Source organism: Passer domesticus, chromosome 2 (genome assembly GCF_036417665.1).
Source record: "Passer domesticus isolate bPasDom1 chromosome 2, bPasDom1.hap1, whole genome shotgun sequence".
Lineage (NCBI taxonomy): Eukaryota > Metazoa > Chordata > Aves > Passeriformes > Passeridae > Passer > Passer domesticus.
In genome coordinates this window covers 10,407,018-10,518,802 of record NC_087475.1, presented here as the reverse complement: position 1 = coordinate 10,518,802, position 111,785 = coordinate 10,407,018, and the positions used below count along the sequence as shown (strand labels likewise).

Here is a 111,785-nt window from a genome sequence, read left to right as displayed (position 1 = left end):
AAGTCATGCAACTTAACAGAAGGTAATGTGGGTGAGATAAAGTCCTCACTCAAATCCTAAGCCACACCAAATCATTTTTCTATGCAGTCATCAAGTTAAAACAGCAGCTTACTCCAGATCTGCATAATTTTGTACTGTAAGTTAAGAACAAATGAGGTCTTAAGCACTTTTCTGAAGGCTGCATATGAACTGAAGAAATTAGAGGGCTTTGTGTTGCTAATCATGACTACAGTTACTAAGTTCTGAAACAGTAATAAAATCTAAATCTTCATTAAATTTATGAAAGAGTATTTATGGCATGCAGATTTCCTCTTACTACATAAAACCACTCACACTCAGTTTTGGGTTGCATTTACTTTTTTTTTTTTTAAGTGCTCTTTCAACATAGCAAGCATGCAAATGCATTTGAGACTGGATGGTGCTATTTAGCTGTACAACCAGCAAAGACATTCTGAGAAATGGAAACCACATGTTTTCCAGAGAAATTAAATCACTAAGATAAGTTTTATTAAGCTCTCCAACATCCACTTCCAAGGCATGGTCTCCATGCGTTCAACAAACAAGACATCAAGTACAATACATTAGAGATCCACACTTAGCAGACTAGCATGCTTATTAGTGGTTTGGAAAGTGACAGCAGCTTGTAACATCCACAGTCACAGCTGTTTTACACTGCCTCTTTGCTAATACTAACTCAACAGCTCTCTGGAGCAATCTTAGCTCAAGACCTGCATGGGTTCTGGTTTAACACTGGAATTTTAAGAATTGCCAGTGCCCCTGCACAGGGCAAAAGGAGTATGCTCAGCCTCAGTCTTGCACCAGAAAGAAGCAGGGTAGTCCATCAGGTCTGGGGAAAGCCCAGTTTGGATGGCAAGCATTAAACTGAAGACTCAGACAGACTCGAATACCAGTGTGAGCAGAAGAGACCATACGATAAATGACTGGACTGACATTTTACAACATTTACATGCTGAATCCAGTAACCTGATTTTAAATAAAGCTTACCTCACAAAAAAGTACTAGATGCTGAACCAAACACCTCTAGATATGGAGGATCTGTCCCCAAAGGTTAACCATCTTCTCTGTGCAAGATATCACACGTTTTAAATAAATTTACCAGCTTTGACTTCTTCCTTATTGCTCCCTCCTCTAGTAAGCATTCAGCACCCAGGATTTTCTGGCCATGAATATACTCATAGTAATAACGTTACTTCTGCAACATCTCATAAAAGGCTTAAAACAAATTATTGGCTAAGCTCCATGGACATTCACCTCAGATTTCAGGTTTTGTGGTTATTTTCCAACACATTTCTCATAGTAGAATCAGCCATGCCATATACAAGAGTCAAAAATAAACTTTCCTACACCCATTTCCCCATGTCATCGCATGACAAGGACACGCTGAACAGAGCCCCTGCAGTGGCCACTAAATTCTTCCCTCCTTCTGGCAGCACAGCTTACATCCCTCTCTCCAAGGCTCTGCATATGTGTGAATCATCTTCAAAGCTCAGACAACTCAAGCCATTCTGTATCAGTAAGAAATGATGAATTAGCATCAGTGCTTGAAATTATCCCCACGGAGACACAACAAGGAAAACACAATTTTGTTACAATTGCCTCATGGTACCTTCTGCAGTACAACTGTTTTGTGTGTTTTAAACAATTAAGTAGGTGTTTTACTGCTACTGCTATTTTTGTGTGTGTGTGTCATAACACACTGCAAGAAATCACTTGATCAGTAAAATTGATACATAAAGAATCTTTGACAGAGCCTGCTTTCCTGTAAATGTTGCTAACAAACTTTAAAGTTTTGTCCTTACATAAAGTGAATGCTCATTACTTTTTTCAATCATTTAACTTAGAACTGACAGCAGGATGCCCAAATTAATGCTATCTGCATCAGCCATTCATTTTAACCAAATACTGGAGCTATGAGCTTTTGAATATGATTCTGAATCCGCAGTATAGAATATTTTGATATGGCAAATCCAGCAATATATTCTACTCTGTCTTTTCTCTGGTTCCATGGGAAGACAAGATCTGCACCTGACAAAGGTCAAACTTTCTATCCAGGAGCTGTCAGAAAGCAGCATATCCCTGAAGCATGAAATTAATATCAACACAGTGACAAACAAGTGGGTTATAATCTCTTTTAAAGCCCATCCAGTACCTGGTGTCCTAAATCTCCATGAGATTGCTACAACAGCTTAATGTTCAGTTACCAAGACCCTTACTGGGTCCCAAAATCTTATCTGCAGAGCTAAAAGGTACCATCTGAGAACAATTCTACAGACTTAAGGTGTGTTAATGAGTATGCTTGAGAACCCTCCTAAGTCATCCAACCCAAACTTGTTCAAGAACGCATGTCCAAACAAATACAGAATCAAAAATCCAGAAATGCCTTACCTAGGTCATAAGTTACAGAAAAACCCAACCCAAAATGAACCCATCATGAGGCTTGTAAACAAGATCCCACCAAGTTCTCCTCAAGTTTGCTTGTTCCAACAGCTGTGTTAATTTGTTGTTCATTGCTGCTTCCCAAATCCATAGTCAGATTTTAAGCAATGCATTTCAAAGTTAGATAATAACAGCAGAAGATAAGCAGAGTAAGAGATCACTGTGAGGCATACTACAAAACAAAAAGTATACCTGTGATGAATATTACCATGGAAATTGAATTTCCTTATCTCTGCAGGCTTATAAACATCTGGGGCAATTCTATGATTCTTAAACTGATTCTGTTTCTTATTCATCATAGATAATACACCAGGGAATTGTGCCCAATTAAGAAGCACAAATGTTTGTTCCATGCCTACTGTTAGTATCTAAATCCTAATACTACTTTATAGCAGGAAACTTGAAAAAACATTTTACAGCCATTTGAGATCTTACACTTCTTATGATGTAACTAACATATTGCCATTGAAGCTGATCTGGAAACAGACTTTCCGAGTGAAACAAAGTATAAGGGATAATTAGGAAATGCATAGGTAACATTTCCTGTCTAGCTTTTCAGAGAGCGCCTGTTCTCAATTATGAATTTTTAACGTGGGAAATCGAACTGAACATTAAAAGTAATTACTAGCTATAGGAAAAAATGTAGGAAGAAAACAGTTCAGACTTGTAAGTATCTAACAGTGAAGTTACTGCCTTCAGCTTCACTTTCTGGAAGTTACATGGACCTGAAGTGTTTGGGTTTTTTTTATTCTTCAAGTTCTCTCACCTCCAATCAGCAACCTCCAACTGCCCAAATACTTTGTTATACACTAACAGGACAAGCCTTTAAATGAAGGGGGCTTTTCTCTGTGCTGCACTCAGTATGCAATTCATATCCCCTAAACGGTAAGTGAGCTAAGTAAGGAACAGGGAACATGTGCTGCTATAAGAGGTAACACAACCAGCCTAACCAGGAATTACTACGGAGACAGATCACCCATTTCACATTCTTATGATGCAGATATGACACAGAAGCCAAAGAAGCTCTTTGGAGGAGGGGGAGGGGGAAATTAGACAGCCACTAAATTCTTCACCACTTCCCACACCCCATGAGCAACACCCATCCTTTTAAACGCCAAACTGAAGGAAAAGTAATTATAAGGAGAATAAACAGTAGGGAAATAGTATTATTTAAAAAAACCCTCAGATGATCTTCATGAACTGCATCAGAAAGACTTTTGTGGGAAAGAACCAAATTCTGCTGCAAGAGTGTGTTTACACTATCAGAGTAAAAACAACATCCACACAACTTATCACAGAAACTTTAAGTTCTACTTACTACCACCCAAACACTTCAAGACTGAAATTTCCATAGCAGCCCTAATTATTCTGTAATGCATGACAAATGTTTTGTTGCTGTTTTTTACAGGTACAAAAACAATCCTTTTTAAAAAGTCATTTTAATAATTTAACTGTCTAAGGACATCACTATATTAAGGCGTGTTCAATGGGCAAGCACACATAGCCTGGAGAAGAGTTAACCTGCAGCTCCACATGCACTTGCACTGCAAATGAGTAAACGCTGAATGGTCTATAAATACCTTTACTACCACGGATTTGGTTTCTTTCCAGGACCAAAAAAAAAAAAAAAGGACCCAGGCACATGAAACTTTATCCTCTGGGGGAGCGTTACAGCTGTTCCCATTTACAGCTTTAACAACCTGCCCCCCAACACAAGCGGCACAAGCTCAGCCCAAGGTAGGGGACACCGGGGGGGACCCGCACGGCGACACTCATTCGTTGGGACACGGACGCGAGCGTCGCGCCCGTCACGCCGAGATGCGCGATTCGCCCAGCGAGCCGGCGGGGGAACCCCTTCTGCGCCGCACAGCGAAAGGAAAAGTTCAGCCAACACAAAAAGTAATTTCACAAAGCACCGACAGACAGACAGAACTCCCGAGCGCTGGATCGCGCAGGGACCCCGGCCCGCCCGGGCGGAGGGAGCGCGGCGCGGTGCCTACCCGAGCGGCTGCGGATGACATCGCGGAACTCATCGGCGGCCCCTTCGCCGCCGGCAGCGGGGCCGAGGCGTCCCGGCTCGGCCATGCCCGAGGAGCTGCCGGGGGAGGCGGGGGAGCGAGGCTGGAGGGGCCGGGCCGGGCCAGGTGTGGAGCGGCGCCGCCCGCCCTGAAATAGCGCCGGGGCGGCGGCTGCGGCCCCCCGCCCCCGCGGTCGATGGAGCGGCGCAGTTAGCGGGAGCCGTGCCCACCCGGGACAGGAGCGGCCCCGAGCACCGCCCGCGGCAGCGAGGGGCGGACGGCGCCGAGCCGCCCTGTCCCTGGCAGCGGCGGGGTTCCAACTTTTCCGGGCGAGTATCCGCCCAGCCGCACGTCGCTGCGGGGTCAGGGCTGCCGGAGCTGCCCGTGCCCCGCAGCCCTGCAGAGCCCGGCAGTGCCCGTGCCTGCCCCGCGGGGCGGGAGCCCTGCCCTGGGATCAGACGACAAACGCGCAGGAGTTTGTCTTCTGCCCCCTCCTTTGTAGTTCATCCTCAGAGGGATGAAGGTCCTGAATACCCGGTCCAGTGGCACTGCTCCAAAGCCACCCGACTGGCAGCCTATTGGCACCTGCTGGTCAAATCCCTTATCCGTTTTCAGGAAAGCGGGACACAGGAAAATATTTTGTCTTGTGCTTAATACAGGAAAGGCTCATCTTTGTCCCCTCTCACTGCAGTCAAGGGACAAAACGCTTCCCGCTGGCACTGCTTCCTTGCAACCTTCCATTAAGTGTCAATTTGGATGGCTGCCTCCAGCCCACCATTATTCCTTTCCCCTCAATTTTCTCTCCACACCAAATCTCAGGACTTGCCTTTTATGCTGTTTCCCTCATCTCTCCAGGCCCCCAAGCAGATTGCATCACCTCATGGGGAAAGTAACCAGGCACAGGAAATGTTCTTGTATGTATTTAAACACCCTTTCTCCTTACAAGAGAAATCCAAGCTCTTAAATATTTCACCTTAAAACACAGACAAGCAGAGGATCACCTGTTCTTGCTAGTTTATAGAACAACAATGTAGTGTGTTTAATACAAGTGTAGCCTAGCTGCTTCTCAGCTTTAATATGAATTCATAGATAATTCATAAACATATATAGAGGGAGATGATTAATAAACATATATAGAGGGACAGGAAATTAAGGATAAGCTGTAGAAAGAATATATGCCTTCACTTGTATTTGCGTAGATAAAGGACTTTCATCTCTTCATGTATTCCATAGTATATCAGAAGAAATGTACTCTTTTGAAGATAACAAAGTTAAACAGAATAGAACTAGGTAAGAAAACCAGGTCAGAGACAACGAACAGTTAGAGGAAAACTATTTACAGGCAGCAAGGCATGTGGTGGTAGATTCTGTAGAAAGGGGCTTGTCCCCATGTGGAGCAGCAGGACACACCCTTCACACAGGGAGTGTCTCTGGCTGAGTTCTGCCCTCCTGTTGTTCAAAGTTTGAAGAGATTAAGTAGATGAGGAGTTTTTTCATAATCTGATAATTCCAAAAGTATTTTTAAGGTTTGCTTCTATTGATCAGTGTTTATTACTTCAACAAAGTGAGTGGGAAAAGCATGAAGTATTGCCAGCCTTAAATACCAAAAAACATTACTCAGAAAATGCATGAAATTGTCCTTGGATTATTCAGGGGAGAGATATCATATTTCTTTGTCTATATTCCCATTTTCAGTTCCCTCTGCTTGCCCATGGTGTGTGCCAACTCTCACAAACTTCCAATGATGCAATTTTGGCTCCCACCACAGGGGTTCTTGCTAGAAAACCTGTCTGAGATCAAATTGCAGGCTGGGTTACACCAGGCAGCAAGGAGAGCCTGTAGTTTCTCCTCCAATATTACCATTCTGTTTAGTACCCTGTTATCACCCACTGCCAAGTTTTTCCCAAGCTATCAGCTGGATTCTCCCAGTCCCACAGCAATCCAGACACTCAGTAATTCCTTTCTGTCTCTCCATGTCTTGGTTTCCTGGCCTCTGCATCTCCTTTTTAAGTGGATTTGTTTTTTGCATTCTGGTGCTTTGGGGAAGGTGGCAGTTCTGGCATGCCTTCCCCTCCCCCATAACATGCACAGCATTACAAAATTTGAAATGAGATTCATGACTTCTCAACAGCTGATCCAGAGCCTCCCATACATTTTGTTCTGTCTTTAAAACCCATGTGGGGAGATGGTATAGCTGCTTCCCTCTTTTTATTCCAGGTCATCTTCTGTGTGTTCCTCAGGCCAAAATGGAGGGAAGATACTTTAAACTCATTTTGGCCAAGTTGTGATCACTGTTCTTCCATAACATCAATGTAGAAGGAAGGCAATCAGGATAGAGACAAAAATTTCGTGACTGGCACTTTTCAGTCCAGACTGCCTGTATCAGTAGCCAAAATTTCATTACTGTGATTTGACAACAGGAAGAACACTATCTTATATGAATATATGCTTATATTCAGCATTTAAGAACACATTCTTAAATGCTGAAATCTGTTCTACTTGTTTTAGAGACCCAGCAAGACTGTATGCAGAACTTCAATGCTAGAAGTCTTAACAGATTTGATTGACTTTATAGTATATAGCAGGCATAGTCCCTTAGTGTTCAGTACCTCACATTTTGGTAAAAAAGTAAAAGTTAAAAAGTAAAGCTTCTCCATTCCAGTTCTGCAAACACTACCTACACATATGTATGTTTGTAGCACCACTGTTGGTTTAGTTGAGAGAGTCTCCAGCATGAATTCCCTGCTTTTCCTGCATTACAATTATTATCATTCTCCTTAAGGGTCTTGCTTCCCCACCAAGAGGAATCTTGTTTGAGACAGATCTGGCCTCCAGGAAGCTAATCTAATCACAAAACTTCCTGAAGTATTTAAACTCCTGAAGTCCAAATCAAGGTAAGATGCTAGAGCAACCTATATTACATTCTTTCGATAAAGTTATTCCATCATATTAATCAGGGGGAAAAAAGGTTCTTTATACCTCTTTCCCAGAACAAATATTCTCTTCATGAAGAGGGTTTTCTATCAAAGCCCCTAAAAATCACAGTAAATGTCTTCATCACGCAACAACCAAAGAGTGATGAGATTGGTTTGTGACACTGTCTAATCACGTAGAATCCCTGCATCTAAAATTCTCCCTGATTTCAGCAACAGTACATGTGTCTTTTAAACTCAGATGCAGAGGAGAACTCTTAGTTCACACTGGTGCCTGTAGCACTGCAAAACCTGTATTCAACACACTCTGCGAATTTTGAAATATATCACTTCTTCAAACCTCAGTGGAAACTACCATTCCCAAAATTTAGTAACATATTGTATGCTTAAAAGAGGGGAAAAAATTACAGAACAAGCAACAAGAGTAATTGGCTGGTTTTGCATATTTGACATGTAACTTTTAAAGTCATTCTCTGGGATGCATACGTGTGTGTGTACATGTGTTCATGCAGAATGTACACTGTTTGCTGCTTAAGGATGAAGACAGTATGGTCAGGATCAAGGATGCTAAACAAGAATTGGCAACTCTTGCTAGTCAGTTTTTGTCCCAGAAGACAAGTTTCACTCAGTTTGTAGTCACCATGGAAAATCTTACAGTGTGTTTTTAATTTATGCTATTGGAATTATCTGGTTAGATTTTTATTGAAAGTTGAGGCTGGTTAATTAAAATACTAGGGAGGCCTTCAGTTAGAAATTACATTTTAGGATGAACAATATATTTTAAGGGGTAAGTGGCAGTTCTTAAAAGACCATTTCAGCAATTTATTGGCTTAATAATAGACTCTCAAACATGATCAGAGTCTGAGGTTAGATGTTCTGAGTGATAGATTATCTATCCTTAAAGGCATCTGTATATATACTTAAATATACTGATCTTTTTTTAGATGCATGTTTAAAGGCAGACTTGTTGCTAGTTATGTTGAGGCAGCTGCTTATTGTCAACTACAAGCTGAAACAAGCATTTGCTTGTACAAAATCAGATTTTATCCACAATATTCATTAATATAAACAATCTAATAAATATTAAAATAGACCAAAAACATTATATAGGAAGGTGTCACAACTTTCAGGTCAGTAGTCATATTCCTTGGCAAGAAAGGTCTAAAACTTTTGGGGAAAATTTAACATTCTGGAATAAAATTTTTTTATATCATACAAAACCATGCATGCCTTTTCCAGGAGGTCATGTTACATTCTGGCTCTGCCAGGCCATTTGTGATGCATCAGAAATATTTCTACAGCTTGTTTAATCTAGGTAAGGGAGCTGTTTGTAAAAGTCTACCAGAACACCATCTTCCCTGAAAAAAGAAGTTATTTATCTTAACTACAGTGAGTGACCTATCCTATATTAAAACCAGTTTTCTTGGCTATGTAGGATTTTGATTCTCATATTATCTTTTAATTATTCTATAAATCAAAATGAATAAACAGTCAGAAAAGTACATAAAAGCTTTCCTTGTGATAATTTATGCTTTAAAATGATGGCTTTGAAGCAAAAAGGAAGTATGGCTGTGCTATAGACTTCATCTGCCCTAACTAATTTATGGCAACTCCCTCAGCTAACAAGAATCACATGGTGTAAATGGAAAATGAGCCTCTACTGGTATTGAAAATAAAGAGGTAATTTATTTCCATCTTTCAGAAGTGCTATTCAAAACTGCATATAGGCTTTTGTCACAGCTGATTAAAAAGCTTGAGTTTCATCTTAGAATTAGTTTTATAATCTGTTCAAGCAAAACTGAAAGTCAGCACTCTAAAGACACTGAAAAACCTGAAAGCTTATTTGCTGATAAGTACTTACTAAATTGGTGACCTGCTTACCTCCTGGGAACACAAATACTGGTGAAAGGCACAAAATCTTGTCATGGGCTTCCTCATGTGTTTGTGATGGATCATGTTATGCCTTTTTTCCTGCCGTTTATTTGCTGCTATGATGCTTGTAAAACTGAAGATTTATTAGAAAGATTTGCATATAAACCAGTGCTGTGAAATGTTTACTTGAGATTTGATTTTTGGTGTACTTAATTCTGGAGAAAAATTTATGTTGAATCTTTAATAAAAAGGCCTTTAAGTAACTGAAACTAAATAAAAATAAATGCCAAAAGGGATTATTTATTGCATGATGATGTATCCTGTATTAAAGCCCTTCTATTAAAAAGTTACAAAATAACCTCTCAGTTGCAGCACTCAGAGCCATATTTACAAAGGCAATCAGCAGTGCCTCATGCATAGACTTAAGTACTCTGTGAAGTAATGCCTAATTACATTTTCATAGCTATCATTAGGCATCTTTTGGCTTACACTGTCATGTGCAGTAAATGCTTAAATGTTTTGGTCCCTATCCTCAAAGATATTTCGACATCTAGTTCTCATTTCTAATTTATAAAAATTAGGGACCATTAGGGACCTTTTCCCAAAGCCAGAGTATTTGAAATTTTGTCTCTTGGAAGAGTATTTGAAATTTTGTCTGTGTTGGAAACTTGTGAACAAAACTAGATTGTCACTATAATCTGGATCCAACACTGCTGTGCCTACAACTTCAATAAAAAAGTTGTTTTTTTTTTTTAATGTTCTTCACCAAATCTTTATGCTATTTCTATTAGTATCATAGTCCATTACAAATAATCTAGTATAAATATATCTACACTTGGACAAAACTGCCCATCACCTCCAAGGAACTTTCAGTCCATGAATGGAGTGGTTTACTTCCTGAGACTCCTCATCATTACCCAAAATAAAATGTCTCGAAATTCAAGGAAAGTTTTCTTCTCCCATATTCAATTCTTCTCAACGTCACTGTAGTAGTTATTTAAAACAGAAAACTGTGCGCTTTAAAAAAAATTTTATTTTCTCCTTTTGTTTGTGTGGGTTGTATAGAAGTTTTGCACTTCCTGTGATAAATATTCCTGATTCCCCTAAATGTTTCTGAATAAAGTCTTATATGTTAGTGTGAGCTTTATTTGATCTAACTTTAAACATCTCCTTCATGGTTGTTTGGGCACCTCTGCTGGGGCTACCATTCACAGAGGAAGAGTTAAAGAATAGATCACTATATGTGTGGCATATGCATGATTATATGCACAGGTTGTGGTTTGTTCTTTATAGCTAGAAGAATGCTTTTTCTTCAGTCAAAAAAAAAAAAAACAAACGAAAACCCAAGAGCAGTTTCACTCTCCATTTTCCTAGTTTGTATAGGTCTAAATTCACTTGTTTAATTTTAGAAATGTGAGTAGAGGTAGAAAAAGTATGCAGATAATAGTCCTGGAATTGACCTAATAATAAAGTTAGACAACAAATATTTGAACACAAATAAAATTGCAAAGTCTTGCCCTGAATATCGTACACCTGAAGCAGAAAATTCAAAGGCATTCATCAAAATGACCCAGCATTGAGTTAAGTAGAGAACCAGTGACTAAACAAATGGATAAAAGTGCAAAAAAGCAAGCCAGTGATCATGTACTTCTGCTTCACCTTGCTGGTAAAATAGCAATTAGTTTACTTTTATAAGCACTACTGTCTAGGAAAGAAAATGTCATTCTAAAGAGCAAATGTGAAGGAACCTGAGCTTTTGGGACTTAGGAAACTGTTGTTAAAGAAGCAAAAAGCTTGGAGTGGTGTAAAGATTTGGGTAATTTGGATGTGCTGCAGCTTGAGACTGGGGCAAAACACAAGTGTGGTATTTTCTGCAATGGTTAAGCCTCTGAAAAGCAGAAAGAGTAGAGAAGCTGTACTATTCTAATTGTTAAAACTGTAATTGCCAGCTCAGGTTTGCATGAATCTACAGAAGCCTTTGTAACATTTAGCAAGGCTTTTCAAAGTCTTTTCACATCCCTGTACAAGTCTAGCACAGCCCAGCAGCAGCTGACATTTTTTACCAGTACACTGTTGTTCACCTGTCTGTGTGACATCAGTCCAGTCACTATTCAGTTCCAGCCAGTTGTGCTTGCCCTTACCAAACCATGCTGTAATTGGAGATGTGCACTCTCACATTGTCTCTCCCAATAAATCCAAGCACCACCAGGCACCTCTGGAGGCTAAATTCCTGCCTCTTTTAAGTCTAGTCTTGGAGCAAGGCTGCACTGGGGGTTTTTGCCATCAGGTTCCTTTCTGTGGACTAAATCAGATTTTATATTCCTGGACTGGCTGTCAGGGATTACCAGCAAGTGTTAAATTCACATTCAAAATATTTGCAACAAGCTCCTATTTTTGAATGACATTTTGTCAAGGGCTTTTTAATTGTTGTCATCTTCAAGTGTATCTACAGATTGACCTGTCAGCTGTGAGGCAACAGCTCTGATAAATTGTTGTGATTGTAGAGGAATTTCCACCAAAATGTCTTAAATAATTGCACTTAGATTGAAGGGTTAATGGCTAAAAATGATTGGAGAAGTTAGAAAGAAGCATTTAAATCTTTCCTCTCAACAGAAACAAAGAAAAAACACAGTAAGAGATCGTTCTTCTTTTGTGAAATTTCTCAGTTACCTGCAGAGTTAAAATGAAGCTTTTAGTCAGATCTGTTCATGATTAAAATATATTAGCAAGTCTGAATAACTTATTTATTAATTAAACAATGGTTTTTTTCTGCTCTGAATGGTGTTTTCCTCTTTCAAATATTTGTAAACAAGACATGTACCCAGCACATGGAATCCACATTCTTATAGTTGAAATATTGAAGGAAACCCAGTTAGACATGTATCTCTGCAGAGCACTGAGGTACCTGCCAGCAAACCTAATGTGCAGAATCAGAAATGACTGTATGTAAGAATTACCCAGCATGGCCATGGCCCTTTAACACTTCAGGACTAATTTCATACCTTTGTTTGACTATTCTTACAAGTCTGAGGGTGCAGGGAGAGCAGGGCAGCTCCCCTGGGGCCAGGAAGCTGGGGACTCCCCACGGGAGTGGCAGTGATGCCTTGTGATGCCTGTATCAGCAGGGCAGGGCTGGGCAGCCCAGGACCAACCCACTGTCCCAGCTGAGAGTGGTGGGGGGCTCCAGGGAGGCCAGTCCTGGGCACTGGGCACCTGCCTGGCTTGGTGGGTGTTGGGGAATGGGCTGTGAGCCCCCGGGTGTGCCCAGCTCTGCGGCACCCTTGGCTGAGAGGGGCAGGGCTGTGGGGATGGCTGGTCCTTCTGGTAGGGTGATGGATCAGGGGCTGGTGATATTTTATGAAAAATCCTTTGCTAGGATTTTTCTCCTATCCTATTTGAGAAGCCTCAGAAAGGAAATGTAAACAATAACTATCTGATGGCTGTAGAATGTGGTCTGGACACTGTTTACCAACAGGTGCATCTTTGGTCCAGGTGGATTCTTTCTACTTAATAACCAATCAAAGATCCAGCTGTGTCGGACTCTCTGAGAGCCACGAGCTCTTGTTGTCAATCCATTCCTTTGTTTTCCAACCTCCTGAAGGATCCTTTCTCTCTGTTCTTTTTAGTAAAGTTTTGGTATAGCATTTTAATATCAGATAATATCATAATATAATAAATCCACCTTCTGAAATATGGAGTCAAGATTCTCATCTCTTCCCTTGTCCTGGGACCTCAAACACAACCATAGGCTGGTGGCCCCGAGGGGTGACAGAGGTTTCCCAGTTATCAGCAGGTGGAGGGGCCCCAGAGGGGAACTGGGCGGGGGCAGACAGGGCTGGGGTTGTCACATAACAGGGCTGGGTGACAGCACCTGAGTGTCAGACCGTGTCAAAAGTTTTGTATTAAGATGACACACGTGGTATTGTACAGTTACAGACGAAGTTGCAGAGACCAAAGGACAGGAATCAGCATCACACATCCAGGATTGGCCTGTACCCAGCCTTTCCGTGCCCTCTCCACGCTGCTGCAGTTGCAAAGTGCCTGTGGCTTGTCCAGGGAGCAGCTTGTCCAGCATGATCTTGGAGCTGGCACCACAAACAAGGATTCCTGTTCACCAGAAGGCTTCAAGCTAAAGTCTCGTAAGGCTGAGCTGCTGCCAGATGCATAATGCACACACAAGTGCAAGCAGATATTCAAACAAAGAGCAATGAACAACTTGGGGAATACATAACCAATCTTCCCTCAAACATACATCAGTTTCCTTTTCAAACAGAAAGTAAAAGAAAATAGCTTATTTCCATCTATTAATTGTCCCACTGCAAAGAGATAAACATAGAGCATGTGTGTGTTCAGGAGGAGTAAGATGACCTCACAATATATATCCTCATATTCTTCATTCTTGCTAATAAGTTTTGTTAGAAATTCAGAAGTGTTCATGGAGCTGGAAATTAAAATTAGTCTGAATGTCTTGCTGTTTTATACAGAAAAGACTGATACTAAACCACGACTGTGCCAAGTTAGATCCTTGCAAGGTCTGTGAAGAGCTAGGAAACAACAGTCCAAACAACAGTTCTGGGCAAGTATTATGTAATGCAGAATTGTTCCTTAAAATACAGATGTTTTTCTGTTTACTCATTAATAAAATGAGTAAAAACAGAGGCATGGATGCTGCATGTATAACTAAGAGGAGGTGGCAGGCAAACATCACTTGGGCAGCATCCAGCAGTTTTACTTCCCTCCCAGGATGGTAATGTGGGTAAGTTGGACATATTTATCTTTGATGTGTTCTTTAGTTCAGCCTGTCAGCTACAACTCAAGTTTTTCATCATTATGGCTCCAAAAACAATACTCACCATAGGAATGGCTGATGAAAATAAAGTTATTAATACAAAGACATCACTCTTCCAGTGTTAATTTACACCATTTAAGTAAAGCTGGGCCAAGGAGAACAAAAATCCAGCAGTCAATGTAACTTTTAGAACAACTGCAAGAGTTCTCATCTCCACTTAAAGGTACTATTCATTCAGTTTTGCAGTGTTTTGTTCTCATCTGATACCCCTTTTGCTTTTGCCTTTATATTACAAGAGTTTTATGTATTTCTGGTGAGGAAAAAAGCAGTTATGTTCTCACTCTACAAATTTTTTTGGATGGAGTTGGCATTAACAAACACAGACTCCAACTGTATTTCTGGGACTAATTAAAAGAGTAGAGTGCTAATGAGAAGAGTGGCTGAAAAAGAATGTGAGCCACACTGAGCAGGGCTCACAGTAACTCCATATTTATGAGGTGACTATCTGCCTACTACATCTCTGCTCTCTGCCACCCAGGCTCTGATTGGCCCTGAAATCAGCACTGATATCAGATAATTGTGTAATTGGATTTGCTTTAGCTTTTTGAGAACAGTTTTCTCAAATGGTTCCATGCTGAAAACCCCACGGTTCATACTTATTACCAATACCCATCCTACACATGCACTTAATCTGTGTTTATTAGTTGCTTTAAATTAATGGAAGTTCCTAAAAAAGTATATGAAAAAAACCCCAATCTTTTAGGATACATCCCAGTGCAATGACAAAACGAAAGAGAAAATGAAACATAGAAACAAAAAAATCCCTACCATAAATCTGCTCATATATTACTTTATTGTTTTAGTGACACTACAGTTTAAAATACTTATTAGATTTCATTTGATTCTAAAATTTTACCCTGAACTGTGCTAAAAAGTGCAATTCTCTTATTTAATGGAATGAAGGATTGAAAATGTGTTGGCATGAAAGCACTGTAGTGGCATTACCATGGTGTTTTTCTTAGGCACTATTCAGATATATTTCATAGTGACAAAACATTGCAACAAAGTATACAAAAATGAACTCTTTAGCAATATCATAATGAAATATTTTGACATTATTGGGATAAAAAGAGAAACTTTCAAATGCAAAAGTAAAACTAAATTGTTCCAAAACTCATAAGATACTAAAATCTCCTCTGATAAAGCATTTTCATTCACAAAACCCAGTGATTTTTATCACAAAGTTGTTCTCTTCCCTTTTTTCCTTGCTTTTTTATATCTCTTTTCAATAAGCCTTAGGGATTACTCACTTTAAAAAAAAAAAAATGTAAAGAAAATCCTACATGTAGGTGCAGAAGTAATACAGCTTTGTAGTTAATGCCTCTTTCCAAGGAATATAAATAAAAGCATACAAATCCCTCTCTGTGTCTTTGTGCTCCGTGCTTTCACAGGTTCACCCTTTGCTCAATTTCTGACCCACATTCTCTCTACCCCAAGTTTATTCATAACCAAACAAATGGCAGTGACAGATGTCATCCCACAGACCACTTGATTTGCTAGGTCAGGGTGGGCACCAAGAACCTTCCCCTCTGTGGCTCTCTCAAATTGTTAAATGTGTGTCCAGGTGCATGAAATGAAAAGAATTATAATGAAAAGCAGATATTTCATAGGTCAAATTGTAGGGGGATAGAATGTAAGAGAATAGAGATAGTGCAGAAAGCAATCTCACCCCTCAGGAGTTGCAGCTGTACTAATTACCAAAGATTAAGAACAAACCTACCCTTAATAAACCACAGCTATTTCCAATAAAGATAAGTGTTATAAAAGAGTAAGTTAACTAGTCCAAGAGAGAGGTAGAGTTTGTTAGCTGTACTGTGAAGAAGAATGAGTTAATACTCTGAAGGGCTACCCATAAAAACATCACCAAAAAATATAGTATTTTTACAATAAAATATCAACATCAAATTAGTTCAGTGTAGTCGTGCAAAGTTGCAGCAATAGGGGATCTGCCCAATCAGAAGAAAACTAAACAGGTTCTAAAATCTTTCTCCTGATGATATGCCCTTCCCTTTTTCCCTATGAAAGGGAGGATGAAAGCCATCTTCATACTGGAAACAAAAACTGCCATAACTAATGTGTTATTTTAATCAGAACTGTGCTGCACACTGCTGTTCCTCTGGACTGTCTTTACTCATAAAATTTGCAGCACTGGGTTGAAGGCAGCTCCTGTTAGCATGGGGATGAGTGGTGTTGATGGCTTTGTAGAGGCTGTGATGCAAAGCTGGAGCAGGATGGAACCCTCAGCTCTCGAATCATCTCTCAGTGCCCACATTGGCCTGGGCATTGGAGAGGCTGATCTGGGGAGAAGTGCTTTGCACTGAGTCTGTGTCTGACTGATGTCCATGCTTTGCCACCGAAGCCTAGGAAAATGGTTCTAATGTGCTTTAATGTTTTATTTCAGCTTTGTAACACAAAATAATTTTAATTGAATTATGATGGAAGAGCAAAAAGACAATAATATTAATTTTTGAGAAATTAAGTGCATTGGCAATGTTTTTAACTTATCAACACACATTTTTCTTTATTCTAAAGCATTTTGCTCAATAGTTGAAATAATTAAGAAAAGACTTATTGTTTCCTGTCCTCCATGGCAGAATGGGAATTGTTGCTGCAAGGTATCTTTTTTCATTATCAAAATAAGAGCAATGCAAACAACATTTGTATAAATGACAGTACTTCAATAACAAGTTTGCCAATTTAAACATAAATTCATCCAGAAGGCAGATATTCTATAAGAAGAAAGTCAATATTTCTCCATATGTAGATCTGCCTTAAAACTATCCATACTTTTCACGGTCTGGAACAGTGCCTGCATTTTGTAACCAGATCCTTTAGAGCTGGTGCAGTCCCATAGCACATTGCCCCTTCCCAACTCTCACAGTGAATTGACTGGAAAGCTCACCAGGCAGAAAAGTTCAGGTTCTTCTCTGACTTATTTTGTGTCTGTCACAGCCATGTAACATTTTCAGCTCTAGCAGGGGTATCAGAGTATGTGTATAAAATGCAGACACATAATTTTTATGATAAAACTCTTAATTCATACACCCTGATTTTTGCTTTGGTCCTGTGGTGAATGTTGAGCAGGTGGAGGCAGCTGGCCAGGTGTAATCAATAGGGATGGAAAGGAAGACAGAGCTGCACCAAAATGCAGCTTTTTAGGTCTTTTGCTATTTTTGTTTGACCTCATTAGAATTTCTGCCTTATTCATTAAGGCTATTCTTCAGCAAAGCATGTAAGGCTATAGTTACAACAAACTCATCTGAAAGAATAAATTATATTATAGTTAAATACATGCTTTACTGTTTTCCTGAATGGGTGCTTTAGCACTTTATTTTTATAATTAAAAGAAAAAATGTCACAGAGGAAAATGCAGTTATGTAATATCCCATTATTTTGCAAAACTCAGACAATAAACTTAATCTTATCTAGTATGCTAAATAACTTGGAGTTCTTAGTCATCTAGTCAACACACCTTGAAATTTGAGGGTAATGCTTATTACAGATGCATAAAGCTCATTACTAATGAATAAAATTTCATTTTACATCACTTACTTTAAATGCATGTAATTCTTTATCCATTGTGCCTATTCATGTAAGGAATTTAAAGTTTAGCTGACTTAGAATTATCCATTAGAAACAGAAAGGAGGAAAGAGAAAGGGGAGTACACATTTTTTGTACTGAGTTGGTTCACATACAATTTGAAGGACTTAATTTCCAGTTTAGAACAATAGCATTTGCACTGGAATAAACTATGGCATGTTTAGTACTGCGGTGGGTTTTAGAAACAAACTTATAAGGGAGCAATTAAGGCCTTTTCTGGTGAGATTTATTCCTTAGAATTAATGAAGAGCATAATAACTGGGGACAAACAGGAAAATTTTTGCACTTCCTTTGTGGCTCAGAACTCACCCACTTCAGGCACCTACAGTGTGATATTGCTAACCTTAAAAAAAAAAAAGGCAGAGAGCTTGGCTTCAGCTTCTCACAAGTGAAAAATTAATAGTGATGCTAAGAATGTAGGGATGCACTTAGTAGCTCAGAGCTCAATCTGACTTTGCAGAATCCTCCAGCAGCATGTCTCCAGCAATCACCAATAATCAATTTCTAGATGTGATTCTAGAAGAGAGCAAACACAGCAATCTTACTCCTTACACCAGTCTAACAATCCCTGCCTTGTGAACATGCAAAGCTAGAGTTTAGATACTGGTTTTAATATTTTTAGTCTTTATCTTACAGCAGTCTAGTCTCACTTTGAAGCTGTCAGTGGGGGTCTTCACAGCTTGCTGTGATTATGAACTTCTCTGTATATCCTCATTAGTTTGTTTGGTCTGCAACTTCACGTCAGAGTTCCCATAGTTCTTGAATTATGAGGAACAATCATCAGTTCCCTCTCTACCTTCTCAGTTTCACTCATGATTTTATAGGTCTGTCAAAAGCTCCCTACAGTGTCTCTTCTCTGAGCTGAGGAGTTCTTGTCTGTCTAATCCTTCCTCTGGGGGTTGCTCTGTAAATTTTTTCATCATTATTGCTGTTCTCTGTACTTCTGTTATGTCCTTGCAGTGGCAGGGAGACAGATTTCCCAGCAATACCCAGGATTCATGGGCATGAAGTGCCATTGCATTTTTTCAGTTTTGTTCCTTATTTCTTTACAATAACTCATAAACATCCCATTTTTTTTTCTGTTGACTGTTGTTGACTCCTGAACTAACATTTTCACAAGTCCTGTTACAAGGCCTCTGAAATCTCTTTCGTCAGATACAATCGATAATTTAGAGCACTTCAATCCAAAGGTAAAATTATGTTTTGCATGGCTATAATATTTTTTTTTACTTCTTCCACATTTATTTATTTATACTACTAAGTTTTAAAACACCTGGTAGCTTAGCTCAGTATTGAGAGTTTATTGGCATTTGTGTTAACAAGTTTTTCAGCTCTGAAAGCCTTCTGCACCATCAACAAACTTTGCTGTTTCACTTTTCAGTCTTTCTTCAGATAATTTTTGAATACATGTAGCAATACTGGGCCCAGTGTGAAACTATGAGAGGTTTTCCTGTATTAACAAAACTGACTATTTATTCCTATCCTTTCTTTCCAATTTTTGAGTATTTATTTGCTCATGAGAGAATCTTGGAAAGAAACAATAATTTGATATCTTTGATGGGGTGTTGAAAGGTTTTTGAAGCACAAGTGTACAATAGCAAATGATTATTGATTCTTTAAAGGATGAGCAAGACCAAATTTCTTTCTATAAAATCTGCATTGATTTTTCTCAGGGATACCACATTTATCTCTGTACTTTCAGACTGTCTTCTACATATATACTCTACTCATTTGTCTGAGCACTAATCCCCAAATCTCCATGGGAACCTTTTCCAAATTTTAATGTAGTGGAGTTTTGATTTTTCTTTTGCTACTCAGGCCATTTAAAGAGGAAGGTGAGAAACCACTTTTAGTTGAATGCTATTTTTAAAATGTTCAAGGCCCTTTAGAACTCTGACAACTCAGTACTATGATGTTAGCTTTTCCTGCTTTTATCCTATGAGATGGATCCTCCAAATGGTTTCCCATAAAGATTTCATCATGTTCTCTTCAGGTATCAAATGTGCAAAGAACCGATCTTACTTCACCCAGCTTCTGTCATCAGGAACACTCAAGATACTGCTCAAGAAATGAGTATAATCCCTATTATAGCAAGGAAAAGCAAACTGAGAGGTGAAGGGCTGCTTTAATAAAGGACTGACATCAGGACCATGTGCATAAATATCTTGTCACCCCTTCAGTGATTTAGCATTAGCAAATTTGATATGAATGTCCCATAACAGTTTAGCATGTCTTGAGCCTGGATTGATCACACCCCCTCAATGGAGATGGAAACTGTTTCCTGATTCTATTTTGTTAAAAAACAAAATTAGTATTTACTTGGGATTGTCCCAGATTAAAAAGAATATACATGAAAAAGTCCAAGATAGGAGCAATCCTGTTGTTTCAGAAATAGTTACAATCCAAAATCAGTCTATCTATAAATGAGATTTAAATCACAGATTCACAGAATATCCTCAGTTGGAAGGGATCCACAAGAATCACCCAAGTCCAGCTACTGACCCTGCACAGGGCAGCCCAAGAATCACATCATCTGCCATAGAGAATTATCCAAATGCTCCTTGAGCTGTTAGGCAGGTGCTGTGACCACTGCCCTGGGGAGTCTGTTCAGTGCCCAGCCACCCTCTGGATAATGAATTTTTTCCTAATACCCAACCTAAACCTCTCCTGACACAACTTCAAACCATTCCCTTGGGCCCTGTCACTGTCACCACAGAGCAGAGATCAGTGCCTTCCCTTCCTGTTCCCCTCAGGAAGTTGTACCTGCAGTGAGGTCTCCCCTCAGTCTCCTCCAGGCTGAGCAGACCAAGGGACCTCAGCCCCTCCTCACAGGACTTCCCTTCCAGACCCTTCTCCATCCTTGCTTCCCTCCTTTGGACACTTTCTATGAGAGAAATGTCTTTCTCATATTGTGGCACCCAAAACAGCACACAGCATTGAAGGTAAGCCTGCACACTTCATAACTCAAATTGTAAATGAACACAGAGATAAGGGCAGTTTCAGAAAATCTTTTGTTATAAATTCCTGGTGTCTGTGCCTTGTGCCTCAGCACTGTTCATGTTTGCATACTAACTAATGAACACACCCCTCATTTAAATTAATGCTCCCTTGTCTGGTATAAACAGGCTGCAGCAATTCTGTAGCTGGCAAGCAAGGAAAAGAGGAGAGGCTAAACAGGGTTAGCAGAGTATCAAAGCATCCTCTTTAATTACCTGCTACAATACATTCGTTTATTTTCATCTCCAAGTAACTTTTTTTGCCATTCATACCTGATTGATCACATAAGAACAGGGCTGGGAGCTAGGAGAGTCTATTCATTATCTTAAAGGCTGTTATAGTGGGTGCTCTTATTAATCAGATTTTTTAAGAGGAAAGGTGTGAGGTTGTCCACCACCACTCAGAAAACTAATGCTCAAGGGAAGGACCTAGGCAAGTACCACTCACACCAGCAGGCCAGCTAATCTAATTGATAATAGTCCTATTAATTTGGAATTAAATATTAACAGCTTGCAGCACTGGATCTTCTTCATACCATTCTCATTATATCAAGTCCTCATTCATTTGGAAGTATAACAAGTGCATAGTATTAACAACAAAATTAAATGGAGGAATGTAAATTAGAAAGAGATGTTTAAGTGTTTGCAGGAAAGAAATAAGCATTTTCCTTCCACTATCATTTAACTAAGGCTGCATAGGAGCACGTGAAGGAGTTACATGAATGAAAGACGATAATTTAGGAGTTGAAATTAAGGATTAATATTTACTTCAAAAGTAGAGAAGTTGAAATATGACTTGTGATACTTTTGTCAGCTGCAAAGGACTCCCTATGAGTGTTGCTAAACCTCCACAGTTGCATAGTGCTTTTCTGAATAGTGTCTGGGTCATTGTGAACATCCTGCTTAGACTGTGGCATGGACAGCAGGATGCAAGCCATTTTCAGGGATGCCAAGTTATTAGTCTCTACAGGCTTAGGCAAGGGAGAGTTTCTAGGAAATTTTGCACAACTAACCTCTCTAGAAGTGCTCAGAGCAGAACTTCAGGTGCTTAATAAATTTTACAGCTGAAAATTGAAGAGCTCTTGACCCTCTGCTACCCAAGCATTTCTTGCAGATTGCTGTCTGGACCTTGGTGTATAAATTCTTCCTGTGTTGCAGTTCAAGCATGGAACTGTAAGATTTTTTTTTTTAAGTCATAGGTGATTCTCTACTATAGTTTATGTTTTATATAACACGTTAAAAAATGTTAAACAGGCCAGTTGTATCCAAAATATAATGAGAGAAAGTAAACATGTACCAATGTTCTTCTGTGCTGTTTCATAGAAGTGATATCAGTTATGGGTGTGTTCCCCAATATTTTTTCTTTCAGTGTAAGAAAACTTTTCTCCAAGGCAGCTCAGGTTTATTTATTTACTTGTTATTTGGCTTCATGATTCTGGTATGTTGTGTCCAGAGTACTTTTTGTCCTACATTTTCAAACAGATGGGTATGATTTGGCACAGCTGGGTTTATCCTACCAGTTACACAGATTGGAATAATCTTGTCTGGGTTAGGGTAAAATGAGTCATAGCTTCCCAAAATCATTTGTCATTGCTGTAAAATTAAAGACAATTGGTCCTGATTGGTAGTTTCTGCTCAAAAAAAAAAAAAAACAAAAAAGAAGTTTGATTTGAAGGAGCAAGATTGCTGCAGATAAAAACATGAGGGCCCATCTCAGAACTGCTTTATTTGAAAAACTTAGGTCTACATTTTGGTATATGGTAATTTTTTCTCTACTCACACAAAACAAAAAAGCTCTCTACAGTGATGCTGTAGGATATACTGTGTAACTGGCTCAGTGCTAGAGAATAAATATTGAAAAACAAATAATATAATCTGGACAAAATGCTCTCTTTGTCGTCATGAGCAAAAGAGTACAGTATTTATTTTCTGCAACAAAAATTTGTTGCAGAAAATAAAGAAAACAAAAACCCTTTGAACTTCTAGACTTATACATATGAGTTTATACACGAGTTCTTGTGCAAGACTTTCTTGATTCTTCCCTGGTGCTGGGCTCTGGTGTCAGATTGGTAACTTTGGAGGGATGGGTTACCAAGTTCTGCAGAGACCAAGTCTAGGTGAACTAGCCAGAGGGAGCCACCCTGAGCTTAGGGCTCATCAGAGCAGAGAGATAACCACAAACTAAATTCCACTCTCTGTTGTTTCTGCAGAGGGGGAAGCAGGTTCCCAGATGACATCAAGTAGAAAGGAAAAGGCTCCTACATGGTTTGGTGATAAACTCCTGCTCTAGAGGAGGCACCACTTGTAATCAAATTCCTGCTTCTCAGTCCAGAATTAATTTTACTGCATTTCCTTCAATGGAATTTGTTCAATCTTCCTCCAAAACACAGACAGAATTCTGTCCTTCCTTTATTAATTAAGACAATAATCTTATAAAAAAAGAAAAAAAAAGTTTTGGTAATGATACTATGATTCTATAATTTGTCATCAACTTTGCTACAAAATTATAAGTAACACCTTCTAGGGTTGCTGTCATCTACTCCAAAGAGTCTACCCATGTCTTTTCCATGTTTCACCCTAAGAAAGCACAATGTGACTTTCACACATATAATTCTGAATTTTTTTTATACTAATTCAATAGTGATTTCAAGAAAGTTTCTACTTTGCCCTGCACTGCAGAAATCTGAGGAAGAGTAGCACTGCTGTGCATTGCTCTGTTTTTATACACCAGTAAATTCTTCCTCAGATCATCTTGTTTAGTTGCTTTAAAATAGAAACAAACAATGCCACTTAGCATAAGTTGAGTTAGGTAATAAACGAGCTGAGTGCTGAAATGAAGGTTCCTTATTTGATTAAGGAACCTAAAGAAACCGGAATTCCATATTCATGAATCCATAATTTTTTTTCCATCTATATCGAGTCAGCAGCTGCACATCAAAAGCTGAATCATGTTTACCAAAGGGAAGGAAAGAATCCACTGATATGTTGATACAACAAATCCACATCTTTCTTTTGCTGTCTTGATTAAAAGGGGACCAGAATTTAAGCCTTTATCTTAAGATTTCTGGTAAAGAGTACTGGTTTAGATCATTCCACTGTGTAAAATGTGATCAAAAATGTACGAAATCAAAAGACAAATTCTGTGATTTTTTGAAAGAGAGAAATTGGAGGGTTTTTGCCCCCCTCATTAAACTAGTGTTTCCCATCCTGGACTCCAGGATCAGCAGTCATACATGACCTCATGCCTATGTGAGGCTTGAGGCACTCTTAAATGAATCTTGGCAGTGGGACAGGGACCTCCCCCAGAAAGCCCCCTGGGCATCACAGGCCTAGCATTCATTCCCTAATCAGTTCTATTCTGGAGCTGTATTTTTAATGCCATTTAAACCTCTAGTTATTTATATTGTGGGACCTATTAAAAACATAATCCAGGCCTTCCTTAACCACATGACTTTTTTCCAGAAAATATTGTAATCATTTACAGTGGAGAAGAAAGAAATTTGGTACTCTCAAATCCTCATCGAATCACAGACCCTTGCTTTCACACAAATCTCCATTTTTATGCCATACCAGATGTGTAAAAGAAAACTCTCACAAGTTTCCTTATATATACATCTCTTGGGGCTGATATGGGCTGTTATTATGATTTATTTGCTATTTGTTGTGCACTGGCAGATGTTTGAGTATTTGCAAACAAGATGGATGATGTTACCATTGTGTGACCTTGCAGCCTACTTACTAATGAGGTAACACAGGCAAGCAGGGACCCCAGAATAATGATGTGCTTGCAGACTTGGGCTGCTACTGAGTTATTTGTATTATTGCTTGAAGAGGCATAGGTGTTAATTATCCAATTAGTACCAATTAGTAACTCAGCTGAAGTGGAGGTGGTGCTGTAAAATTGTCAAAATTTCTCTCAAAATTACTTCCTGGGGCAAGCTTCCACCTGAGAAGAAATTAGATTTTTCAATGCTTTTCTAGCAGGAAGTCAAGAAACAACTGCTAAGCTAAGTGACATGTTAACACAATTATAGTGTATTTTAACCTATCTTCATTTTTATCTTTGTCTTTGGTTTAGTGGATTTACTTTTTCTGTAGGTTGCAAATAAAGCTCATCAGAACATAGCTCAGCATGCTTGCTGCTAGAAAGAAAGTAATCACTTCTCCTGAACAGATCAGTAATGCTTGAGTAAACCAGATTTGAAATTAGAGGGTTATGAAAGAAGTTAGAGTTGTGCTGGATGATAGGACAAGATAAAGATTATATTTTTTTTATATGCTTTGTTATTGATTGATCCACATCTTATATTACAGTGGTCTCATGACTGTTTGTAAGGTCTCAGGTATGAGCCTAATGCAAAATATCAAGGAGCTACCCAGCAAATCTAACATGTATAAAAAGAATATTTAACAGTTTAAAATAACTCTTTGAAGTATAATTAGTTACTGAAACCACAGTCACTCTGTTTCAAACCCGTTACTTCTCTTTCAGTATGTTAAAAAAAAATAGGTAAATTCAGTTCTTTCTACAGCAATATTTACCTGCCATTACTCACAGAGCAATGCAAGGTACAGTTCAACCTTTATTTGCAGTAACATAGCCCACAGGAATTAATGATAGTGCCAGTGAGCAACTGAAGTCAAATTGTGATCATTAGATAACAGAACTCCCCACCTTATTGCACTATAAGCATGTTTCTGAAGAAGTTTTTTTTTTTTTCTTCTTAAAGTTGACCATGTTTTCTTACATTGTGTATGAGCTGCAGGGATGGAAACAAAAGCAACTTTGATTTGGTATATATTTGAGATTTTTTTCCTAGTCTTGATATAACTGTATATATAGTCTTCATAACACATTCCTTAATTGTTTCTTTCTCCAAGGAACTCATCCTTCAGGTTACCATTTTGATGAAAGAACAGTTCATCAGGAGCCAGAGCAGCAAGTTCTACAGATGAAGGGCCAAGACTTTCACTCTGGAAGCTCGAGAATCCATTGCTTGTTTATGCAATAGTTGCCTCAATATAAAATTCATCTCTCAGCATACTATGCCGTCGATATCAAATAGATATTTATGGATTCAGGGCTTTTTAGTAGTTTAATCAAATTAAAAAGTAAAAGGTGCTGTTAAATGAAGGCAGTGGCATGCATAGTGAAGCACCTTAATACGTATAAACTTGTGCATTTCTACCTAATCAATTACATGGTGCTTTTGCCTTTTATCTCTGACTGTTAATGACTGCCATATTAAATAAAGTCTTAAATAGCTTGCTAGGATGCTCCCTGGTCTCTAGAAGGCAGACTGAGTGTCTGCCAGCTCCTTTGCTATAACATCTTAAGGTCTTTAACTGTCTGAACAGCTGGATGATTGCATATAGCACTGGCAGGCAGCCACTCTCCCCTCCAAACCCCAATTAAAGCCTCTGTCGCAGAGCTAAGAAAGCACAAGCTGCAGTTTTATTTTATGCAACAATCAATGGCAGTCTTTTTTTAAAATGATATAGCACTCTAGTTTTGCATATGGCTCAACAAACACCCTTCTGTTTGCAACTGGTTAATGATCTGCCAACGAGCCGCCCCAGTGCTTTTGCCATTTGATATTATTCGCCAGGCAGTTCACATGAAAACTCTTCAGGCTGTAGGCTCTATGAAGAAATTTCTTCCAGCAACCCATGTTTGAAACTTCAGCTACATTGATTGGTTAGAATTGAAAACAGAGGCCATGTGGTAATTTTTTGTTTCTTGGTAGAAAAAGTACAGCTCTTGGGGGGAGAGACATCTTTGGGGGATGATTCAACCAACCCTGTATTAGTGTGGTATGAATCACCCTCTGCCTATTGACTACAGAAGGAGCCTGAATGATTGACTAATCTAGGCACTTAAATTTCAAACTAAAGTAAGGTGATTTCCACTCTTAATCTAGACATATATAATTTTGACAGACAGTGATATACAACTGTTATGGTAGAGCTGTTAATGGACACACTGTTATATAGCATACCACTGTAGTAAGTCTAAATATCACTGAGCTAATCCAAAATTTGACTAAAAACCCCAATGGTTTTAAGTTCTGTCTTAATCAATAATAATATTCAAACCACATCTAAATATGATGAACTGTTAATATTTATATATTCCTTTGCTTTACCTTTATTATTATAAGCTCTACTTTCTTATCTGTTCTTGACACTGCATGACTCATATTCTAACCCAAGTTAACAAAGTTTTATTTAGCAGAAAAATTGCTATAGCCTGCAGTGCTATTCTCTTTATGTATATATATATATATATGACTGTGAATGTCTGTATGCCCAAATCACTTCCTTCAGTGCCTTGTGTTGGCAAATTTTAATATCAAAGGACCTTCATATTGATAAATCTGAAGTGTCTTTCTTTTGCCTAGGTAATTAAAATGACATCCTTCTAAAGAATACTATTCAACTAAATCAGAGATTAGTTGTTAGAGAATGCATTCTCTTCTTTGAACAGGTAGAAATGACTACTTATTCATGCAATTTAAAATGCTTCCCACTGCCTTTTGCTGGAAGCAGGTACATTCCTGTATGGCACACTGCTTATCAGGTCTTGAAAATCTTCAACTTCACTGCTTTCTAGTAGGGCAGGGAAAACTGCTGCAGTATATATAACTTCTGCATTGTGCTGATGTAATGGGCTGCTCTAACTCAACATAGCCAGGATCAAGTAAGAAGTAGTGGAAGTTCTGCTCTCTAAAATCACCGGTGTGCCATCTCAGCTGATTATGAGATGGCTGTCCTGGCCTGAGGCAAGAGACAGGAGTAGCCATTTTGTGGGAATTCCAGTATCCCAGGATACTGGGATATCTTGTCTTTAGATATTTTTTATCTCCATAAAGTTTTTTAAGGGCACAAGACATTTAAATATATATATCTTATGAAAGAAAAAAATACATTTTTTTTTAATTATGACTCCTTGTATAACAGTTGGGTTTTTTTTCTTACAAAACATTGTGGTAAGCAATAAAACATCTCTGTAAATCAACCCATCTGTGCCTTATACTTTATGGGCTAAGAATGTGGACATTGTTTCTGCTTTGCAATAATTAGTAAGTCTGATTCATTGAATTCTGCTTTTTGAAACCCCGGAGAGACCTCACTTTGATGGTTTGGTGTACTTGTTCAGGAAAAGTTCCTCTAATGGTTTATAGTGCTAAACTGACCTATATATTGTGTTTATTTTCCTGTCTGTCTGGTATGGTACTAACTCACATCATTTATACCCTTTATAGCTCTCTCTGTCTTTGGAGAAAGATACAGTTGCTTGCTTTTGACTTTTTTTCCCCCATTCTTCTATTGAAAAACATTCTCTATGAATAAAGTAATGATTCAGTCTTTCGAGATTAGTTGTAAATCCCTCCTATAACAACACATCTTCCTATAATTAAGTCTGTGGCTAAACCTCCCCCTAAAAATATTTCAAAGGAATTTTCCATGCTTTATGTGTGATGAGTGACTAACCATTTGGAAGTGAAAAGTTTAACCAAGTTTATGTCATCTGTTTTTGAATATATTATAAGATACTTAAATAATGACAGTGATGAGCAGAAAAGGAACATGGAAACTAAATTTTTTCGTGTAAAGAGACTTCAGTGAAATATATTTTGCATTCAAAAAACGATTTGAGTTACCAGTAAGGAAGAGGAAAACGCGCATTTTTCATTCCATGAGGGAGTTTTATCCTTCAAAAAGTCCCTAAATGCTAAAGTATAATAAAAAAAAAAAATACAATGTTAGAAGATTCCTATGGTAACAACCATAAATAAATATGTTTTTAACATTAAAAAAATTAATTAAACCCATATATTTATTAATTATACATTCCTATTTTATTCCACATTATTAGTATGAATAGAAGTATATGATGGCATATAACAAATAAAGGGTCCAATTTATTCCATTAGATGATGACACTAGCAGATTCAGAGAGAGATCAATTTCCATGCCAAAACACATTTACTTGGTGTCTGTTCAGCATTCATTCTGCTTCTGTTCAGAACAGCATTTCCCAAACTATTATCTTATTGGATAAAAATGTGCAAGGAAATTCCACAAGAGCAACATTTAGGATGGATTTCTGTTGCTCTTATTTTCACTCACTATCATGAGAAACAGAAGAGGTAATCACCAGGTAAAAAAGAGGAGTTGAGATAAGGAAAGACAATATGAAAATATTATAGATGTTCTTCCAAACCTCGGGAGAGGGACACATTTTGGACAAATGTTTCAAGAGTGGGTGTGGGATGCTGGGCTGGAATGCTTTCTGTTAACCATCTCTAATTTCATTTCCTACCTCGCATTGTGATCCAGGAAGTCTGTTCTCCAGCATGAGTCATTTTGTCACATTCCAGATCTGAAATGAATAAAGCTATTAACATTTATAGTATGCTGTAGTTTTGCCATATTTTGCAAATGTCTATTCTTTATTCATCTGGTGTCATTGTCAGGAATAACAGCTGACAGTGTAAGTATATATGCACATTACCAGTGCAGAGAAAAATAAAAGTGACCTTTAGTCATTTCATAATAAGAGCTCATTCCAGTTTAATATTTGTTAAAATGTGATTAAATCACAGCAGAGGCTCAGAATGAGTGCTTTATTATGACTGCTGTGGTGAAGATGAGTTGCCTAAGTTAACAGAGCCATTCCATAAAGGTTTATGAGTGATATTGGCTTTATGGGGTTTTGGCTGGGTCTGAGCATCAGAATCTTAAGTTTTAGTTTGAGCCAGCTCATGGGAAAGCCTGCTCCAGGAAAGCGTTGTGGCTGGTGCAAGAAAAATAAGAACTAAGCTGGCCTAAGTTTTCAGAACAAGTTATCTTAGAAAAATTCATTGTTAGAAGTGGGAAGCTGCATAAAAAGCCAAACCCAAAGTCAGTCATTTATGATTAACATTCCCAACTATATAAATAAATATATGTATATTCAATTAGGTAAGTAACAGTAGTAATTAACTTTTAACAATATTATCATGATACTATGAATAATATTAGAAAGCTTGGTGCTTTGGAGATATCAGCTGAAGCACACTCCTATATCTGCACGATAGCTCCTGCCATATGCCTCCCACTGCTGCACTAATAAAACCTCAAAACCAACCAACCAACCAAAAAACTCCACAAAAAATAAAAATAAAAGTTGTTAATTGAACAAAGTACCAATACTTGTTTGTATCAACAGTTTTTGTTTATAAAATCCTCATCTTTTAACATTGGGGGCATGCATATGGCTGCTGGCAAAAATTATTTAGGTTGGCATGTTCACACCTGTCAACTGTTTCTAATTCATTTTTGAATCTACGTAAAGGTAGGCAATTACATCATTAGAGCAGTGAATATTCCTTAACTGGATTCAAATGTCTTTATGCCTTCCAGACAAAAGGGATCACAGACAGTACTTCTGTTTCCATAACAAAAGATAAACTTGCACAAATGCATTTCCTAGCCGGTCAGAATACTCCTTTATGGCAAGCATTCATTTCAAATTAGGGCTGACTCAATGTGTACCTCTTGTTTTAAAAGTCACATCACAAAAAGGGGAATTGTTTTATGTGGTCAAATTCTAGTTAGGCCTCTGGTTTTATTAATGTGTAAGAAAATTGCCTAAACTATGTGGAACCTGCTTTACAGTCTCATTTCCATACCTTTGGCAATAAGAATACCATTTTATCCAGGGAAGTGTCTGTGCCAAGAGAGACTAATGTACTTCCAGATGACAAGGGTAAAATGTACCTGCTCTACACAAACATTGCACCTGTATCATAGAGATACAAATGGTCCCAGCACGTGTAAGGCAGCAGAGCATCTGGAGTGTCCCATTAGAAATGGATGTTTCTTAGGACCTAAAAAGTTAGAACAAGAAAAAGGGAATGTTTATTTTTAATGAGTGATTTTGTTTACAGGGTGAAAATATCCTTTATTTATGTCAGTATTTTGATATTCTGCTAATATCAGTAAAAAACACTCCTATACCTGCCATATTTTAGGCAGGTCTTAGGCTGGCATCAATAAATGAATTTTAATGAAATATTTATAGCAGGATGCTCTGCCTGAAATGGAGTAACATAACTCAAACAAAGCTGAATTGCAAAACTACCAGTGGTGGGTGGAGAAGGGGGCATCATGCTGCTTTTGGTGTTGAATAATGCTGAAACCAGCCTGACTCATCAATCCCAAAATTAAACATCTTCATAGTGAGGTGGAGGTGGAATTGACTTGGTAATGTATCCAACAAAGAAGCAAACAAGTGACACTACCAATAATTTATCTAAAGCTGCTGAGCTGACACAGCTGGTCTGGAGACATCTCAGAATCAAACACTTCATATTAGGAAAGCTCAGCCACACTTTTTAATGGCAGGGTCTTCTAACATACTATTTTGTGGAGTGATGTGGAAATTCCTGCTTTGAGCGAGGATGCCCCTCAAGGTTACTCCTCAAGACTGAGTGAAAGAGACCCAGTGTCGTTGGTATCTGTAAGTAACAACAATCTCTACTTATTTTTTTTTCTAGCTTTGATATAATTGTTTTAATATAATTGCTTCAACATTGGCTTATAATGCACTGCCAGTAGCTATACCTTATATACTGTATAGTAAAGTGATCTGATTAAGGTCTGTTAGTCTAATTATTATAATAATAAATAATTTATATTTGTATAAATATAGTTAGTTTGTCATCCATAATGGAGGGACAGAGTTGTATAGAGGCTCAATTACACATTTTGAATCCTTTGGACTCTAACTGTTTACAAAGTCTGGAGCTGAGCCTGGATCCAGCTTCACCTAGACTCTCCTCTGAGGAGTTTAGAAAGCAAGGACATCTTTTCTGCCCTTCATAACACAGTGAGAGGACTTCCTAAAAAACTTTGAAGCTCCCATTGTGCCTTTGAAAATACGTTAACTAAATTCCTTGCTACAGCTGTGAGTGGATATTAACTGCACACCCTCCCTCACTGAACTTTGTGGAGCCACTTACAGTCAGAGAGTTTAGCTGACAGAGGTAATTGGTGCTGGTATTCTGCCACTCCATATTATGCCTTTAGTCAATCACAGTGTCCTGAATGCTGCAAATAAAGCCACAAGTCACAGCAGCTGCTCTGACAATGAGGGGATGTGCCTGCTCTCCCTCCTATGGACGTCATGCTGAATAACCTCATCATCCAGCCTAACAGGGTGGGGTCTTTCCATCACTGCCAGCTTCTCTTAGCAGGTCTGTCTGTTCCCAGAAGTGTATCATAACCAGGGAGTTATTAAGATAGATTAATCTCTCACCATCTTTATATTACTGCTATCAAACTGTAAGCAGTCCTAACTACTTTATTTCTTAGGCAGCCCTCTGAGGTCTAGACAGAAAACTTCACAAAAGACAAAGCTAATAAAATGGATTGGATCCCTCCTGGGGATTTTTTTGATCTGTCAAAATTCAGTAAATGCAGATGATGGATGATAAATACAAACCTAAAAAAGGTTTGCAGAAGGAAAAAGTGGTATATTTATTTAGCAAAGATATAAATGTTAATGAATTTTGCTGCATGGAAGCATTATCTACCATGGGTGGTTAGGGCTCAGGCTTGCACAACTAAAAGTGATAAATGAGACCCAGCTACAAAATAATTGTTGGGTTATGAGTGTCCCTAGAATCCTTGTATAGGTTTGACAATTTTAAATCTATCTCAATTTCTTATTAAATAATATATATACATGAGAAGGTAGAGAGTAAACCCACACAACAGTCTTTAAATAAAAGCTATTCTTACTTGTCATCTGTGACAATGAACTCACTGCTTTCATAGAAGAGGTAAGTTAAACTCTACCATGACTGTTTCATTTAGATACAACTTTCCTTTATCAGTCTAAACCTCAGATTTTCTGTACATGTAGGGTACAGTTTAGGTACCTTAATAATCTTTCAGTGGAAGTATCAAAGAACTGTTTTCTTTGTAAGACCACAAGTGGATTTTTATTGCTATCACTCCCATATCTACTGTTACCAAACACTGAGTGGGCTTAACCAAATACTATAAAATACCAGCTGGGGTTAACTACATAAAATAGGGGAATTGTAGAGATGTGGCAAGGCTGTGTTAGTTGCTTTATGCCAATTAGTACTGTAGTCATTGAGTATTCATTGGATAGGTCTGCACAATATTTCTCGATTTTTGAAATCTGATTTTTCTTTAAATTATCCATATTTTGGAAGAATCCTACCTTTTATTTTAAAAAACCCCTGAAACAATTATCGCCTTTCCTGACACTTATGAGGCAGAAGTATTTTAACTTTCATGTGATATTCAAAAAGAAAGTTAAACTGCATCTTTCATCTCATGAGAGAATCTGGTTATTGATGATGAAATTATTTGCCTACTTCAAATATAAAGTTGTGGGTTTTTTTCCAGTGCAGCCTGGTCTAGTTTTAAAATAGTGTTCCTTTTGATGTGCTCTCTTAAAAGGGCTTTTTAGTACTGCTAGAGCTGGAGAACACCTCATCCCTGGGGTATTGATCTGGCAGGAAGCATAATGCCAGCTAATACCACCTGTGAGACTATGGTTTATAATTTTATATCTGTTTGACTTAACATGCTAGAGCAGGAGAAGGATCCAAGTCAAGCTAAAAGACTGCATTACTGGTAAATATAAGCTGGAGAGCCAAGACAGCCTGGATCTCTTTACAAACATTATGCTGTTTCCTGGCTTTGAGATCCGGTGGTAAATTCAGAGACATGGCATGAGTAGAAAGCTTTCTAAGATTTAAATGTATGTATCTTATCCTGCAGAGAGTGAACTCATTTGTAGTAAATGAAAGCCCATTGGCAGAGAAATGACATTACAGTCTGTTTGCTATGGAGTGCCACCTTGGCAAATAAAACCCCTGCACAGGACAGTCTCTTCCTAAGCCAACCCCATCACAGAATTCAGGCACTTACTCACTTATCTCTCCCAATTACAAATTTTTAAGATTAAGACTTGCATTTTTAGTGACAGCAGTTATGCCTTATATGAAGCTTTTTTGTACTGACATCTCTAGCCTCAATCCATAATGTGAATAGAGTCAAATTTATTAATTCTTTGTTATTTAACAGCTGTGCTATGGTTCTCAAGCTCCTTCAAGTGAAGCCACATTCATTTGTCAAAACTGGGACTGAGTAAATTAAAATAGAAAATGCAAATAGTTAACAGCTGAGACCAGAAAAATCCTCAGTCTTTCCTGTGCCCTTCTCACAATGTGTACCATAGTCATGTTTTGTTAAACTGAAAAACTGCTTCAGCTTCACCTTTCTGTCTCCATGACCTAGAGACAATGAGAGTCAGCATCGTGACATTTCCATATTTAAAACTCTTAGCACATACTAGAAAGAAACATTTTTCCTCCCTAGTTAATGAACAATGGGACAGAAAATCAGAGAGACTGTAAGCATTATCACTAACAGAAATAAGAGAAATATATTTTTAAAAACGCTAGGAAAACAGAATTAATTTTCTGTACATTTTGCGGTTGAATTTTGATCCAGTTTATCCAATCCTCTAAATAAATACATTGCTTTGGATCATTATCCACTTGGGAGAATGCCATAAAAATGTACCACTAGTTGACTTAGAGAAAGGAAAATATTACAAATTATAAATTGAGCACAGCTGGGCAATATCCTAGTGGGAGCAATTATTTTGGCATTATAAAATGCAGGAGATTACAAACCCTGAAATGAAGAAAAACAATGACCTTTCTTCACCAGAAAAGTATTGTTCAGTAAGTCTTGCTGTGAGATGGGTGGTAACACAAATTGATATATCGTGTTGCAAACACCATAATTAATGTGAGTGACACCTTAGACTTCAGGTAGTGTTAAAGATGTTCTGTCCTGTAGAGGATGGTAACTGAGAGTGGGGCTTTGAATGAATATTTTGCTCCAGGCATCACCTTTATAAGTACAATTTCCTCATCACACAGCCTCTCATACACCTCTTTTATGCTTTCAATCACCGTCATCAGAGACTAGCAATGGTGCCAAGGGGGATATATCATGTTAGCTCAGAAGCTTATCATCTGATATATCCCAATATGCGGGATATATTAAACAGTTTTCTATCTTTAGAAAAAAAAAAAAAATTTGTGAATATTTTTTCTTCTTTATTTTGTAAATTATTAAGGAAGATGAAAAATAGTGTAATAAGTACTGTTTATGGTGATTTAATGTTACTAGTCTACTTAAACTAGTGTTACTAAAAACCTGTCATATCAAAAGCCAAGCATGACTGCATACAGCACTGTCATTTCCTTTCTGTAGTGTATGCTTCCATTTATTCATAAAGTATCTCAGATTGCCTCCATAGATATATTCCAGCAAAATGCAGTGGAGATGTGAGTACTTAGGCTATTTGTGTTGCTTCTCATTTTTTTAATAATCTCTACTGTGACATAGCTTGGATAAGAACTAATTCACTTCTAAGCTGTATTACGTAAAAACGAACAAAGTTTTATGGAAACTCTCACAAAAATTTTAGTTTAACACTGGAGAGGAAAACCTTAAGAGGAAATATTACTCTATGGTTCGTAGACATGGAAAAATCTCAAATATGTTGAATCTTAAGCAATTTTTGGTACACAACATTCAATCCTCCTAAGACCTGACAGATAATGAATTTGGGCCCTGGCTAATAGTCAATCCACCTGCTTTTTGTCATTGCCTGGAAGGCTAAATGCCAAAATACAGTATGTCTGAATGCGCTTTTGATAGCAATCCTTATCAAGTATCACATGTTTGGATACAGGAAATTATTCCAGGCTAGAAATGCACTAGAAACCAGACATAGATAAAATATTTCTACACACAGGTTCTCGAAGAGTTAGTCATGATGGGGATGACACTGCTTAGGTTGGGAGTGTGTGAATGTGTGTGTAATACTGTAGTGAAATTAGCAAGCAACTAATTGAAAGAGTTGTTTTATACCCCCTTTTCAAACCAAGTTGTTTTGAAGCAAATGTTCCCATGGCTCAGGAAGAGGTACCAAACATCACCTCTTAGATAGAACTACCTGGCAATGTTCCTCAAACCCCACAGTTTGCAGAGTCCAGTAATGAGTCCTGAGATGAAACATGGAGTATGCAGTAAGTATATAGAGTATGGGGCTGGAACTGCTGTAAGATTTTAATATTTTAAAATATAAATTCAGTGATACTGTATGCCACCTTTCAGAGTTTTTTGAATGCTGCTGCCACTAAAGTAAATGTTTTAGTAGACATTTTTGTCAATTCTATGCCTTTAATTCCCACTCTCATTTCCAACCTTTCCTTCCAGCTCCCAGGCAGTAGATTGAAGCTGCCAGTAGAAACTGCAAGCAGAGGAACTAGGGATGAGAGGGATTTCCTGCATTTCATTCTCAAATAAATAGTATACATTCATATAAGAAATAAAGGAAGAAGAAATCACTGAATTCTACAACACAGGGCAGGGTATTTTATGCTGAAGTTTGGGAAATCCATTATATAACTTGTCTAGACACTCTGAGCCAGTGAGTTTCTCTGTGCAGGATAGACTGCATTCCATATCCAGAGACAGAACCTTTCACATTTTGGGTCTTATTTCTTTGTGTCCCATTAAATCTGTCATAAAAGTGTGTCATGGTTTAACATCACAATGAACTTCTCTTGCTGAGAGCCTGGCTAGCAACAAGGGGTTTTTGCTATAGTACTTCCTAAAACATTGAACTCAAATTTACATACAACAGTTTAAAGGTATTTCCATTTCCTTCACCCCTGGTAGCTTTGGATCAGGCTGTCACAATTAATTGCTAAACAGCAAGAACAGTTATAAATTTGACCTAATGCATTCAAATCAAATCTGCTGTTATCTCAAACCCCTCAGGCCCCATGTTGGGCACCAAAAAGGTTTAAGCCAGCTCATAACTAAGCCTCACACAGCCACTTGCTCACTCTCCTCTGGCTGGAAGGGGGAGAGAATAAGAAGTGTAAAAGTGTAAAAGTGAGGAAGCTCATGGGAGACCCACAGGAAAAAGCCACACATGCAAGCAAAGAAAAGAAGGAAATTCATTTCCACTTTCCATGGGCAGGCAGGGCTCAGCCATCCCCAGGCTTGCCTGGCTCCATTAGATGTGGTGTTGACTTGGGAATACAAAATCTATCACTCCCAATTCTTCCCCCCTTCTCCTTCTTCCCCCAGCTCAATAAAGGCCTGGTCTCTGTGCTAAGACTGCTCAACAGTAACTAAAACATCCCTGTAATGGCAACACTATTTTCAGCACAATCCAAAGCAACCCCATAGAAGCTTCTGTGAAGCAAATTAAGTCTCTCACTACCAAAACCACCTCAAAGACACAGCCTGAATATTCCCATGGAAATGTGTCCTCCTGTCTCTTCCTTCAGTGACCTTCAGTCAATTCATGAGGGTGTTTATAGACCAAACGCAGTGTAGGGCAGAAGGTACTTCTAGAACAGGAAACTGTTCTTAAAACCCTCTAAAAGGACTGCCCCATACCCTTTGGTTGCTTTTCCTTGGAAGAGAAATAAGTGGGCTTGTGTTTCCCAGTGTTAGCACACAGGCTGGCAAGGTTAGCATGTACTTCTGAGCCTTTCCTCTTGCCTCAGGGAATTCAACTTGTTCTATTTCTCCTGCCAAATACGGCACTTACAAGGCTGGAGTTGGGGAAGGAAGACTGCTGGAGGAATGGGAACAGGGAGAGAAAGGGACCCAGTAGTTCGGACTCATCTTTCTACATGTCTCCTGTTCAGAAGGGGTGTGGTAAAATAACATATTTGGAGGGGAATAAAAACAACCAAAAAAGGAAGCTGATTCCTCTGCGCTATTTTTTTTTTTTTATTTATTCATTCTCACTTTTTCTCCTTCCATCCCCACAGAAGGGATGAAAGGAAAAAACAGCTGGACTATGCAATTACTTATGTCCTCTCTTTTGGCATGGCAGAACCACTCACTTGCTCTCAAAGTAGGTTTTTGATTTTATGAGAGCCTTTGGCAATCACCAGCTCTGTCCCTGAGGCTCAGAGCAAAATCTGCAAATGACTTTCAACTTTGGCTCCTGCAAGATTGGGAAGGTGCCTTCAGTTGTTTGCCCTACACTTTTTCACAGGAATGGGGTAATATTGTGGAAGGATGAAGGAAGCAAATTATTGAATGGAAAAGGGTGAAAAAACCATCCAAAACAAGTCCAACTCAGTTCAGGGACAAGACAAAGATTTCTAATTTAAGTGTACTGAATCACTTTGAGCTACTCAGAGAATTTGTTTGGCTCTACGGACAGCCTTTAGAAAGATTGGGTTATACCCCATGTTTCCTGACAGTATGATGCCTAGCATATATATTATTTCTTAATTACTTAAGCACACTCAATAAAGCTAATTTTAATAATAGCTTTTATGAATGCCACTGTTCTTGTTCAGGTTTACATCAATGAACTGAAAGAAATTGGACAACAGTGACTACAGATAAACTGGCTTGTGTGCTTCAGATGACTGGAGGTTCTGGAAGTGTCTTCAATTTCTCTCTTAATATTCTTAAAGTTTCTTAAAAGAAACTTTTGTTATCTGCCAAAATATATTACATTGGTTGGTTGGATGATTGACCAAATGTATTGCAATCTTGATTCTTTTTACTATCTCCTTCCTTCCTTCCTTCCTTCCTTCCTTCCTTCCTTCCTTCCTTCCTTCCTTCCTTCCTTCCTTCCTTCCTTCCTTCCTTCCTTCCTTCCTTCCTTCCTTCCTTCCTTCCTTCCTTCCTTCCTTCCTTCCTTCCTTCCTTCCTTCCTTCCTTCCTTCCTTCCTTCCTTCCTTCCTTCCTTCCTTCCTTCCTTCCTTCCTTCCTTCCTTCCTTCCTTCCTTCCTTCCTTCCTTCCTTCCTTCCTTCCTTCCTTCCTTCCTTCCTTCCTTCCTTCCTTTTCTAAAAACAAAAATTATGAATATTATTTTGCTTATTTTTATAATTTCTTTTTTTACTGCATAGAAGATAGTGCATACATAGACATACTTTTCTGGGTAACTGCTTCTCTTAGCAAACTCTTCATTGCTGATTAGTCTGTTCTATTTTCAGTTCTGTGAACTGAAGGTGAATATGTGCAAGGGATAGAATATGCTTTTTCTTCTTCTGGGTGTGGAGATCAGCTGCAGTGCTGCTTCTTAATAACACACAGAGAGTCCTCTAAACCACCTACAGTAACCCAGAAAGGATCAAAAGCAGTCAATTTCCCACTCCTATAACATTATGCTGTTTCCAGAAATTCTTTATACTGGAAAGCTGAGATCATAGGGGATCTAATGATCTCTGGCTACTGTAGAGCAGGGAAGAACTGAAATCCCAGCTCTGTGCTGAAACTTGTTACCCATAACCTGTTCATGCCAGGCAGGGCTGACACAAGGCAGTGCAAGAGGAAGATGTGAGCTGAGGGAAGGGAACCCCTGGAATTGTATGTGCATCCCAATGAGCAGTTATGTGACTTGAGGTTTGATGGGCAGGTAAGTATCAAAGGCAATATTATCTCAATGCAATCTTCATTGTTTTCTGAGAGGCTTTTGCTGACTTTCAACACAGTGATATGTCTGCTTGGAACTGAACCACAGTGAGGGGACATGGAGTTCCTTGAGCCATCATGGGGAGGGTATTATGGATGCAGTGGTAGTGTGTGCACACTTCAGTGGGTTAAGTTCCAATTTACAATAACGTTAGCTGGGCTCTTTTTCCATTTTTCAACCCAGGCTACTGCATGGAGACCAGGAACCAATCAGAAGGAGCAGTTTAGGGAAGGGGAAAAAAAAAGAAAAAAAAGAGGGAGGGGGAGATAGACATTTGGTTGATAATGATTGTGGAAATGAACCTGAATAGTAGGATCCTCAAGTAGCGCATTTTCAATGCTGTCAATGGCAGTGAAAATAAGAGCAGAAATACCAGCAAGGAAAATGAGCAAATGCAAGAAAGAGCTAAGAAGGGAGACAGGCTGAAAGAGCATTTACAAAAAGAGTTTTATTGGTTAGTAAATTCATTATCTACTGGGCATGGGTGAGTATTACTAATGATATTGATGAGTTGTTTTTTTTTAAATACTGAGTTGAATTGCAATCACCAAGACATTATTACTTTACCTAATGTGAATAAGCCATATTCCTTTCCCATTAATTCTACAAAAATCAGCAGGCATCTAAATCAAATAATAATGAATTGGGATCAAGGATTTTCACTTAGAGTGCTGTTCACATGTTAGGGCCATTTTGATTGGGGTTTTTTTGTAGGTTACACTAGGAAAGAGAACCTATTCTAGACGTCACAGGTTTTCTTGTGCTCATACTAATTGGACTACAATTCAAACTGGAGATACTTGATTAAAAAACTCACTGAATATATCCCCTTTTCTGTATGTATGACTTACATAAGCTCTGCCTTAGAAAAATCAAGCAGTTGTGCAGAAGACATGAAAGATTTATGCAGAAACATTCTACATATTGGAATTTTTTTAAAATAAAAACTGCTGAGGGTATGTAGCAAGGGACGATGAACTAAAAACTAGAAAAAATAAATAAAAAGATTGCCAGCAAAAGCCAAGCCAATAACAGGAGAAAAGAAAGAAGGCATATGCATTTTCCTGCACTGTTGAATTAGTTGTGTTAAAGTTACTGTCACATGAAATCCCTCTAATGGAACCTGCTTATACATCCTCCTGCTTTACCTCATTTCTGACTCTATCTATAAACTCTCTGGGACTTGTTTTGTGTTTGCATTTTGTGTTTGTACAGAGCTCACAAATTGGAAAAATTCTTAGTGGGGACTCCTAGAAGATAGTGCAAAACGGAATGAAAATTATTGGTGATAATAATGAATAAAATAATGAATAATAATAATAAGTTTAAACATTAGAACACTTGGTGAAATAACTTGGTTACATTTAAAAAGTACAGCAGACTCGTTTCTTTTACACATGATTTTCCAGAACACCATCATCCCTAAAGAACAGTCGAGAAGATCAGGTAAGACTATATTATATGAGCAACTCTCCCCATTTGTCATCCTAGAAACTTCCAAGTGAAAAAAAATCCTCCAACCATAACAGAACTTAACAACACAGATGAAACATCCCTCACATAAGCACGGTACATGTAAACATATGCAAATTATTTCTACAGCCATGTCTATACCATTTTATGCAATCAGTTTTGTGACCAGCTTTCAAGATGTCCTGAGGGTGATTTACTAAACAGAAACTAGTGAACATGTGGACAGGGGTCCCTTAATTAGCAAAACCTGAAACAGCTAAACTTATTTACAACAGTGCAATGTGATGTCAAAGACCTCTCTTCTAAACTGTGTGGAAAGATTACAATCCAGTAACTGCAGAACAGGTAATTTTATAAGTAAAAAGCCCTGTGAAATCCAATATTTGAGACTCTTAAAATGTTATCTACTGAGCGACAATGAAGCTATAATCAGGAGACACTATCTAAGGAATTAGGGTCTCCAGATCTTTATAGAGTAAATACAGACAGAATCAGCCCTAGGTTGTTTCAGGGACTAAGAAAAAAAATCAATTTTTCAAGTAAAAGCTATTGTTTATTTTCTGTGTGTCAGGTTTCTGATCTCTGTTAGTAGATAAATCCTTTGGTCAGCAGCACTGGCCTGTGCATCACAGGAACACATTAACAGTAAATAGGACCTTCCAGCTCTTCAATCTGGGCAGCAGGGAAGACTGAGATATATAGTACATAAAGACAGGCAAAAAATTAAAGAAAGAGAGATGGCTGATCCTACTTATGACGAATGTTTATAGCTCCTATTTCATTTTTCTACTTGACCTGTGATCTCTCTTTTAAAGTTTCTATCTCTAGGCCAAATAAAACCATAATTCAGAAATTGTATGAATGATGGTATCTTAACTTTAGTTACATAAAAGCTCACTTATATGTCTAAAATCAGTTAAAATGGATTTTCAAAGTCTATTTAATTTACTGAAGTCCTAGAGCATTTTTCAATCCATTTAACTGTCTCATCAGATTCATATGCACTGTGTATTTATAGTATGCAAATGATCCAGTGAAATCCTCTTATAAAGGCTCACTTTTCTTGCTTTTTAACTAATTTTTGTTACTGGAACTTTCATTTTATTCACCATGATGCATGCATGAATATCTTAATTGCTCTTAAGTTTGAAAAATGATAATGCAGTTTCCCTTTTTTTTTTTTTTTTTTTTTTTGGTGAGGTTGTTGTCTGTTTTCCTGTTCTTTCTTTACTTTCTTTTGAGGACCAGAAAACTAGTCAGACTTCAAAACATGTTGTGAAAATTGGCAGGAAAACAAGAAATTCCAGATCAAAGACTAGCACATTCAAGACTAAATATAGTTCCAAGCAGAGCAGAAGGCAGTAAGTTCCAGCATCTCTGCTGATATGGTCACTGCAGTGGAACTGCACTTCTCAATCATTTAATTTCAAAAGACTCATGTTTGATTTTCAAATAAATTTCAGGGTTTTAATTACTGCAGATATTCATGGCATCTTCTAACATCATCATTAGGGCATGAATACTTTTATTTCATGCTGTAATCTAGCATAACTCTGTATTAGACTGAGCCATGAGCTACACATTTCACTTACTTTCCAGTCTTTGTTGTAATCATGCAGGCTTGAGCAGGGGCAGACTATCAAAATATTAACTATTTCTACCCTCCTCTTATTTTTGAATGCAGAATTTCTTCTGATTTGTCCTATTTGCAATCCCCTTTTTTTGTCTTTAGCATTTCCTTCAGTGAAAAAGGCAGTTCCATGAGCATCACATTTTTGTGTGACTGATTTCCCAAGGATTCTGTGTTTAAAACCTTTTAAAACCTGCTTAGTAGCCCATACTGTTGTTTTTTTAATTTGTCACTATTGACACTAAATGTGCTCTCTCCTCTACCTGGACACATATTCTTACAAAGCTTCTAAATCTTAATATAACAGAGACTTACACCTGGTAGGAACTGGCTGATGCATCCAGCTCCAAAGCTAACACAGAGATAGTTTATTTCCTGGGAAAATACATTAGAAAATACAAATGTATGTTGTCCTCAAGTCCAGATTGTTCTCATTTTTCATTACAAATGTAAAAATAGCCAGAATGTACACATACACAAAAAAATTACGCGTATTGCCTTGCCTTACTTGTGCAGACCAGTCCTGTTTCATTTTTTACCCCATCACATGGATCCTCCAGACCTTACCATCAGTCAAAGGACCTCCATGAGGAAGCAGCAGTGATATACAGCTCAGATACTATGCCCACCTCATGTTAACAGCCAGCCAGCCAGCCTGGTTGCTGAGAAATTAATTACTCTTTGGAAAGACAGTGGATAATCTTAGATTTGAGCCATTATGTTATTCTTAGAGTAATTTCCTAAAAGAAACAGAGACCACAGATGCCTTTCCATTCCCTGGCAGTGGCCTGCAAAGTCCATCTCCAGAGCAGTGGTGTAGGAATCCAGCTCCCTCAGTGGATTGTGTTAGTCAACTGCTATGAACATAAAGCTGCATTTCACTCCCATGCTTATAAGGTTTCCCCCTGCTGTGCTCTGATTGCTTCAGCTTTTTGGCATAACTCAGCACGACCTGCCAGATGGCTCACTCACAAAGGGAATTCTCTTTCAGATCGCTTCTGGAATTTTCCCAATGACAACGTCTTTTTGCTCTGGATATTTCTGGGCTCTTCATCTAGTTTAAATGCAAAAATCCCCACTGCTAATGCACATCTCTTCATTTATGCTCTTTCCACCAAAAATTCAAAAATGCAACATTTTACAGCATTCAGGTTATACAAGTAAATAGCACGATTGTGTCTCATAGTCAGTTACTAGGAGTTTCTTTTGAAAGGATTACCCATAATCTCAAAACGTTAAAAAAAAATTCAGGTAATTTGCAGTGAATTCCATGTAGAGTTATGTACATAAATGTGGAGTTATCTATGTGAACAATTGGAGGCTGAGAAAATGTTCTTTACCCGTAAATCTGTTTCTTCAGAGACAATAAATCCATTTTTTTCTAGCAAACTTTACTAAATACTTTGACTTCTACATAATGTGGGTCTGCTTTTCCTTAGAACTCATCTTCTTCTCAAGACTCTTTGACATTTTCTTCTCTTTGAAAAATCCCAGTGCTCTTTGTGTTTTGTAGATGTTCTTTCATTATTGAAAAGAGACATCTCAGTTTCTTGTGAATAGTTTTTTGGGCCACAGGGAATATTAAATTTGTACACTGCCATCTATTTGGAAAGTACTTCTCTTACAGTTGTGCAATTTAGGTTTCAGTCTCAAAATAAGGATTTTGTAAGTTTCTTATATTTTTTTCTTCTTTCTCATGTAATTGTTTAGGGCGGTTTTTGTGTGCAGATATAAATCACAGCTTTGCTGTTTACTTGGAAAATCCTTTTGTCTGAGCGTTATTTCTCTAGTATTCCCAAAATTCTCTTGGGTTTCCATTCAAAGTTACACTCCTTTTTTATATTATAGAAACTAAATCAGGCTGATCATAAATTTTGGAAGAAACCCAAAACAGTTTCTTCTGCTGGCTGTTTTGGCCCACCAGATGAAGTAAAAGTTTCTTTTTCTGCTGGAAGACAAAGAATACTGGATTTAGTTTGTGGTTGTGAGGATAAGTAATCTGAATGTAGTAGTCTGATGTTGTGACCACACTGAGCAATATCACAACTAGTAAAGATATTAAGAAGGAATAGTACCTCAAAAATGTCTAAAAGACAGACTTGGAGTCCACTTCTTCTTTGATAAGTCTGTAAATGTGATGGACCCAAATAAATTTTTGTAAAATTTCTTATTTTTCAAAGGATATCTTCCATTTTCTCTTTCAAATTGCTCCTTTGCAATACATCTCATTGATCTTTCATAAAATTCACATTTGATTTTTTTAGGTACTTATTCTTTCTAGGAGAGATACATCATTAAATGATTGGGAGATGAGAAAGATCAAAAAGTAAATTAACACTTAGATTAAAGTTCTGCAGATCAATAGCACTGTCTGAATTGTCTCAGTTTTAACAAATAATAATATTAATAATTTCTCTCTAACCACATATCTAGCAACAAAGAATTGAAGTGGAAATTACTCTTTCAAGAAAAGCAGTAATAATAATGTCTGCCAGTCATAAATGAGGTTTAAGCTCACAGAAATCTGAGTGAGTTCTTAATCTTTAACTGTTACAGGGCTACTATGAGATTTCCTATAACATTTTTAATATATATTAACTATTTTCTTTTTTGTACTATCAAATCATCACTCCACCTAAAGGAACTTACTTTTCCAGAACAAACACTTATTTCTTATTCTCCTTACTAAAGGAAAATGAACACCAACCCCCAAACTAAAATAAGACTTCAGGAATTGCAAATGAATGCCTTTGGAAATTCCATTTGAAAATAGTTGCCTTTTTTCACCATTTTCCTTGGCAGGCAGGTATCGCGGCAGTTTCCAGCTGGGCTATGCCCGGTGGGCTGCCGTGGCCAGGATAACTCAGGGAGGCTCAGCACAGCGACCAAGCTCCCAAGCAGTTCCCAGCTGCAGGCAACCTAAGCAAGCTACAGTGATTTCAGCTCTCAGTCATTATCAGCTCTTTGTGATTTCAGCTCTTTATCTTGCTGGTGCCGCAGGAGCAGACGCAGGGAGAGAGAGGAGAAAAGCTGTATAAGGTTCCGCAAGAATTCTTTATTGGTGTCCCCCACAAAGGTTCTCCGTGACAGCTCTTCTCCTGAACCAGGCAGAAGTAGGGGTTTTTATACCTTACAGGGGTTTTGGAAATTGTCCAATAGTAAGGGTCAGGGGAAAGTGACCTATGGGCTTACAGAGAGATAAGCAGGGTCTGAAAGGCGGAAGAGAGGGGCTTCTAAGGCCCAGCCATCATGATTTGGCCTTTCCTAGCTCAGGCTTCTGACCTCCAAGGAGGCCTTGCAAGCCCTGGGCCTGCTACAGACAAGGGCACCAGCAGATGCCATAGCAAAGACTTTTAAATGTAGACTGCTTTTACCTGCATGCTGTGCAGTCTGCTGCTCTCCTGTTCCAACTGTTGGGAACTTCAACTTCCATCCATTGGGTCTTTGTTTCAAAACCATGGTTGGGGCACTCTCTGGAATACTCCACAAGTCCTGTGAGGCTTTCTTTTCTTCAGGGAGTTCGCTGGGAACACAAACCTTTTGCTCAAGGAGCCAGGAATGGTGTCAGTGGAGTAAAAGATAATATTTTCTCTTTATTGTCTTATAGATGCAGAACTACTTGAAAAGGTCTGACTCATCCCTGGAATAGCATAGAATCACAAAATCAGAGAATGGTTTGGGTTGGCAGGAGCTTGAAATATCCTCTAGTGTCAATCCTTCTGCCGTGGTCAGGGACAACTTTCACTAGATCAGGTTGCCCAAAACCCTGGTCAAGCTCAAAACCCCATCCTGAAACCCAGTGATGGGGCACCAACCACTTCTCTGGGCAACGAGTTCCAGTGTTTCACCACCCTCACAGTCAAGAATTTCTTCCTAAAATTCAACTTAAACTATTTTCTTCTGGTTTAAAGTTATTCCCTCTTGTTCTATTGCCACCTTCCCGTGTAAAATGTCCTTCTCTCTCTCTTGTAGCCCTTTTTGGATGCTGGAATGGATGCTAAACCCTACCCAGACCCTTCTGTTCTCCAGGCTGAACAACTCCAGCCCTCTAGGCTGTCCCCAGAGGAGAGATATTCCAGCCCTATGATAGTTTTTGCACTCCCCCCCAGGACCCACTCCAATAAGTCATCCAGGTTTTATTGCAATTTTCAGGCTGTATACCAGACTTAACCAGGAAAACCAACAAATTTTTGATTTAAGCATCTAAGCAACCATAAGACAGCAAACCACCCCCCCCAAAAAAACCCAAAAAAACCCCAAAACCTGTCCACTCAATTCAGAATGTGTTTTTCTTTCTTTAGACTCTTCGATTCAGATTTTTTTTTTAATTTTCCAGAATAAGTTAGAAGAGCTGAGAGCAGTAAATATACACAGAAAAAAATACTACAATTAGGAAAATATTGGGGAGACAGAGTAGCAGAATAATTTATTGTTCTTTGTACCTAAAATTTACATTGTGAAGACGTGTTCACTTGCCCATACATACAACTATTCTTACGGAGGTACAGGCCATTTGAGCAAATACCCAGACAGATATGTTCACAAAACTGATTTAAATTAGCATGATTGATAAAAGGACTTTATCCTTATGTCGAGTTTTAAAAATTATATTTTTCATCTGTACAGCCTTGTGCCTTTAAATATAGGAAGAAGTTTAGATAAGATTTGGGGTAGGGGAGGGTATGAATTGAAAGGGGCACACAAAAATAATTCTGTCTGTATAAGCCTGGAAATCACATTCACTCCTGCTCTAAAGAGACACCAGAGATTAAAATGTGATCCATCACAGAAGCACAGAAATAAATTATACATATGGCTGCTCTCAGTGTGAATATCCATATTTACATGCACAAAAGAACAGTCATCTGCTAATAAGAGTACTTGTCACTTGTCATTAATCTATCCCAAAAGCTTGTACACTCCTATCATGAGGAGTGAAGCGTATATTGTAAGTTTGGGGACTAATAGTACACGACCAGGCTCAGCTCAGATTCAGACATGAAGCTGTTCTGCCTAAGTTCCAAGCCAAGCAGAAGGTGGGTGAGCCACTTTCCTGCAGCCCCAACTTTGAAGCAAGATGTTCTGCTTCTCAAACTTCACAAGCTACAAAAGTTAACCTTGGCTCCAGGTTGGTTTGAAGGATATGCAAGGTGACCTCCTGTCCTCAAGAAAGAGGCTAAGGAAGTGCTGTCAGGTTTCCCAGTCTAGACATGATGCCAACACCTCCTCTTTGGATCTGTCTCCCTGAATCTGATTTGACACAGGAGACCTTTTTTGAGTTTAGTATGCCAAAGAAAGTACATTAAATGATAGCATAAGCTTTGCCATATGTCTTTGATAAGTACTTAGATTATGTTTGTTCTTCTAAATGGCAGCATGACAGCTCTCAATGGGCATGCTAGGCTAAATAATCAATTGTATCCTCAAGTTAAGTCATCACCAACTAGCAAATTAAAAAAGAAAGTGTCCAACCTTGATTTTATGCTATTATTCTAGTGTGCCAGATATTCAAGATAATTTCATTTCATTTTCTAGCCCTCCGCTACACTGACTGTACTATAAGAAATTGTTTTCTTATTTTGCATCACTAGAATGCTTTTTTCATAACCAGTAATTTTTTGCCTTTATCAATCAAAAGATTGACTATGATCACACCAATAACTGCAGCTTAAAGAATTTCATTAGTGATCAGGTTCCAAATGAAATAGTTCTTTTTAGTATAACCTTCAGTGCACTGAAGGTGTCATTGATTTTGTATCAAATACATTTATCTCCACAAATTATTGATAACTTTCCCTTGTAACTAATAAGAAGTGTTTTCTCCATTATTTGGATATTTCCAAGTGGATATTTCTCCATTATAGGTGTTGCTGTGTCTGGATAAAACTGTCCCAAGTTTAGAAAATGTATTTACATGCCCAGTAATAGGAGAGGGTGGTGATATTGGTGTTAGTGTTTGGATTAAACATAAACAACACCAGGAAAAATTCAAAGTAATTCCACTCCATCTGAGAATGTAAGGAGTAGAATTCATACCAAAGAGCAGTCTAAAAATGACACTATTCCAATTCAGTTTTTTACAATATCTCATACATTTTTTACCTGTACAGTCACTAATTATACAAAATGAAGAAAACATTTTTGAAAAAAATTAATAAATCAGTATTTTTCTATATACTTTATCCAGATAGGACATAGCATAGCCTGACTCCTTGCAAAAATTAACAAATTGTTATTGTTGTTCTTATAATATATGCAATACTGTCACTGAAAAAATGAGAGGCTTAGTTATAGCAGGAGCAAGGGCCAATAAAATTTCACCTTGTAGATCTGCTATTGTACTTTGCCTATCTATTTGAGGCTCTCTGACAGTTTTTTCTTGTGCTTTAGTGAAAATCTGGAGTTCAGTCTTTAAGGAAAAAGTAATATATTAATCTATTCTGCTAGCAAGCCTTTCTAAAATCTAAATATGTGTCTCTGTTGAATACTTGATCTATGAACATAATATTTTACCAGCTCAGGAGAGAAAAATATTGACTGATCCCCCTGGCCATTGAACTATGTAGCATATAAATACAAATATTTTGTTCTGGAAAAATCCATCTTAGACCAGCTCCTGGATTTCCTTTTTTCAATAAATGTAAGCTCCTTTCTCTTCCTATTTAATCTTTTCTTCAACTCACTTTTCTATAAATTGGTCATCTTTCACAGTACTTCAGCATTAATTATTATACCTCTTTCTTCCCACTATATATCCAGAAAAGAAAACACTGTAGAAGACTCACTATAGCTCTCTAATTAAGACTGAATCAAGGATTTAGCTTCATTGTTATGTATGAAAAGACAGCATGTGTGTTGCTGAGCACAGAACAAATTTTCTGATCATTTGTATGTAAATCCCTTAATTAGTTTATGAGGACAAATAATTAAAAATAGTGCCTTTAAGAAATTTAACACCTGCTGTACCTTCCTGCCCCACAGCTTTCCTCAGCACCAGGCCCCTGTCCATGGAACCACTGTGCCAAAGCTGGTCCCAAACAGGAGCTGCTGAGCCTCAGGACACCCCACCCCAGCCCCATTTCCTCCTGCCTCTTCAAAAGATGGTGCAGGTTTTGTTAGTACATGCTTGGTTTTGATCACCATGTTCTTCAGCCTCTGTGGATGGGTGGGAGCTGCACAAACCCAGCTAATCAATAGTTATCTGGGTGAGGAAAAACAAATAAGTGAGGAAAGTTTTGAAAAAGTGTCTCAAGGTATTTATTGCTACACAATATTGACAAAGACCCGCTGGGAAGCTAAATCTGCCAATCAAACTAATTGGATTTAGCAGGAAATGATGGATTGAAGATGTATGAAAATAACCACCAGTGTGACTGAAAAATGAAATGCCAAATAAATTTACAATAGCAGCCGTATCTAGTATATCAGCCTCCTGTCTCCCTAACCTGTGGCAGAGAGAATAAATCATAAATTTTGGGCTCTCCTGCCAAGATAGAAACATTAATCACATACAGTATGCAGGCCCTGCTTGAATAAATGTAACTTCTGACATAATTTTTGGCAAAACCTGCAAAATTGTGTATGCCAGAATTAGGTTTGTAACCAATATTCATTCTTGTCATAGAAAGCATATCACATAAAATTATGTTAAAGTGCTCTGTCAATCAAATAACCCACTTTTGTAATATCTCAGAATTTTTTTTCTGCTGCTTCTTTACCATGCTGTTGCATATTTTAATGTGTTCAGAGCAAGGGAATATCTTAGTATAATTATGAAGCTAATTTTATTATAAAATTTTAATTATAAATTTTAATGTGGCAACCATCACATATTTTTATGTTGAGTTCCTTGCAGAGATTCATTAGAGCAACCCTAATTATTACACATTCTTTTCATTTTCATTAGAAATCTGAAAAGAGAGACATAATTGTTTCTTTCTGAGAAAATCTGTTGTTCAACAAGGTTTGAAGATTTAGTCTAAAAACAGTGCTTTTTGTTCATTCTTTTTGTATCCAGGCCAGTAGGCGCTGATTCCTTAGCAGTAGTTTGGGATCAGTATTGGTATCACAAATAATTTTTTCTGAGTTTAGAACACAGAACGCTTTCAGTCTGAAGACTTTTGGTTCCTGGTTTTTGTTTTGTTTTGTTATTTTTTTGTTTTTTCCCATCAGCATTCTTTGATTTCCATACAGTACAAGAAAACTTTTAGTGTTTGACTTCATTAACCCAGAGCAAGTAAATAGTTCAAGCAAGCATTACAGATGCATATTTGCTAGCTTTCCACTGAGTTAATATTTCTTTTACTTTTCAAGACCTTCTGTATTCCACTGCAAAAGAAACTTCCCAAATGTCTGGCAGAACACTAAGCTGTTCACTGAACTGTCATACCACAAAATGTTTCTGGATAAAAGTGTACCCTCTTACCACAGCAACCTTAAAACTGACTTTCATAGATCTGCTGAGAACTCATGATGATTTTCAGAAAAAAACCTAATTTTTAAACTGTAACGTACTCGTTGGCAACTCAAGGCTGCAGAACATTTCTATTAAGTTTTTGAAAAAAATATTATCCTTGATAATATAATCAGGTATATATTTTACATATATTGCATGTAAATCATGTTGTCTCACAGAAAAACAATTAAGAATCTTGTGTACTATCATGTAGTCAAGGTTAGTAATACAGGGATGGGACACAGCAGATGTGTCTAGCAATTGTATAGGTGCATACTGCATATATTGTGCTATGTGCAGCATGCATCTATAATACAATATCCATGAAGTCTGTATTTATACATACAGCATATGCTGTGTATGGAGTGAATAACCATTGCATATATAGTATCTATACATTAGTGAATTATTTCAGACATTGGAATAGCTTCCTAGAGGAGTGGTGGAATGCCCTTCCCTGGAAATGTGGATGTGACTTTGGGGATATGGTTTAGTGGTGAACATGTTGGTGCTGGGTTAATGGTCAGACTTGATGATCTTAGAGTTCTTTTAAAACTTTAATGATTCTATGCTTTCATATCTAATAATGATATTTAGTAATGCCCAATGCATATGCTGTAAGCATTTATACACATTCTACTTAAATAAATCTTTCTGTTTCCTTCTTTTCCTGAAAGTAGGAACAGATGGAAATAACCAAATCAAATCAAAGCAAACCAACAACAAACACACCAGCATTACACCCATACCCACTGTCAGGAGCAATAAAGTAACTCCAGTGTGGACTTTTGTGATTACATTCAGACTTAAAAAGCAGCAACTCTAAATGATGGCACTGTGAATGTTACCATATCTTTAGTGAAACACACAGGTTATAATGTGTACACAGTATTTGAATGTTGTGATTTGTATAGTTGTTATTGATCATATCACCAAAGTTATAATAAATTAAATGTCAGAGAAGGGGAAAACATTCATAACATTGCTCTTGAATTTAGTTCCTTACTGTATCAATCCTCTGGCACTCTGGTGGTATCAGAATGGTCAGCTGTGATTGCCTGTGTAAGACCTACAGTTCTCTTAATGGATATAAAAGCAACAATAACAGTAATGAATGCTTCAAGAAAATAATTCTAGTCCATAGGCTAGGTTGTCACCCAAATTACTGTCAGTTCAGCTGCTGCTCTGTAAGGTGGCAGGATAGTCAAACATCAGTGACAGCCAAAAAGGATCAGCTATTCTTGCACTTGTCTCTGCTCTTCTCCACATGCTTGAAAGAACTTAAGAACATGTTCTACTCCTCTTGAAATGAGTGCATCTAAATTTTCCCTGTCATGCATCAGATTTTTTTTCCCCTCTACTTGAATGGTCAGATTCTGTAACTGCAATAAGATCAGAGAGACAGTAAACCACAAGCAAATGTGCTTTATATTTAGTGGGACAGATGGTCTCAATTACCATATCTTGTTTCTTGTGCCCTATATTTTCCACTTACCCTGTTAGACCTTTCATATATTTCTAATGAGAAAATTGGGTAGATTTAAAATTTTATTTTAAGGATTTTTTTAAAGCATTGGTTTAATAGTGCATAGTGCATCTGAATTTAAATTATTTTTCTAGGAAGAAAGCCAATATGAGACAAAGCCATTTTTCCAGAAGAGAAATGGAAAATACTGCTGTGTAACAACTTAGTATGTTACTGCGTTGTGGTTTAACCTCAGCTGGCAACTAAGTCATGTAGCCACTCACTCATCCTCCCACAGTGGGATGGGAGGGAGAATTTAAAGAGTAACAGGAGATGCATGGGTTGAAGCAAAGACAGGCTAGTAGGAAAAACAAAAAAAAAAAAAAAGGAATACATGCTCCACTTCCCATGGGCAGGCAGGTGTTCAGCCACCTCCAGGACAACAGGGCTCCATTATGCACACTGGTGACATGGGAAGACAAATGCCATAACTCTGGATATTCCTTCCTTTATTTTTCTCCCCTCAGCTCTACAAGCTAGTCATGGTCACGTGCTTGGAGATATCCCTGTGGCCAGGTGGGAACAGGTCTCCCAGCTGGGAGCTCTCCCAGCTTCCCAAGCCTGCTCACTGCTGAGGTGGGGGGAGAAGCAGATAAAGGCTTTGACTCTCTGCAAGTTAATACTTAAAATAGCAATAACAAAAATATTATTTTTGTTTATCATCACCTATCATCAACACCATTCTCAGCCCAAAACAAAAGCACAGCTGCATAAAACCTGTTGTGAAGAAAATTAACTCTCTCCCAACCAAAACCTGTATATGCTGTTATTGAAGGAAGTTTAGTCTTGGGTTAAACCAGATTTTCACTCTACAGTCAAATATCTTAAGATTTGGAATGGAGCATAGTCAGTTCCAGGTAAGAAAATGAATTTTCTCTCTAGATGCTTTAAAGTTCCATAGCAATTGAGAAGCTCTAATTGATTATAGAACAATAGCTTCACTAATGGCTTCAGAAAGGGTATTTCCAAGCTTTATACGTGTGTGTGTTTGTATTCTGTACAGCACTGTTTTTCCAAAAGCATTTTCACTGAGTCTAGTCCACAAAAAATTACATTAGCATTGCATTTATTAGCATTAGATGGCATGCCATTATTATAAGTGGTCAGAATAATAACACCAGAGCCTGGAAATGATGCTGGTCTACCCAGGTGGAAATTGAAGCCAGTTGAGATTTGCAATGGACTCTGTGGTATCACAGTTCTTCCTGTTCTAAATCATTTAACATTGGCTCACTTAAGAAAAAAAAAAAATCTTGTATCCTCATTAAAATATTGTGATAAATATGGAATTATAATTTTCAAATAACAAGGAATGTAAAAGGTGATGTAATTATGAGAGTCTACTATTGGAAAAGTTTATGCAAAAGTCATTAAATAACTGTTTAAAACAAAATCATAGATCAACTTGAAAAACAAATATATTCCTGACTTTGAATCCTGTTTTAGCCTCATTTAGTTTATTTGCTGAAAACTAATGTAATTTCTAGGCTACTACAATTCTGTATTTTAAATACAGTATATGTAAAATAACACAAAATCTGTTCAGTTTTTTTTTTTTAATTGCAGAAAATTTTGCGGCTTACCACCACTTTTTATGTTTGGTTTTCAATCATGAACAATGATGCATCTAGCTTCATCAAAGGGAGCAAATAGTTCTACTTGTTAATTTATCAACAGGAAAAACATACTAGTGGCATGAAAGGGATTGCTTAATGAATAAGGAAGTGTTTCAGAAATCTTTAATTGCAGGAACTCATACCAAATACTCATAAAAATATTTACAAGCTTCTGTTGTTAATAATCACATCTCTTTGGTGGATGGTTGGTTTTTTGGGTTTTTCAAGTCTCTTCAGAAATTCCCTATATTTTTTCTTATTTATATCATTAGGGTTGAATGCTGCTGTATTTCCCAGTGTGCCAGATGGTTGGAGAAATGAAGATACAATCACCTCTCTTGAAATTTACATAAAAATGAATGTACTGACATCAAATTAAAATCAAAGGGAAAAAAAACTCACAATGACCTTGATGAATGTGAAAAAGGGAGAGAGATGAGGAAAAAATCCCAGCAACTGATGTAAGAGGAACTGTAAAAAATCTCCTACTGTTTTAAGTATGTTAATTCATGACTTTTTTATTTTTATTTTCAGCTTTTTATTGCTTGAGGAGTTATGCATTCATTCTGTAGATATAACCCTTCAGTTAAAATATTAAGGAAACAGGTATTCTCTTTCTTTTCCTTCAATTTGTTATTATGCTGCGGTTATGACCTTCCCCAAATTTATTGTAATACAGGTTTCACAGAACTTGTCTTCATTTTGAATTAATTGAGTTAGAATGTTTTTGAAGGATGCATAGAACCTATCCAGAGATGTGCTCTATTATAGTTTAGTACCATTCAATATTTAATAGCTTCTGCATTTCAGAAGTTTTCTTCAGAGGATAAAGATTAGAGTTCAGGGAATGAAAGAGAATATAGAAACTCTCAGTTTCAAGCCACACAGTCAGAAAAATCTGCTAACTATAATTACCAGTAGTCATTATTGCAGAGAATTTAAGGACTCTTCATGAAATGATCCAAATAGTAACTAAAGGCCAATTCTGAAGGAATACTTATTATTACTGCTGTTATTACATAATTAAACATAAAAAGTATGGCCCATTGTGTACAACTCAAAGACAATTTTTGAGTCTAAAAAAAAAAACTTTGAAGTCAAGTAATTTTTTTTCCCAATTCTTAGCATTTTATTGATGACCAAGCATAGTATAGCTAGTCATGTCTCCAGATTGGTAGTCTGAATTGAGAGGCCCAGAACTCCTTATAGATCTGATGGATATCTTCTTGCAGCATCTAAAACCTGAATATAAAGCAGATCTCAGCCTAACCAATTTTTTCCTAAAGAAAAAAATTCCTTCTGTTTTTTACTTCACTATTAGAGGAGCTGCAGAGATATAAACTAAAGGTGGTTTGCTAAAGGTTATGTTTCTTTGCTGTTTTTTGCACATGAATAAAATGAGAAGGCTGCAGTTTCCAGTCAATCAATGTTTGATGAAATAGCAACACTTTAAAAAGTTCAGCTTAACAGTTGCAACCTTTCACTTGAAATATGGCATTTTTTTGCCACCTTGTTGAAAGTTCATAACAACTTTTGAAGACAGTAAGAAAATTACAGGTAATTTTAAATCCTAGGCTTCATTTGACAGCTCCATGCTTTAGGATTCAACTTTTTTTCTTTTTTTTTTTCCCCTGTAGACAGTACATTCTCTGTGAATTCACTAGTTCTAGACCTGACACTTATTCATTGCATTGCTCTCCTTCAATTATATACTTGGCAATTGCTCATACTCAGCCTTGGAAATGGGAGACATTGTGTGAGTGCAAATAAATGTAAGCTAGGAAATTAAGGTTATCTTTTATGGCTTTTAAAGTACATGTAATAGATTCTTTATCTTCCCACTGGACAGTCAACATCTCATTTGGAGCAAAAAACTCCCCAAAATGCTACATTTCCCATTTGAAGCATCATTGAAGGGAAGCAGAGATGGGACATAACAGTTACCTCATCAGTGGCTCATCAGCTTTAAATTTGGCTCTCAGAGAGGCCACTATATATATTTCAGAATAATGCCAAATGCCAAGAGTGCCAAAGGGAACTATTTTTAATGTACTCATAGTTCTTTTGCCTTCTGTGAGCCTGGTTTATGCCCACAAACATGATAGATTTTGATTTTGTTTTGGGTTTTTTGGTTTTTTTCTTTCAAATATAAGATTGTTAACTACTAAAAATTATTATTTTTAATAATAATTGTAAAATAATTGTCCAATAAACATTTTTCATATGGAAAAAAACCACGCAATCTATAATATATTGTGATAATTACTAGACATAATATACTAAAGGATTACTTTTTATTTTTTCTATTAATATTGTCTTTAGTCTCATTAAATCTTCCTTACTTTTTTCCTCAGAAAGCAAAAAGTAAGTACAATAAAATGAACATTAAGAAGCTTCAATGCTAATGGCCATAATATATTCTAATCAACAACTTTAGCAATACATTTGTCCAAGTTTAAGATAGTGAGCAAAGTTGTTTATGGAGACTTTTTAGGCGGAATGGGAAAAACATTAGAATTTCAGGAGAAGTCTGTCACGAGGATTACCAATCTGATAACTGATATGAAGAGTACATATCACTGAAAAATAAGAAATATACCTGCAAAATAAGAAAGGAAAATTTCCAAGGCATAATTATATAGAGTCTTCATTTCACCTTTCTACCCTGCTTACCTGGTAAAATTAATTCAAACTTTTCTTGTCAGTGATCTCTGGCTGAGATGTGAAAGAGCTATAACTTGTACAACAACTCAGACAATTTTTTGGTTTTAAGCAGAAAGGTTTTATTTACTCCCTGGTAACAGTTTTCTAGTCCAGCTTGGGGCCCAGGTACTATCATGCATTGGGGTATTTTTCCAGGAACCAGGGCAAATAAGATGATAAGCATCCATTACCAGTCTGCTCAGAAGGTGGGAAGTTTCTATGGAAAAGAGAACAGACAGCTGGGAAAGGCAGCATTTTCCCAACAGACCCTGGAGGATAAGTGTTAGACAGCAGTGGCAGCTGCATGGGTCAGAACTGTGACTACTGATAAGAAGAGTCTTTTTCTCTGCCTAAAGCTCCATCAGCTTTCTTTCATCACCAGTAGCTTAGGAACAGAAGGGTAGGGCTGGATTTGTAGATGTTGCCTGAGAGCATCTTGTGAAGTCGTATGAAGCTAAAGAAATGGTTTTCACTTTTTTGTATGGGATTTTCTTGGCAGATGAAAGTAGTCCTCGGGTTCAGTGGTGTTAACAGCATAAAGGGTGATTTAATCAAGGGGCATGTGTTAGGGATGGATGAATCCTAAATATATCGCTGGCGTCACAACTGGAGATCCTCTCGTGAGCTATCAGGGAAGACGTAGGGCCACAGTGCATCTGATAACATTCTGGGAAGGAAAACTGGGACTTTTAGGTATTCAAACTGTAATTTAGGTTGTCATACTTTTTTCCAGATGAGTATTAGAACATTAACTTTTCCTTGTACTTTTTTCCCAACTAATTTTCTTTCTTTAATTTACTTTTCCCGACTTTTTACTTTAAAGAGAATTTTTCTCAAGATTTCATTCAGACAGCAATTTGTTTTGCTAGCTTTAGTTAATCAAAAATTAGTAAATGGACATTTTAGAATGAGTAAATAGACTTCTTACAAGGAATCTCACAGGTAAGACAAGGAGTACAAGTTAATCCTGGGGAGATTCAGATTAGACACAAGAGAACAGTTTTTCACAATGAGAACAGCCAGCCATTGGAATAGTCTGCCTAGGGAAGTGGCAGATACCCCAGTGTTGAACAGTTTTAAGATTCAGCTGTACAAACTGCTGCATCATCTTGTCTCGACAATGCTTTTGCCAGGAAAAGTTGGACCAGATGATGCCTGATGTACTTTCTGAGTTGGTCTTCTATGGCATTTCACCCAGGACTTTCACAGTTCCTTTTCCTCTGATTTTCCTTACAGGTTAGAATCAGTTTGCCAGTCTGTTGCTATTTTTCTAGCTAAGCTGCTTGAATACAGTTTTACTGAACTATTGAAGGTCAATTTAATTGTTGCCAAATTTATCTTTAACACAAAAACTGTTTTTGGAAGTACTTGATTTATTTAATTGACCACGGGTTCTTGACTTCTTTTCCTGCCCAAAGTCTTTACTATGTGAAACTTTTTCTTCTGGAAGTTATTTCACAGTGTATAAGAAGAAAAAAGTTAAGCAGTCAAACTCTATTTGACATATGAGCTGAAATGCTAAATCCTTTGCTATCAGCTGTAAGCAGTTAGGCTCACAAGTGAGTCAGGAGCAGAGTTAAATGGGATTCCAGCCAAAAAAAAATGGAATTACTTATGGAAGTAGTTACTGAGATAGGGGAATGGGGGTCAAATGCTGGGCTGTAATGAAGAGTATAAGTATAAACTACTGACTGGATGAAAAGTTTTCAGAAGGGATTTATGCTTCGTCAAAGGACTTTTGTACATTTTCCTGCCTGGAATGATGTGTATGAGACATCTTTCATAAAAGTAAAATGGAAGGATGTGATCTCAGTTTCTTTTGATCATTCTTTAAAGAATACTGAAATACATAGACGAATGAGACAGTTTATTACTCTTGAAACTATATGATACTTATCTGTGTGCTTAAAAAAAATAAAGAAAACTGTGTATTACACTTGCAGGTACAGTCAAAAAGTGTGAAAAGCATGCTGAGAAACATCAATTGTCATCCATCACTGAGCTTGCCTCTATCCCTGACAAAACTTAGGACAGCCACACATAAAAAGAAAATCCAGATTAACAACTGGAACATAATTTTTCAGGTTTTCTATCACCCTTTTATTTTCAGATGAAATTTATTTTGAGATATTTGCAAATAAATAGTCCTTTTACCTTGAGCTGGGCTTGTGATCCTGCTGATTTCTGTCTTTTCCTTCTCTGGTTCAAACTATGACCCTGTTTTCACTCTGCTTTGAAATTTTCCCTAATAATTAGTCTGTTCTTCTGCCTCTTAATATAGTGTTTTATTGTTAAAAAATTAATGTACTATGCAATTAACTGCTTCTTCTGGCTCTTTATCCCCTTTTTCATTACTAAATATGTTGAACACCTTGCCAGTTTGCTTTTCTGAACCTGCTGTTCTGGATGCTTTGCAAGTCTGTTTGTCACAAACTTTGTCTTCCTGCTCCCAATAACATTATTCTCATAATGGCCATTATTCTCATAATGGCCATTAATTATATTTTCTGTGTTTGATGTCCTTGAATATAATTTTGGCATGTCCAAATCACCTCAAATTGTTTTTTGACTTGGAAAATATGATCATACACTCATTTGCTGTTCTTTGGTAGCTGCAATTGTAACTTAATGATATAATTTGTTAGCAGTTCCTCAGAATTTATCATCTCTCTGGTATGCCATGATGCTATCCATGGTAACCCAAATTTGATCTGTTGTCTTCAAGGCAAAAAAAAAATTATGTACAAGGCACATTTTGGGGGGAAAGCCCATCTACTTTATTTTGTTTTCCTTGAAAGACTTAGTCCTTTGAAGGCATATATTTAGAAAGATTCTTCTGAATTCTGAAGAAAAAAAGATCCACCTTTAGAAAGAGGCTGATTGACAGAGAATCTTGAGTAGTATTATTTTATTTAGTCTGGCTGGCATGAAGCTAATTTTCTTCATAACACCATGCATGATGCTGTATTTTAGATTTGTAACCAAAGCAGTGCTGATAACACAGGGATGTTTTAGCTCATGGTGAACAACCCTTGAGTAGTGCCAAGGCCTTTTCTATTTCTCATGCTGCCCCACATGAGAGTAAACTTGTGGCACACAAGAAGCTGGGAGGGGGCACAGCTGGGAAAGCTGATCCCAGCTGACCAAAGGGACATCCCAAACCATGGGGTGTCATGTCAGAGCTGGGTGGAGGGATGAGGAGTTTTCCCAAGCGTAGTTTTCCCAAGTGCAGTTTTCCCAGGAGACTGGCATTGGTCTGTGGGTGGGAGGTGGTGAGCCATTGCCTTTGCATCACTTAGGGTTTTGGGTTTAGTTGGTGGGGTTGGTTTGGTGTTTTTTGCTTTTGGTTTTTTTTTTTTTTTTTTCATGTGTAAAATAATAAAACCACTCAAAAAATTTGTACTGCTTAAGAGGATAGCATTATAAAAATATATTAAGGAGTTAAAAAAATTAGGTTAGGAATGAATATTGAAAGGTATTTCAAAGCACATTTTCTGCTGTATCTCAAATCGGCCTTTTTCTTGCATAGTAGACCTTGTAAATCTGGATTTTCACTTTTCTTGTGGGTGCACTTCCTGAAAATAAAATTCCAAGTAAACAGGCTTGGTCATTCATCTGGGGGAGGTTTCATGGGGTGTTACAATATTCAGTGTATGTGATACATATTTCCACAGAGATGTCCATCCAAATGACTTATATTGAAACTCATCAGATGCAAAGTCTTAGGAAAATGTTTTTTGAACAGCAAGATTGTATTTCTCAACACATTTAATTTTAAGACATGGGATTTTCTGTGAGAAGATATTACTAATGAAAAATTCTAAGCAAACTTTTATTTACATCCTTGACTGTGATGACATAGCCAACTTCAATTTTTGATGGAATTAAAATGTTCATTTTTAAGATAAGAAAATAACAGCCTTACTTTAAAATTTAAATTAAGCTCTATTTTTATGATTTTCAATTAAGCTTTACACCCCTATATATTTTTTCCTGTGTACATAATATTTTTAGATTATAATTAAGTTCAGGAATAGTCATGTTCACTAATTAAAATCTCTTCATGTTAGGTGACATTGCTTATATTACAGAATTTTATGTCAAATGGAAAATATTAGCAATTGCTTCATTACAGAATGCACACTTCTGCTGTTGGGGTCAAACCAAAAAATTCTGCTGAGTTTTGAGTTTTTACGGACAGAATGCAGCAGCTTTTGTTATATTCTTGTATCACTTTCTGCCATTTCTCAAGTACACTAAAAGCTAACATAAAATAAAAAAAGAGTGTTTCTTTCTTATTCTTATTTTGCCTGCACTCTGTATTTGAATTCATTGGGGTGCTCTTTGATCAGTTGCTGTACATTTTACAATAGCAACATCTGGGATTCTTTGATCTTGCCAAATTGTTTATATTCTTTATAGCACTTGTAAAAGAAGTAATTAAAAAAACAGAAGCAGGCCTTAAAACCCTTAAAAAAGTTACCCTTGAACAACAATAGAAGGAATTGTGCCTAACATCCTCCCCTGATAAAACTTTAAACAAGATTTGTCACCTCTTGTTATGAAAAAAGGTAGCTCTGCTTTCCTTATTTTATTAATAATGTTATAGCCATGTCCAAAAGGCCCACAGCTGCTTCCAGCTCAACATTTGGATAAACTGTGTGTTTTAAGCAGGATTGTGCTCATTCTCACAAGCTAGCAGCCTCAATTCAGAATAATTGATCTCTGTTTAGAAGTCCTGTTTCACCTGGAAAAGGCCAGTCCTAGAAACACGGCAGAAGCATCACGCTGAAACCTTGTGAGCAGCAGAGCAGTGGCTGCTGTAGTTTCAAGGTGCTGACTGGGTTCTGAGTGTGTCTTGAGCTGCAATGTCAGCAGATTTGTCACTTAGTGCTGTTCATTCCCTGAATTCCTAAGGCACAGAAGAGAGCTCTTCCCATATTGATACCAGGGGCATAATCTGTAGTTAAGGAGAACACATTGAATTAGAGACAATATCTCAAATTTTAGAGACAAGGCAGACTTACTTCAAAATATACTCCATGTAGAGGGTACATATTTATTTATATAACTTACATGTTCTGAAAATTCAGAGAAGTAATTTCTGCCATCATACTTTAACAATTCTCTGTCTACTCATTATACATGCAAAACTACCATCTCACTTGTATTTTCATTTGCTCTGGCCAAACACTATTTGTTACAGTTTTATTCCTCTCTTCAGCACTGTTGGACTTTACAGCTAAGAGGGAAATTAACAGCAGCTACAAGATCATATGGAAGTTCTGTAGAAGCCATTTCTATTTCTTAACTTAATAGCAGGAAAGATTTGTTTCTCAATCTCAATTTTATTATTCTGATAGCAGTTTGAAATTCTTCTTCCCCTTAAACAGTTTAATCTTGGCTTCCTCAGTGTCCTAGTAAAAAAAAAAAAAAAAAAAAAAAAAAAAAAAAAGAGTCTGGTCTTCTCTAATTTTCCCAAGACTCAGAATAAAACCAAAATAGAAAACAGTTCAACAGCCTATAAAATTACGTTAGTCTACAAATTTAAGCTATAGTCCTGTTGGAACTGAGAGATATATTTGAAGTTCTGTCTTTAAAATAATAATAATAAAGGATGATAGCAGCAGCCAAATGTAGGTATTTTATTAAAAAAGACAACTTTCAAAGATTGCATGACTGTAAATTTTAATTATAATAAAACATGTGGTATTTTTATCTGGTTTTAAATGTGTATCCTGAAACAAAAGTTGCTTCAAATTTAATACAGTATCAAGGCATGCCTGAGCAGTTAAGTAACATATTTGGCAAAGAAATATGAGAATTATAAAGAAAATCATGGTTACTGTGCATCACCAACATTTAGGTGGTGGTCTGTGACACTAAAAACTGTCTGAGCACCTAGGAGGCTGCAAAATAAAAAACTATTAATGACTGCAAAGGGCAAAGGAAGCAATGTCTGGAAGCTGTGAAGAAGCTTGTTGCTATAAAGCAGAATGTACTGGACTCTGCTGATGATTATTCTACCTCATTATTTCTAGAGGGCCACTTCTACGATCATTCTTGTATTGCAGCAGGCTTTATGCAAACAGCAAAACAGAACAGCTTAAATAGCTTCTCATTTAAACAGATAACAAAAGCAACAAATGTGATAATCTTGCCAAGTTCACAAAGCACACCAGGGCAGTGAGCAGATCGTCTCTTCTTTGCTTTACAGCTGTGTCATTCTCTCTAGGCACAACATATCATTTTTAAGCAATTTTTTTGGAGTTGGGGCAGGATTTTTGTCATTTTTCCCCCCTTCTTACTCATTTGTACACCTATGTCATTACCAGCAGTTTTATTGGAAGAAGAATTATCCTTTCCTGATCTTTTGAGTCACAGTAAAAGTTGGCCTGTGAGAAGCAATCTCATCTCCACTGAGTTTATTCTTCCTTGTTATAAAATGGATGAAATGAAGAAACATCAGAACCCAGGACAACGTCACAAAACATCCTAGGCAGTTTTCCATTAAGAAGAAAAGAACTTCTGTTCTAGCACACCTCCAGCAAACATAAGCAGATCTGTCTTCAGCCACAGAGTTAATCTAAGCCAGAGGTTTCCCAACCACAGTGTTCTGAACATTCATAGCAGCCTTGAAGGTAGCACAAGAGCAATCCTGGTAGAACTGGTACAAACATCACCCATCTCTGGGATTTCCATGTGTTGCCTTTTTCATGTGTGTCACGGAGTAACTCTGAGTTTGGAATTAACTGTCCTTCTGCAATACCTGCTTTTTATTCTGTATGAAGAAAACTTGTGCATATGAATGCTACAGCAGCATGACCTGCATTTCCAGCTGAGGATCAAGGAACTTGGCTAAATGCTTAAATACCTTGAAACTGGGGAGTTGTAAAGTAGCCTTTAGTGAGGTAGAGGTATTCCACATAATTTTCTGAGATCCCAGAGGAGAAGAGTTTAGACATGGATGTTCAAAGATAACAGGCTTGACCTAGGCAAATGCAGAGCAGAAACCAGCAGTGACTAGGACCTGCATCCATTCTTGTCCAAAGCCAACCCTCAAACCCTGCAATCTCTGCTCTCCTGTAGCACTTAAGTGATAAAAGCAAAAGCACTGCCATTTCTCCAGTTATGCTCCACGCAGGGAATGAAAAGTTCTGAAAGCCATTTTCTGGTTAGCTTGGGTGGTATGGGCTTCACGATTGCAGATGACCCATGTGAATGACATGAAAATGCCATGATGGAGTTTTGGTTTGTTCCTTTTCACCAGATGTAATAAATACTTCATGTACATACACAGACATGCACACACAATTCCTCTCATTCATACACAAATGAGCATTACAGTGCTCATCATTTATGTTTGGTAATATAGCAAATATGAGCAAAGCAACTGCAGCATCAAGTTGTTTTAATAAAACTGCTTGTAAAAGATTATTTACATTGAAAAAATAATTCAATTTCTTATTTTCCAACAACACAATTTTTCAGTTCTTGCTAGTTGTGATTAAGTTTGGCAGGTTCTTTTGTTTGCATGGTTGTTTTGTAGTTTTTTTGTATTTTGGAATCATCAAGATATTAAAGATGGGTTCTAACAGCATATCTTTTTGGACTGAGTCATGCCAGCCAGAGAAAATTACAAACCATTTTCATGTTGCAGCATATTTTGGATGTGACAATGTCAAAAGTGTCAGCACATTCTGCTGATAATAATTAGCAAGTGCGATAAAAGTTAATGTCTAGGCATGTCCATTGTCCAGAGCCTCGCATCCACTCATTAGAAGCCCTAAAACATTTCTGAACCCTGTAATTCCTGAGCTGCCATGTGCTGAAAAAATAATTTTTTGGTAAGCCTGTCTTGCACCATATATGCTGCACTTGAAATGAAATCTACCTTTTCATAATTTTCCCTCATTTACCACTTCTACTCCTGCTGATAGCATTTAGTTCTTCCTACACCTCTGTTGTGATCCATCCTAACCTTTTCCAAAATGCTGGAATGGCATCTCAGCAGCCTGCTGTTTTCTTGTTCTTTGAAATCAGCAGTAACAAAAATGAAACCCACTTCAAGAGTGGCAAGAACTGAAAAGTAATTACTTTTATACAAAATTAAATTAAATATTATTTTTCATTTCAGAAGTTTAATTTCATGCTGTTTGCTGCCATTTTTCCCCCCATTGATGAATGACTATAGATGATTTTTTTTCACTAGTCAGCTACCTTTAATTTTAGATAGATATTGACTGGTTAATAGGGGAGTTAATGAAAAATTTCTTTAGGAATAAAATGCAAACATGACATAATAGTTGATAACACTAACTGAAAGTATCTATGCAGTCAATGCAGCTCATATGTGCAATCAGACTAGCAGTCCACAGTAACTCAGTTTGTCTTTCACAAGACCCAAACAATATATGATGGCAAAGCACATTCATTATCAGTCAAGGGTGAAGAAATAGAGGCTGAGGCACAGGAAGCCAGGTTTCTGAGTCATGTCAGGAAGACAATTTAATTAAGAATGGAGCATAAATTAAAACCAAGGCACCTAAAAGATGAAAATTCAGCTCAGGCTAAGAGCAGCAGAGTGATGTTTCCTGCTATACTTTAATACCCTATTCTCCCTTGGTGGCTGCTCTCATTATTGGAGTACAGATGGTGAAAACACATACTGTTCAAATTTACTAAGCTCATTCGCAAGGATGTTAGTTAAGAAAATAGTGTTACTCTAAACATTATAGCTCCATTTATGCTCCTTTTATTTTTTTTTTCACTTTTCAACACTAAAATAAATAAACCTGCATATGCAGTTACCAAAATGTTCTGTGTGCTTTCTAGTGATGGAAAGTACACGATGGCTGGTTTGCAGATGCTGCGGTCCATTACAGAACAAGATAATTAAAATTACAAACTTTAAAAACACATGTAATTTCCTCAATGATTCTTAATGCCCTCTCTTGAGTCATTACAGTAATTGTGTAAATATGTTATTATGGAGTTATGAGATGTGATCTTTGCTCGATCATCTCAAATTACTCTTCACTAAGTCAAGTTTGCTGTCACAAGGTTTGCTTACTGAAAATGCTTGGTCACTCACTGATTTCACAGATTATAAAAGCTACACGATATTTTTGGTCCAAGTTAACAGTAGAAGTACAATATTTTTTATTAAAATTGTATATATTAATTTATCATTTAGGAGATGAAAAGTGCTATATTAATAAATATTGCAGATACTGTTAAATCATAGACCTAAAAAGACAACCTGAAGTAGTAAAACACAGCTATATCTCACTTTTATACAAACCAGAAAAGCAATTGGACACAAAGTAAAATTACAGCCCATAATAACAATGACCAGAGGAGCTGAACTCAGGGTTTTTAGTTTGCACCTAGCATACCAAGGACAGATATTCTTATGTGTTTATCATCACCAGAAAGCATTATTTGTATTTAGACATAAACTAAAAAATAATTGAAGGCATGTGAATTTGAAATTGTCATTATAATAATCTTTTGCTAAGTCTGTATTTTACTGGGTAGCAGACAAGTTTTTAACTCACATTACCTTATGCTGAACTTTTTGCCTCATTTCCTCCCTGGTTTGTGGGGTTTTCTGCATACATGCACATTCATATGTTCTAGTCCCTTTCTTCTTCTACCTATGCCTCAATTTCATCTCTTGTAAACTGATAAGCTATTAATTGGAAAGTGTTAATTTTTATTTCAGTTATAGTCTTTCTATTTCTAGACTACATACTGGCAGGTGTTTGGCACCAACTCACCTTTTTCCTTTCCCTTCAGAATTTTCACCATATATCCTCCTAAAATGGAATAAGCTGATAAGACTTTTTTATCAGAAATCACTACTCTTCTTTTTATTTGTTCTTATCACGCAATGTCTGATTTACATATCTGCTATCTCATTTTTTGCAGTGTTTTACAATTTACGGATACTTTGTAGAGGTTTCCTGATTGAAATTATAAATGTTCAAAAGACACAGGTAATAGGGCCTGATTTCTCATTCAAGCCTATCAGTCAACCCCTGCTATCAGTGTAAGAACACTGAAATGCAGTCCTGGGCACAAAGCTAACGGGTTGCAGAGACCTAATGTTTCACATCTCACTGGGAATGAGGATCAGTTTAGCTATTCCATTCTTTCTGCAGACAGTTTCTAAACACAAGGGTGGCGGGTCCATCTAGTGCACTACTGTGCCCCAATAGAGGGAAGTAAGAGCAGCTGCTCTAGAGGGGCACAGACCAGAGTAAACCTGTGCCACACTTTAATAGTGAACTTTTCCAGCTTGCATCTCAGACACAAGCCAGCTGTGGCTCTTTGTGCTGATGAACCCCTCACTTCTGAGAATTTTTTCAAAGATCCCTTTAGTATGCAAATCTTTCTGACATGCAAAATATCCTGGAAAAGTTGTTCCACAGTTTACCTATGCATAGCCTGGGAACTTCTTTTGTCCTTAGTGGACCTCCAATGTAATTCAGTTTGATTTTCCAGTTTCAGCAGTATAAAACCAGTTTGCAATACACAGCGATGGTATGGCTGCCTTTCTCCTAGTCAGCCAAGTGTCATGAGTCTCCTTCATATCCCCTAAAAATAATAATTTTCCAAATTACATGTAGCCCAGGTGAATTCTGATTCACCTGGGCTACATGGCAAACTAGCTCAGTATTGGCAAATGTATGCAAATCAATCAATTTCAGCAGAAGTGCTGACTCACAGACATTACACATCATATTATGTCACCAGTATCAGCACTATATTTTTCATTGCTTCCCACATCCTCCTGTAATGGGCACTCTCTTCACTTGGAAAAGCAAGAAAGATGAGCTGCCAAATTATATTTGCAACACAGTTTATGGAAAACTCCACAGATTCACCTTCAGATCACCATGCTTTGTAGACAGACTTCAGCTTTATGACCCAAATAACCCTGAAGACTGGTGGTTTTGATAAATTGAAGATTTGCTCTGTATTATCTGTGACTTGTGTCCTTCCTTTCTCAGTCTCATGTGCAGCAGCTGAGAGAAAAGAGATCACTGAAGCCCTTTAATTACAGAGCCGGAACTGCACTGCTTTCATGCTCCCAAAATAGCAAAGCTTACATAAAAACATTAGCAGCATGAAAATGCAGAATATTGGGAACAGCTAGCACCACAAAGATTCAGTAAAGGTAAATAAAAACTACATTGAGACAACTTTTGATGCCCACAACTCTGTAGTTAACAAGAGAAACAATCCCTCTCTTCATGGTAATGTTTCCCCCAAATCAAGCCTTTCGGGAGCAAGCCATCTTCTTTAAAACTATACATTATTGTTCCTTGCATTGTACTAGTGCTGCTCATTGTGCCAAAATAAAACATAGCTCCCATGGAAATCCAGAGCATCACAAGTCTTTGCTAAGTCACACCTCAGCAGTGACAGGCTCAAAAGAACCCAAGAAACAACAGCAACTGCAAACCCTTAAGCAAAAGTATCTTTTATTTTTCTGCTCAGGTCAATGTAACTTAAACCCTCACATGGTTCAGTGCAGTACAAGATGACATCAAATTAATGGAAATCAGGTAGTTTCTTAATGTAATGTCACTGAACAGAAGTTGAAATAAATAAAAGTCGGGTATATTTTTTCTAAAATGGATACGTACTAGATGATATTTCCTTCTAGTCTGTGCTAAACTAACAAAATTTAACTCTGGCATATTTGAAGAGTAGATCAAAACAGAGAACTTAGGAGTAGAGGCACTTTGCCCCAACGATTAACTTCTGAGCATCTGCCTTGGAGTAGTGCTAGTAGGGACTACTCTGCTGTAGTCATTACCATTGTAAAAGAACAAGTGGAGCTCCTGGACACTGTGGTAATTAGAAATCCTATGACACTTATTAAAAGTGTAAGAGCATTAACATCAGAGCTCTATTCAAATTCCCATTTTGGTGATTATCGTTAGCTCAGTTTTGACCTTTTCCTGTTTCAGCTGGCTGTCAAATTTCCCATTTAACCTCCTAAAGACTACCAAGTTCATTACTGCTGCCATCCTGTCACTGGTCAGGTGCTGCATGCAAAAACATGCAAAAAATGCTGCATTTTTTAGTGGGAAGGTTGTGCCAGCATTTTCAGTCTTCACTTTTTGGCAGCTTGCTTTGGGATTCTCATGTGAGAAGGTACTGATTTAACATGGAGACCCTGGCTGCTGGTCCCTAAACCCAGCAGCACTGCTCCCTGTCCCTGCAGCACAGCAGTGCAGCTCCCCCTGTCCCTGTGCAGCTGCACAGGGGGCAGGCAGTGATCAGCCATTCCTCAGTGCCCAGCACGGTGACTCAGAGCTGCCATCTGATCTCAGACACATCCTTGGCAGCTGACTCCAGCTGCACCCCTGTGCGCTGTCCCCATCAGTTATCCGGCATCTCCCTGACACTGCCCCAGCACTAAATCCACCACGGGTGTGTTTAGTAGTATCAGTTATGTCTTACAGGCACAAAGAAAACATCCCAGACATCTCCCTTCACCAGCTGACTGAAGATAAACCCCAGCCCTTTTCTGGGCATTGAGTGCAGCTGGCAGTGGCTGTCACCCTCTGGTCAGAGGATGAGGAGTCTGGTCCTGGAATTGACTTGTACAAGTAACCATGAGCTGCCAAAGGTGGGAATTACAATTCAAAGGAGGCAGATCACAATGAAAATTTACTGCTGATGTTTTACATGTAAACACACAAATCCCATAATACACAGTCTCTAAGATATCATCATTCTCAATATTAAAAATTCACCTAGCTGCACTTTCAGATTTTGGGTATTGCAGATTTTGTCATCATCTCAAGAAGAGTTCCTGTATTTTGTTGAAATGGAAGAACCTGAAGGCAGTTTCCTTCATATAGAGAACTGCAATATTGAGTATACTGCTAGGGGAGAGCCTTCAAGTTGCTGCATCTCCACTTCAAGCTGAGAGAGCCAAACTACATCTGACTCATTGCAGATGATGAGGAAAAAAACTTTTGTGCTGTATCTCAGTTTCTTCACAGAGAGGCTTCTGTTTCAGAGAATCAGTTAAAAATTGAGGCTTATACAGTGAGAAAACAATTCTGTTCTCCCCCCAAGGGAGCAAGAAGCTCATCTGTCTTTTCTTTCAAGATGCTGTTGTTTTTTCAAGGAGCCTCCTTCATTCTTCAGCATCTGCTCTGTTCCTGGCTGTGGAAGAGATTTCCTGGGATTTACATGGAAGAGGGGAGCTCTGTATTGTTAAGTCCAAACACATATGATATTCTATCCACATTTCCCCACTAGCTGCATCTCTGGCTTTCATTCTCAGATTATTAAATATTATTCCAGACCAAACAAGAAAATATCAAAGGTGTGGAGGACACATCAGCTAATTAAAGAGCTAAAATAACATTAGCTTGATTCTGTATGGGTTATTTTTGAGACCATCATCCAATATGATCCTTCTACCCTCTTGTGAAGGTTTTACTGAAAGGAATAATTCTAGGTGTCCTAATGTGTTTTGATATATGGTTTGGGTTTGTTTTTTTTTCCTGTAAGAAATGCTTTATCAAACATGAGTAATTAGGTTTCATGGAGAAAAAAGTGAATGAACTGTAATAGTCTGTAATACACAGGAGAAAACTTCCTATATCTCACATGCACCCAATGCCTCAGGCAAACTGTGAGCACCCTCTGTTCAGCTTACCTGGAAGGTACAATTCCACTTCTGACCAGACCTCACACTAACAAGCAACCTGGCCACAGGCAGGGAACCATTCAATGACAGAAACCATTTCATGAAAGAAATATGGTCCCACTTAAGGAGCAATAGGAACATGTGGCCTCCCTGAATGACAGCTGGGGAAGGTGCACACAGAACTTATCTGTCAGATCAGAGCTTAAGCCTGAATGATGCTTTTAAGGTACCAGCAGGACATGTGGGAGGGCTGCCTGGGTCAGGGCAGGAGCCAGCTTCATAGAATGGAATAATTTAGGTTGGAAAACATCCTCAAGTTCAAGCATTAAGCATGTCCCTGTGTGCCACATCTGTGGGTCTCTTAAATACCTCCAGGGATGGTGATTCCACCATTTCCCTGGGCAGACGCTTTGACAACTCTTTCAGTGAAGAAATTTCTCCAATCATCCAATCTAACCTTCCCCTGGCACAACTTGAGGCTCTAGTATTTTCTTATCACTTGTTACCTGTGAGGTGGAGAAGAGACTGACCCCCACCTTGCCACAGCCTCTTTACAAGTAGCAGTAGAGAACAGTAAGGTCCCCTCAGAGCCTCTTTTTCCCTGGAGGCCAAACACCCCCAGCTCCCTCAGCTGCTCCTCATCAGTCCTGTGCTCCAGACTCTTCCCCAGCTCTGCTGCCCTTCCCTGGACTCACTCCAGCACCTCAATGCCTTTCTTGTAGTGAGAGGCCCAAAACTGGACACAGGATTTGAGGTGTGGCCTCACCAGTACTGGGATGATGATCACTGCCCTGGTCCTGGTGGCCACACTGCTAAGGCCAGGATGCCCCTGGCCTTGGCCACCTGGGTCCTGTCAGCTCATGTTCAGCTGCAGATGACCAACACCTGTCAAAGAGCCTAGATATTAGAGAATATTTAAATTTCATTGAGATAGCCCAGAGATATAAGTCCTGTGTTCTTCTCATCATTTGGGTATTAAGGATAAAGGGGAGGGCAATGGTACTGATCAGCTTGGAAGTAGCACATCTCGAAGCCTGCATGATATAAACAAAAAATATTTTTCAGCAAATGCAGCATGACTTCTAAATCTCAGTGAATGTCCTGTGTCGCACAGTACAATACCAGCCCACTATGGAACAGTGCACCACCAAGGGAAGGAGGAAGGAATTTATCCTTTTATTGTCTGGATGTTATTTAGTTTTAAGCAGTTACACTGTGCGCAGCTCTGGCTGTACTTTGTACCCCACAGCACTGGGTGATGAATATCAGGGATATATGAGCTACATGCTATCCTTTAATTTCTTTAACTGAAGAATAATGAGACTAACTTGTTTTGGGAACAGCAATTTAGCTGAATTATATATATTTACGGAATTAGCTATTATATTATTTAAACACAGACACCTGTAGATGCATTAGTGAGTGAAGATTAAGTATATAAAGGAATAATCTATTTTACAACACTGCACCTCTCTGCAGTATACTTTTGGATACTGCTTTGGTAATTAAAAACTTTATGAGTAGTTCATTGTAGGATAGTAAAAACGTGTTAAAATCCATTAGCACAGAGTGAATATATTAATGAAATGCTTCTTTGGTACAATAATGAAATTCAATTTATTTTTCCCCCTCCTTTTAGTAAGAAATTATTCCATTGGAAAGACAGAGTAGATAGACCAAATTGTGAATAAAATGCAGTATAAATAAACACAGTTATTTTAGACCAAGTCATGCAAGCTTTTTATTTATGCAGAAACTTTTATCTAATAAAAAATCTGTGCCATTCTTAACTCTTAGGGGAAAATCCCAGCAACATAGCAGATGAGAGCATGATAAACTTGCACTCTCACAGAAGTTACTGGGAAGCAGCTATTGTGAATCCTACTACTACTAAAAAATTGTCATATTGGGAAATAAGGAATCCACACAATAGAATTCGATGACTTCTTTTTATGTCGTTCATTTCTTTCATGTGCATTTTATAAGTCTGCTGCTTTTTCTCTTGCCCATGAACAGACCAGAACAGACAGATAAAAAACTGCTCCTGGGGGAGCGATTCTACAAGTAAAATATAGTGGTTCCTAGCAGCAACACAGAAATACACACTTAGAAAGGAGACAAGGCCACTGTAATACAGAATTGTTATTTGCACTCTGGAAAATTTCCTCAGATTTTAATAAGTAGCCACAGTTTTTTTAGAATCACTGTCAATTGCTGCATACATCAGAACCAACAGACTGACAAAAATTAAGCCATGAAAGCCAATTACAAAGTCCTAAATGTCAACTGCTTTGATCAGATGTGTAGAATTTATGCTGAAAAATTCCTTTGAAAATCTTTCCCAGTAACCTGCAATGTCATATTTGTTTTTCATTATATGTTACATACCCATGAATATGAAAATTAGAAGCTCAAAGGTCAACTAACATATCATGGCAATTTGGTATAAGATATTTGACACCAAATGAGCACATACCAACACTACTATAAATATGATGTTGTTATTAAGGTCAAGTATAATTGATATGAAATCCAGGTGTAAAAATAAATAGTTGCCTTTCCCTCTACTGAGGGCATAGCTAGCTTTTTCTTTTAAAATAGCACTAATAAACAATGTAATTTTATTTTTCTTCCTAGACTCCTCTCTGTCTGCAAATCAGTTTTGATGGATTCCACAGCTTTACAATGATTTGTGTAGTACTATATTAGTGTGTAGCCTTACTTCCCAGTGTTTCTCCCAGTCTTGACATCTTTCCTAGCAGATCTTCTCTGTCTGGATTAATTTTGTGCTGTCTGGCAGAGCTGCTGGATCAGTCCCTCTGCAGACAACACCCAAAGTTACAGCTGTAAAGTGTGGCTAAACATGTGTGGGGATTTGCTACCTCAGTTCTAGCTGTCCTGTGTCTTTCTTTCAGTGATGTCAAATGTATTGTCCGGCAACATTCAGCATTCACAGGTCTTGTTTACTCATGGATTGTACCTGATTCCTGGGGAATGTATGCCATATGCTTATTATAGAGGAAAAACTTTAAAACAGGATTGGAAGTGGAGGATAAAATATTATTTCATCTAAAAGTGACCCCTCTTGTGGATAATGTTAATTTTTTGTGTATGGGCACTGTTTTTCAGTACCAGCTGTTGGAAGGTGAGAGCCACCTCCAGTTTTGGGAGCTCAGTTGGGGCTGTCCTGAGAAGAGACGATCCCAGAGAGGTTCAGCTCACAAGCCCCACAGGACTGCTATGTGAGCAACCTCCTCTTTGCTTCAAGTGACAGGAACTGTGTCCCATTTCCTTATCCTGCCCCTTGCACTGGCCAGGAACAAGCAGGCCCTTGTTTGAACATTAGCAGATGTGTACTGACAACACCAACAGGACAGGAACTTGTCCACATTCTACAGAAGAGAGTTTGCCATCTCCTTGGAGTAAAAGACAGACTGAAGCAACCTAAAATTCCAGCACATTATAGGAGTCTCTGAAAGACTGCAGACATTAAAGAGAAAGAAGATTTAAAGGCAGGGGTTCCCAGGTGCTCACTGCTGTTTGGTAGATATCTGCAGATTAACATGGGTAAGAATTGTTAACAAGATGAACACTTTGGAGAAATTCCCACAAGTGCTAGAGCTGCATTAATAATCATAAGGAAACAGTTGTGCACAGGAACATAGAATTAATTTTCATTTTAGGCTCCAGAACAGAGTGTAGCTATGTACTACACAGCTATTTCTGTACATTGCTGTTCTGTTTCTGGTTAGCAGCTTGGAGAATAACCCAGGAGACAGAACATACAGTTTTTCACATTTCATCACAACTCAGAAAACTTCCTTGTGTCAATTTGTACGATGTACTCCCCACATAATAAAATGCCATACATTAAGCAAATGCTAATTTAAAGAAGAAAAACAAAAGCTCAGTTCTTCCCTGTATTACATCTTCATTGAAGTCAAACAGCTGCATAGAAAAAATATAGGGTTGAACATCACTTGAACCGCATACAGCCACATCTTCTGTGTCAAAAGCAAATATTTAATTAAATTCCTTTACGTTTCTAACAGAAATAAACAGTAGATGTTTTATTTCCTAATCTAGTATATATGACACCAAAAGTAAGATGCCCCTGGGATTTGTTTCAAGAGACTCACAAACTTTATTTGTTGCCCAAAACAGAAGAAATATGTAAATCAATTTTTACTTTGGATAAAATCATGCCTACTGCCAATTTAACAGGCAGAATTAGCCTACTGAATTCTGAATTCTCAGCAGGAATACTGAGATAGAACAGATAAAATTAAATTTGCTGTAAGAGAGCTGTCAAAAGTGAACAGTGCTGTGCAGCGCTGTGACTTAGCTTTTCATTAAAAATATGCATTATAGATCTCCCTTTTTTTTTGCATAACAGAATAGCAGACTATCCATGAATCAATATTTGTTATTCATGAGAATTTTCTGAATACACAGGCAAAACAATTCATTAGTTCCTTAAACTCATTGTGTTAATTCTTTGCTATTAGCATTTTTTTGGTTGCCCAAAGGTTTTTTATTTATTTTTCTTTCTTTTTCATTCTTTTTTTTTTTTTGTGGATGATATATTTGTCAGTGATAACTCATGCAGTCCTAGTAAGAGCCTCTGGTGGCTACACATCAGACTAAAATTGAATTTAGAAAGATTAAGTCTTGTTTTTTAGCCTGCTGACAGAGAACATTGGGGATGTGTGGAATAATTTTAAAGATTTTGAAAGGTAACCAAGGAGAAAAGCAATTCTATTTTTTTGTAATTTTAAATTTGCCATTATAAACTTTATATGAATTCAAATATTTTGTTTATTTTCTAAGGAAAGAAAACCTATGGTCAAACATATTGAAACCTAATATATAATCAACAAAATTTTAATATGTTACTTAATTCACAGAAATATTGAAAATATGGTTATATATTTCATTTATTTTGCTAGTTTAATTTTGCCTCACTAATAGCTACATGATAATTCATTTTAGCATTTATTAGAAATTACTTCTTTCCTGCCTATTATGCTTACAATACATTTTCAAGATATTCTAATTTCTTCAAATGAAAATTGCTTGTTTTATAAGGCCTTTCCCTTTGCATTGTGTCTGACCAAGATGCTTACCATAATTTCCCAGCATAAGTTGATAACTTTTATTTGTTCCTTTACAAAAGCAGTCAGTCGTGTGGATAATGGCAATGAAAGGTACTGTAGCAAGTAACTGTCATTAAACATTCCAAAAGGTTTTCATTAAAAATATGTTTATTTTATTGCTTGAACAAAATAAAAGCATCCAAGGATCAGTAAAACACTAAATATTTTTAATTCACCAATGGAAAAGTAAGATATGGAAGAGTGAGTTTCGCAGTGGTAACCTAATTCTTACCCCACATTTTCTTCTAAGATTTCAACAATAATAAAATAAAGATGTCTAAAGAAATTAACATTGTTAGGAATGGATGGAAATTTTACAAATCACCAGTCACTGGATTTCTACACTTAGGCATTTTTTCTGGTAGGAACATTGTAAGCTGGCTCAGAAAGTGTTCATTTAGTAACATTTTTCTGCAGAAGAAAAACCGTCACCTCTTTTGAAAACATCCATAAGTTATAAGAATACAATTTTTTATACCTAATGGAAACATGCAGTGCCACAGATGTAAACTACTGCTCAATATGTTTTCCCATCATATAATCCACAAAGTTGTACCCTAACTGAGGAGAAAAGGAAAAAGACAGAATGAATAGAAGGTGTGGAGCATTGAGGGCATACATCCAGTCTCTGTAACACAACTTCTACACACAGAACTCAATTAACTAGGACCTTCAAGAAATGTCTTACTGGTCTGGATAATCCAACTGTATGGGACTATATCTGCAACTAAAATTTTAGATATGGAAATAAAGTGCTGAGCAGTGTTGATAAGCTGTTCAGCAGTTGAGACCAGAAGCCTCTGAGTATGCAAGGGAAAACTCCCACAACTCCCATGTCCCTGTACGTGGCGTAATCTGCTGTACAAGGCTTGAAAAGTCATGAAACTTTAGATGTTACAAACAGGTTTGTTTTTCTTTTTTGAATTTTATCTTTTTTTCTTCAGCTTTTATATCTATTAACTCATAAAACTTAAATGCTGGTTGTGAAAACCTTCATCTTTGGGCAGACAAAAGATTAATTTCTGCTGTTTTATTTGGGAAAGGACTTCACTGTCTTCCCATCCTGCCAAGCTAAGGCTCAGTTAAACACTAAAAGGAACAACATTTACTAAGCTCATATTTACCATCTTTTCAAAATATCTTGTACTGTCATGTCTCTCTTTTTTTTCTTTTTTATTTTTTTTCCTGAAATGGATTTTCAAGAGTGTTGGACACTTAAGCACAGTAATATCTTTTGAAGCGGTTGCAAAGCCCAGGGACCTTTCCCAGCATACCACACAGATACTTGGTGAGATGCATGGGAGAGTTCCTTTTTTCTCCCTCCTGCTTCCTTTTGTGTCTCTAAAGCTAACCTTCCATGAGGTTATTGCGAATATTTAAGTATATGAAGTGTCATAGTCACACCTCCTATGAAATGGGAACAAGTATGGTCTGTAGTTATTACACTGCCAAATCAGTTCTGCCACGCACAGCATAAGTGACAAGCGTGAGCTCCATGTTCTGCAGTAAAAAGTGCTGGAGCAGACTAAGCTTACCAAAATAAAAATAACATTTAAAGATGTAGAACCAGCTGTTGTTTTAGGAATTATCAAAACAGCCCAGTGGCAAAAATTTTCTGCTAATGTCCAACTCCAATCTCAGCAGAAACTTTTAAAATACATCTTTAGCATTCTCAGGAGGCGTAGCTGTTCTGCTGTGTATCTCCCAAAGTCATGGCACTGCTTTCTACTGGAATAATTAGTGTGCCACAGCAAAGGTAAGAAATGTTTCCTAGAAGCTAAAAGAATGCATTTTGCAAAAAGTTGCAGAGATTTCGTTCTTAAATGCTGTTATCAAATGTATCAGTGGGACAGGATAAATACAAATTTAGTTGGTTTTGTACAATGGACCAAATTTACCTGCTTGCCACAAGTGGGTTTTCTTTTTTTTTTACAGAACAAACTTCTTTAATTCCAGGCTGGCTTTCTTACAGCAGCCATTTTCCCTAAAGGATGTTCTCTATAACTGAACCTGGTGTGCTTAAAATGTGCCTGCTGCCAACACTCCAGAAAAAGACAAATCACTGGAGTACACTTCAGCTGAGTTGCCTCTCATCTGTCCACGCTGTGTTCAGTGGTGTGTGTGTCTCCTGGTGCTCTTTATGCTCACATCTCCTTGCTTAAAAAGGTATAAAATAACTTTTTTTTTCTTTCTTTTTTTTTTTTAACTTTTGCTGATTTTATTGTCTTGGATATCTGATTTTGCCTGTTTAATTTCAGCCCTTCAGCCTCTGTACATCCAGAAGACTTTCCTGGCATCTTCTGTCCTGAATTCTGTTCCAGACCATTGTGCTTCCAGAGATCCTGGAACTGAATCCTCAGTCTTTTCAGCTGTGGGAGTCTGTATCTCCTTCCTTTTGGTGCTGAGTTGTGTCACTTGTCCTCATAATTTCTTGAAGTTATGCCAGGACACCAGTAGCATAGTAGTAGCAGCAAGTAATTTTTCCTCATGAAATGATACAGAGAAAAAGAGAGGAGGGCAAAAAAAGACAGAAAATGGAGAAATGATTGTTGAAAATTCAGGCTTGGAACTGAGATGAAATGAATAATTAAGTTGAATATTTGAAAATCTCCTTAAACTGTTCATAACTGTGTCAAATTGTTCATGACCAATTTGTAAAAAAGTTTATGATCTCACTGACCTTATGCTACTGGTGAAATTTGTTTTAAGCATGATTTAGGTCCCTGAAAATACCCTACAAACATCCCTGAACTATCAGGAAACAAAACTGTCCCACAGTATTTAAATTTTTTAGCCTCTACATAGCAAACCTTGAGTAAATAGAAATAAATAAAAACAACAAAGTCAAATCTCATTATTGCAGCAAGTAAATTTCATTACATTTCTTCTGTACAATATAGTGAAACTTTATCCTTTCATCTTGCAGAAATTAGTTGCTAGAACACACTCTTTGATGAGAGCAGAGGATCATTTGGGAAATAAAAAACTCTCTGCCTCTCATAAATTTTTCAAATTGCTTTCAAAAAGAAAAAAATATCAAATTATTAAAACACAGACTTTTAAAACTAATGGAATATGACTCATATTTGCAGGTTCCTTTTAAAAGCAAACATTTATTTTCTCATTACATGCGGTAAATCATGCAAAACTGCCTACTATCACTGTAAGTTACCTAAGATACAAATCCTTTTAATTTTTCTGCACTATGACATAGTAGACTCAAGATAATGCTAGCCAAGCCTATGCCAGTCTAACAATAGAAACTGAAGACTGGACTAGGATATCCTTCAGTGTAAAAGATTCTTGAAATAAGGAACATTCCCTTTAAGGATGAATTATTCCTTCCTCCAAGCATCCAGTTAAGCAGCTGCACGCAAACCTTGAATCAATTTTTATAACAAAGGCGAGGACGCAGAAAAAGGAATTTGAAGTAAGTAGTCAATAAGAGGTAAGAAGCAACCTTGAAGTGACATGAAAAGCCAAAGGATGTTAGAACTTCAAAATAAAACCAGATGTCCTCTTCAATGTGTAACTGAAAAGGATATTTGATCCTTTGTGCATCCTTGAAGTGCCGTGGCTGAAAGTAATGCTTTGCACTGTAATGCTTCGTTAGTTCAAAGTGCTGTGCAAACATTAGGTAATGAAATCTCACAGCGTCTGTGCATTATCTACATATTCTCTTGTCCAAGGACACACTCTGAGACATATATGGTACTGGAACCCTTATTTTCTAGCCCATGATCATTTCTATCACCTCACAGTGGTTTTTAGCCCACCTCAAGTAAGTATCAAGAATGCGTGAGCTGTCAGTAAAGCACGGGAGGCAGAAATACATGTTTTTATTGAAAGTATTATACAATATTTAAATGATTTTTTGTAATAATATGGGAAGGTTTGATCCATCAAAAAAAAAAAGCATTATTTTCTTTCTTCGCACCAACACATGCAAAATCAGAAATGCAAGGTGATAAATCAGATACATTGCTTTTGTGATGTTATTGACGTGCAAATAGTCTGCATGACTCTACAGAGCAATGTGCTTCACTCTAGTTCACAGAGAAAACTTCACACAGGTAAAGTCTAAATATATCAGCCTAAGTTGATTTGATCACACTGAGTATGAACTCAGGTGTGAAACTGGATAGGCAAATGCGAAAATCAAAGCTCCAAACTCTGCAAGGAAGCAGCTCAGAATTCAGCCCAGTTCTGCAAAGTTTCTATGTATAGTTCAATGAACTTGGTTTTTCTAGCAAACTTAAAGCCAGGGAAGTGGGCCTGAATTATAAGTTTGCTTTGCAGAACTTAGGTAGCTCAGCGTTCTAGTGCATGGCTAATCCAGAGAAAGACTACAAAAATTATTTCTCTCTTTCTTAATCCCTATTATATGAATATTTCTGATGTTCAAATATTACTATATTGAAAAGAACTGCTGTGTTTGCTGTATTTGTCATATAATGATATCTTTTGACTTAGGTGCACGTGACCTCAGGCTTTATGAGGCAAATATACAGTATTTGTGGGCTGTGAGCGTATAGGTTAGTTCCTTGTGCTAAAGCATTGCAGCATCAGCTTTGTCCCATCTCATCTGAGCTTCTTTCATGGAGAAGGTTTTCCATAATGATAATCCTCATGATTGCCTTGGTGAATCACCAGGTAGTCACCATTCTTGGGGCCATTTGCTGGAGGCAAAAGGCCACTTTCTCACTCTAGAGAAAACCTCACACTGCCTTGTACCCTCACAGTGTCATTCCAGGGCAGAAACAGAGTAAATCCCAGCTCTGCGTGTAAGGCACATACACACTCGCTTAAAAACAATGATTTAATGTTAACAGATAGTCTGCAATTGAGTGAAGTACTCTGCAGCATGCTAGATTCAAAAATCTGGCTTTTAAAAACTAGGAGAGAGTGAGTCTTGTGGGATTTTCTGAGAGAAACATCATTAAAGGCTAATAGGAAGTTAGACCTCAAGACCTCAAAAAGAAAAGAAATTGGAATTTCAGCATTGAGAATAGTCAAGAGAGAAGAAAGTAGATTGAAAAAAAATAGAAGAAATATAAAACATTCAGCCTTTTCTCAGCACTCATCTAAGCTACTGCATACAAAGCATGTGGATGTAGGTCAGAATTCCTCAACATGTAGAATTGCTATTTTCTTCTTAGTACTTTTTTGTTACTTTATTTCCCTTGCATTTAATCTGATTTTTTTTTCCAAATAGGACTCTTAGGAGATATCATTGCATATTGTGGTGGATTGAACAAAACTGCTCTCTCACTCTTTTCTGCAGCTGGACATAGGAGAGAAAATATGCTGAACGACTTGTGGTTTGAGACATGGACAAGGAGAGATCACTTTCCAGTTACCATCACAGGCAAAATAGGTTTGACTCAGGGAAATTAATGTAATTTATTACCAATCAAATCAGAGTAAGCTTGTAAGAATAAAATAAAATAAAATAAAATAAAATCTTAAAACCATCTACTCCATGCTATTCTCTTCTCCCTGGACTCAACTTCATTCCTGAATTCTCCAGCTCTTTCCCCTCAGCATGCAAGCAAAGGGAAATGCGGGCTGTGGTCAGTTCATCGCACATGGTCTCTGCTGCTCCTTACTCCTCAGAGGAAGGACTCTTCATACTCTTCCTCTGCTCCAGCATGGGGCTCCCCCCACAGGAGAGAGTCCTCCACCAGCCTCTCCAACATGATTCCTTCCCACGGGCTGCAGTTCCTCATAAACTTTTCCAGCCTGGGTCCCTCCCATAGGGTGCAGTCCTTTAAGAATAAATCACTCCAGAGTGGGTCCCCTGCAGGGTCACAAGTCCTGCCAGCAGACTTGCTCCAGCATGGAGTCACAGCATCCTTCAGGCTCCCACCTGCTCCTGGTGGATCTCTGCTCCCCCCTGGGCAGCAGGGCAGAGCTGCCTCACCAAGGTCTGTGCCGGGGTCTGCAAGGGAATCTCAGCTCTCGTGCCTGAGCAACTCCTGCTCCTCCTTCTGCACTGGCCTGGGGGGCTCAGGGCTGTTGCTCTCACATATCCTCTTCTGTCCTGCTGCAGCTGAGCAGGGTTTTTTCACCCTTTTTTAATACATTAACCCAGAGTTGCTCCCACCATTACTGATGGGCTTGGACTCGGCCAGCATCAGCTCTGTCTTGGAGCTGGCTGGCTTTGTGGACAGAGGGGAAGTTTCTGGCAACTTCTTAGAGAATCCACTTTAGTAGCACTCCTGCTCTGAAAACTTTATAGTGCAAGCCCAACATACATATAGATAAAAGTTATTAGTGACATTTCCTATGAAAACAGACATTTTCTAAATGAATATATTCATAAGTATATAATATTTATAGTGATAATAAATATTTATACTGATATAATATTTATACTGATATATAATTATACTTCTATAAAGATATCATAATTATTCCTTATATACTTAAAGTGCATATAATATTTATAATAAATTATAATTATACATAATATAGATTAAAAAATATTTCTAAATCTTGAAAATCCATAACAGAGGGAAGGACATTTTTGGGAGGAGGAAAATAGGCATGAAGAAAGAAAACATTAATTAAACTTTTTAATGCAGTAAAATGAGGACTAAATGTAAAGTTGAAACAAATCTGCATCTCCACTTTCAGAAGAGTTTTACTTTCTGATAACATTTGAGAGCCTGCATCATGAACTGCATGTTAGACCACCACAAACATTCAGAGCTTTTCCCCTTACTGAATGTTCAAACTATCCTTAAAATAAAAATTTGTTTTGGCAAGTTTTACATATTAATAGGACTTCTGTTAACTTCTTGCAGGTGGCCTTTTAATTTTTTTTGCAAAGCTGGCCATATTTACCATGTCCTTTGGACCATGCACCCCTCTGAACTGCTGCACACATGCATCTCCCTGATGCTTCTGCAGAATGTAAATTACTTCTGCTAGTTACCATGGGGACATGAGCAAGGACCATGAGATGCATAGCAACAATGCTCCTATTTTTGCCATTTTTGCTTCATTATAAGGAAATAGGAACTACAACATACCCTATAGTTTTTCCTTTCCATCTTTCTTTTTTTCCTTCACATGCACACATATACAAAACACTTGCTCCATTTTAGCTAACCTATAAGAGATAGAGGTTGGACCTTTAAAGATAAGCATGAAGTCAGATTAATTGATTTTCAGGTCCCCAAAGGAATAACAGGAATTGATTACAAGAACTATTATATTTTCAAAGTGCAAAATTCAACAATCTTGAAGCAGTACAAGATATCTGAATTATGATGTGTTTTTACAAAAGAAACACCTCAAAATTTGGATGAATCAAATATGCATACACACCTGCATATCTTGAGAGAGAAATCTAGTCTTTAAAAGAACAAGAAGTAGTCTATGATAGAGTTGTATAAATTGGATGAACACTAATGAATGGGTCATGGGTTGTGGTTTTGATTTGGGGCTCTTTTAGAAAAGAGACAACACTCTGGTAACTGGGAAAAAAAAAGAAAAGAAAAAGGGTAGCTGTTAGCTTAATATTTTAAGAGAGAACTTTCCAGCTGTGCTCCCCAGATTCTCTTTCTCACTCTTGTCTTCCCCCCTTTATTAAACTTGCTTCTGTCCCTGTGAGGTCCTTTCTGTATCAGTAGAAATGCATTTAAGCATTGTTAAAATGACAGTTTTCTGGGTGGATAAGTAATTGAGTAACAAGACAGAAATCAATGTTCCTTAGTCATATGCTATTTCTTCATTCTTTTATATAATTAGTATGAAAAGTTTGATTTTGTTAGATATCATTTTAATAGGTAGATCCAATTATGTTCTCAAAGGATAAAAATGATGAAGACTTAAGCTCTGCTGGTATGACAATTCAAGCTGTCAGGCTGCCATAGCTTGCTCTGCTCGTGGTTCCTCCTCCGCTGAATCCTTAGATGAACAAATGCTCTGTCATTGCTCTATTTTGGTGCCACTATTCAGCTGGTAACATTTTATAAAAACATTTTATTCTCCAAGGACTATATTGCTTTAGAAGTGTTGCAGACACAAAAGCAATAAATAACTAATTAGGTCAACAAGAAGACATGGCAACTTTTAAGAGCCTACACGATGACATGGATGTAGAAATACCCTGACTTGTGATTTCTAGGGCAGCAGGAGATAGTTTAGCTAAAAAGACAATCCTCTCACTGTGCTTGGAGTATTGAACAGAAGATATAGCAGGCACCTGAGGCAGAGTCACAATTTCCTGTGAAGGAGTGCTTTGGTTCAGGATATTATCCCCAGATACAGCCCTTTGGGCACTATCCTCTCTCATCTATGATGGGACAGGACTCCTGTCCCACCAGACAAGTACCTCAAGGCAAGAGACCCAGGCTTGCAAAGATGTGGGGTGTATAAGGGGCTAAATCATGTAGATAAATTGTGTCAGAGCGAATCTGATTTTTTTTCTTCTCATAACGTATGATTAATACCCAGCACCAGAAAGACACTGTAGCAGTCCTGCTGCAGAAGCTGTTTCTGGATATTTATTAGGGCCCATCTAGAGCTATGGGCATTGAGTAGGCCCAGAAGTAATCACAGCTTTGTAGCTGTCTGTGCCAAATTTTAGGATTAAATCAATCTTCCATTACAATCTTACACCACTCATCCCTGTCCCTCCCTTCCCACCTTCAGCAGCCATTCAGGAGGTCCCTTGCCAGCCAGGAGCTGATGGAAATTTCCAAGGCCACCCAAAGAAGACATCAGCTGTTCAGCTCCCAGAAAATCAGCAGCTTTCAGCACCTCAATTACACTTTTCCAATTAAAATGCTTTCCTTCCCTGTGCTCTTGGTCTTTATCTCAATGTCCTTCTAAGTGAGAGATTAAACTCTGGAAATGGAATCCAGATGAAAATCTGCAATTATCAAGGGGGATAGGGTCAAACAACAAATGGAACAATGGAAATTAATCTGACACTCTTGGACAATGCAGTTTGATTGCAATTATGTGAATGCCAGCAAGCTATGCACACATGGCAGATTTTCCACCTATTTATTTAAATAAGAGCTACATTTATGATATCCCATAGAGGATCATAAATATTCAAGGACCTAAATTTTTATTAGTACACTAGCAAGTAAATTTTCAAAGTGATGCATAGGGATTTAACTGCATGAGTCCCATTAATGTCACTACTTTGAAAATTTACTTCCCATGAACTTCTAGAGGATGGGAAAAAGAATTAAAAAAGACTCATAATTTTAAGAAGTAGACAGGAAAAATCTTGTCATCACTTTGGCACTCTGGTACTTTAATTGGTAAAGAATAATTTAAATCATATCTTCAAAAGTAAGCTCCATTTTAGGCACAGACACAGATGGTGACATTCCATCAAGAGTTTCTGCTGCACATTATTAGACAATGTACTAACAGGCCTTTTACTTTGCTGTAAATATTAAGAGTAGACCAATTCTTCGTGACTCTGGGAGAAGTTTAAGAGGAAGTCTTGGTCATGAAATTAGCAATCAGATTCTGTATTTGGGATCTGAAAGTTAAAACCCTGGAGTGGGATTTTTTTTAATCTTTTGAGAGCTCTGTTCCCCTTGGGAAAGTTATTAAGTTACATTAATGTAACTAGAAAATTCTGTCTTTCTCCCATGAAAAAAGAATAATTATTTTATGGGTGGCAGAATTTTAATTCAACAAAGAGTAACATTTTTGTCATGCATAGAATTACCAATTTTCTTTATCTTTCTCTGATATATATTTAAAACAAACTTTATGCTGCATTTTTCTATTATGTCTATAATAGAACATATGAGTGCAATCAGAATATGGCTAAATATGTATTGTTTTTCTCAAAGAATGCATCAGAGATTGTGGAAATTCATGCGTCATGGTTAATTTTGAATTTCATCTGGGAGGAGCAAGGAAATACCATGGGAGAAGCCCTTACTTTGAGGTTGCAAACTTTCAGACCCAAGAGATTAAGAGGGGAATGTTCTGATCACCCTACACCTTGTGTGGGCAGCACTAAAGACAAGGCACGAGGTGAATGGACATTCTAGGTCTGATTTCAGTGCACGGACATGTGTGAAACTTCAAATTCACAGCAGCTGATTGGATTGAGCATGGGTCCTTCTGATAGAAAGAGTAAATAAAGAGGATGCAGATACCACCAAGAGGTGTTTCTTTGCACCAGTCCCTGCTGCAGAGAACGAGTGGATCTAACAGCTTGCTTTGCCTGTCAATGGGGATGATGAGCTGTGATGACTGAGCTACCATAAGGAAAGATGCTGAAAGAAACTGATAATCCAAAAGCTTCAAGTCAACAGGCCTAAAGGATAGACATCACATAATTCTAAATTGTGACAGGGCAGAGCAGCTAACAAACTGCACAGGCTTTAATTAAAAATGCCTACTATATCAGTAACTCAGAGGATGGCAAATTTTATGTCTCTAATTAAAAAGGCTACAAAAGTGATCCAAAAAGTTACAGATGAATAAATATTACATCTATATCAGGAAAGTAAAACAGTATACACCTGAAAGACCAGGATGTGATAAAGCCTAGCCTGCTGAGTTTTCTGAAGAGTCTCACTGATAATGCTGAAATTCAGTTCCAAAGCAATAGACAGCAGGCAGTTTATTCAGTCCTCTGGCAAGGTCCTGCACAGGAAATTAGTAAGGAAAACAAGTATTTGTGAACAAAAGTATTACTGTGGATGAAAACTCTCTAAGAGAAAAGAAAGACTAGAATTAAACTGTCAGTTTCTGCTGGGGGAAAAGACAGAGTGCCTCAAAATCACACCTGAGACCAAGATTTTCTGCTTTCAAATAGCAAAGTAAGCAGGCTGAAGAAATTATTTAGGTTATGGAAGTGCAGAGTGGACTGCAAGGATCTTCAAGGAGACCAGACAATTAGCTCACAGAAGCTGTCATTAGGTGCAATACATTTGAAGCACAGAAAGTATTCACCTGGGAAAAAAAATTTAGATTCTTCTTATAGTTCGAACAGTATTAAATAATTTTCCTACTGCTTCAGGGAGAAAGAATGCAAATGCAAAGAAAATGAGAGATGGTATATTATAAATGGATTAGTAGAAATATCTGTTCAGAGTGTTTTCAGTAGACTGTGGAACTCATTGCTGCTGCAAGTCATCAAGGCTGAGAATTTAAAGAGACTCTGACTTGCATTTTACAAAAACAAGAAACTAATGCTCGTACAGAAATATAATGACTAACTCTAGGAAAAGGGAAGCAAAGGGATGAAAGTGATTTAATATTGTGTTGGCTTGCACTTGTCTTTAAACTAGTAAATCAGCCAGTGGCTGGGTTTTACATTCTTAAATGTGGCTACTAGTTTTGCAAACAGACTGTTATTTCTTGATCTAAAAATAGTTTCTGCCATCTACATTTTTTCAGCTTCTCTTCTGGTTCCTCAGATTCATATGTTCAAATTGTAGAACAATGAGGGGCAAAGTCAAAACACTTCAGAGAGCTAAGAGAGTGGTTAATCTTTTTTTGCTTTTTTTACTGTCTAACTGAAGGACATTCAGCACTTGCCATCACCAGTGCAACCACAACTGGGAAACAAGTGGGAAGTGGAAGGAAGATTAATTTTAAATTTGATTCCTAAAGCAATAGAAATATTACCAAAGGATAATCAAAAAATATTTTAAGGCAGGAACCAGTGCCCAGTGAAAGCAGGGATGTTTAAACATGGGACTATGAAAGTGCAAATTATGACAGGAAAAGACACAAGACTTGGCATGTTGTATAATTAAAATGTCTCCAAGATAATGATAAGTAGTTATACAGTTTGGGAGAAGAAGGTGAGTCTGGGGATGGATAGAAATACAGTCATGAGAAACCAAGTCTTAAATAGTTTGTTCTCAGATGTGTCTTCTTTGCAACCTTGATTTATTTCATTTTCATGTGCCTGCTTGACACACAAAGTCTCATTTTCCTCTCTGTTCCTTCTATCTATGGTTGTGACAAGTGTGGAAGGTGCTTCAATTAGAGAAAAAAACCCCAAAAAAAACCGAGCTACAAATCTGTGCCTGTTTTCCTCCCTCACAGAGTGACTAGCACATTTCAGGAACCCAAAACTGGGAAAGATACGAAAAATCAAAAGAAATCTTAAATGTATGCAGAGAGAATCAGAACTGCCCGAGACAAGCAAAGGAAAATTTCCTAACATTAATCTACACAGCAAAGAAGATTATTTTTCTAGTTTAGTTTTAAGCGCAAAATCTTTCATACACCTCCAGAGAGGCTCTTTACTGGCAGAACAGTAACATAAAGATTCTAATGTGTCAAATCAAAATGTTCCTCCCCTCCCCCTTATATAGATTCATCTCTCTCCCTCTCTTTGTCTGCCTCCCTCTGCATGCTCCAAGTTTAATCTGCAGTTTGACTTCAAATGCAATAATTCACTAGCTCTAGGCATGTGCTTAAAGGACTATGTATAATTGTAATTCTGAAGAGATTAATACCTTATATTGATCCCCTATTTCTTCATCTATCTTGACAGCATGTAGTAATTTTTAAGAAAAGGAAGAGTGATTTGTTTTCAAAAGGGTCCTGGTTTATTGCCTATTCATACACTTGTTAGAACTCCTGTATTCTCCTAAAATCAGCGTGGTGGAGCATGCAGAGTAAATATGTGTTTAGATTTATTGGTTACAGTTGAGAGCATATGGGAAAAGCTATAGTCTAGAATGAAAGCCTGCAGGAGTGTCTGTTGATTTGAAAGGATGATTTTTCTCTATTAGAAACAGTCCTTGCTGGGCACATGCATTTTTTTGTCCCAGTTCAACAGCTCAATTTTACAGGTAATATGGATGTTTTCTATACCCTAAACTGAGAGGGTGTTTCTTAATTGTTTTGAATATACTGCACATCTTAACAGAAGTGAACTACATTTTTGTCTGGTAAACAGTTTTCATCTCAGAGGTAATCTATCTGGCCATTAGATTATAATTGGGGGGTTTTGTTGCTTTTTTTGTTTGTTGGTTTGGTTTGGTTTTTTTTTTTTTTTTTTTTTTTTTTTTTTTTTTTAATAAACACTTTAATGCAATGCTAATATGACAAACAGAGTGTAAAGAAAGAGCTTAACTAAGAAATAAGGGACACCTGCAGATTCTTACATGTGTTTGGTTTAAATATGCCCAGAAAGTAGACTTCATAGTGTGAAACTAGGAATGCTACAAACTACTAAAGGAAGCATTCTCCAATAGAATTGCCTCAATTCTGTGAAATGCCAACTACTTGCAATGCCCGTTTATTTAAATGACAACTTATGGGGCTCCTTGCAGTGTATCTAAGTCTTTATCACATTAAAAAAAGGCTTTTTTGTTACCTATCAAATAACTGTTTTTGTAAAATTAAGTACCTCAGACTTCAGTGAAGAAAGACACTTTTAAAAGCATAAGCATATACAATATTGAAAGTTTGACATGGATGATTCAAGAGCTGGAGAATTTAGGAATATATTGGTAGATCTAGGCATACAAATAAAAGTGGTCATTACTTAAAATCTTTATAGAGATGCAAGACAATATCCATTATTTGAAGAAAAAAAATGTAAGCACAGTAAGGAAAATATTCAGGTTGCTATAATATCAAGAAGCAAATAACTTCCATGAAAGTGACAATATACAATCTTGCACTGCATTCGAAATTCTGTCAGCCACTCCATAAATAGCTTTCTCTATGTGCATTTAAAGTGAATTTTTGGAGCTCTATTGCACTGATTGTTAATACCAACCCCTTGACTATGTGTTTTGTACTAAACAAATCCACCCTTTAGTTATGATATGGAGGCAATATGATTTTGGCCTGCAATTTATGCATAGAATATCTATGCATAATTGTGCTATCTCAAGTTGTATTCAGAAAATAACATAATTTGAAATATCTTTGGTTTTGTAAATTCAAATTAGAAACTTGTGAAGTTTTCCAGTCAACATGATATTTGCAGAAAGATAGGGGAAAAAAGTACACATATTGTTGGTTGGCACAGGCTCTGTCTGTATTAGCATTTTGGACCATTTTGCAGAGCAATTCAGGCTCAAGTGAACTCGATTTCTTTCAGATTAAATTGGGCAGGAAACCCTGATTCAGGTGCAGGTTTAATGCACTACAAACCCTAATGGGCCTTAACCAGTGATGTGGGCTCAGGACATTTCCAAACCACATGGTTGGGGCACACAATTCTGCAGGCCAGGCTGAATGTAACCTAAAGTAAAAGGTGCAAATTGCATTTAATGCTGGGGCTCCTGCAGCAACTGCTTTGATCCAGTGATATGCTCCTGCTGAGCTACCCAATTGCTAATGTAGGCACAGCCTTATGTGTGCTTTCAGATCATCAGTGGTGTCCCTATTAAGGCCAGAAGCATAGATCGGATGGAAATAACAGACTGAGAATTAATCAAAACCCTTCATAGTTTTAGTCACCTTTTTCTTTTCATTAAAACTTCATGGTAGCAAGACCAGGTATAATTAATGAAGAAGCCTTTTCTCAACCAGGATTATTCTGAGGTATAAGCCTGATTAGTTCCCACTCATTCTTTGACTCATTTCATGTTCATTATATAGAGTTAACATAAAAAAAATTAACTGTTATTCTTTTCCATTGAAAAACTGAACTACTGAGATGAGAAAGCATAGATTATCCAGACCAGAAAATCTACATTCAATGAAGTGTTTTATTACCAAAAGAAAGGAGGGAATGTGTTTTTAAGAATAATATGAATTTTGCTATTGTTCCCATATTGCAAGTTTAAATGAGAATGACAAAATTGGGCACAAAAACTTTTCAATGCAACAGTGAACCAAAAACCTTTTCCACACAAGCCAATGAGTACTATAAAAGTGGGAGAAAAATAAAGATGTCCTGAGGCAGTAAATTAGATTTTTCTGCATGTTCCCTTTATTTACAGAACATTTCCAGTCTGTACGTGAGTCTTTTAAATGTTAAAGTACTGCAAACCCCATTACAAGCATTATTGTGTATGTTTTCAAAAGACAAATGCCTGGATGATGATAGCCTGACTTTCTGTTTCTAATTTCTCTTCGTGTGTGACTTGGTGAGATGATATAAACTGGGGAACTAAATTTCACAAATCCTAATAGTGACTAGCTCAGGTGTAAGAATATATTACTTGCTTCTGTTCACAAATAATTTATACAGGCTGTAACCTAGCATGACACCCCTGCTTAGTTGATGATTGTGCTATTAATCAAAAGCAAGAGTTGAAAATTCTTCAGTCTTTAATGAATAAAAGTTTTGCCATCCCGTTGAAACCAGTGATGCAGCACTGAGGCTTTAAAAGACATATTCAATTATTGTATTCTGTAAATCTTGGTCATATGAGCACAATCTCTAGGGGGTTTTTTGTTAGCTTCTATTCTCCCTCTATGGTTTGTTTCATTCACACCCTTTTCCAGGTTTGTGTGTTGAACACCACAAATACTTTTACAGCACAAATACAGGTTTTACTTCCTAGTCTTTTCCATCTTAGATGTGCCCAACTTAGGTGTGTCCACCTCAGCCTGTGGCATCCAGAATGAAAATTTCTCCTCTGGCCCTGTATCTCTGTGGCTTAGTCTGCCTTTCTGTAAATTTATAGCTACACATTGCATTCCTCCACTCATTTATATCCATCTTATCTATTTCTGCAGGAGCCATCATGTCAACCCTCCCTTCCTTTCTCAGGCACTGTACCACCTCTGTCTTTCATTTCAGAAGCTTCACACTGCTGAGAAAGCATTTTTGGCAATTTCTGGCCAGCTGCCCACTATGCTTTTAGGAGACTTGTTTGTTTTGTAGAAGAAAAAAATTTATCCCAAGTATTAAAATCATAAAGAAGTGACAGAAATTGCAGAAATAGCAAATACTGTTTCACTTGTTACTGTACAGAAAACAAATTACAAAACCTGAGGCCTGTATCTTATATCTCAGAGTTCCAAGAATTTGAAAGCAACTTTGGAATGTTTTACAAACTGTTGAAACCTACAAGGTAGCTGAGGGAGGAGACTGCACAGTTATGTTGAGAGGTTTTGAGCTGAATTAGGGTGCATTGCAAAAAAGAGTGGATAAAAAATGTCCTTCCTTGGGCATAATCAGATCTGGGTTAGTTGGATTAATGTCTGTGCTTCTTTTCAAGACTGCCTCAAAAAAAAAAAAAAAAAAAAAAAAAAAAAAAAAAAAAAAAAAAGCAGATGAAAGCTTTATGAGCTTTCTCTAAATGAATATGAGATGTTAGTTATTTTATCAGCTCTCAACTTTGTACAATGAATGTTAAGGTGACAGGCTATCCAGAAGCAGTGGGATTTAGTGTGAACTGTATGAAAATTAGTCAGAAAACCTTAATTCTTCTCCTAGTCTTGCTCAGTAGTTTTGGCAAGCTTATTTCTTTCCTTCTCCTTGTTTTAAGCATTATGTAAGTGCTGGTTAATACTAGTAATAGGCAGCAAGGGTAGAAAGATTCCTGAAATACAGTGAGAGGAAAAAATGTTTTACTTTCCTCAGTAGAGGTAGAGAAAATAATCTGATTGAACTTCAAGATCCCCAAGAAAAAGAGGTGGAAAAATATTCCTACAAGCCTTTTAAACAAATACCATAAAAATGCACAGTGCATGTTTAAGCCATATTTAAGGGTATTTGATATATAATTTTAGATGTACTTTTAAATTTAAAAAATGTTATTTTTTAAATTACAGTAACCTAATCACATAACTATGCACAAGGAAATGTGCCATATTTATTGACTATGAAGCCACAGCTGCATAAGAGCCACTCCAGATTAAAGTTCCTCTTTTCACCAGACTTTTCTTTCTCAAAACTCTGCTTTTCTTTTGCATCTTTGCCTATGCAGGCCACAGGCTGCAGGGGTAATTATTCAAAGTGTAATGTGCCTCCCTTATTTAGAAATCATTCGTGTTCTAAACCTTTAGGGAGATGCACTGAAGCTTAACATATATCACAGCAGCCAAACAAACATATTGTCAGATCTGCTGTCAGGACCACCTGCAAGCAAATTGATAGCTCATTTTCTAGATCAGGCTTCTAAGGTGAGCCTCAGGTTTTCTAGGGTCCTTTTAAAATGCTTTTAAGAACATAATTTTCTCTTCTTTTCTTAAATGACATGGCAGAGGCACAATACACAAGTTAAAATTTATGTGCCTGATTTGATTTTATACCTTATAATAAATTCTGATGTTTTGACAGCTAGCATATGTGATATCCATTATGATATCAGAGTGACTGGCAAACTGTGTAGGAACACACACTTCAGCAAAGACCAACTGAACAAAAGACTTGTCTTTGTGGCTGGAGATACTCGGTGCCTCTTTAAACAGTTGCAGGGATCTCTGGAATTCCCTAAGTCCTGCATTTGAGGGCAAGTCACAACCAAAGAAGATGGTTCATGCATGAAAGGAAAAGACATAGAAAATTCTATCACTCAATCAAATTATGAAAATGAAAAAAAAGAAAGGGGGGAAAAAGCATTTCTCACCTTGCTGGAACAGAATGGATTTGTAAGTTCTCAATCAAGCAGCAAACAGAAAAAAATAGAAAGACTTTTTGCATTTTCTACCAATTCTTACTGTAATTAAGATACTCTAGGTCACTCTTCTATTAGGGCAGCCATTTTTTACTTACTCTTATATGTGAAGAAGGAACATATGGCATTGCAGGTGATAAGCTGAATTTTTTTCATCTTTAGACCAGGTGAAGCTACACACCAATTGAAAAGGAAAGAGGCCAACCAACATCAGATAGCTGAGAACATACCTCTAAAGCAGGAGCTGTTAGGCCATGACCTCAGCAGGCAAGAACAAATCCATAGGAGTGTGAACACAAAGTGCTATGACCTGCGGGTCCAGAACATAAATCACAGCCATACTAGACCTTGCTTGAAGCCAGTGAGCTATGGTCAGTGGAGTCAAATTGTTTTCTTTGCTCTGTGAGGGATAGCAATGGAACAAAACTAAAGGAGGATGAAGCTATGAGAGTTGGACTTTTTGAAATTAAATTTCTGAGGCTGTTTATTTATTTACAGGAATTTATCAGAGTAGCTGGTTGCTTTTCTCCTGTTTTAAAGCGAGCAGTATTCATCTCCTATGTCAAGGTGAGAAAATGGCCTTGCCATCTTACAGGCTTGTGGGACTGAAACTGTTAGAAAAGCTCTGTAATTGTTAGGAAAAAAATTCTTTTTCTTTTTTTTTTTCCTTTTTACTTACAGACAGAAAATCCCTCTGAAATTTTGGAAGCTGCAAAGTTTTCACAATTGCTTGGAAAGAAGCGAGAACAGAGTAAAGGAGAATAAAGAAGTTTTCTTATATATTAGTCAGCATAGAATAGTTGTCTCTAGGGCTCCCAGTTTTCTGGTACAGCAACAATTTTATAATCCCAGTGAGACAGCAAATATGACAACATGGTAAAAATGGCTTTGTTGAAGCAGTCTGTGCATGAGAGAGATTCTCTGCCTGCATTCAGGAGACTCCAGAGATGCTCCCAGCTGTGTGCAGTACGTACACCTGGAGGTTTCCTCTCAGCTCTCATCTCTAAATCATGGGGATTGCTGCTGCAGTTTTGTCAACCCTGGTGTCCCTGCAGGGCTTGCCTGCTGCCTTCAGGCAGTCTGGCTCGCAGCTGAGGTTTGCTGATGACATCTGAGGGAGATCCTGAAAGTGCTGGCTGAGTGATATTGTGGCCTGTGGGGGAAGGGCTGAACACACGGGTACCTGCATGGAGGATTTCCATAGAGTCAAACAGGAACAAGAGACACTCCTCATTTTCACAGTAGGAGGAAACAAAATGCAAAGCAGATGAGATTATTTCTGAGTTTTCTCTAGGCAGGGCAGAGGAAAGAAAGGTCTTGAAGAACATTATGAGGCAGAGGCCACATGTCAGGACAAACCAGTGGTTCTGTGCAGGGACCCCATTGCAAGGCTCAACCCTGAATAGCTGCAGCCCACGAAAGCTGGCCAAGCCACACTGTCTGAATGTCAAGCCACGATCTGTTCTTCTTCCTGCCTGTCAGATGAGGGATCCTCCAACCATCTGTCTTCACTCAGTCTGTGGTGACTGCCTGTCCTAAAGGCATTGCGGAGATGGCAACTAATTTATGCATATATGATTTTGCTTTAGACAATCTAATGCTGACACTGCTAGCAGAGGAGAAGCCACTGCAGTGGAGGCATTTAGATTAGATTTACTTTAACAGAAACAATTTGCTGCCATATGTCTGTCAGACCCCCAGCTGAAGGCTCATTGGACACAGACATTTTACTGCCCACTGCCTTCCAAAAATAAGTCTTTGGAATTTTTATAAGCATTTTTTCTTCTTGGAAAGCACAACAACAAAATAAGAATAATAAATTTAAGTATATGTAGGAAATGTAATAAGGAAACATAAACACTACTTTAATCTAGTTGTTGTTTAATCATTCTGCCATATTTACTACTGAGGAATAAGACTATAATCCCACCAGGTGAGTCACTGAAAGCTCAGTTGCATGGTAAATTACTTTGGAAGATGATGTCTGAAGAAAGCTTAGCATTCCCTGAATTCTGAAATGTATATGCCAGCCATCACTTAAATAGCATCTGGGATTTATTTTGAATAGAAGCAGCCAGAGGCTTATATTGGCAAGAACAGCTGAAGAAACATTTTAGACCTTGACCTTCAACATTGATAAGGAGACAAAGCTGTTTTCTATAGTATTTACTCTGAATGCTGTTTGTCTTTCTGCTTAGCTGCTACCTCCAGCTATTCCTTCTGTTTTCTCATGTCAACCCTAACACATTTTCTCCATTAATCTCTTCATATTCTTTTCTCCTGCATCACCTCTTTTTCCTTCTTTGTTTTGTCTGCTTGTTTTTACAGCTAAATCACTGTTTTTTACTTCTTCCCATCTGAGTTTAAAAATACAGTATTCACCCTGGCAGTTGCACAGTAACACCTGCATGCATATTACAGTTCATACTTTCCTTAGAGCATAAGCTTTTGGGAATTTGAACTATCTTCCTATATTTCTCTGTATTATCTAGGACTTGGACCACAGCTTACTGTATCAGGCATAATAATAGCATAATAATAGTGTTTTCAGACACCAATAAGATAAAACTAATTTTCAAAAGCTCTAATTCATTTAACTAGATATTACCTTTGCCTACACACAACTAAGAAGTAGAATAACAGAGATTAAATGGCAGCTTTAAATAAGGTCTACTTATATTTATCTATGGCAAAGGGACATTTTATCCTGTGTACTGATATATGAAATCATTATGTACTTTAAAATAATTTCCCATTCCAGTAGCATTCTTTCTTTCTTCATCTTAACTGATCTGGCTAGCTAACCTACTGGCTAATGAACCTTCAGTCTTCAGTGTAGATATGGGGATTTTCATAGTTCTCATTGCTTTGTCATAGTTTCTTATAATCCTCTAGATATTTAGTACTCTAATTTTTTTTCTTTTCCATGGGTGAAATTGTAGTTCTCCTGACGACAACAACAAACACATTGATTTGTCACAGTGATTGCTGTGGCACAGGTTCTTTTCAGACTCTTCAGAAACGGTGTCTAGGCCTCTGTTCTGTTACCTAACATCTCTGCTGGGGCTTGACATTAACCCAAGCAGCAACTGGAGCTTCAACTGACACAGGTTCTTGTTTGTGCCCCACCATCCCCATGTCCACCAGCTTGGGTCTCCTCCCTGCATGGGGGGGCATGGATCAGCTGCAGGAGCAAAGAGGGAAAGTTTAGAGAACAGGAGCATTGCTCAGGGACTATACAAATAAAGATTTGTCAAACCAGACCTTTCTCCCTAACAGAATTTTAAAATGTGCTACAGTTGTCCATCCTGCCCACTCGTGGTAAGACTACTCAGCTCTGCCCATGCCAGGTTGAAGGACCCAGAGTTTGGCTCTATGGCCACTGTAGGACTCCTGGTTTCCATCCCACAGGGACTGTATCTGTGGACAGTTTGAGATTTGCCACAACCAAGACATTGTTGGAGGTGGCAGGAGTCTAGGCTGGCCCCAGGGGCTGTCAGGAATCCCTGAGAGCAGAGCCCAGTGTTGGAGGAGGTGTCCCTGTGCTGGCACCCAGCACTCCAAGGCACAGACACACACAGCCCCAGTTGTGAACTGCAGGCTCACCTGCACTCATGTGCCAGGGAAAGCTGCCAAGTCTGACCTCCAAAGTGTCATCAGGAGACTCTGCAGTGACAAACAATGACAAAAAGCCTTTGTCCTGCATAAATTAGAGAATCACCTGAGAATGTGGTTTTGAAACCATTGCATCCATTTAAAAAAAGGAATAGCACTGGGGCACTTTTACTGAAGCACAAAATATTTCAATGTACATTTTTACAGTCTCTGAATAATTTAGGAATGCAAACTTGATAGAACTTGCCTTATTATTCCAATACTTTGTCAAGGTTATCTTCATTACACAGTGGTTTACCACATATAGAAAAGCTGTAGATTTGATTGAAAAAAGCTATTATAGCAGCCAGAAGCCCCTTGAATTATATGTGCCCATAAAAACCATTTGCAGTAGCTTTTACTGCATTTTTCTTGCATTTAAACTCTCTGTCAGTTTTGGATATCTCAGAAGTCAAATACTGTTTTAAGACATACTGAGTATGGAAAGGAAAAAGTCAGCATTGTGCTGTTAGAAAAGTTTTTAAATTTGAAGAAATGGTGATCTAGAAAACTAGTCTTAGTACCAAACAATTGACAAGGATACTCTCAATACCAGTGTGTTGACATATAGGTCAGCAGTATGGAGTTTTAAGGCCTGGCACACCACATAATTTAAAAAACTATTTCTCGGTTGACCCTTCAGTATGAAAGAAAATGCCCTTCAGTACAGTCCCCTGAAAACTGCTAGCAGATTGTGCCTTCTTTAATGCTTAAGAGGCTATTGACTAATATGTGATTCATAAATCCATTTCTGGTGCTGCTCATAGAGGGCTGTGTGGACTGATCATGGCCTTGCATATATTTTCCAGTTGCAGAACTATCAGCTCACCCACGCCACCATCCAGCTCAACAAACACCACCACGAGCAGAACATGTCACCCTCTGAGGCTTCGCCTTCTGGAAAGACAGCCTGGAAGAGAAAATATCTCCCACTGTACACAAAAGGGACAAAAGAAAGTGATCTAGGGAAAGAGGAGGAAAAGGAGAAAGGAAGGAGCCACGAGGTGTATGTTTAAGGTGTGTGTGCAGGGTAGGTACATGAGTGAGAGGCTTACAAACTGCTGAGATCGTTATTGCCAGTAGTTCTTATCCACCAGATACTTGAAAAAAATCCATGATTTCTTTGATTCAATTTAAATGATTCACAGCAACAAGGCAGAAACACAAATTTTTCACGAGTTCTGACAATCCCATTTTATAAACAGGGAAGCCTTGTGCTGTGACGGTACAAGCTGCATGTATTTCAAATCTCATATTCAATTTTCTCAAAACAAAAAAGGTTTCTTAGGCTTTTCCAAATAACAGCAGATAAAACTGCATGTATGTGTACCCACACAGATAGACATAAAGTATTTTTCAAAGTTTTCTGCACATGCAACAGGAATGTTACAGGCAAGAAAAACTGGCTCAAAGGAACTAGCATTGCTCACTGAGGAAAAAATATACGAAAAAAAAAAGAAGAAAAGACTCTGACTTACATTGCCTATAGAACAATTACAGGAAAATGCTTGTACTTTAGCTACCAGCCTTCCCAAGCCTTATTCCCTAACAGCAATTTAGAAATTTATGATGTTATTATTATAACGGTTGTTCATCCTGCATACTTCAGTAACCTACAGTGCATTATTATGAGTCTCTATAAATAAAATTCTGTCTTTTATGTATGCAACATCCCCCCTCCCTTGCATTGCAAATTCCATTTCAAATTGTGCAAATTCAGAGGTGCTTAAACTTCAGCAAAACATAGAAGTTTAGCAGATTTACAGTGCAGTAAAAAATAAAAGTCAACAGCATACCACCAATCTGTTCAAAACCAGACAGCCAAGAAAACATGTATACTTCCCAGGCTATTGCATATGCACAGCACTTTTGCCTAGCACTGCCTTCCTAGCTTCAGTTCTATCTTTCCTCTTCATGCCACCCAAAATCATATTTGAAAATGGTAATGCAAATAATGCTGAAAATACATCACCCTGTAAATGGTTATGGTTTGGGAACTTACATACTTTCCTTCCCAAACACCAACAGGTTGCAGTCCCATTTTGCCAGGTGGGGGAACCCAAGCCATCAGATCAGTGAAGAACAGAAAACACCAAATATTTGTACAGCAAGAAATGACTACACCATTGTCCCTGGTGTGAGACCCACCAGAGAAACTCTCTGCCTGTCACACTAAGCCAGTTCCTTTTAAAGCAGCATCTGTTCCTTGGTGAGATGCAGGGCAAAGAAAATTGTGGGCTGGAGCAGATGTGACATTTAGGATCATGCAATATCTATGGAATGCTTAGGGGAGAGAAGGTAGGATGATAAAGGGAGAGGATCAGATCAGGAAGGAACAAGTATAGGAAAAGTATGAGGAAGAAAGATCAAAGGGTGCACTCCCATGTAAGCAGCTGAGCAATTTATTTGGCAGAACCTTACATTTGATGGCTACAGCCTGTTCTAATTTTTATTAAGTCCTACTTCTAACTCAGTATTGGATGAGCATGGCCCATTCAGGGCAGAGGCAGGTGCAGGGTGCCAGGGACCCTGACGTGGGGCAGGACATGAGCACCTTGGGGTGGAGGCACAGGCGAGGGCTGCTGCAACCACCCACAGGGTGTGCATGTGTGTGTGTGAGCAGCTGGAGAGCTTCAGGTCAGAGCAGCAGGCAAGTGGGAAACAGAAGAGCTGTGAAAGGAGTTTTTCCTTCCTGAGGATAGAGGTCAGGTTCAGGACTGGCTGGAGCTGGGATCTGGGATGAAAAGAGCAACCTGAGCTTTGCCGCAGGGAGAGAGATCTCCTGGGTCTCACAGTCCACCAGGTTCAGCTCCCTCAGACAGAGTTCAGTTTGATCAGGCATCACAGTCCCATTAGGGACACAGGGTTGTATCAAATGTAACTGCTCAGCTGGGCTGGCTGCAGTGGCTGGACATCGTCACTTTACTCCGACTTTCTTGTAAAGCATTAATAGGCTTAAAAAGAATGTCTAGACTTCCCTGCCAGCAGTGCTGTATATCTTGCCCTCAGTCTTGTGACAGTCTTTCAGCCCCCTAACACAGGTGTTTAAGAGAGAGACTGAAGCACAGAACAGCCAAGAAACTATGCAATGACTGTGATGGAATTAGCTGCAAGTCATTACTGCAATGCCAGGGAAGAGCAGACCTGCTGGCGAGAGGAAGCAATCAAACAGGAATGCAAGTCTAATATTTTCTGTCTTTTCATAACTGGCTTCAAGCTCTAATAAACCTCTTCAGCTTTTCTTCTGTGAAAAAGAATATTGTTCAAGTATCCATATGATTTCAGCTTCAGAAGTACAGTTTATCCAGATATTAATTTTTTTCATTCAAAGTCAGTTAAAGATACATCTAACAGAAGACTCCCAAGATGTAAAATCAAGGGATATATTTTTATAAAATCTACAGAAGACAAAATACACACATGCATGCATTACATAGAGAGATAGATAAGGATATGTATCTGAGATGTTAAATCTTCTTAGTGCACTAATCATAAGGCTTTCACACCAATCAATTAATGACTTCAGTTCCCAATAATGTAGCTTGGGACAACAAATGAAATTTGCTGAGCAACCAGAAGGCCAGCAATTTTTGACAATGATAGTCCAAAGGGAAGGAAGCAAGTTTCAGAGATGATCTTACATCCTCGTAAAAGTATTTTCAAATTTGATTAGATAGCAATCTGGGTGAGTCCCTTTGTTGATTTCAATCAGCTGCAGAAATACCACTGAACTTGGAAGAATCCAGTATTAAAAGCAATTTATAAATCTCTGGAGAACCACTGCACATCTGGATAAAATATATAACAATCCTATTTCCATTAATTATTAATGGATCTGATCAGTCACATCTAATAATGAAAAAGCTGATTATTGTCTTTCATTACATGATACTCCTAGAGTAAGTGTAAGAGAAGAGTTAGCATCCTAGCAACTTCTCTGCCTTCATTTAAATTCATGTAAAATGGACGCCAAGCTGAGGAAAGGATTTCTGTAACAGCAAAACTCTGACAGACTGGTAAATGTGACTGACAGGAAGCACTGCTTCTGGGCCTGTCTGCAAGAGCAAATTGCACATTTGGAGGGACACCCAAAGCTAAGCAAGTGCAAGACTGAAGGTGAGACTGGAAACTCCTATTCCAAAACAGAGTGGAAAGGCAGATTTTCGTGCCAGGAAGAAGCAGAAAGGATTGATTAGATACTCCTAGAGACTTATAGGATAAAGTGCTTCTCATGCATGGTCCCTTATGCAACCTCTTCCTGTCCATAATACATCATTTATAAGCTGAAAAGCCTACTCTGCCCACTGATGCTGCTCTGTGTGAGGGCAAGAGGGAAACTGAAGGCTTCATGCAGAATGAGAGGCCATCCACAGCAGGTATCATGTGAACTCTCAGATCCCTTTTTCTCTCCAAGAAGACAAAATAAAGCATCTAGATGCACAAATCTGCTCTCTGCATTCACGGTTGAGCAGGTGCTAATAGTGGTTTTACTCATCTTTTAAGCACCTAACAGAGCTTTCCTTAGATCAGGACCTCATTGCAGTAAACTTTTGCACAGTGATAGAACATAGAGACAGTCTCTTCCCCCAAGAGATTGGAGATGATAGATAGATAAGGTAGAGGGAGTCTACAAGTCCCACTGGCAAAACGAGTTGGATAATATTAGTTAAAATAAGAAACTGTGGTCTTAGAAATATCACAGAGTTCAGATGACCCTGGGCTGGAAATCTCTTCTCCCTTCACATCGTAACTATCAACCTCCAAGCTGGTCTATCAGCACTTTGAATGCACCAGTGATCATCAAGGACTGATGCCAACATTACAATCCTTCACTATAATAATTTTTCTTTATTATTAAGAAAGATCATCTGAGCAAAATTGGACCAGTATTAAATGAATACATTCATACAATTTATTAATCAATGTAATAAGTTTACAACCTAATCTATTCCAAATATAATCACACCAAAATAAACATAATTAAAACCACCCAAGCTGACATATGTCAGGACAAAGTATGTATTAGTAGATAACTACGGCTGATTGTGAATCATATAACAAGAACGGAAATGAAACTTTTTGTTAACTTTAAGAGATGTCATGCCTACTTCTGATTCTAATCTATATTATATTAATCTTGCATTTTAATGAACTGTGCCAACCAACTAACAGGCAGCTATTCACAGAAGCAATGCAGTTTAATTTTGCTGTTTGTTTTCCATACCATGCTGTACATTTGTGTAAGAAAGAAAAAAAAAAAAAAGACGGAAAAAAAGCCAATTCTATATACCACATGGCTACTTAAGCTCTTCTTATTATGCCCTCCAGGCAGACCTATCTTTCTTTTCCACCCAAAGCCTGATCTTGCTGATTATGTTTCTGAAAGAAGCCAGGCGGGCTAGACTGAGAGGTAAGTATCCAATATGAAAATTCTTTTTCTCTCTCCCTGCTAAAGGGAAATCTGCATTTCATTTGTTAAGGAAACAGTCTCCTTGAAAGTAAATTAGATGTAAAATTTTCAATTAATATGAAGCAAGAAAGCACACTTGTAATTTTTTCTCCTCTGTAGCAATGGTCCCCACCCAGCTGACAGCTCATCACTTGAATGTCCTTTGGAGGTGCTGGTGCAGCCAGCCAGAGCTTCTGAAAGCCAGCACAAGACTGGAAAGAGTCACACGGCCTATGCCCAAAGCTATCTGGCCCCCATATCTACTCATCCCTTCAACAGCTTCTCTCTTCCTTGAACATTCTGAGAATGCCCAAACAACTGAAGCCTGGGAGGTGCTGCAGGTGTCAGAGCTGACCTGCACTGTGTGGTGCCCTCTATAAAACAGGGCTGCCAGCTGAGGGTACAGGTAACAGCAAAGGTCAAACTGGCTCAGCCTCTGGGACCTCCTGAGCCAGCCATGGTCACTGCAGAGAGCTCAGCCTGCACTGCTTCTGGGAGAAAGCTGGGATCCAAAGCTCCTGCTTCAAGGAGAAAGCAGAGCGTGTCAGAACCTCTCCTGTGCTTTCATCAAGTAGTGCTGAACCTGCACTCTGCCATCCTCAGGAAGGACACAGAGCTGCTCACTGGTAACTCAGCACTGCTCTCCATCTGACAGCTTCTCCAAATTCTCACTCAAACAGACCACTAAACCTCACTTCACACCCAGAGGCTCATTTTTCAGCTCATTCCCCAAGACTCTAAAAAGCTGCACAGTGAACTCCTAATGAAATAATATCTTTTATATTGAGATGACTAAAAATACAATTAGGACACTACTGAGAATGCTGTATATGGAAACTTCTGTGTTTGTTATTCTTCAGGGACTAGAACATCAGAAGCCATCAGCTAATATTAGGTAGCAGGAAGGGACTGAATATTGAGCTCGAAATAATTTTTGATTCACAAATACAATGTATGATAATACTGCTCATATTTAGCAATGCTGTGAGAATTCATTTGAATATGGAGACTTAGTAATTGAAGATGCACATTGCAGACATTTGTAAAATAGCAATTCTCTACATATATTACTTGGTTCATAAACTGTGTCGGCCTTTAGAAAGTTTAATAAAACTTATTTTAACCTTTTTTCATTTCTGTCTCAGCTGTGACTCTGATGACTGCACAGATTCTGGACACAGTCTTTTGTTTTGCATCATTCCCACTTCCAAAGCTTGTGCAGTAGAAGACAGAAGTCTTATTCTTGTCTTTTATTGTCACTTGTATAAAGAAGAGTGGACATAAATATTTAATAATTCTTATAGATCACTGAGACTTTATCAAAAAAACTCTGAATCTTATTTTTTTCTTTCTGTGTGTTTTTCTTCCTATGTATTTATAATTTCCTGTTCACCCCTAACAAAGTTAGGAAGTGTTTGCTAAGGTCCTAGTAGTGTCCATATCAAGCACTTCTTAACATCTAAAATTGCTGGTTTTGATAACCTCAATTTTATTATCAGGTCTGCCTTGCCAGCAAAACACTGCTAACCTAGAGAAACTTTGCTTCACATCTTCTACTTTAAGCCAGTCAGAAAAGAAGCTATTTTCAAGTTGTGAAAGCACATTGCCATGCTCTTCTCTGCTTCCCAATTTATCATAAAGATACACTAAATGTTATGATTCATATGGTGAAATGCAATGTATTTAAGTTTAAATGAAAACTGCAGCAGTGAATAGCTACCAGCAGAAATAAAGAGAATTTGAGTTTCTTTTTCTGTAGTTCTTGCCTTGATCAAGTCTAACCACATTTTTCTTGCACCTACAAGTCTGTCTCAGATAGATAGATGATACTTAATGGCCTGCCTTGAGACATGATTTTTAATCCTCAGAAGGAGAGACCAGAAAATCCTCAAATAAAAAAAAACCTCAAAGTTGATTTATAGATTATACCTCTCTTCATAACCCTGATAGAGAAGGAAATACATTTTTTGGATTGTAAAGAATTTAAATGAGCATAACTTTATGATGGATTCTAAACTACACATGAATGAATGAATGAGATGAAAATGCATTTAGAAAACCAGTGCATTCTTATTGTCACTGGACTGGCAGATCAAAGAAGGCAGCTTTAGTTATTTGAATTCAATGCCATAACATCTGCAAAAAAGCTGCAGTGTAACAACAGACAAATTTTTAAAAAATTAAAGAATAATTAAATTGCAATTCCTGCCTAGAAGGTCAAGTGAGTAACTTCAGTTTTAAGTCAAACATGTTAGAAATCAGTCATCTAACTTGACCTGTTAAAAAAAAGGTAAGCAAATAAGGAAGGGAAACTACCTTGTAAATAGTTTAAAAGATAATTCAACACTATTATTTAAAGATAATTCACACTCTTTTTTTCTTTTCTTTTTTTTTTTTTCTTCAAATTAAGAAGAGTGCTTAAAATCTTTGAAAAAGATCTGCTCACTGAAGCAGTTCAGTTATCTATAAACTAAAGGAAATATTTTTGGGGCATTTTATAACATTGTAGTTAACTGTTAAAAGGTAAACAGAACAGGCTAAAAACTGCTTTTACAAAAGGCTGGAATAAAGAATTACAACATTTCTAAAATGAGTCATTAGATGGATGTTCACCTTTGAACAGCCCAACCAACAATCCTACCAACAGCCTCTCCTCCTCATTACCCACATGACTCTTCTTGGCTTTCGATATCATATGGGAAAAAAATACAGAGAAAACAACATGGAAGAGAGTAAAAATGATCTAGAAGAAGGCTGAAATGCACCTCAACACACCCATGGCATGGTCTCTACCGAAGAGCAGGCACGTGCCTAATCCAGAGTCACTCATAAATAGCTCATCTGCTCTCCTGGAGTTCAGGTACTGAAACCTTCTGTCAGTTTCAAAAGGAAGAGATTAAATCACACATTCCTCTCTTCTGGATTGGCAAAGAGACCCATGAGCACTGCAAATTCATGGAAAGTTGTACGCACAGTTCCTCAGCTGTGGAGCAGTCCTCATTCGACTTACCCGAGTTCTGCCAGTGCTAGCCAACAACTTCATCCAGCTACAATTTTAGGTAAAATAGCACCAGTGAACATATTCATAAAGCCAATTAAAGCTCATCTTATTCTTCTAGGCTGAGAAAAATTTGCATTTAGTCTTAGCTTTGGAAAGTAAAAATAATGATGTAGATAATTTCTCCCTATTCATTAAGGACAGTGGATATTTTTATCCTGTTGGACATTTCTGCGGCATTTAGAAACACTATTTCAGGATGACCTAGTGTTATCTGACACAGAGAAAAAAAATCCATGCATAATGTAACAGAATGTTTTTTCAGGAACATACAAAAGAAGCAGTGACAGCCAGCTGTACCTCCAGTGCTATAGACTTACTGCATGGGGTATAAAACAAGGTCCTGTGGAGAGGGGAAGAATTGGTGACATTGTGTGAGCCTAGTCAGATAAAAAGCATTAAAGTAAACATCTGCTGGGTATTATACAGCTCTGCCAATGCACCTCCATGTAAAGTCATCCCACTGTTACCAGAACCATTTCTTTGTATGATGAGTTCATAAATGAAAACCAGGTTGCTGAGGTTGGACACAAGGATAAAGGCTGTAGCTCAAGGGCAACTTTAAAGATACCATAGTCTTTCTTGTTTGAAAATTCCTGTCACTTGTAGTCAGGGTTTTTGCCGTTCTAAAAGCTCTGTAAGGGTCACACAAATACCAAATGCTGGTATGGTTACAAAGCACCATACTATTCTAACAAACATATCTGAATGTATCCATCATTTCAGTGTCACTTTTCAATGATAAACTTGCCTATGAGCTCATTAGGAAATTGCATGAACAGGAATGTACAAACCTGACCTAATTATCCTCTCATTAACTAACATTTGCCAGCCTTTAAATATAAAGGAGTCTAGCGCATAACCTGAAGGTCCAAGTTGAAGAATGCCTTTAATAACCTTATACTGGCACAGCTGAATTTTTATTACTAAATAATATGCCAGAGTTTATCTTAAGGCAGTGGAGTCCGAGACCGCCAATCAATTCCTACAGGAGCTTTAAAATAAAAGTAGTGAGTAAAGATTTGTGATATTGCTCAACAGTATAGTGAGAGAATCTAGTACACTGAAAAGCACCCCCTTAACAAAACAACACATTCTTTGCATACTCTGAAGGGACAGGAGAAATAGAATAATGAAAACACAAGCAGTGTGTGGGAAACCTGTGAACACATGACTTAATGCACCACTGGCAAGCACGGTGTAAGAGAGACCATTGTGTCTAAGAGCAGAATAAGAATTTAGTATTGCAGCAGGAAAGTAAAAAGTTTTGGTTTAATACAGGTTTGTTGCTAATACAGCCAGGATTGTCAAGCAGGGTTACTGCTAATAGAATCACAAAATCACAGGATCAATTAGGTCAGAAAAGACCTCCGAGATCACTGAGTCCAACTTTTGATTGAGCACCATGCTGTCAACCAGACCATGGAGTGCCATGTCCAGTCTTTCCTGAAACATCTCCGGGGATGGTGATTCCATCACCTCCCTGGGCAGCCCATTTCAATATCTAATCACTCCTTCTGTGAGTAAATTTTTCCTGATATAATGTTATGACCCATAAAAGGAAGGTAATTACTCAACATTTCTCCAATATGACTCTGAGTTGTTCTACATAAAATTCTGCTGATTTTATATATATATATATATTTAGTAATTAGACAAACACATATATATACATACACACATATTGATAAAATCAAATTCCATGATAAGTTTGCAATTACAGAAATTGATTTCTGATATCTATGCAGATATAAATGCAGGTGTATTTAATAATAAATTCTTTAATATGGTACATTTAAAAACATTTTAAAATTAAGTCTGATTAAAATTCTAAATGAAAATTTTAAGCTTCTTCTTAGACAAAATAGCATATGATTCTAGTGTATATTGTAGGGATTTTATATCAAATGGTATGGGTTACAGTTTTATCCACAAGATTCTGGGCATTAAAATTGGAAAGATATTTATTTTTTCCACTAACTGGTGTTCAACAAAATGATGTTTTAGCTGCAGGAGGGAAGCAAGGCAATATATAATAAGAGAAGTATCATGCCTAGTTCAAAGCACTATGACTTTGACAAGTTAGGGGAATTCTGTAATTCTGACAGCTAACTGATAATATTGACTCAGATGATGACCTGTCATTATAGTGAGGGTAGATTGGCCTTTTCAAATGAAGTAGATTGGTCCCTTCAAATGAGCACCTTGGGACGGTTTAGGTGATTTTCCCAACTCTGTTCCCCACTCCATACTGTGTGCTCAGAGACTCTTCTTTAGACTTATTTCAGGGCCAATCACCAGTTATCTTCCAAGTTTTTCTCAGCCTCAGGCATGTCATACTCCTCAGCCCACAGCAATATTATATAAAGACCCTCTGCCAAGATCTTCTAATTTTCTGAGAAATCTTTTTTTGAAAGAAAATATTTCCTTTAATTGCTCTTACTGTACTCCCTGGCTTCAGATACATCTGGAGATGGGGAGAAGAAGCAGCTTTTAGTGTTCCTCTCTAGGCACATCTAGGATACACTTGCAATCTGGAAAGAAATATGACCTCAGAGGTAATCTTTGGGTTTCCCCACAAGTTCCTGCAGGAAGATTGGCACTCTTTAATCCCATCAATATCATTATACTCTGCAGGTATATTTTACACTTTCTGCTAAATCATTATTTCAGAATGCATCAACATGGCATGGAACATATGTGCAGCAAAAAATAATCTCCCCAAAAAATATAAGAGATTTGGATTCATTGTTGCAGTCATGCTATGCTCACTCAACAAAGGCATCGTAGCTTCGCCCAACTGCCTTTTGCCTGAAAGCCACAAAAATACTCATTTAAAAATGGCATTAGTAAAATTTAGTTTGCACACACTAAAAGAAAAACAGCAAGTGTTTGTGTTTCACTGTGTTTCTGTACATCACTGTCCTGGGCTCACCAGGGGCAGCAAGGATCAACCAGCACCACCACCCACTGTGCATAACTCAGCCTTTGCACCACAAAAAAAGGCAGCTTTGCTGCTCACTGCTGGCATCTACAGGGCCTCTTTTGGATCAGGAGAGGGCTGTTGAAGTGATTTATCCCCACCTGCTGCAGGAGGGTTCTCAGTGGGAAGGGGTATATGCTCCTTTTGATTGAGCCTAAACCAGAAACTGTGTCCTGGAAGTTTACCTAATCTGGTCCAACTGATAACAGGTTTTCAGTCCACGGGAGGATAACAGAGTGACTCTGAAGTAATCCTCTCCCTTTGGGGGTAAACCCATCACAGCTTCAGAGCTGTTTTGCTTGATAAATCCAGTATTGCTGGGTTGCACAATTTGGTGACACAGTTAAAGAAATGTGGAAATACCATGGCAAGATGGACCCTGGTTTCCCAAGAAGAGATTGACAGTTGTTTGGTTTTTTTGTTTTTAAACAAATAAACAAACAAAAACAACACACAAAAAAACAAACAAACAAAAAAACCCCACAAAAAACAACAAACTGAACAGGAAGTGATCTATTCCCTGGCCAGGCTTTGTGGGGTCCAGGGCACTGGACTAATCTAGTGGGTGCCATCCCTGCCTGTGGCAGGGGGTTTGGACTATATGAGCTTTAAGGTCCCTTTCAACCCAAACTATTGTATGATTCTGTGAAACACAATATGTATTTTATTTTACTGCAGATGGCAGTAGATGAGACCTTTCAAAGATCTATAAAATACCAGATTCTTACATGCCCTTGGGATCCTGACTGTGTTTAATCTCTACAGCCTCTAAAAGATTTGACCTACAACTAAAAGTATTATTTTTTACCTGTGTCTATCTGCAGACAAGCTCCATATAAACCTCATTTTATACCTCCTGAGTAGCTCAGGAACATTGATCTTCAAAGCACAGTTATGGAGTGGTCTGGTAACAACATGAATGTACTAAATTTTGCCACTCTGGGAGTGTTCAAGGCGTTTGCTGGAAGTTTCTCTTCAAGTAATACAAATATCAGTCTCACTCACCTTATGAGGTCAGAGGGAGTCACAACACAGAATGACTCAGCTGGTGATGTGGTGAATAACTGTCACTTATTTGTCTGGCACTGTTATGCTGGCTCTCCAAGCTCTTGGGAGAAAGTAAATGTCAAAGGCACCTTTAACCCAGGAACTGAGCTTTTTCAAGAGTTGGTGTTTAATATATTCATGCCAGGCTAAATAGGAAGGGTGACAAAGGTAATCTGACTTCATCTGCTGCACCGAAGCACCATCTGTCAGTGTAATGAAACGTTGAAACCAGATTACATTCACCTGGAAAAAAAAAAAAAAAATAGACTGGGCATTCAAAGGCCAATCCGTTCCCTGTTGACTGCAGGCCAGAATGAGATTATGAGCTGTCTTAATTTATATCACTTCCAATTCTTGTAAGCAGGGAAACAGAAACCTAAATAAAGTGAGCAGTAAATACTTTCTGTGGTGTGCAGAGAAACAGAAATCCTCTCAACCCTCTCAAATATATTTTGAAACAGAATTAACTTGTCTGCTATGTTTCTGTGCATCTCCAGAATAAGACACTACATGCTGGTGGGGTCACCCTGCTGAGGAGAGAAGGGACTGCCAGGAAGCTGCCGGTTAGGGAGAGAAAGTGGAGAAGATGTAAGAAGGACTGGTAACCCCTGGGGAGCTGCAGCCTGCACACCACTGCAGTGCCCGTCACTGGAGGAGTCACCCTCCTGAGAGGCACAAAGAGAGGGAGGAAATGCCCCGTTTCCCTGGAAGGTAGATGTTCAGTGGTGCCCTTTGTTTAACTGCCTACAGGGGAAAAGTTCAGCTCCTTTCTGTTGTGTCCCCTGGAATCTATTGTATTTGGTTGATGGTTAGAATTTATGATCTTGCAGGTCTTTTTCAACATTTATGATTTTATGATTCTGTGATCTATTACGACTTGCTCAACTTGTGGGTGTTTCCCATGTAGGAAATTAGCAGTGAGCTGTTCAAGCTGCTGTGAGTCTTGAATAAAATCATCAGGGTCAAGTACCAGTGGTAACAGAATCACCATTTGGAAAGTTCATGACTCTGCTCTTTTCTTATTTTTGAAAGCTGCAATTTCAGTGCATCATTTTTAAGCAGCATAACCTAATCTATGTTGTTTGAAACATATTTTGTACAATACATTCCCAGAGGCTCTTTGAGAGGAGCAGGAAGGTAACAATGGACAACAGAATGTGAAAATAATAAGGCTTGGAGAACACTTCTCCTCACAGTGTTCATAGATAGTTGCTTCCTATTTGTTGTTTTGCCATAGACTCTTGGGAGGAGAGCTTTTGCCTCCTATTTTTTAGGATTTTCGTAAGTCTTGATTTTCCACGGAAACGAAACTCTTCATTCTCAAGACTAAGGAAAGCTGACAAAAACTCTACTTCTCCCAACATGTTTCAAGATTAAAAAAACCCATATCTAAGTGTGGAGACTGACTGGGATAAAAATTTCAGAAACCAGAAATAGAACTGATTCAGCACCATTACCTCTTTCATACTCCTTTGCCTGAAGGGATTTCTAAAAGCTGAATTCTTCTTCAGCTGGTTTTGGGGCAATCCAATAACACAAAGCCAGACTATTTTTGCTTTGGCATTTTTTCTCCTTTATGTATGTATAATAATACATTATTATATTATATAGTCATAAAAATTCTCCTTCCATTATATTCTAAAATATGTTCTTATATTGTTATAATATGTAGCAAATATAAAATAATTCACTATTAAATTATATAATATGTATTCTATACCTGCTACAGAATGATGTAACAATACTTTTCCTTCACATAGGGAAATAAATTTGCTATAACTATTGCTTTAGTTGTGTCTACACTGGATTTTACCTTAAATCAAGTATGTATGATTTTGAGTACTCTCCCACCCACAGAGTATGATGACTTTTGTCCTGAACATCTCTTGGTTCTCAGCTCCCATACTGAAGACTGAGTGAGGACACATTTCCCTCTGAAGTGTTTTTGTCCAAACCTTTTTTCAAACCCTCTCAAGAGGTTGCCAAATGACCACAGTCCCAAATGACAATTCCCAGGACCAGGACAATGGACAGTGCCTGGAAGAGCAGCCAGCCCCACATTGGGTGCTGTAACCACTGTCTCTCCTCAGTCTTGAACCTCTTGATTTGGGACCACGGTACAGCTCAGGGTACACTGACTGGGCTTGACCACTCAGCTCTCAGCTCCTACTGCTTTTCAAGCATATCTGAAAAGAATAACTTTCATTCTACAATGAAGGTTTTGTCATGAAAATAAAGTAATAAGAAACACTCTGCAGTTTGCTCTGAAGACAGAGTGCAGTCTTTAAACTATCTGCAGACTTGGTTAGGTGTATGCTGGGTACAGCTGAGACTGCAGTGCTCCTGAGGAACTCTGGATGTAAAAATAAACTTTACAGAGCAAAGGAATTCAGTGTTCAAAAATGCATTTCACAAATAAGATATTAATTTCTAATCAAGAAGAGAGACGCCACAATCTTAAACCTATTCAAGTATAGAAAATGCCCTGTTTGGAGATAGGAATGTCAGAATTTC

At 37.8% G+C, this 111,785-nt stretch overlaps 1 long non-coding RNA gene across 3 annotated transcripts; it reads left to right on the top strand.

Moving 5' to 3' along the window:
* Positions 1 to 30,984: 30,984 nt before the first annotated feature.
* On the top strand, positions 30,985 to 81,001 carry LOC135293346 (uncharacterized). Of its 3 annotated transcripts, none has more exons than XR_010355429.1 (4): positions 30,985 to 31,233; positions 77,473 to 77,703; positions 77,796 to 80,072; positions 80,753 to 81,001. It is a non-coding gene; the product is annotated as an uncharacterized LOC135293346 (long non-coding RNA). The 3 variants fall into 3 exon arrangements; XR_010355428.1 differs by having other exon boundaries at positions 30,987 to 31,233; positions 77,796 to 78,967; positions 80,011 to 81,001; XR_010355427.1 differs by having other exon boundaries at positions 30,998 to 31,233; positions 77,796 to 81,001.
* Positions 81,002 to 111,785: the final 30,784 nt, after the last annotated feature.